We start from the raw sequence: 144,179 nt of genomic DNA, 5'->3' as shown, positions 1-144,179 counted from the left end.
GAAGTGGGGACAAATAGAATTTTTGCCCAAGTGCCTGTCAGGGGCACAGATACATGCAATGGAGGGAACCTTAATGTCACTGTCATGTTTTCTGGAAAAATCCCTTTGCCAGGATTTCTTCTCCTGGGAAGCTCAGAAGCCTCGGAGAAAATGAAAACAATAATTACCTGATTGCTTCTCCTGTGTTTTGCTGCTTTGAAATGTGGTTGGAGATTGTTTATCCAACATGTGAATTGTTTTTACTTAATGACCAATCACCATCCATCTGTGTCAGGGCTCTGGAGAGAGTCACGGGTTTTTCAGTAGTATCTTGTTAAGCCTTCTGTAAGTATCCTTTCTCTATTCTTTAGTATAGTTTTAGTATAGTATTCTTTTATATAATATAGTAACTTAAAACAATAAATTAGCCTTCTAAGAACACGGAGTCAGATTCATAATTTTCTTCCTGCCACGGGGGACCCCAAAAATACCACACCTTAACACACCATTATATAAAGGAGCGAAAGGCTACAAATACTAGGTAATCAGGTTTTCAGTTTTATGGCTCCACACATCTATCCATTCCTTGGACACAGGACTTCATTATTTAAAGAAAAATGCTGGACAAAATCATAAAGCTCTAAGTGCTTTTTCAGTTCCCTCAAAATTCTCTGACTGATATTAAAACCAAAATGATATCAAAACAAAAGAAAAAAAATGAAAGGAGACTCAGAAAAAAGTGGCTAGAAATGACTGTAGCCTTAGATGAGCCCATCAAGTGCTGAATTATGATGTTTGATAGGCTAGACTTGTGTTAGAGAGTGCTAATAAATACAAATAATCTAAGTCATGAAAACATGTGAGTGAGCATCTTTCCTGATCAGCCTCAGACCTGCTTTAATGTAATATTGAGAGGGAAATTGTGGAAAGGGAGGCACACCTGGCTGAAACACTTTTGGGCTCATCCTCTAAATATCACCATTGATACAGTTCACTGTCAGCACTTGGTGTTCTGCATTGGCAGGCAAAGAGAAGGGAATCAGGAGTCCAGAAATATCTTGATCCACCAGGAAATTGATGCTAATCCACGAGAAATTAATTTTCAGACTCAGAAGGGTGAATCCTGTGGTGTTAACATTCTCCTTGAAAACTAAAGCACACCTTTGCCTACCTCTTCACACGTTTCTGAGCGAGTGAAAATTAGGATTCATGTGGGTTAAAGTTCCTCATTACATTCATTTTTTCTCCTGAGCTCTGCTGGTCGGTTCAAGCTTCACCATACGTGTTTGTACGTATGTAAGACATTTCCAGCCAAATTTCCCTTAGCTTTCCATCCTTCAGGTTTTCTGAGATTATAGTGTGGCCTGAGCAGAGGAGAGGGAGGGAGTGTGGTTGTACCACCAACCAGAGAGATGCCTTGGCTCAATCTACAGGCATGTATTTCTCCCTTTCTCCATCTCTTCTGTCACTCCAGTGATGCAAGAAACGCACACCTCTATACCATTCATGCCCTTGACATGTCATTCTTCACCAGTTTAAAGCTACCATGAGCCATTCCTACTATGGCTCAAATATTAAACACTGCTCAGTAATGACAGTAAGTCCTGAAAAGCTGCCCCATAACAAATTGCAAGTTTGACTTAGCAAGCAGAGTCCTGGTTTATTGCTTATGACAAAGCTTGTCCTAAAGCTGGGCAAGGAATGATTTTTGTTTTGGTGTATTTCAATGCAGAATGTCTCAGAGTACTGAGTGGCTGCTACTGTGGCTTTTGAAAACGTACGGCCATGGCAAGACACTTGGACATAAGGGATTTTCTTAGGTTCTTTCTCCTCACATCCACTTTCTCATTGTTTGTAATTTCTCTGGCAGATGAGCTGAAAATAAAAATCATACTGCTGGAGAGAACATACTGTACATCTGGTTCCAAGTTCAGAAATTATTGAGATCATATTGTTTGTGGATCTACAAAGACATTCCCTTGTTCTAATAAAGAGTAATGTCAGTTCTGTGCCGTTCCTGCTGTACATAGTTATATTATTGCTGTTTATATTTCCCTTATTACTTTTGAAAATCATTGCACTTCATCTTGATCATCAAATTGGTGTGACACACAACACCATGTAGCTGCTTAATTATGCATGTGAGTGTTCATTTTATCAAAACTACAGCTTTCATGAGCAATTCTCTAATAAGGAAATGACTCCTGTGTAGTTTTTCTGTGAGACACATCGCTGCATGGCTTTGCAGACAGACACACCACAGTGTTACAACATTTACATCATAGCATGCTGCAGTCTGCCACGACGTGCAATGAGAAAATAGAAAAACACTGCTATTATGCCATGCTGACATTGTCTACTGTAAAATTTGCAACAGCCACATTTTCCTAATAAAGCACAAGACTTACCTTCTCAAAACCAGCCTCATCATGGAGACCAGAACAGAGGAAAACCCTTGGGGGAATTTCCAACCATTACAAAGCTACTGTTGTTTGTCTGCAGCTTTGTTGTCTTCAATGTCACACCTTTGCAATGGCACTGGGGTAGAGGGAAGATCCTCCTCTTTATCAAGGTCAAGAGGAATTACTTCTCCAGTGCAATGACCCAGTACTCTGAGTCCAGACTGAAGTCAACTGACCTCCATACCAAAAATCACCCCAGATGACACTCCTGGTGGTTTCAGCATGCAGCTAATTATTGAGTACTCCCTTTACTCCAGAAATTGGCTCTATGGATATGGCAAGACTGCCAGAATCTGTACTCTAGGCACTGTGAGGAGACACTGAGTCATTCTGTCCAGTTGCTCCCTACAGCTTGCAACATTATCTAATCAAAAGATAAAGAAAACCTATGTGATTGTCCTGTAACTTCTGTAGACTGAAGGATTACTTGTCAACTACCTCTGTCTCCTTTGATTTCTGAATTGGATATGTCTATTCTCTTGGACAAGAAATGTTATGCTTCTTAAACTATGCTTCAGCAAAGAAGACCTAAATGATTTGCTTCTTTGGCTCATTAGCTTGTCCTTGCACTTGAGAAAGGACAGCGCTGCTTATGAGTTGAATGCCCACTTCAGCTGATGAAGAATGGCAAAGAGATTAACATGGCTTTATCTCCATTCTCTCCACACTTCATATTAAATTTCCTTGCAGATTAAGAATTATGTAAAATGCTTAAATCACTGCAGAACATTTTTTTTTTTGTGTTGTCCTGTGGGTAGTAAGAAATAATACTGCAAAAGGCAGATGGACAGAACAAAGAGCTAGAATATGGCAAAGATGGGCAGGACAATGAGACAGTGATGAGCAAAGCAGCAGGACAAGAGCCTGTACATCAGTTTGGGAAGTAAGTTACAGGGAAGTAAAAACTCATGATGAATATGTCATTTTCCTAAAGACGAGTGCCTGAGAACCAGGTTAAGGACATTTTCTGAAACAATGATAAGATTATTTTAGTAAATAATGGCATAAGCCAGTTTTCCCATATCTTTTATCTGCTTTTCCATGCACAATGACAGCACATGAAAGAAATTCCTCATATGAGGTGAGTCCCAATATTCACCAAGTCCTAGTTCTGGACCTCCATTTCTTCTCAGAGCCAGGCGCCCTCCTATGCTGACAAGATGTATTGGGACTCTGCCTGCCAAGGACTCATATTTTACATTTGAATCCTTGTAATTTTATGTGTTACCCCAAATGCATTATTTTTAATAACAGCAATGGGGGTTTTTTTGGTTGTTTGGGGTTTTTTTTGGTTGTTTTTGGGGTTTGTTTTTTTGTTGTTGTTTTTGGGTTTTGCTTGTTTTGGGGTTTTTGGGGTTTGTTTTTTTGGTTGGTTTTTTTTGGTTTTTTTTTTTTGTTTTTTGTTTTGGTTTTTTTTTGGTTGGTTTGAGTTTTTTTGAGTAATTACACTAGCTATGCATTCATCCCCATTTGGATAGAATTTAATCACCTAAATTTTGTACATCATGACAATATATATATATGTCACTCTTTCAAAAAATACTGCTTCCCCCTCTTAACATTCAGTTAAATCTGGGTTTAGTTACTTCTGGGTTTGAGTTTTGATAGCTTTGGTGTCCATAGTTTTAGGAAATTAGCATATCAGATGGATTATCTCCCTTTTTCTTGGCCTTTGTGTAGAATCCTTTCCTATTAAATACAGAAAATGAGGATTCAGTACTATCCTTATTACTTAGACTATGACAGCTGATTAGAAACACAATTCATGTCTCCTTTTATTTCTCCAAACAAGAAAATCTTCCCAGTTGCTAGAATGGATTTACAGTGATTCATAATGGACTAATCATTCACACAACCCTACCCATTAACAATATTACACCAGGGATTAATTTGTCCTGTGACATTTAGGGCACATGTTGCACTTACCAAAGGTGCATGCAGGCACACATTAACTCCATAATCATTCTGTTATTAGCTCAAAGTCTTCCTCAAAGTGAAAATCCACCAGTACCCATAATCACTTGTATAGAAAACCATCATAAAACATATTCTCTGGGAAGTCGCTGCCTTCAGTATTTTACATAATAGCTGTCCTGGTATTTTATATCATAAAATGTCCTTAGCCATAAAATATGACCATTTTCAAACACTTCTGTGCATCAAATCAGAATGTGTGGAGCGTTTCTACAAGACTGCACCCTTAAAGCTTTGATCTTGCAAAAGCTTGACTTTGATGACACTTGAATGCGCCTATTACTCATGTTTCTAAGGTTAAGCATATTCATGTCCACCAGATCACTCCTTAGCTCCTGAGCATCTTGAATCAGGAACATTGCCTAGAGATGAGCATACCCCAAGGAATAAATTTTCATTGATGTGCTTCCATGCACAGTGTATAAAGAACCAATGATGTATGAATTTCTTTTCATTTAATGAAGGTAAATCCATCCTGTGTCCTCAGCCAGACTGGTTTATCACCAGTACATCACAGCTAAATGAGTCACAAGTCAGCTAAGGCCAGGAATGCCTCGTCAGGCCTCACCTCTGTGTCCCATGCTGGCTTCTACCCACAGGAAGCACAGCCTTTATCAGCACTTTATGAGGACTGACTTAGAGGAGGACATGATTACAAGTTCAGATCTATGTGTTTCATTTATTTCAGGCAAATTCCATCCTATTTTTAAAGGTTCATGCTGGGATGGAGCTCAAACGGGGAGGTTTGAATTAAACTACTGTGGCAGCAGCCAACCCAATGAGTACAGGTCTTGAAAGGACCAGGGCTGTAAAAAATATTAGTCACATATCATTATTAAATAGTGTTTCAGAAAAGCATACCTTGAGTTCATTCTTGCTAATTCAGCAAAACAGAAGAATAACTGCAGTTTGTTATTCTTCACATGGGCATTTACCATTTCTGAGCAACAGTAAAACAGGAGAGGATTGGGACTGCAGCACATGAGCAGCAGAGCAAGAAATACACAGGTCCAAACAATCACAGCATTTTCATTCACACAAGAAATATTTCTGTCTACACAAAAGCACCGTTGAAATCAGCAGCCAGGATCACAAAAATAAAGTTGTGCAACTGGGTTCTTTGTTTGGGAGGCAAAAAGCCACACACCATAACCTCCAGTACAGCACTGCACATACACACACATGCAGACACAGTCCTGCAGTGCCAGTTTTATGGACAATGCCAGCTCTGCACCTGCCTTGCATCTAGAGAGCAGAACCAGGGGCTTCAAAGATGAATTTTACATGCACTCAGACACACAGAGGAATAACAAAGGTATGGCTCAGAAAACACCCTCTGAGCTCTTGGGGCACTGCGAATTCAGCCCAAAGCTCAGTAGCCTGAGTCACTCCATCAGTACTGCCGTGTGGAGGCGGGGATGCCACACTCCTGGGAAGGCCTCATCCCATTCCAAAACTGCTTCAGCTTCCCTGCCGCCAGAAACATCCCTGCTGTTGCCCCCCACAGCCATGAGCATCCTCTCCTCCATCCTTCAACCCAGACAGGTCCCCGGCCGCGGCGCTGCCGGTGCCCTCCCATCAGCAGATATCCATGGCAACCGCTCCCAAGCGCCAGGAGGAGACAGCTGAGCTGGATTGAAAACCTCCCTTCTGCTCCTGCCTCCATCACGTGTGGCGAATGGGTAGCGAGCGCTTTCCCTGCTCCCCCAGGTGAGGAAATGCGTTCCTGCCTCCCTTTGTTTCCCCTCCCGGGCCGTCACTGCTCGCACTCCCACCGGGATACCCTCGCATCGCCGCAGATGCTCACTTAACCCAGACGCTGTCGGCTGGCACTCCTCTCACACTCTCCCAAAATTAGTACTCGGTGGGAGAGCCTGGCAAATTGCTGACAAATACAGAGCCTCCGGCCATGCCAAGGTTTTGTTGCACTGCCCTCAGAAACCAGGCAGCCACGTAATAAATATGTTCTTGTAGCACAATTAAATTGGGGGAATCAAATAACTGTTATCATTATAGAGTGTTTGTTTTATCTTGCCACAGATATTTAGGCAAGATAACAGACTGCGCATGGCTTTGCCTCTCCTTGCCAGTGGATCCCAGGAATTGATTAGCATGCCATGGCCCCATGGCTTGGCAGCTGAGCCTTGGGAGGGAGGATTTGCAGCAAACCTGTGGGCTGCTTTGGGAGCACACACAGACACAGCCCTTCCCACTGACTTCTGTGGATCCGAGGTATCAACAGCCCTGGGCCAAGCCAGGCTGCCAAAAATTTTGAACTCTGTTTGGGGAGTGTTCCCATTCTCATTTGTAAGCTAATATTTTTGGATATCCAGCTAAGTCTGACTTGCAGTTTGGCTTTGTGATCCTTGAATGCAACATTTTTTTTCACTCTGTTGCACTTCTTGCCAGAGCCTTGGAAAGAAGAAAGACAAAGGAATGTTATGGGCGCAGCACCAGCACAATCCTGTCCCACCTCTGTTGCAGCAGGTCAGAGGCTGATGCTAAACCTCTGCTGTGTCCAGGTTGTCTCTGAGTGTTGTATTACCCTAAAAGAAGGCTGAAAGACAGGCATCTTACCTTATTTTTAACGCAAAGAGACCACTGCCAAATGTCTCTGGATCTGCATTCACAAGAATCTGCCTTCCCTTTGGCCGAAGCTGACTAACCCCAGTACAGCTCTGCAGCCTTACAAAGGTCTTTCAGGATAAGTCACTGAATATACAGTCCATTAAAATGCCTTAGAATATACCCAGGAAATGTCTGTGATAAATATAAGTTGTAAGAAAAAAGCTGCAATTCATAACTATTTTAAATATTAAAAATTTGGGGTTTCCCCCAAGCACACAGACAATTAAGAGAATCTGCAACATGAAGAATCTCTTTATATCCTCTTTTTAAACCCCAAATTCGAATGATGGTAGAGGGTGTGTTCCTGTTAGCTAGGATGCCTGAATGGTTTGGGGCACAGACATGTTTCAGGTGACTGATTAACCTAACTGGCTAAGATGGCACCAACACGTTCTTCAGCTGCACTGTGAAAATAGCAACCTACAGCAACATCAGAAACCTCTGTTTTCCCTAGACAGATGCAGTGGATAGGCCACATATGTAGCATATTAATACATAGAGATGATATATACAGGCTCTTTGTCTCATCCTTCTAAAAAGGTTATTAACTGTCTTTCTTACATCTAAGGGGAGAGATTGGCCAGAGCTGTCATATGTTCCTGTCAGATTTTTCATACCAGCACTGCAAATTAGGGCTTTGGGGAGTTAGCAAAAAATAAAGATAGGTGGTACAGAGCCAGGTGGAGAGAAATGTTGAATGTTGTATTTGCATAGGGTTTAACACGAACAGGATCAGAGTGAATTCTTTCCTGTTGCAGAGGGCTGGCTTGAGACCCATGAAATACCCTATTAACCCCTGATGGCTCCACAGATGAGGTGGAAATAGATCTTTTGTACAAACAAAATAATCCCCTTAAAAAATAGCAGTCTGGCTTGGATGCCCACAGTGTTTCCAACTCGCTCCAAAAATACGCGAGGCAGTGTCGGAAAATACCATCCCACAAAAGCCATAAGACACAGCTATCACTAGAACCTGGAAGGGGAGATAAATATATCATAGCAATTTCCTCCAAGGCAGGAACAGCTATTATTGGCCAGAAACACATGACCTACAAAAGTTATTAATTTCTGCTGTAGAAGTCCAGTTACAAGAATCCTCTGCTTTGGTGTGATTTGTTCACCGCATGTTTACAAAAACAATACTATCCGGTCTTATTCTTTCCTGTTGGTTATTTATTTATGATATTGTACAGGCCATATCTTGTCACAGATACCTCTGGGTATTTCAGAGGCTGCCCCAATGTACGATGCCTTCATGAAAGAGAGAGGGAGAAGGACCACACCCGTTCCAGCCTGTTCTCACACTAGAGCGAGGCATGCAGTGCTGTGGTCAGAAGAAGGAAAAACTGGTTAAAAAACCTGAGCAAATAGTAAGTATCATTAACTGCCTGCATTTGAAGTTCCAAGTACAGAACTGCCACAGGAGAGTTTATTTCCAGCCTCACTCAAGCTTCACCTTTTTTGTTTAGATGGTTCAGGGCAGCTAGAGGCAAAACCTCATTATTTCATTGCTCCAAAAGGTCCCATGAACACTTCTTTCCCCACACATGCAATAGAACACTAATAGTTATAATAGCAGCAATGGAAGGCTCAAGCAAAGGGCTTCAAGACCCATCCCTGCCCAGTAAAAAAAAAAAAAGTCCAAATACATACGTGTAAACTACAAATAAGCATTTTGAGGGATCCCAGGGTTTGAATGTTTCTCAGAAATCTACTGTGCATCAGTGGAAGACTTTCTTACTAGGAGAGAGATAACAGGATTTGTTCATGCAGCTAGCAAGTTGAGTTTAACTATTTTACTCCCATTGTTTTGAAGATATTAATGTTTTCTTAAAAAAGAACTTTCTCTACCCAGAACTGGGCTACTTTTGCTTGGTTATTCAGTGAAGTCACCATAATTCTTCTTTATGGTGCCATTCTGTCACCATATATATAATTGCCACATCACAAATTCAACATCATAACTTTACAGTGAGATGAAGCAAGAGGAAACAGGCGGTGCAGTTAAAAATACTTGGTGAAGCAAGACTTTGAAAGCTTCTAAATGCCTTTGAAAATAGCCACAGAGGCTTGACAGAAAAAGATAAAACCACCTGAAGGGTAAGCAGATGTAGGCAATGACACAAGTCAAAGTGGCCCCTAGTGTGAAAACTCTCCTGCACGAGACAAATGAGAGCATTTGGGTCACAGAGCAGTCACGTCTGTGTGAAGGGTGGAACATATGGAAATTTTTGCTGTTAATTAGGGTGTGCCTATGGCAAGGCCACTGCAGTTGGACTTGCTTCAATTCAGAAACTTTCAGCTCAGCATAATGGTCTGGTTGTAATTCAGAAAAGAAAACTGAGGGTTGTGGGGTTTTTTCCCCTTTTTGGGTTTTTCTTTTTTTTTTACAAATACCAGAACAGGCTATGTAGAAATCAGGAGGAATAACAGCACAAGGAATGGAAGGATGCCCAGAGTCTGAGCTGGGAAAGTGATGCCCCAGGTGAGACATTCTCTTTTGGGATGCCAGCAAGTACAGAGGTCCCATGCCTTTCCAAACTGCTTGGGGTCAGTTTCTGCCCTCCAAAAAATGAGGATAGTGACGTTTAAGGGCCTCTGTAAAGTTCACCGGGTTGGGATGACAGGGATCTGGACTTTGTTCTTGTCACTTCCATCACTGGTTGAGTGATGCTGGGCCAGTTCCTTTGCTCTACCCTGGGTTTCTCAGCTTAATCAGGGCTAACAATACCGACCTGCTCTATAAAGAGCTTTGGAGTCCAAAAAAATCTGGATGTTATTATGATGATTGGCAATCACATCATGAGAGTGGGATTAATTTTTTCAAATTCAGATGTTTTAAATATTTTAACTCCTTCCTAACAACCCCAAGATAATTATATAGTCATTTTACAAATTAACATTCTCTTTGGTGTTTGCACACAATATTTATGAGACTTGATGTAATCATCAAACATAAATGCAGTCCAGAATATGAACTACATTTAAGCTCACCTTTTGAAGGAACCATTGAATACTCAGGAATTGAAATCTTAACCAGTGAAGAGAAACACAAAGAGATTTGTAATGGATCCAGCTTCTCCAGACTTATTTTCATTACCAATGATTTAGTAATAAAGAGAAGTCTTACTTGTGATTCTTAAATAAATTAAAGCCATCCATATATCTGACAAGGTGATAGCTGTTTCTCCAGTGAAACAGGATTTTTTTCGCTTTGCTCTTCTTTGAGCTGAACTTCAACAAAAATTCAAATTCAGGACTAAGGGTGACATAGAGTTCTTTGGATAACCAAATTAATGGACTTTGGATTGCTGTCGTTATATTGCAAGAGTTCTATTATCACTATATTGCAAAGGTTCCATACTGCTAGAGTTTCGTACTTCCCTGATGTTTCTCATAGGCAGCTCCTCTAGGCACTGACTCTTCCTTATCCTCACAGCAGCCAACTGACTCCAGCTCCCCTCAGCCAACCAAACCACTCTTTTATAACACGCTTCTGATTGGCTACAGCTGTGGCCTGTTAACATCAGGCCTGCTCCTAATCCTTAATAATTGTCTCACCTGCAACTCTTTAGGGGATAAGATTACTTTCTATACTACCTTTATTTACTTAAATTACATCCCCCTAGATTGGATAAGGTCTGCAGTATATTACAGCATTCTGTCCTCACTGGGGCTCACATAAGTATGAACCTGTGTTTCAGATGCCCATCCTCGTCACAGCACCCATGATGTATCCCATGGGCCTGACACAGTGTGACACTCTGATGCTCAGGGGAAAACCTCAAGTTTATTTAATATACTCCCTCCATGCTAATAAAGAACTTAGGAACTGATAGAGGATTTTAAATAAGCCTTTAAAATTATACTCTCTCACCTGGGCATGAATAGGTCCAAATTAGCATTTTGAATGAGATGAATTGCTGCAGATCCAAGCAGGTAATCAATCACACTTATCTAGGCTTTTCCAGGGGTAGAGAGGGTGAATGAAGCTGCAGTATTGAAAAGAAAAAGGACACAATACACCAGCCATGCCTCCCACCCACTCCAGAATAAAGAGAGGAAATTTTAGAGAGTCCTCCCTACAAGGGGATGCCCCTTTTTGTGAGTAAGCTTTGTGGAAAAAAAAAAAAGCCCATGCCTTTTATTTCTTGTGCACAACCTGAGAAATGGAGCAAGCAAGACCAGCCAGTTGCATTCCAGACTCCATTCTTATGGTCTGTTTCCCTTTGACATTTTCTGCTGCCCATTTTCTGTTTCAACAGCACGGACTCCCTAGTTTGTTTGACAGCCTCTGCTGCCCTACACATGGAGCTGGTGATTACATCAGGTTCATTGAGGTTCAAGAGCAACTCAGATGGGAAAGAGAGCCCTCATTTAGTTCCACAGTAATCTTGTAAATGCTGCACAAAGGTACCTCTAATTTCCCAAAGGGCACATTGACCCACAGACACAGGGGGACACCATGATATTCCATCATTGTTTCAGGGGTTGAGAACTTGTAAGAGGTTTTTTTCATTGTTTTTGTTGTGTTGTGGGGTTTTTTTTTCTGGAACGATTAAACAATGGAAATCTACATCATGAGATCTTCCAAATATAGCCTGTACTGATGAGAAGAGATATATTTATCTCCCTTTGTACTTTTCTGAGACCACCATAGATACAAAGAGTAGAGGTTATTAATTCTGATGTCCCAGCTGATGTCCCTTTCTATCCTGCAACTGCATACACAGAGTTTAATTTATTGAACACAGGTATCCAGAAAAAGATTCCTTCAGTGAACTGGGGGAAGAGACAGGATTGAGGAAAAACATATTTCAATTTTTCTTCAATGAAGAACTTGAAAAAAGAAAAAAAGAAAATATACAGCAGCAATGAGATGTTTTCCACTGTGTAGGTATTTGCAGTCCACTGTGTCAGAAAGTTGTGAAATTATTCATGGGCTTTTTCTCTGAGATAAGTCAGTGAAGAAAGATAATATCTCCTCTCAGCTACTTTCTCCCTAGGCTTGAGATAGCCTCTGATGGCTATCTCATATGATAGTTGACTGGCTTACTCATATGGCTAGAAAGATCAAATAGAAGACAAAAGTTGGATGCTTTATTCAGATAACAGTCAATTTTTTGGGTTATTTGAAATACACAGATAATAGCTAAAATTTCCCAAAATATACACACAACTTCTCAATAATTTCAAGAGTCATTCTTGTCATATGTAGGAAGACAACATTATTCCCTATTTATGTTCATTGCTACTCTTACAGAGGACTCTATTTATTTGTTTCCATAGAAATTTAATGATGGTCATTCACTCTTGACTGTTTTCACCTCTGTTTTTCCACTCAGTACATGAAGGACAGCAGTCTTTCCAGAGCTGCTTCTGTTGCAATCACAGTTGTTATGTTGCAAGCAACAAATTCCATATTTTCTGCTACTCTCACTTCAAGGTAGGTCACATTTGAAGCAGCAGTTAGGATTCTATTTCACTGATAGCCATGTCCAAGAAGAATATAGTTTATTTGAAAACACTATGTATACTTGTTCAGTCAAGGAGTACAAACCAGCATTTTTAGATACAGCCGAGCTACACATTGCTTAGGGGCAAAGTCTTTACCTTCTAGTATGGCTAATACCAGAATTTGGCTTTCCTTGGCCAAATTCCAGAGGGATTTTTTAAAGAAATCTAGAAATGACCACTTAATTGACTTAAGCCAGAAGGAAAATTACTTATTAAATAAACTGGATTTTGATTTAATCACATTTCAGAACTGACTTTGGTGGTCTGGAAAATCCAGGAGGCAGTGCAAACACCTGCATCCTGAGGCCAGTGTGAGCAGTAGCTATACCACACCTTAAACTGCGGTCCTTGAGCAGTTTTGCAGCTAGATCAAAACAAGGAAGCATTTATAAAACTTCAGCTGGTCTTCTACTTTGAGGCTTAAAGACAATTCTTGGGGCTTCTGTGGCAAGAATCCCCAACCCAAGTTAATTTAGAGAATGGGTGAAGAAATAAAGATGAGTTATCTGAAAATGCAGTTCAGTATCTATTGTTGTCACTGCCTGCACTTCATATGTGTGACAGACTACAAGAAGTGCCAATACATTATTCAAACAGTCCATCCTACTGAGAAATAGGCAGCTGTGGTAAAGGGATACTTGGACAAGCACTCTACATTGGACGGAATTCAAAGCAAAAGGATCTCCCCCAGTCACACAGGAATCACTCTACACAAGCTTTGTTTTTAAGTGAGAAACACCACAGCTGTAAACAGAGGGCCTGGATAGCAGGTGTGATCTACAAATGACTGCTCTGACCATCTCTTTTCCTTGCCCACAGCAGACCAAACAACATCTGAAGGCAGCCTTGCAGTAACTCATGGCAGACATCTCCACCTCACTCTGCCATTTGGAGCACATTGCCATTCCTCTCCACAGGCTGCCCATATGTCTGGTCTCTGTCCCAGGCCCACAGATACTCATCTCTGGGCTATGAAAGCAGCTGCAAACTTGGATTTACAGAGCAGGTGGCAAATCCTTGATCCATGCCAGGGCTGGAGGGATTCTGTTGTGAAGGTGGTTTAGACCTTACCTGCATTCACAGACGCAGAAATGGTTATACAGCTTGCTGGATATAATAAAACCTGCTGTGCTACATCCAGAGGTGCAAAATGCAGACTTTGGAACCATGACAGAGATCTCAACAGAGTGACCAGAATAGAAAAATGTGAAAGTGTATATAGGATGGAGATTGAAAATGGGTGCAGGCAGCTGCCCATCACATAGCACAGGAGTACACAGTGTATTGGGCAATGGTCACAGAGGCACAGGGGGTTATTCTGCTCTCACCCTGTCTTCTAGACAATCCCTGCTAGGCAGCTACATCCCAGTTACCAAGTTTCCCCAAAACAACTGGAAGAGCCAAGGATCACGTCTTAGCATATCAAGTAAAATCTACTACTTTTCTGAGAAGAAAAAATCTCATTAAAGACACCACTCCCCGTATAAAAGAACAGCAACATTGAAAGTGCCACACATTTCCCCACTTGAAAGGCAAAACTGAGAAGCCCTGCCAGGTTCCCTTGCCTAAGGAACAAAAAGTCGCCTCTGCCCCAAAACAGGAGCCAGTGCTGATAATCTCTAATAGCTCAAATCAGAAAGACATGCTTGCACGCTGGTTGGTTTGCCAGAATAATTTGTGTTGTTCAGCTAGTTCCTGAGCAACAGTAACAATATTCACTGCTTACTGAGAGACTAAGTCTGTAAGGGGAGTAATTTTCCCCATGAAATACGTAAGCAGTTGAAGGAGCAGAGATGGCACTTGTCGATTTTTACATGTCAGATATATTTTTGCTTTGCTGTAGTGACAAAACTTCAAGGGAGAGTTGAAATGTGGGGTGTGACTCAGTTTACACATCCATAGGTGTCAAAGCTCCAGCACAGTACCTTTGAAATTAGCTGCTTCCCGCCACAAAGGCCTGTGTTCCCTGTGCCAGGGGATGGAGTCAGTCCCGTAGTCACCTTATTTCCCCCCTCTTTCACTTTTATTGGCTCATAAATTCTAAGCATACATGAACACAGACAACAGGCTTCAAAAACAAGGGGGAAAGATGTGTTTTCCCACGGCTAGGTGGCTCAAAGGATTATACAGCTATAAAGACCTACTCACAAGGGGATTCACATGAGAAGACATACAGGATATAAATGATGGGAATTAGAAAAAAAATCAAGGCAGCTCACAAGGCTAAGAAAAAAACAAAACATTAAAAAATGTAAAAAATCCCCAAACCTGATGCATTTCAGGATCCTAACTAGTAACTGCTGAAGCTGTGAGAAGACAAAGATCATTGAGCTGAAATATTGGTAGTAGTTTTTTCACAAGGGAATGAAAGGTCACAATGACGTCTTCTCTCCAAGATGTAGTTTCCTAATTTTCTCTCTAGTACCAGGAATGAATTCACTGAGAAAGCTGTGCCCTTGTGGAAGGCATGAAATCTTCTGCTTAATATTTACATCTTTACTGAGTGGTAATATGGAAAACAGGTTCAGGGAGTGCAGAAGCAGGCAGCTTGGGGAATACTCTGGCTTGGTCTGAGGCTCTGCAGAGGCAGACAGCCATCTACTGCCAACAAATGAAATAGAAAGCAGCCCCACAGGCTTCCTGAGAGCTGCATTTACAGAAAACCATGCCTCACAGGAAACAGCTTTGCTTGGCACATTAAGCTACCCATGCTAGCCAGCATCAGGACAAACCTGTCTCAGGAAATGTAATATTTTCTTCTCCCACTGACATGTTCGTGCTGCATCTAGGGGAAAAAAATCAGGAGCAGATGATGGAATGGAAACCTTTTTCATACAGATATGCTGCAGGTTTTTGGATTCCATTTGTGGAAAATCCCTTCTCCCCCTCTCTCCACCCAGCTCAACATGCAGAGTCAGATTCACAATGAATCCTCACAGACTGAAACGCTCTGAGCTCTGACAAGGGAGGGCAGCGAATGGAGGCCAGCAGTGCAAATTGGAGTGCTGGGAGCACACTGCAGGTAGCTGAGTATCAGATTATCCAGGCTCCACAGACTACAGCTTCCACCTGGAACGCAGAGAAAAAAAAGCCTCCCTTTGTGTCCCAGGGTTTTGCAGGAATTAAACACAGCTCCTCTTTGTGGTAGACCCAGACTCTCACAAGGAACAGGGAGCAGCCAGTAAACCTCCAGGCTGTCCTCAGGGAATGGACTATTTTAAGCCTGCTTGCAAACATCTCCCTGCATATGTGCTGTATTTTCACGGAAGAATAATTTAATCTTCATTGCCATCATTAATTTTTGACAGAGAGCACCATATGACATCCTGTTTACAGCCCACTAAATCTCCATTATGAAGCCATGCTTACAGAAAGAAGAACAATCTGAAGAGCTGTGTTAACTTTTATGATTATATTTCAGCCCTGAAATACAGAAACATGACTGAAGTTACACACACACATACAAAAAAGAATTAAAACAAATTTTATCTTTGTTATGTTGTTTTCAGAATCCAGGGGAAAAGCTTCTTGTTTAAATAACCAGTACTAATACAACAGATACCTTAGAAAGGTCTGTGTAACATATTGGAATTCATCCTTATGCAATATTTACCCTGTTGTTTCCAGCTGTGTTGAACAGCATAGGTAAGTTCTGCTATTCAGAGAGATTCCTTGACAGCAGGAGAGATTTAACCCTGGTGAGCAGGATTTTGTTAATACTTCTTGTACTTATATTCCTTTCATTTGGAAATCTAAGAGTTTTGGTGAGATCTGTTACTTTTCCCTGGGGTGTAAAACCACTCTGAACTAAAAACCACAATTGGCAGGGAGAACTGAGGAGAGCTAAGAACTCCAGAAAGCCTCTTGTCGCCCTGATTTTTTTAAGATTTTCTAAGCCTTCTGATGTTTACATTCTTTTAACAAACTTTCTCACACACTTTCTGTAAATGACTTATTGTTTTGCATTCTTTTATGGAGGAGGAGAAATTTGATGGACTGTTGGTTTGTCCAGTGTCATTGGAGAGGTGGCACTTTCACCCTCCAATCCACTGTCACTTCTGGAAATCTATAAATGTTGGAGTCAGAAAATAAACTTCCCTTTTTTCACCTTGAGAACAGCAGTGTGTGTGCTTGTGTCGTTTCATGTCCTGTAGTGACAGGCCTCGGACACAGAGGCCTCCATCACAACCACCAGGGTTCTGAGAGGGGCTCCCAAAACCACGAAGAGTTCAGCAGCCACAACACAGCATGGCACAATTGCACCAGTTCAAGGACAGGGAAATCCCATAGTTTAGGCCTAGATTTACCCAACTAACTTAGGCACACCTAATTAATTGAACACTTCTTCAAAAGTCAGTGAAACAAGAGAGGTCCCTCCAGGGAGTAATTCTAGTCTTAGACTAAACTACTTGAAAAATAACATGAAGCCAAGATTATCCTCTGGAGCTCTCCCGCTTTTCTCCCCCACTTCAGAGAGTGCATAGAATTACTCAAATAAGTGCCTAAATGGTGTGGGGTAAAATGTGGCCAAAAACTGTCCTCTAACCCACCTCCTTTCAGATGAGACTTTGTCTTGGCAGCAGTAAAGGACATCCAAGACACAACTAAGATTTCTAGCCCTACCTAACTATTTCAGGTGTGACTATTCTCTTCCACGAGAAACTTTAATAAGTATATATTCTATTAAGCATTTTATGAAGCATATATTTAATGCAGTACTTCCCTTTCAATCCTGCTCTTAGCAGCAATCATTCTTCACATACACCCAATCTCCTTTGGATTAAAGAAAGTTGAGTCATGGCTTAATACTCTAAAATGATTTCCCATTAACATTAGCTCCCAGTCATCAGTTTCTAAGGAAAACCTCAGTGGCAGTATTGAAGCAACAGCTCATGACTACACAGGGCAAACCCCAGGTTGTGTGGATAACTCCAGTCAGCAGGAGTCCCTGGAGAGTATTTATCTGGAAATCAAGGTGATAAAAATTAGACACTACAGCCAACAGCCCTGTGGTTAATTTAAACTTCATAGAGTAACCAAAAAATTCTATAAAATTTTATTATTGTGTGTATTGTACAAATTTACAAATGTACAAAGCCTGGGGTTTGGATTCATTAGTCTTTTCAGTCTCCAAAATCTAGCAACAATTACATGCAACCTTCTTTGTTAGAGGAATGAGTAAAATTCTGGAGTTTTTTTTTGGTTGGTTGGTTTTTGTTTTGGGTTTTTTTGTTATTATTGGTTTGTTGTTTGGTTTTGACGTTATTTTTCTATTTGGGTGATAGAGACAAATTAAAACCAACAGTTTTGACTGTTTCCTATCAAGTTCTCTCACAGTCAAGGGTTTTACAAAAAGAACACGAGATGCTTTTATCACCGTCATCAAGTACTCCATAGAGCGAGACTACTGAAAGCTATCAGATATGACTATATTTTTCATTATTTTCTTTTCCCCCTATTTATTTATTTTTACTAGTGGTACAGTCTGTTGAACTTCACACTCCAGTGAGGGCATTGCAAAGCCTTCATCTGGGAAACACTGATATCCTGTTTGATACATCTTCCACGACCCTCAGATATGCTCCCTCAATTCTCTTTTTTGCCTCCCCCATCCATTTTCTTAAGGAAAGGTTGTTCTCTTCTCTCAAAGCTTAATGTTCCCAGCTGCCTCCTGCCTCTTTCCCATATTGATAAGTGCCCTCCCCAAGACTTCTCCCTGAGCCCTCAGTATCTGTGCTCCTTTTCCTTAGAGCCACATTCCTGCTTCACAGCCCTATCTCAGCCATCATCAGAGGGCTGCAAAGAGCTGGTGAAAGAGTAGAGGAAAGTTGAGGAGAGTTCCTCAAGCCCTAGAGAGCCCACTTTGCCTTTTCTGCCCACACTCCTCTGTGGAGCTCTCTCTGCTGCTCCACCCCCACCCACCCGCACCGGCCCCTTCACTTCAGGTTTCAGGGCTGCAGCAGAAGGAGCAGGGGTAGGAGGCAGACAGGGAGGGCACATCGACATGGTCTTGTTTTCTCTGAAGTTTACATCACATCTCAATTGCCTGACTCATCTCTGTCTCAGCCTGATGCCCTGCTCCTCTATCCCTCCCTGCCACAGCTGAGGTGAACCTTGCCCTCTCTGAGCTACCTGGCTTCCTTCTGTCTTTCCCTCCAGCATGCAGAGTGCAGAGAAAATAAACCTTTTAGTGCAGGCTGTGGTCAGGAAAGAATTGAGTGAAACAGTTACTTTTACTGACATTTCTTTATTCCAATGGCTGTTAGGGGCAAAACTGAATAAGGGGATAGGATTGGTGATCACATCAGCTCTGCACTGTGGTTAAAGGGCTGCAAACCCTGCTGAGAAACTGGTGATCTTCTTTTTCCTCCCATTTATATCTAATGCATTTCTATCTAATTGCTCTGACATTTACCTAGTGGAGATCAGATGTAGGATTTGGAGGAGAGAATATGTTTCAATGAATGTAACAATTAGATTATGTAAATGAGAAGAGTGCTTAAGTACTTAGGTAGCAGACTTTGCAGAAAGCTCAACATCCCAAACCTTTGCAAGCTCAGTTAATCCTACATGGTTTAATAGCCATGACAATGTGTGGCTTTTCATGTGAAGGCAAAGGGAGTAATAAAAGCTTCTGTAAAAGGATGACTAAATGAAGCTACTCTCAGTACACAAGTTTTATTGGCCCTGCAAAATCAAAGAAATATGCTACACATCCTTGATTCCTCTGTAATGCAATTATATTTTTCATTTACATGCTCAGACCAATGTATATTCTGACATTAAAGAAAAAATAAAAGTTCAACAATCAGATTGTAAGAGTGCTGTTACATCTGAAGGGTTATAAAAAAGCTGATACCAAGGAGGTTGTGTGCTCTAACTGCCTGACTTGGCATTTGGATTTTCTGAAAACAAGAACTCCTCTTCACCTCCAGGTCAGAGGCCAAGCCAAAGAGATGCAGGGATTTTATGCACTGGACCTTTGTTCAGAACCTTTTCATGACTTCAGAAGCTTTAAGTGAACTTGCTCTTTGGGAAGAGGAAAATGTTTTCAGTGTTACAGTGACTTTGTGTTTGTGGCAAAACTTCACGTGTGACTTGTTTCCTGTGGGAAAGGAACCCTGTTTGTGGGGAGCAGTGATTGTGGATGCCATCAGTGTGCTTTAGGGCTACAAAGGATTTTGTTGGTAAGTGCGTTCTCCTCCCTACATCCTTAGTATGAAAGGGCAATAAACATTATATCTTGACACGTTTACAGCTTGGAGAGGGTTGCTGGCAGAGCTCTAGCGAGGTATCCCAGCCTGATTTGTGACTTCAGGCCTTATATGGACAGGCACCTCCAGCCGGCAAAGAAAAGTGGCATGGGTTTCTCCTCACATGCCTAATGCAATCCCAGCCCCCATCCTCTCCTGCAGTATGTGTTCCCTCCTTCTCTTCTGTTTCTCCTTTTCCTTCCCTGCCTCTGGGCCATTACAGTTTTAGTTGTGTTTGAAGTGGTTTGCTGCTGTGCATACACTACAGATGGTGATAGAGCACACATTTATTTTATGACAGATACATGGAAGCAGGCCCTAAACTCCAGTATACTCTATCTACTTGAGGCAGCAGAAGGAGCAAATCCTTCTCCTTCACCTTTTCCTGCAGCCCCAGGCAGCAGCAAATCCTCCTTTACCTTTCACTCCAGCTCCAGGCAAAGTTTTATTGCTATTTATTTTCCAATTGCACACAGGATGGACTACAGTTTATTTCTGTGTTCAGAGGTTTACACTGAGACTTTCTTCAGACTCAGACTCCCCTAAGATGAGGGAAAAGAAAAGGAATAAAAAGAATTATAAACCCTCCTGAAACTACTAGCTTGGATGACATTGCAGTTGAAGAACAGCAGCTTTGGCATGTGTGGACAGACAGTGACAGCATCACACTTCCCTCTTCTCATTTTCCTGCCCTCCCCAACGTGGTGACCAGAGATTCCAGCTTTGGAGTCTGGGAGCAAGAATGGGCTGGAAAGTCCTATCAGGACTGAAGCTCACACAGGGGAGGGAGCACACTCAAAGCAGCAGAGGATCTGCCACAGCCTCGATAGCCTGAGGGTTCATGTTTTGTTTAATAGCATGTGCATTATCATTTCCCTCAAAGCATGTCAGAAATGAGGGGGCAAGGGAGGGTCAGTACGTGAGACCCTTTGAGGGTTCAGTCCTGCTCATTATTTGAATCTCTTAAGTATAAAAATAAACAAAGAGGCTGTGGAAGCTCTCCATGTTATGTTTCCACTGCTGGAATTTTTTCCAAGATGCATTTTTGACCAGAAATCATGCTTTTTGTTTCCTAAACAATTGTGCTAACCATTAAGCTATTATATAGCGGCTGTGAAAAGAGGTGCTGCTCTTTTCTGGTGATACTTTTTTGGTGATATTTGCAGAGGATGGGAGAGAAGGAAAGAGTAAACATTTTAGGAGTTATCATAGACAGAATAAGGTGGACATTGTGGTATTCATACTCTTTGAACAGAGAGAGACGTAATTCTCTCTCCCAGGATTTTTCCTGGAGAAGGCAGTGAGAAAGCTCAGTGAAAGGGAAGGAAAACAATTCTTATCTCTACTTGCGGCTCCTGTTGTTTGGCATATGTGGAATGTGTCATGGAGAGTGTTTACTGAGAGTGATTTGTTAATTGGACACTGGTGAGGGCTGTTTGGATTGATTGGCCAATTAGGTCAAAGCTGTGTTGTGACTGCTGGAGACAGTCATGGGTTTTTCTTTAGTATCTCTTTGGTATAGTATCTCTTTAATATAGTATAGTATTAGTTGAATATAGTATAGCTTAATAAAGCACTTGTTCAGCCTTCTGGAATCATTGGAGTCAGAGCACATTATTCCCTGGCTGGGGGATGCTTTTCTGTGACAGACATCAAAATTAGATGAATAAGATTTACTCTTTGGAGGTGTCTCTAAAAAGTCAGTGTTGCCCAAAAAGCTTGATGAAGGTTAAATCAAATCATCCCACCTCTACAGGCACTTACAACACAGTTGTACATCTGCCTAAACTGATCATAATTACTCTGGGCTTATGCTGCTCTTCCCAACTTTTTGATTTAATGGTAAATTTTTGGGACAGTGTGCATCTTTTGCTATCTTACTAGATTTGTGTTGTAGCATCTCTCTAGGCTCTGTTACATCACAAATAAATATAGTTTCCTAAATGAAGGGCTCTTCTCTTAGCAGCTTTGCACCATTTGAGTGCTTTGGCTCTCTAGGATGCTATGATGATTTCAGGTGGTGCTAGGAAAAATATATACTTTTTGTAAGGGGAAAGTAGGACAAATGTCAAGAGGCCAGAATTCCTCAAAAACTGATATGGTATCATGAGCTTTGGTATAAACAAGCTGCTATAAAAGAATAAGTGTTTGTCACATCTCCTTTATGATTTCCTACCTTAATTCCATTTCTCCTGCCCTCCCAAACACAACCACTTTACACATCTCCAGCCCCCTCAGCTGAGGTTTCCTTCAGGGCTGTTTAACTACATCAGGCTGTCTTCCACTGAGAGACAGCTAGAAATAAAAAACCCAACACCTTCATTTACTAGGGGTGTTACCAAGATCCAAACCCTGGACCTTTTAATGAAACATCCTCCAGCATTGCTTATGCACAATTTCTGCAGGAGCGTGCAAACTAACCCCAAGGAACAGCCAGACAAAGCTCTCTGCCTTTTCCCAAAAGATGGAAAGCAATGTTACTGTCCACTGAGCTGATGGAAATACAATTTTAGGAAAACACAAGAGCTTAGATGCTATGTTTTTCCAGCAGGGTGAGGTTGGTAAGAACATCAATCACAAGTCAAGGAAATGGTCAGAAGGGTCACCCTTTGTGAAGAATGCAAGCAGGACTACGGTGGCTACTCATGTGGGGGCCAGCTGGCCTAAAGGGAAAAAAAGATCCTGTCCTCCTGCCAAGGATGTAAAGTACTAAATGTAGTTATGGCACTGTGAGCTCAGCATTCCTTGTTTCCCTTCCCATTTAGGGTAGGAATGATATAGCTTTTACTTGTCTGGGGCAAAACATGATAAAATTATGTTATTTCAAAAGAACTGCTGCCTTTCCTCCTTCCACAACATGCAGTTCCAAAAGTCAGTGTAAAAATACCCATTTCAGCCTATCAAATCCCTCTCAAGTTTTCAGGATCACCGCAGTAGAAGAGGACAAAAAGGTCATACATTTTGGTCAGGATGATGCTTGACAATGCATCCAGCCTCAACAGCCGTGACTGCTCAGCAGGCAAAGGGCTGCAGGGAATCACTACTCCCAGAACTGTGTAACCCCATGCCTGCTACCAGGACCCCAGGCCATGCAGTGTGGAGGCATATTGGTCACTGATTTTTAAGACACTCTCTCCCTCTCCAAAGCCTTAAGCACTGCTGAAGTGAATGCTGTTCCTAATTATATCTTAAATAAACATGTGACATCAAAAAATTACTCTATAGATTCTCCCTCATCTATATTTACTCAGGCATAATAGCAGCTGCCTACACGATTTTTGTCTTGCTAATGCACAGCAATAATCATAGAACCACCCACAGCCCATCTATTTTGGTAGAGTGCAGAAATAGACATTAAACCTATAAATGTCAGAACATGCCTTCATTTCAGATGTTAGTATTATTTAAATTAGCACTTGAATGATGTTTCCACAACGTGATAGCTTTTCAAATGATGGTATATTGCACATGAAGTGCACTGGCCCTGCTTTAAGCACCTTCAACCCATTAGGCCCATCTATAATTTGGTGCTTTTAGAAAAGCAAATGCATCATAGAAGAGCTGTGATCTTTTTTGCTTGCGTCCAGTGGTCCCCAGGGAATTGCTCATGCCATAATTACCTGAGCATGGCTTGAACATGGGGCTCTGGCTGGGAGGTAGACATGACTTGTGCTTGGTGTCCAGATGCATTTGGGAACAGCTGTGTCTGGGTGGTTGGAACATCACATTATCTGAACATGTCCTCACGTTTCAGGGTGAGCACAGTGCTCACTATGAAAGCAATGCCCTTGGAGGGAAAATGTGTTAACTGGAAAATGGAAGCAGCAAATCATGTTTTCTCTGTAGATCTAGGAAAATTAGGAGCAAATCGTCCACTTTCTTTTTGACCACTAAAACTAGTAAAATTAATTAAAAGAAAATCAGGAAAAAAGAACTGATTAGTTGAGATTTAGCAGACATGGGGAAGCTTAGTGCAAGGAAGCATTGTTTTAAAAAGGAAAAAAAAAAAACAGGTTAAGTGTGAAATCAGACAGCAGTTAGACCAGATCAGCTCAATGCTGCTTTCAAGAAACACAAATTCTGCTCAAACAGAACAGTGGAAAAGAATACACCTGGGATCAGATTGCTGGGAACAATATATGCCTGTTTAAGGGTGAAGCGCTTCCATAATTCTTACACGAGAGCAAAGATGAAACACCGCAAGACATTTATTTCTGAGAAAGCTCTATATGTCATTTAGTGTCCTCTCATTATAATAAAGTCTTTGACCACAAACATCACACTTTATTACAAACAGCATGCAAATAGAGCACCATGCTTCATCAGACAGAGGGCCAAGTTCATACTCCTCTCTAAAGAGCCACAGCAGGCACCAAACTGCCACATGCACACGAGCTGCATGCACAAAACCAACAGCGACACCTCGTGGGCAATAGTCAAGCACAAAGCTAATAACTACGATTTCTTCTGGAACATCAACTTTAGGAGATTGATAATTTTTAAAAAATGAAGGCATATGTTCTTTTGTAGCACTGGGGGATAAAAAAACCCCACCCCTTACTGCAGAGGATAATGCAGACAGCCCAGCAGCTCCACACAGAAATAGTCCTGTATCCTGCAGGAGCAGGAACAGTACCAAAGGAGTCCTGACTGCCACTGGGGGCCTGCCCACAGCAGTAGTTTGAATTGGAATCAGGTATGTACTTCAAAGGACATCTCCCCCTCATCCTACTTTCTGCAGTTTGGTTTGCATGCCAGTGCTGTCCCAGCATGTAACACTAAACTGGAAGACAACATTTGGGAGCACAAATTGCACAGGACAAATGGGCACACAGTGCCAGGCTTGACCTCACCTGCAGCAAGGAGCCCAAACATGCAGCATGGAGTGATGGCCAGCCTGCCCAGAGCCTCCACGGGCTGCTCTGAGTATTTAGCAAACCAGGCTTTGGTGTCCCTATGGTGTTACTGTGGCTGGTTCTGGCCTCCAGCCAGTCTGGATCTGCACCTCACACTGTCCCCCAGGGAATCTCTAGTCCCCACGTCTGCTGCTGATATCAAGCTAGGAGGAGCTGCGGGCTTCCTCAGGGGGAAAGGAACATCTGGATAGACTACAGAGCTGGGCAAACACCGACTGAATGAAATTTAACAAGTCCTGTATTGTCTACCTAGCATGGGGCAATTCAGGTAATATGTACAAACTGGGGGATGAGAGGCCACAGAGCAGTTGCGCAGAAAGTGATGGTTTGATGGCAAGTTCAATTTGAGCCAACAGTAGCCATGACAGCAAAAGGGCCAACCATGCTCTGGGGTGCATCAGGCACAGAACACTTTCCCCCAGCAAGTTCCAGCAAGAAATTATATTTGGCACAACAAGATATATGGCACTTGTGTCATCTCTCAGCACACGCTCTCATTGAAAAGAAAACCTATAAAATAAAAAACCTTCTTACTTTCCTTTATCAGAGTGAAGACTTGAGTAAGCTGCAATTTGAGCATAGAAACAGTCTGGATAAACTCCAGAAGTTTTTTTAATGGTAAGACTACAAACAAAAATTCCCAAACCTCTTGTCAAAGGTGGCTGCTGAGCAAGAGCTCTGAAGAGAACAGTTAAGGTCCGGAAGACTTCTCAGCTCAAAGGAAACACCAACAGAACATTCTGGTAAAGGAGCACTGCCAGCTGCTTCCTTTGGTCCACAGTTAAGGTCAATATTAAAGTAAAACCAAACAGACCAAGTGCCAATCTGTGCAGATTCTACTACACAGCAAGCCAGTCAGCACACAACCTGTCAGCTGCTCAAGGCACACCATAATCTTTGCTTCACTGCCCAGCTTTTTAGTGGTACTACATAGCTCAACACACTTTCAGACAGAGTGAGCTATCATGTTAAACTTTAGGCATATAAACTCTTGCACACTGGAACAAGGATATAGCTAAACATTGGGTATGTCTTGTATTTGAATAGAGCATTAAATTTTGTTTTATCTAGTCACTAGACAGACTGAGGAAGGAAAAAGTATAGGCTAAATTCAAAAGCCAACACTGACAGTAAAAAACGAAGCACAGAAATACAGAATCAATTACAATTCTTCTAAAGGATGGTATAGCCTGGCATAAATCTTGACATGTTACAGCCTGCACACGCCTGTCAACACCCATCTATGACTACAAAAACTGACTGGACAATCACTGTTAACACTGCCTGGGGTTATTCACCTCAGCCCAGAAAAGGCTATTCACCCTAATACCTATGTGGTTTCAGGTTCAGATTAAGTGTCCAGATGCAGACCCCTGGATCACTGTAGTAATATCAAATTCTTTTGTACGTTACAAATTGTTCAGCTTTCTTGCAGCGATACTGAGCTAAGAGGGCACAATCAAACCACTTAAGATTAACTAGGTTGGTGATTTCAAGTAAGGCTGATTTTCTGTAAAATCTGATTTATTTTTTTTAATGAAAGGGAACAAATGCAACTTTCAGGGACCTTGAACAAACATTCCTCTTTTAAGGAGAGAAATAAATACTCTACTTTGTAGGAGAAGAAAAAAAAACCCCAACAAACAACTTTCTGGCCAGGTTTTCCATCCATAAAAGAAGTGAATACCAGAGTAGCCTTGCTTACCAGACTGACTTATTTCAGCTCTATTCCTGCCAAGTGGTACTCATCACCTACCAGCCCGTTTTCAAGCTAGGACATATGTGTTCCCAGACTTTGAGAAAAGCCCTCTACCAGCAGAAAGCAGTCTAAGTCACCTGTTCCTGAAAACAGCAGATAGTTTTTGCTCTCAGCTTCTGGAGAACCAACTGTTGAGGGGAAAGTGAGAACTCTGTTGTGCTTAGCTCAGAGAGAACAATAGCTTTGTTCTGAAAACTTTTTTCCCATCAGAAAAACAAGATAAAGAAATAGAAAAACAATTTTTCTGATCCTAGGAAATACACCTTCTCCCAAGTAATTATCTTTGCAGCTCTGCCTCTGGCCCACTACACCTTAAGACCTCCCTCCTCATAAGCTGCACAAAACAATTGTAAAGCTGTGTTGCCATCATATTGCAAAAGTCCCATACCTTCTTGGTGATTTCTCATGAGCAGCTCCTCACAGCACTGACTCCTTTTTCTTCACAGCACAGCCAACAAACATCAACTCTCTCCTCAACCAGCTAACCCTTTTGGAGCACTCGTCTTCTTATTGGACACAGCTGTGGCCTGTTAAGGGCAGGCCTGTTCCTAATCTTTGGTGATTAGTGCAGCTGCAACTCAGGTGTGAGACTACCTTCTGCACTATTCTCTTACATTCTATCCCTCCACAAAGCTGTCCATACCAAACACACATCCAGTTCAGTCTTCTAGATGATCTTGCTAGTTACTCATCGGAAGATGGTCTGGAGGATACCTGCTTGAGTGCAGACTTCAAGCTCCATGGCCTAGAGATGCCCAGTTACAAGGCACTCTTGGGTTCAGCACACAAACATTATCAAGTGTCCTGATGCCATGAGGAACTCACCCCACTGTGGTTCTACTTCTGTAGTTTATTCCCATGTGTTGTTTCACCCTCCTCCCCCTTCAAAGCTAGATAAACAAAGTTCATCAAATTACTATTCTCAACATGCATATATATAACTGAGCTGTTACAGAAAAAAAATACCTTTAAAAATTTCATCTTCAGTTAAGAACAATGTAAGATTATTCTCCCCAAGAAGAATATCTATCCTTGTACTCTGTGTACTTTTACAAATCCTGCAGGTTTTCATCCCCACAACTAGAAACTAAAGCCAGATCCTTTTCATATTTCATGTGAACGATACTATTGAGAATGAGATTGGTATTTGAAGTGTAGAAAAATAAAACTAGCCAGAGGCTATGGGAAATGCAGCAATGACATTTATTGGAATTTCTCCAGGCATTACATGAAAAAATTTTAAAGTGAAACAGAGGATAAAGCTCATTCAGTGCATCTTTAAAAAAAAGATGTATCTGAATAATCTTGGTTCTTTGTAACAGACGCTGCTGCAGTTCCTGGGATTAGATTTTTATGTACACATCAGCTAAAACTCACTCTGAACCAAACTGCAAAGAACTGCTTTTTCACTTGGCATTTTTCCATCTAGTACAATATGACATTCTTGAAACATCTAGACAGATTTCACATAATTTTATACACAGTGTTAAGACCTTTCACCCCAAATGTAAAAAGAGAGACTATTAAGTAAATCAGTATCTTTAATCAAATAAAACATCACGGAAGTAAAAAAACAACAACAAAAAACCCAGGAGAGCCGAAGCCCCTGAGTTCCACAGCAGTGTGCAGCAAGTAAGCATTGCTGTTTCTCACTCTTATGGTAACATAAAGCATAATACTTAGAAAGCACTGATATCCAGTCCTTGCTTTCTAAATTGGACAATCTGATGTGAAAAGACACTGCTGTATTTGGCACTTTGCTTAATTGGTTTCCTTACTAAAAAGAATAAGTGTTTCCTGAAATACAGTATAGACAGAAAGGGATAACATGAGCCACTGTAAAATGCAATTAAGGGTTCAGACATGCACTCCAAAATACTTGTCTATTTCACATTTGTCTAAGCTTTCTCAAAAATTCCACTCAAAAACATTTTCAAATCTATATGCAACTTTTTATACCCTCTATAAACGTAATTTCTCCCTTGAAATGATCAGAGTTTATCCCACCTTTTGTCCAGAACGCACAAATTCATGACTTTTGTTTTTAAAAAAAAAGACCACAAAGTAGTATTAAAACAGGAATAGCCTGGAAAGTGTTATTAAAACTGTGCCTGCACTTCAGGATCCCCTTTGAAATGTATAGCCACTGTATATATGTGAAAACTGAAAGGTACATATCTGAGACTTGCTTGGTCCTCTCTTGTGCACTCACACTTAACTTCCTGCAACCTACCTCAATTTCTTCTCAAACAAAATTTAAAACAGCTTTCTGCATCCCAATACAATTAGACAAGGCTTCTTGCAGCATTTCTTTGGTTAAATCAGAGCTCCTGACACACCTAACTCTTACAACAGGCACGTCTCTGGTGGAAAATTAACATCAGGATAAATCCCATCCCACTGTTGTGCTTCCTGTTTCTCCATCAACCATCACCCTCAAGCCCAGGGCAGGTGGAAGCAAACAGGCCAGGAAGGAAGTGGCAGTCACTGCTAGCTCTTGCCTTTGCAGACATGATTCCTTAGCTCTGGGCAATGGAGGCGGAGCTATGATGCGATGATTGCTCGTTTCCAGTTCCAACATGCACCTGGAATTGCGCTGCTGACTGCGGCAGCCCAGGCAGCGGGTGGCACTACAGCTCCTTCTGTGCAAACCATGTCATGATACTGGTTCTGCTTGTTGGTCTGTGCTCACAATGTCAGTAGAATTAAAAGAGAGGCACGCATGAGTTCACACAGGTTTTCCACAGAAGATGTGAAACATGCTGCTCTTTGGAGGGAAAATTACATTCTCTTTTCTTTTCTTCAAGTATTATTCAACATATTCAATATACATATATATAAAGACACATTATCCTCATTTCAAGTACAAGACAAGCACATCCAAAGTGAATTTGCAGACCACCATTATCTTTGTCTACTCCAATTTCTCCTTTCCTTTAGGTCAACTCTAAATATACATCTACTCATCATAATTACATGTGAGAATCCTTTATTTCTCCCTTGTGATTTATTTACATAATCATAAAAAAATTAATAGCCTGAATTTGCATTCTGACACTTGAAGGCCCATCTGTAACTGTGAGTGTCCCAGCACTATTTTTGGGTAATACCATTGCCTATTGCTAAGTAGCTATTGAAAGCAGCATACTCATTTTCTCGTTCCCTTTTTGTGTTTGAAGAAATGCTGCCTCGAAAACCCTGATTTATGGCTTACTCCATATTTTATTATTTGGGTTGTAGTTTACTTCCTTCAGGAGCAGTTCACAGTCAGACAACACTTCTGCTGGCAAATACTTCACTATCTGCTCAAGAGTCTTTTGATATGTTATCTTCTCCTGTTCCAGGGACTGAATTACAGCCTTCATTTTGTTCTCTCGTGTCAAAACACTCTCCAGGCTGGCTTCCAGACTCTGAATTTTAGCGTGAGCAACCTGCAAACAATAACGTTATCATTAATTGATACATTCTGAATAGTTTTCTCTTAATATTATTATATTATTATATAGTATCATAATATTAAAATTATGATGTTTTTACATAGCTACTTCTAAAAGACATCTGTGTGGGCAGACAATACTGTGCATACTGTGTATCAAACACAAAATCTCCTCATAGTGACCAGATCAATCTGAAGAATTTCTCAAAGCTTTACAGAGGGAAGGAGACATACAAGTTGCAGCAAGCAAGGGACAGCTGAGAGTAACAAGGAACTGGAGCCAGAGGGAAAAAAAAGAAATCAGCAGCTGAAGTAGCACTGGAAGACATGACCTGTCTGACAGTGATGGAACAAGGGGAACCCTCTGTGATAAAGTAGGTTAGAAGGATGAAGAGGTTGGAGGGAAGGAGAAATTCAACACTAAGTCTAGAAGCAGACTGTGTTCCCTATTATCCAATTAAAAATCTACAGCTTCCTCTGACTAGTCAAAGAAACCCTGGACCACAGCAGCAGCAGTTCCCTCAGTGGGAACTGGAAGAACTCGGATTGCTCCTAGGAAAGGGTATAAGCAATGGGATGAAGAAGTTATGCAAACAAAAAGGTGAAGAGGTTAAGCACTGAGAAAGATGCATTATTGTAAGGCACTCTGTAAGAGCACAAAAGCTTTGATAGAGCCTTCTAAATCAGCCACTCAATTATTCTATGCCTTTGGTGCATTTTCAGAACTGAGCTAAAAGCCACAGCTGCAGTAAATAAAGAAAGAAAAATAAGAAAGAAAAATCAGTAATAGTAAAAAGTTCAAGTGATTCCTGTTTTCAGTATCAAAGGAACACAGCACCCTTAGACCCTAAACACAAAAATAATGAGGCCCTGATCTGCCCTTTTTTCCTTCCATTTTTCTGTTTCAGAAGCTGAAAGTGTTTTCTGAGCTCTTTGCAATGCTCTTTGGAATGTTCAAATTAACAAATATAGCGAGAAATAGCCTGATGATGAAAAAAACAAGACTTTATCTTTCAAGAAAATGCAGGACAATGCATCATATTGCAACTGAAACAAGTCTTGGCCAAGCTATGAGACAAAGGGCAAATAATGAAGGAGGAAGGGCTTTTTTAAAGCACAACTTCACCAGGAAAAGCCTGGTGGGCTTTCAGATGTAATCAGATCTGCTAGGAGAGATCACCTCCCAAAAGCAGGACTATGAGTTTCAGCAGAAGGAAACAAAACAACACTGCCTACAAAGGCCTGGACCAAAGAAGTCTGCTGTACTATGGATTATTTCTTAAACCTTTCCAACAGGGAAGCAGAGAGATGAAGGGACAGAGAACTCACTTTTCAGAAAGATAAACAAATTTTGCCAACAGATTTTATGGCAGATAAGGGTAGAGAGTTTTTGAGAAAAAAGAAATCCAAATCAAGAAGTCTAAGGAATGACAAAGAAGTTCGAAGTATGCCTAGCAGAAGTGAATCACTGTAATTAAGAGAACTGCTCAACTACACAAGGTCTTGCAGTAAGAAGGCTTCTCACATACACTTAAAACAATACTTTTTCCTCTATTGGCTGAATCATAGAAATTACTTCACCATGAGTTTGTAGCCGAAGCCGTTTACCTGTAGCTTCTCCAACAAATCCATGTTCTGCCTCTTCAGATGATTGTTTGCCCTCTCCAGCTTCTCCAGAGGTTCACCTTCATCACAGGGACTCACATTTTCCTGCAGTTCATCCTGAAGAACATGGTACTCTACTTCATAGGCATGGAGCTGTTTTGAAATATCCATCTCAAACACCTGCCATGAGAGAAATGACCATTTTTAATTACAATAGGGAGGACTTATTCCATGTGAATGTTTGACCAAGAGTCAACTCTCATTGATTAATGCTTTTCCTGTTCCCTTCAAAAAAGTATTTTAAGGGGATGTCTACAGTAAGAGCATTATAACAGAGCTGTAGCCATAATAAATCATAGACTTCAAAATAAATTGGATCATGCCTTTCACAATTACCAAATACCATCTCTTACTAATGAGATGTATCATCAGAAAAGTCTTATTCAATCCAAGAATTTTATAATATGATAAAGTTTTATTGACTGCTGCTCAGGAATTTTAAGAAGTTCAAAACAAAATTTTTAAATCTGGGATTCATCCAATCTCTGCCTTCAAAACTGGATCCCTTGACTCCAAGAGCTCATTTACAGACTTCTGTAAAAACATTCTTCATGATTACAGTTTCCACGTGCTCTATCCCTGAATGATGACACACTACTTTCTTATTGGGATGCATAGGGAAAAAGCATTGTGAAGACCACAGAACTGAGCTTCTAACAGTGAGCAATACAACAATGGGACATAAGACCCAGATCTGTTTACAAATCTAGTCACAGCCTCTGAGCTTCAGAAAATTACCAAAGATTTTAGACTAGGATTGGAAGGATGTCTACAGTGACATCAATTTTCTGTTCCCTATCCTAGAGATCACAAACATTCCACCAGACACACACAGATTCCCTGCCAAAACAAGTTCTATACTACTTTCACTGTTCTATTGTATTTAAATGAGATAAAACTTCAAATTATGTTGTGTTCAAGCTTGGTAAGTACCATTTTCTTCTACATAGCTACCTGGTCAATCATTTGTGCATTACAGATCTCCATAATGTCTATTTTTCTTTCATTTCCCATTATAAGGGGATGATCCTGGGAACTGTAAGACTGAGCCAAACAACTGCTCCTGCAGCCAGGCTAGGTAGCAGCACAGGATACAGGCAGTGGATGCAGATGTGGAAGGCTGCTCAGCATGAGAGCACACCCCAGGCCAGCAGAGCTGAGCTGCCCTGCCCTGCATGTAACCACATTCAGCCCTGCAGGCATCATAACCCATTCTTACTCTATCAGACCTGGCTTTGCACAAAGCCATTTCTACCCTGCCCACACAGCAGGGCTGCTCTGCAGCCCATGCAAAGCACTGAACAGATTTAATGTCTAAGATTATTAAAAGTGTTAAACTACTATCTCTATCTTCCCACAATCAATGAGTTGTGAAAGACACCAAAGTGCCTGACACAGGTTTAGCATGGCAATGGCAGTCCATGCAATGGGGAAATGAAGATTTACATTGTCTAAAAATGAATTCTTATCTAACAGCACCTGAAAGAGTCAAACCTGAACAAGCCACAGGAATGCACAAGTGTTTACTCCACTCCTGCACATGGACATGGTTTTCTAGAGCTCTTCTGTTATCTCTGAACTCCCACCTGAATGGGGAGTGCTGCTCGCAGTTTCACAATTAAGGTAGTAGACAGGCTCGCTCTCAATTTGCAGCTTCAATGCAGAGGAAATTAAGTTACAGATATGAAGATTCCAGCCACTGACAGTATTTCTCAAGAAGCTTTACATATCTTCTTCTGAGAAGACACTTGCCTGTAGTGTAGGCATTATTCTTTTAAAGTAAACTAAATACGGGAGGGGAAAGTAAAGAGAAAAACATCCTTACCTGAGTAATAATTTTTTCCATTTGAGGTTTAGACATATCTGGAATAGTGGTTTTAAGATAATCAACAATGTTCTCAAAATTCTCACATCCCATTATAGATGTTTCTTGACTGCTAAGTAGGCTCAGTGCTACTTTAAATATGACTTCTGTTCCTTGAAGAAAAATAATGTCTAAAAGAAAAAACAATTTAAAATTATTTTAATTTTGAAAATGGGAGCTAGAGTCACTGGATTAATACATATATTTACTGGGATGTTCTTTGTAATCAAACACAGTGCAGATGTATTCAGCTCAGAAGTGCAATCTGTCTTATTTCAACATGAGGATAAAGCATGAATTTTCTTTCATCTTACAGACGTGAGAGAGCATTAAGGAAAATACTGCATGCTTATTATGTCTGTAGCAGTTATCTGCAATAAGCATTTCATCACTGTCTGCCAGAGACTTTACCCAACTGCTAACTGGTTTTAAGTGCTCCTGTGACTGAAAAGCAGTTGGGGGTGGGGGGATAGATCACAACACAACTCTTCTACAGGCAGAAGTTAGTCTTTAAAAAAAATTTTAATTCCATAAACAGTTATATTATTTTCAAAATTCATTGTAGTGCTCTTACTGGCTATAATCTAAGCCCTAAACCTTTACTTTGAGGTATAATTACATGGATAAGAGAGGAAAGTCTGGGCTCTGCAGGTCAGTAGATACAGACTGTACAGAAATGGGAATCTTGAAGAGAGTAAATAGAGATTCTGCCTCATGATCAGTGGTGGATTTGAAGTTACTGAGATGAAGGCAGCACATGGGCATTTCAAATAAACCTCCCGAGCTGTTGGCTCTGTCACACCACAGGGTGTTTGTCCACGGCTACACAACTGAAGAAATTCAGTTCCTCATCCTGATACTCAAGAGGTCATCCCTGGCCTAATCCAGGATCACAAAGACACTGATGAGGCAGCCATCTCCCTCAAATGCAGCTCCTGAAATTCTCCCTTCTCAAGTCTATAATGGACATTCAAACAGCATAATTATAAGTATATAATTTCTGAAAGGTAGACAATAGCCATTTGTTTCTGGTATATGACAATGGCCCATAAGACAGCAAAAATTCAGGAATTCAAAACATTAAGAATTAAAATAACACAGTAACTTTTTAATTTTAAAATGGGAACATGACTTGCTCAGCTTATTTACAGAGAAGCGAACACCGAACCTCCTTCCCATCTTCCCCATCCATAAAAAATTCATTTAGGAAAGGAAAAAAAAAAACACAAGCAACAAAAAAGACAGAAACATAAAATGCTCAAGTGTCCCAGAATTCAGAAATCCCACTGGGAAACATATTCACATGACAGGTACACCACTGAGAAAGAGATACACCAATCATTTGTTCACCTAGACAGCAGCCAAAAAGTGTTTGCTGTAAATGGAAAAAAAACCCTCTGCAACTGAGAAAGCACTGGGTAAAAAAAAAAAAATTAAAAACTTAAAATCAAACCCAACTAACCAAAATTCTCTTCCTGCCCCCAAGCCAACACACCACAGAAACTGAGAACCTAACACACTCCAGTATTAAAACATGAGACAAAGTAAGTTGAATTTCCTAAGAAAGGACAAAAGGTGCCTTATGAAAACAGAAAGATCAAAGGGGAAAAAAGTATCTGATTTATGAGGAAGTTCCTTACACATGCATTTAGATTCTTGGTGCATATACAAGTACAGTGAGTTTTGCATTAATAGATAAATTTAAATTAAAAAAGGGTGCATCACTAGAGATTTGACTAAGCTGGAAGTTCTTGTGGATAAGAAAAGAACACAAAAATAATTACTTGACATCCTGACACTGTAAACAGTACTAGGAATAATCAATATTTAGGCTTCTGTACTAGATGTTACCTCAAGAGGAGTTTTTAATGAAAAAACTATCTAAAGGTAATCAGAGGCATATTATGAATCAGAAATTGTTCAATATATACGTGAATACCGAAACCAGCCTTTAAGTTCAGATTTGCTTGAATTTTTTTAGAAAGCACTTTAGAATCACAATTCAGAAATACATTTTCTTTTTTCAGTTCGCGAGTTCGGCAAGATGAACTTTTCTATTGATATAAACTGAATACATTTGCATAAAATACACTTGCAACAATAAACTTTCTGCTATTTACATTTCAGAATTCTCTTAGGTAGTAAGAGAAGATATAATTATTTGCTCAAGTCTGATGTTTCAATAAATACCTTTTGGATTTTCCTCTTACAAAGGAGCTGACATCCCACTGTGAAAAGTGTTGCTACTTGCCACCCACAACAGTCACCCCAAATGTCCCCAGCATGTAGAAAACTACCCCTGCAGTGCTTCAAAACACAATGGATGTTGTTCTGTTTATTATTTCAATAGAATAAACTTTCTTACCAAACACTCTGGCTACAAATCCTAATGAAAATTGAGATGCGAACAGCGTAAGAAACCACGGTGCAGCATAAAGACTGGGACTGATTTCATTCTCTTCAAGATGATTATACAGGTCTCTGTGATAATCATGCAGAAGCCTTGAGAGCTGATACATCTGAATCTACAGTGCATGAGGGGATTGGAGGGGGGAGAAAGTAAAGAAACAAAAGTTCAGCTTTACTCAGTTTTCCAAATTATTCTTATTTCATTCAAGGGAAATTAACTGCAGTACAGATGGCACAGTAAAATGAAGCTTAATTGCCTCCCAGGGCCTCAAGTGGTATTTACTCATGTATAAACAACCTGCCACTAATGAATTAAAACCAACAGGGCAGTCAATAACAAAGAACAATTTGAACCTGATTACTAATGAAGTCTATTTCAGATTCACAGGCTTAAGGTAAGAAGGGAATATATTGCTCCAACTTTGTCAACAAACCAGAACTTTCAGTCTTGAAGCAATGAAAGTAGTTGTACCTCTTCCAAAATGTCAAAACCATGAGTTGTGACTAAACTCACCCATTTCAGCTTTCATTCTTTGAATTTTGGCCTTATTTTTACTGCATTTAAAACTCCAATGCTACAGTCATCACAACTTTAGACAGTTTCTGTACCCACAGAATACATTTTACACAGAGATTTCCAAGCACATCTCTCAGGGGTCCTGTGGAATTTAAGATACTGATGCAAAAAAGTGTTGACGTACAACCTATAAAAGGTTGCAAGGGAAAGTGGTTAAAAGGTACTCTTCATGGCTAAAAATATCACTCTGTGGTAAGTTATTTCCTTGGAATGCTTCTCTCAGAAAGCAGATGAGAAGCAGACATATATTGATTAATTGTCAGGTCCAATTTTATTGTCAATAGTGCTTTATGCTTAAGGTGAATCTGTTCCTCAATGAGAAAATGACTTTAGATTCAGCTATTTTCCTATTTTAGAATTCATGCTTGTTCCCTACCAAAGTTGAGTGCACTTGAAGCTACCTGTTCATCAGCACTGCACACAAGCAGAGGGATCACTTTCATTTAGGCAAATCAGCTAAATTTGTGCATGCATTTGAGGTCTTGCTTTAATTGTGTAAGATACCAATTAAGCCCAGTTTGGACAGTGTCAATACAAAACACATGTATGAAGTCAGAATTGCATCACAGAGCAGTGAAACAATTGGGATAGTTCATTATGGACCAAGGATTTAGATTACTACTTTTTCCAAACAGCAACTAAAAAATCTAAGTTTAATAAGTTTTCATTATCCTGAAGAATCATCCAACATTTTTCTTCTACACAACTGAAGCCAGTTCTGCCTATAAGCTTGCTTGTGTTTCAGTACTGTAAGTCCAAAAGAATTTTCAGTACTCTACTCCTATTAAAAAACAACCCAAATATAGTAATATAGTAAAATATAGTAAATTTGTCCTGAGCAGACAAAACTTTCCTTTAACAGAAGAACTGCCTAGAAGCAAACTGTGGGGAAAGACAGGTCATTTAATTTAAAAGGCAAACAGTGCTACAAGTGGTAAACTTTCTCAAATTTAAGAGTGTTCTTACTAAGAGGTTCTGCCAATGAAAGAGTCACACTCATTTGAACTAAAATGCCAAATCCCGGGCATGTGAAAGCTCTCAAATCATCAGCTGTTGGAAGCCTACAACTGCAGTATAACACACACTAACTTAGAGAGCATCTACCGGGGAGGGAAAAGCCCACAAACATGCATTTATCACACTTTGACCCTCAGTGGTTTAAAACATATTTTTGTGGGGAAATGGAACAAGAGGAGGCAAAACAATGCTTTTTATGGCTGTTCACTCTTATTTCATCAAAAACAAACTTGTTATAGCATACTTACATCCACAGCCCTCTAGGGTTTTTAGAATAAGCACATACAGTTTCTTTAACTACAATCTAGTCCATTGCTCTGGACATTTGCCAAATAAGCACCTAAAGTGACTGGTCATGAAAAGTGAGATGAAACTCTCCCTTTAGTTTTACTTAAGTGTTTCCTATACAGGGAACACGGAAAAAAATGAGGCTTTTCTATCTGCTGCTTTGTTTTCTCTTCCTCCACTGTGGATTATAGAAGGTTTAACTCAGTCAATGGTATATTCCTTTATAATATAAAGGGTTGATAGCATATTATAATTATTCAAATCAGGGGACAGTTGCATGTCAAGCTGAAAGATTTCTCAAACTTTAAACCCTAAAATTTATACAGATCTGAAAAATTTTTTGTCTCCCTCCTAAACAGTCTTGAGTATCTATAGCTAACTGTTAAATAATATTGCAGAGCATGCATCATTGCATAAGATAATTAAACGATTAAAAATTCATCTGTTTTCTCTCTCTGATGAGGGTGAGGGAGTAGAAGACAACGAGAGAAAGCTGAAATGAGGAGTCAAGGCAGAGCAGCCTGAAACACAAATGCCTGCAGAATGCATTGACTGGCCACTGTGTGTCACTATTGACTTGACTTGGCCTTACAAGAGAGAAATTTACATGCAAGTGCCCACGGACTGAAGAAAAACAAAATCTAATTAATTTTTAAACTCCATCCATATGTGACAAAGCATATCAGTTTTTTTTCTGGCATAAGGAAGAGAGAGCAGTGAGGAAGAGAAAAAGAAAGGCAAAATAGCAGAAAGAATTTCTGAAGAGATGACAGGGCTGTGTGACAGGAAAACTCTGAAAGTTTTAAACTTCTGTTTGCAAATTTAGAGACAGTAAAATATACATGTACCTCAAAACCTCCAAAACAGTATAAGAAGCTTCATAAGGCCCTGGAGAACTTAAGCAACCCCTATAATGGCTCAAAAGTAATTTAAAACTCTGGTTTGCTCCAGACGGGCTGACTTACCTGTAGGGACATCATGTCTGGTCTGTACTGTTTACGGAAGCCAAGGTCATACATGAGGAATTTCAGCATTTCAAAGGCCTGCTCTTCACTCATATGCAGAAGCAGCACTCCAGCTACAAAACTTATACCTTGACAATAACCAACTTCTTTGTCCAGCAAAGAATAGGCTTTCAAGAGGTTAAACAGTGATAGCTGTCCTGCTCCCAGGTGTGTGGAAAAGTAAGGATGCGTAGGGAATGTCCGTCCTGATGTAAAAAGAGAGGAGTAGTTGATACTCAATTCTGCTGAAGAAAAGCCCCAATCCATCTGACAAACAGCATTTCTCCTCCCTCAGACAGCTTCTCTTTGCTTTCATATGCAGTTTGCCTTTAATCACATCAATCTGTATCTTAGCACTGATTTTGGACTGACCTTTTGAACCCACTTAACATTCTCATCTGCACAGAACTTGCAGAAGCAGCTGCCTGATTTCTCTTTTCAGACAGATGGAGAAGGGCATAAATATGAATGGCATAGCCATAGCAGACATCATCTGCTTACAGGACTCTAAGTGGCATACACAGAATGTATCCTGATGGCATAGAAAATGGAGCTCATAGAGCAGCATCTATCTCCAGCAGCAGCTTCTATTATGACTGGTGTGTTTTTCACTCAAAGACCCACAAACCAGTGGGAAAGAACAGACAGACTTACCTAGATCTACAAGGATGGCATGTTGTTGAGCAGTCAGCTGTTTCAGAAGTTCTTTGTAAGAGATGTCAGGAGGCTGCTGCTTGTTTGGCAGCCTGTGCCTGACTCGGTGTTGCACGGCCAAAAATTGCCAAATTTCTCCCCGACGACTTTTTGGTACACCTGCAGGTCAGCCAAAAAACAAGAGGCCTAAGCAGGGGGATGCTTTTAGTGCTACAACAAAAGAATTTGCTTTGTTATAATTTTGGCTGAACCACTCTGGAGGATCCCTTACAAAATGAACTCCACTCTCAGTGTGTTCACTCAGGAGCCACTGCTTAGTCCCACAAACTAAACATGAACTACAAACTTAAGGGCAATTACACTGAGCAGTATCCTGGGAAACTGAGGTACAGACATCCCTTGCTTTGCCACTTCTGAGCTGCTAGTCTCCAGAAGGAAAAGATGCACAACTACACTCAGAATGTAGAATGACCTGTTTAGAAAAGTTGAACTAAATTCAGAAGTGTAAAATTCGGGGAAGTCCAACTCCTCTTTCCCTTTGCAAAGGATTGCCCATGTCAGTCCATAGATGTGGGGAGATACATTGCCCTTCAGTATCTGACTTTGTAAACCAACCTTTGAAAGTCAAAATGTCAACTCTGCTAATACCTTCCAGGTAAACAATTATTTAACAAGAAGACAAGTTAATAACCATATCCTTGTTCCCATCTCTGAACTGCAATCCAACAGCAGAAAACAGGGTATCAAGGTAAATAATTTGTTGGCAGACTTCTGCTTTATATCTACAATAATTTACTTCGGTAGCAATTTAAACTTCCCTTCTGTACCACAGCCAGATTACACTGAATTATTTTTCAGCATCTGTAACACAGACATGAGATTCTATGGAAGAGAGCAGAGCAGTGCAATCAGGCCCTACAGCTGCATTATACTAACAAGGCCCTTTGAATATCCTCTTAGCCTATGGCTAGTCCACAGGAATATCTACTTCAAGACAAAATTCCCAGCCTTTCAACTCCAGGAAATGAAATGCAAAGTGACCATATTCCAGACTCTCCAAAATTTGGCTCTGATTCCTCTAGGTTTTGGGCACAGTCCACAGTAGACATTATGGTCTTGCTGTCTCAGTAAGCAAGTAAAATCAGAACATCTGAAACTCAGAATTGGATCCACTGAGCAGAAACCAAAAGGTCACAGCATTGGCTGCAGAGGCTCCAAGTTCAATCTTGAATGTAATTACACATGGAAACAAGATGCTGCTTTCAGGAGTATGAGTACACAAGTTTCTGCATTGCTGACATTGCAACCTGCAGACACAGCAGAACCTATTTTCTGTTCTGCAGGAGAAGGCAGCACCTTTATGAAAAGAAGGCAATTTTTTGCTACTGGCAAAAGTGTATTGCTGATTTCTGTTGGTATCAGAAGGGAACAAAAAACACGATCTTGAGACTTCAGAGCTAAAAGCCCTCATACATAAATACCTTCTTTTAAAGTGGAATGAATATCTTCCATGTCACATCGGATTTTGGCTCTGCAGTTTAGTAACTTCTTATCCCAAATATTTATGGCATCTTTTTGACATGTGCCAACTTCATCATAGTCCAGTTTTACTTTTCTTGATTGGAGCTCATCTCTGCTTGCTAGAACACAGAACAAGAAGGAAAAGCGCATAGAAAACCAGAATATCAGAAAATTACAAGATAACAACAAACACACACACCCCATTCAAGTTAGATATATCTATCCAACAATCTGACTGGTGATAAATACATCTAGAATTCTTTAGTTTATAGCTTAGTTGGGGCCAGTTGTCATAAGATGTTGCACATAACAATTTAACTTCTCTTACTGGGTCATGAATATTAGCAATTCATGAAACACATAAAAATATTTTTTAAAGCTTGGGGGAGGAAAAAATCCACTAAACAAAACCCCACAGCACCTACTCTGCAAAAACACCTTTGATCATTTTATTCTTGTTTTTATTGAACATTACAACTGTTTTGAGTATGGAAAGTCCCAAACATGTGAATGTTTGTATTAGAGACTTAGGCAAGCAAGCTAGGCAAGTCTTCTAAACTGAAGTCAGTCAGAACTGACTGATTCCAGTTCTTACATGGCCCTTAAGAGAGCAAAAAGAGCTCTTGGCACTGGCATCATCAGGTAGACTAGTGCAAACAGAATGAACTAGCATGAACGATATCCAGAAAGACACATTTGTGCTGAAGCACAGAACTCTTGCTGTTATTAACTTACAAGCTTTGCTGCATAGAACAACCTGTTACAAAGTATTTATTACACTACTTCTGAAATAAAGCTGCATTGTCACCCTGGCATTTCATGGAGAAGCAGTTTTCATTTCCATTACTAAGAAATTAACTCTGGGTATTTTATTATTTATGATGCACATGCAGAAAAACACTCCAGTTCCTCTAACTACTGGTACAAAAAACTGAAACCAAGACTTGAATATGTCTTAATACAGAGAGATTTGTTTAACTGTCACTGGAGTGAACTGTACATTTTACAACATCATCTCTGAGATGCAGTTGAGTTTATCTCAAATTTGCCTTGATCTGTGCACACTACTTCTTGCAGAAGCCCCCTTTCTCTTACAAATGTATCCCCTTTCCCACCATCACCTCTAGGTGAGAGCAAACTCTCGCTCACATTTTATACATCCTGCAAAACACAACCATCTGTTCCTTCGCCTACTCATCTCACTTCAGCTAGAGTCAATGTTGGATCAATCCACAGGATCATTGCCTAGTCCACTCCAAAAATGACAAATTATTTCCAAAAGCCCAGTGTTACACCTCTGAGATCTTACCCACTCAAGACTACAAGGGTCCCTTCAGAAGCAAGTATTATGCAGGGTGCAGTGCACTGCCATGAAAATGGGAGTGTGATCTTAGCACAGGAATTTGCAGTTCATCTGGGGCGATTCCAAATGCTGCCCTACTGCTGTATGATTTCACCCAAGAATTCTCACTCTTTTAAGCAGCATGCAACAGATCCAAGCCAGCAGTAAGATATCTCAGTGTGACAACAAACTCTCACATTAACTGTGCAGTTAGCCCTAGTGAAAGCCAGCAAGTTTGCCTGTCAATCATACGTGCCCTCCCTATGACCCCATCCTTCATTGTTTTCAACCATCCTTGTTAACATTTTCCCTAATCATTGCTAGGCGGCCTGCAACTTTTTGCAGCTCTTGTATTTCTAGGTGACCTACTGGAAAAAGGAGCTTCTAGCTTCTCAGAAAAAAAGAAAGAAAAAGAAAGCAAGTTTGTGCTATTGACAGAACTTACCTTCTGTAAAATAAAGAACTAATAGCATTCAAGTCTCCTCGACAGCAAAAGGAATGGGAAAAGAGGTTCTATTAATATTTGGTACATAAAAGTCAACAAATGATTAACAGAAATCCACTAGAAACACAGCAATTCCAGTCATGAACCAGTCTAATATATACAGCTAATAAATTCCCAGCTAGGAACCTGACTTCAAGCAAAGAAATTTCTGCATTTCTGTTACTGCATTTCCCTTTCCTGAGATGTACATTTAATTGTAGGCTAGGATGCAAAGAACTAGCTGAACCTATGCTTGTTTGGAATGTATCAGCTCTGCCCACGTCCTGTCCATAAAATGGCCCATGTTATAACAGCCCACAGGAAGGAAACCTAGAGATAGGTGTTAGAGCAGTTTATTTTTCACCCTTTGAAAATAAGATTATGAATTCTAGCTAGCAAGAGCAGCAGTTTAAGCAGGAGTACTCATGAACCTGAATACAAGAATGGAGACATGCTCCTCAGAGCACGAATGAAGAATGTGGGCTGGCAAGTGTGTGCCAGTTCGGCATCTCCACTGCCAACACTCCTGTTTTCACCATGAATGATCAGGCAGGAAGAACTTGATTTCTACATGTTACAGAAAGGAAGCAACTTGTAATTGAGTCTTAAGGAACTGGAGTGATTTAACAGTTTTCAGTACCCTCAGCCACAGGTAAATACAGCAAAGAGTTTATCCCTCAGCAGTTTGAAGTATCAGAGGGAATAACATTAAATTAGTCACCACAGCAGATCTCCAGCTTCCTCACCCACCAAAAATAGACTATTTGCTAAAATGGTTTATGAAATGAAGATTTTGGCTGAAGTTCTCTCTAGATGTTCTCTATGAATCTAGGAGTTTCCACAGAACTGTGTGTCAACAGGGAGACAAACTGCAGAGAGAAATAGCACCAAGAAATACACTACATGTGTAAGAAGTACATTCAAGGATGTACGCTTGTAGGGACATGGAAAGACTTCTGTCCTGATGGTTTTATTTTCTCTCCCTGCCTTCCCAATAAGCTAGCCTAAAGAAGGAAAAAGAGTTAACTGATCTTAACAAGATCATTATGTTTGAAGTAGTATGGTAGTGTGAACAATCAGACTACCAGATAGGTTATACAGCATAAAGGAGAAGATGAAGGCAGCAGTTGTAGAGAGGACACTTGGAATTTTCAACTTGCACCAAGAGCTTGTTAGTCTATTATACTGAAGACTTATGTATGCTAGGATAGACATTGCATCCCATCTTTTAGTTGTGTGAGTCTTGACCAGCCTTAATAAAATGTCCTAGCCAGAAGCTGAGGCAGTTGACAATCAGAGTGGTCAACTTTATATCCCTCACTAACAGCACTCAATTTTCAGTGTACAGTGCTCATGTTCCAAAAAACCAGACATACCTCAAGAGAAAGTTGCTCAAAAATCATATTTGGATTCAAGCATTAATAAATTACCACAGTGATGTGGTTAATGAAGAGCAAAAAGCCTGGAGAGAAAGGCCATGAGCTGCAAAGGACTGAAACGAGATAGAAAGGGTAAGGTTTACCATACCTAAGTGTTCACACAGCACCTGTTCTCCTCACTTCACATCAGAACTCCTAGACTCAGACAGACACAACACAGACTGTAGTATCCTTTGTCTAACATGCATCCAAAAAGGAAAATGTATCACTTTGTTCTCTCACTAAGATCACTCATTTAAAGTCAGGCAGACAGAGAACCTGGTAGACCGTGAGACAGGACTAGGAAAACACGGGTTTTTCTAGTACTGTTAACTAAAAAGTTACAGAATCACATCTCTGTTTGAGGTGCCCAACACCAGAACAATTTTCATCTTCACGCAGCAGAATCTGCAATAGCTTTTAGGGGTATTTTCTAAATAGCTAACCTTCCAGCTTCTGGTTTTCTTTTTCCATTCGAAGTAACAGAATTTGTTGATGGATGGCTTTTCTCCACAGACTTTGTAGTTCTTCTGAGTTTTTCCTCTCTCCAGTTTTATCTGGACCATCCTCATTTTGCAATACTAGAACAAGAGGGTCTTCCTCCAGGGGTGGAGCAAGAGGAGATAAGGGTAACAATTCACTTCCATCATGACCATCTGCAAAGAATCAGAAAGCTATTACAGCAAACTCAGATTGTTTGACATATCATGAAAATCTATGTCATAACAGAACAATAAGAGCTGTCTTTCACATTCAGCATGACTTGCTGATTCCAAAATGAGAGAAAATGCAGTAATTATTATAAAAAACAGTAGAGAATTATTTTTAAGTGGTTTTTTTGCATTAATAGTTATATTTAAATTAAGTAGAGTTAGATAAAGGGTCACCCAGTATTTCAAACCTTTCCCCTGCCAGCTCCTTCCAGTTACCACAAGACATTTATCCATAGAGCCTCCTTTACAGTTGAGCTTGTTTACTGCTATGATTTACCACAGGTTCTATATTAAAGCTACTTTTTCCACCTGCTAACTGCACTACAGAGAGTGCTGGAGCACTTCGTGGTCACTAAATATAGAGCTTACCATTTGCCTATGGTTTTGATTTCTGCCAAATGGGAATTTATGAATAGCATGATTTCAGCTGTTTCAGGAGTTTCTACCTTAAATGGCTTAAAGCTGTAAGAATTATTAACACAATCAACAGGTGCTATATGCACTACAAGGACAAGATACAAAACTTAACAAACACTCCTATTATGTACACACAGGTCAGGGTAAAATTTCCTAACTGTTAAAAATATTATTGTCAGTGAGACCTGTCTTAATTTCCTTTGCTACAGCAGCCATAGCAGATTGCAATTAATTTGATTTTGATGCCAAAATCCTCTCTTCAAAGCAACAAAAACCTAAATAGTCTAAAGCCAAATGAGCACAACTGATCTCTAGCGATGTTCTAGCATGAATATTGTACCACACTGACTCCCTTCTCCCTTTCTTATTATCACATGCTGCAGTTCACTACAGTATTAAGTAACAACTGCTTGTTTATTTTCTTTAAAAGCACACACAGACCTGGATGCTGCATCTTGGAAGGAGATTTATTCATAGGTGAAGCTACCTGCAGGAATATTCTCCGCCGCCAGGAGATGCGGCGAGGTGTGAGCGTGGCCCCCGCAGCATTTAGAGATTCACTGCTGCAGAAGGTTGATGTTCTTTTCTTTCCCTCCCCATCACTGAAGGAAAGAAAAAGCAGATGGGGTATTTAAAGTCAGTATTCCTTGTAGGAGAAAAAAAACCCCTTTATTAACTCTGTCTAATGTATAACCAAACCTGCAGGAGTATTTGTGGGGAAGCTTAAGACGGCAAAGCGTGCTGTGTGTGAGCTTCACCTTGAATGCTGAAGTGCCCAATTGTTTTTCTTGTGCACAGTGCCATGAAGTTTGCACTATATACCACCAGGAAGCATTCACAGCATTCATACAGGGCTCAGCCGGAAGTTCAGAATAAAAGCTTAACTTTTTGAGAAGCTAAGAGAGAAACATGGTAATACTTTGCCTCTAACTTTGACAGCAATGGATTTTGTTTTGCTACACATCAGTCTTCTGGGAGAGATCTGATGTAACACCCCTAAAAGCAGAGATGGTGCTCCAGTGGAGCACAACACTCCATTTAGTGCCATTTTAAATGTCATGCTGAGCTCACAGGTGAATATTTCATTGGAGACAATGTTCTGCCTTCCCATATAGTCTCTTTCCTAAGCTTCAAGAAGTGGATGCTTCACTTGGATAAATGGGGACACATGTCCTGTGCTCATGTTTTATCAGCTGTAGGAACAGAGACCCTGCAAACAGAGGGCAGATCTTCTCCCCAGATGCTGTGTAGAAATATAATTGCACATTAATTTTAATAATTAAGAATTTAATCTTATGCTGCTGGAAGAAACAAAGAGAGGATACAGGAAAGCTTTACAGGGAGGACACACCAAATACACCTTTCTACTGACTATTGCCAGAAGAAAAGACATTTAGTTTTTATAAGTACTTCATCCAATTTCAGAAATATTTCAGAATTTTGCATTTGTGGTAGCAAATTAGGTGCACAAATATTGTATAGCAATGGGCACAATGATTATCTACCACTAATCCTTCCATGTAAAGTCAAGAGCACAAGGCACAATTACAAGCTTTTAGGAAGAGAGCAGAGGGAGTTGTTTCTACAGCTTCACCTTCATCACAGGGAAAACTGCTATATCAAAACAGTAGCTAAACCTTAATTTAAACCTTCATCCTGTAACAAATGTCAATGCTATAGTGCAAGGATCCTAAAAAGCTAGATGAAAGGAAAGCTCAGCATGTTCACTATGTTTTTAGTGGGAAGGCAGTTGCAGGTGATGGCAGTTTGCAACTGGAGTCCACCCCCCCACATCTGGCTTGCACGGGAGAGATCTGCAAGGGAGGACTATGAAGTTTCAGCTACACCAATCTACCAGCTACACTATCTTAATCAGCACTTCCTAACTAAAACTCTGTGCTCAATGAATGTGCTGAATTCACCAAGCTAGGACTGGCCTTTTTGTTACCAAAGCTGTCACTATGCTAATGACCTACAACAGCTCCCTGATATTTGTGAACCTGAGTGACCAACCAGACTCACTATCATACCAAAGTATCAGACCTTCCTTCTGTATCCTGGCAGAGAAATAGCCATGACTTCAAACTCAGCTACCAGCAAAAGGCACCGACCCCTGCTCTCCTCTAAGAACAGCTCTGCCAGCTGGGAGCCCTGAATAACACATAGTCTGAACTCTCCTCCACTCCTGATTCAGCTTCCATAGTGCCCCAGCTCCCTATAGCATCACACTATTGGTGGGTGGTTTCAGTAGATCCCCATGGTGCACTAACCTAAACGGCAACTGTGACAATCTTCTTTGTCTCACACCGTGTCTCTGATAATGGGTTACCACTGCTGTAGCCAAACTGTAGCCAAACACAGACTATTAGACTGTAACACTCATTCTGAACCTGTAGGTGCTGTTTTGCGAAGGTATTTCAGTCCAGCTCTTGGAAATGGGGTACTGAGTTTGGATCTATATAATTCTAACTTATGTTTCTATAAATAACTGTAACAGAGCTACTTCCTACTATTTCAAGTCCTACATATCACCACACGTTATAACACAAAAACTGAGTCATTCCAGGGCTTACTAAACAGACACTGTGTAACAAGGGAATGAAAAGTTCTTTTTTATTGCTGTGTACAAAAATCTATGTTCAGCTACTGTGCTTCTGACAGTCCTAGGAATAGTGTTCAATTTACAGTAGCAAAATTCACAGAAAAGTCAGAATAAGAAGGTGGCTATTTTAGGGTATGAAACTAACCTGTTTACAACATTTGAGTCATGGAGTTTACATTGAGATGAACTAATCACATTTGCTACCTCATGAAGCATGCAAATCATACTGCTCTGAAGACCTGTATTTCTCTTGTTAAATCCTCCCTTCACAAAAATCCCCTGTCACTTTAAACAACTAATACTAATCACCTTCTCTTTGAAAGAGCTGTCCAGTAAGCGATTAGAGGAAAACTTTTGCAATGCTCAGAAACACCTTGTCATATTAACCCAGGAAAACACCAAGATTTAGAAATGGAGCAAAGAGAGTTTCCTCATTTCAAGACAGACAACTCCTAGCTTAGTATCAGATCTGAAGGTGTGAAAAAATACCCTACAGAGCAAAAGCAGGAAGAAGTCAGAGTAAAATGGTAGTGTCTCCTACTCTAATGAAAGGATTCAGGAGGTTGGTGCAAAAACGCAGTTTCTCTAAACAGGGTGGGGGTAAAGGGAAAAAAAATTAGCTACCAGCTGCCACACAATAAAGAGGTTTATTAATGTGAGTGGAGAGACTAAGCCAATGAATCTCCAAAACAAGAAAAACAACTTCTTAAATAGAGCTCAGTCATTGCCACGGAAAAGCAGAGCAGAGTTTTCACTACCACCTACACAGACATCTTAGGTGGACATCTGCCCATCTACAAGGGAAACATGATGCAAGGTCACCTAATGGAAGAATCACTGAAAAAAGATAACAATGTAATATTCTGTATTTAAGACATATGCATTACAAGTCAGTTTGGAGAATGATGGTTCTCTGCAGGGTTACTTACCCTACATTTCTGACCCAATACAGAAACCAAAACACATTTATCAGCTTGTATACAATAAAAAGTGAGCAGCTGTAAATGCAATATAATGCCTCAAATATTTCAGTCTTTATTTTCACCCTGAAGCTCTCTGAAACAAATACTCAAGAGTACAGAGTACTGATCTTGTAAGGTTCTATCTCAGGTAACTGCAACACAGTTTCACCCATTCACTATTCCATCAGGTAATGCATAGCATGAAGATGAGACAGCTACTTCAGGAGAAGAAAATGAAAAGGAAAGAAAGAAAAAAGAAATCTCAAAAAATTGGTCAGATTACAAATATTGTCATTGCTTGGTTTTAATTATCTAAATCTCTTCCCAGAACTGTTCTTTAAAATGCTCCCTAAGACTGATATTTAAAAAACCACAATGTTACCCCCCCAATTTCTTGTGAATTCTTTACATAATACTTACCTGAATTATTTTGCACTTGAGTCCGTGAAAGCCAAATGACTTGTGAATAAATACTGTTGTTGCTCATGCCAAGACTTGTATTTTTCCCATTTTTGCTTTCATTTCAATGTCTCTTATTGATTGCTCTAAGTAGCAACTGAATAAATGCAACCTACTTTACAATTTGGAGGCTGAGATGGTACAAAATCCCCCAGATCAAGTACAGAATTCAACTTCCCAGCACCTAAGCTGGCAGAAACCTATACGTAAGACTACTACATGAAGCATTCCTCCCATCTGGGAAGAAGAAAAACCAGTTTCTATCAGTTTACACCCCTCTATTGGTTCTCAGTCCTGTCATATATTTTTATTCTGAATAATTACTTTCTGCTATTTTATTTAAAGAATTTTCTCAAGTATTTTACTTCTTTCACGAGACACAAAGCTGTTTTAAAAAAAGGAATTTGTTCAAATTCAGCTTATTCTTGCACAGCAACACAATGAACAGAGAAATTGTGGGCTAGTCAAACCTACACTGAAGATTGTTCCATTTTTTAAAATGCTGCTTTTGTGTTTACATAATAAAGTCTTGTTTACCTTTATGTTGACCAGATATTTTTTTAATCCTTATCTGCAATTCTGTTCAATGCTGCACAACACACTTGTCAAAAGTCAAGATTATGTGGAGACCATTTCCATCCCAGCCCTCCCTCCAGAGAAATATATTGACAATGCTATAAAAACATTCTGAAGGCTGAAACATTCTGAAAATATTCATTTTGGCATCAACATAAATATTATATTGATGCTAAAATTCACTATACTGTTCATTTCTTAAAGAAAGGAACTGTATGGGGCGACTGTAACTAAATGATCCCTATGGTCCCTTCTAACCCAAATCATTCTGTGATTGAATAAAAAAACCCTAAAAAAATTAAAACAAACAAAGAAAAAAATCCCAAGCCATTCTATAACATACTCTTTGCATAAGCCCATCTGACTGCTACAGTTCAAAAATCTTTCTAAAATGAATTCCAACTGAAACTGTCTCTGCTCTTGCACATTGAAGTTTGCCAGAACACCAAGAAATGCTGCCTGCTGCATCATGTGTAATCTCAAAGCTATATGATAAAGAAGAGAGACTCTACAGAATTTTTGTCCTGTGCAATAGGAATTCCACACATCATGAATGCACAGTGACCAGGATTATTCTGGAAAATGCACTGAAGTTTTAATTAAGGTTCCTAACAGTCAAACAGCTTATAGTCTGCAGATTGCAAAGCACTGACACACTGTGCTAAATTCCAACCCATCATAGACTCACTCACATGAGAATGCCAAAAACACCTCACACTGATCTTATTGGGATAGATGGTGGTCCTCTCTGAGAAGAAGAGCCAAAGAAAAAATCCCCAACGAATCAAAGAAGAAATCCACAAAAAAAGACACACTGTAAAAAATAAGAACTTCCTCTCATTCCTAAACCTGATGGCATAACATACATTTGCAAGTTTTGGCCACTGTCAGTTGGACATTATTTTTCATTCTCTGTTAGCCAGCTGAAGTGATGGATTACCTCAGTGACCCTTATCACATCAGTATTATTCACTCAGCACTTCTTTCTGACTTTATCTGCTGCATTCCTTTCACAAACCCAACTAGATGCTACCAGTGTACTCTTGCTATTGCCATTTCCTCACCATGACAGCTCAGGCCCACTTGCTCCCAGAAAGACCTGTAGCTACTGAGATCCCACTTTCACAAGAGTCCCCATACAAATTAAAGATCAAATGGTATCAGAAATGTGTATACTTTAAAACCTTAGTAGAAACACAGTGGTCTTCTGGGAATTACCCCTTGAAGATCTCCCCACCCCAAGAGTTCAAAACTCCACTATAATGAAACACAGCACATTGAACTGCCTGCATAACCAATGCCAAAAGCAGTATCTCGGAAATTTCAGTTTGGCATTAAAATATAGTTTTCATACAATACTCAATCCTTCATTCCCCAAACCCAGAAGGCTGGGTTTAATGTTGTCCATTGCCTCCACAAACTGAGTTGGGCATTGGATCAGCTTGGACCAACTCTAATATCTAAAGGGAACACAGAAACAAAGCTGGACCGGAACTACCCAAATTAGAGGTAGTCTGTAAGAGATGGGTTTGAGGAGTTTTTTGTCTCTTTTCATACCTTTGCTTCTTCCCAAATCCTCTTCAGCTGGAAGTTATTTGTTAATTCTCTCTAAACATCTCACAGTTAGTATCACCCAGATAACTTGGTGTTTCCCCTTCCTCATGCACAGGCATCCCACATTAGTACTGTACACTCTTCACACTGCTCTTTTCTTATTTTCACATGCCAGTGATCATGGCAACACATGCTGGTTTGCATTCAGCAGAGAAAGCATTAAATTGGCATAACACTCCTAAAATCCATTGCATTTCATGTGACAAACCAATGCAGCAGATTTGCAACACTGCAACTGAAACAGGTGACAGCTACTTGATGTCAGCACAGAAGCCTCAAGTTTTAATAGGCTTTTTGATCCAAAAGCCTGTTTGCCCATTTGCATCAAGGGAGTCTGTTAGAAATGCAGGAGCACAAGGCAGAGTGGGAGAGATGCCATGTGCTGCATTCCACTGGGAATCCAACTGTTAAGCTAGTGGCACTGGAGAACTAGGCAGGAGACAACGCTCTCACCTCTTGGAGAGGTCACTTTCTGAGTGCTGGAGCAACCTTCCTGAGCCCTGGTAAAAGGTTTTCAGGAAAGAAGGGGCAGAGAGAGAGGAGGGGAGACCAGGTGACGCAGATTCACTCTCACTGAGAGCGCGCCGAAGCCCGACCACAGGACTGTGCAGGCAACAAGAGAACACAGCAAATGGGTCAGCATGGATTCAGATACAGCAACAAAACCACCAGATTAGAGACACTGGCCAAATACCTCATCTGGGCTTACATTAACTTGGTTTCCCAGAAGATAAAATGTACCACCATGTGCATTCCTGGGCAGGCTCCCTGGGGATATTGATTTTGCTGATAGAACTGATTTCTATTAAAAAACTTTTCGGTGACATTGCAGAACAGGGAGACCACCTTATTTCTTTAGCTTTATGTATTCCCAAAGCATATTAAAAAAAAATCTTAAACATTCAGAAAAATATCCTTAGAAACCTTCTTCCAATAATATAAATCGCATAGTTTCGTCCCCTTCAGTTTTCTTTTACTTTTGTAAACAACACATTAGGAAGTAGAGATTATGTAAATGTAGTCCTTCTGGATAAATTTTTGTAAAGTAATTAAATTAAGAAAGGTAGTCCTGCTACACAGTTAAACATTACTTAGTAGCAGTGACAAGTATTGGAGGGGACATAAAAATTAATTCAGTTTCTTTTGCTGAACATTTATGACTAATCCACAAAAGGAAAGAATGAAAAATCCCAGCCTAGAACCACACTGCTACAAACTGTTTTGACTAAAAATCTGCTGATGCCACTTAATCAGAGACTCCTTACAAGTTATTACAAAGTAACACAGTCAGCAAGTCCTTCACTTTGAACTGTCAGGGTTTCCTGTTTGCATACGACACGGTCAGTGGGAAAAAAAGTTTATCTCAGTAAAAAACACATTATTTACCTCTCTAGAAACACAGTGTAACAAAGGCTACTTTCTTACCCTTCACTCCCTTCCATTCTCTTAAAACAGAATAAAATTTGTTGCCCTTCTCTACTAGCTGGTGCAGCACTCACACTGATATTTTAATGTAGACATCAAATAGGTGACAAATTACTATTTAAAGCCATTTTTAGAAAGAGCCCACAAACAACAGAATTACAGCCAAGCACTGAAACAGAAAACAGGCTAGAGAATGTGATCCTCCAACAGCAAAAAGTTCAGCTCATCTGGACCTGAGTTTTGTAAAGGGGTTGGAGTTTGTATAGTCACTTACTGCAGGCAGCCAGCCTGGAGGAGAAAAAGAAGGGACAACCAAAGAGGCCCACAATGAACTGTGGGGACACCTTCTGCTGAATGAAGGAACTCCTGAAGGAACAGTGTTCCATATATTAATAGCTGGAGAGTCTCCAAAAAAGGAAGCAGAAAGAAGCTACAGAGGGAAGCTACAGAGGGAAGCTCTGGAGAAAGGCAAATAGGGAAATCACATGCCTGAGAGCTCAGTGGATGTGCTTAATCCTTGTGTCCTTTTGCAAGACTCCTCACCAGTTTTAATGCTGGACATACTCTCTGTGAGACTTGACTAACACAGCTACAGACATTTGAAGCTGTTAGTGCCTTTTTCATCCTGGCATCAAAGTTTCAGGCTGCCATCTCTGCCACTTAAAGCATTGAGAGCCTGTTTTCCAAAAGGTCTGACTAACAAGACTGCCAAAAAGGCTCAAATAAATAAATAAACAGATTGGTGCGGGCATCTGGCCGAATAATCAATTTGATGGATTGATGCCTCCCCCGAACCACTAATTCAGGGACTATGAAGTTACAGCAAAGTACCAAACTACTCAGAGGCAGAGAAGACAGGCTGAAAATAAATAAATAAATGAACAAACCAACCCTGGAGAAGTGCAGAAACCCACCTGAACTAAGCTCCTCTTGTACTTTGCCAAAAGCAGGGCTGCTGCAGCCTGCCCAGGGCGGGCAGGGGGCCACGGGCGGGTGGCACAGTGTGCCCTGGCTCACTCACTCACCTGGTGTGCCCTGGCTCACTGGCTCACTCACCTGGCGTGCCCTGGCTCACTGGCTCACTCACCTGGCCGCCTCCAGGCCGTTCTGGCGCAGCAGCGGGGAGCGGGCGCTCTGGGACCTGCCGTTCTGGAAGGTGATCCTGCGTCGGGCGCTGCTGGGCGGGTGGCTGAAGGTGTGCGCGCGTCTCCTGAACTGGGGCAAGTCCGAGCCTTCCTCCGGAAACGTCTGCCAGGCTGAGGACACGGGGGACGCTGGAGGAGTCGCTGGCGGGGAATCGCCCGGAGAAGTGTCCTGAAAGGAAGTGCTGGCGGAGTAAGGCCTGAGGTTCTGTGCCCTGTGAGAGCTCTCACTTAACCCACAGGCAGCCAACAGCAGGGCACCAAAGCCTCTCCCCCTTCTGGGTCATGGCCTAGTGTATGCTAATTATCACCCAAAGCAGACATCCTCTGAGAGTTCACTCCAAACCAGCAGCGTCTTTCTTCCAAAAAGTGAAAGCGGAGAGAGGAGTACAACCGTATATGCAGCACAAACAACATACTAACTACTCCAGGCATCCTCTCACAGGCACAGGCATTCCAGCTACCAGACTTCTGTCTCTTTCAGGAAAACACAGGAATGGAAAAGGCTAGGGAAACGGCTTTTAGCTAGTTTCCTCGACATATCGCGAGCATACTTCCTGTACCGTCACAGCGACATCCTGGAAGAGAGACTGTTATTACACAGCCAGTATGAGTAACTGTAGCAGGAAAACCAAAACAGAATCTTCACCTCCTGGGAACACCAGCAACCAACCCTCATGTGAGGTAAAACTTTAAAAACAGGAAATAAAAAGAAAGTGAACAGTGTTCCGCCCTCTTGCTACCATACAGCATCCCCAACAGCTGGGCTTAGGTCAAAAATTCTTACTTCCCTAAAGCAAATATTACTTACAGAAAGGATTCTTCACCTTCAGAGCACTTCCTTTTGCTGAGACATGACCTTACTTAATTACTTCACTAAAACAAGGCAGAAACCAGAAATTCCTTGCTTTTTGTAAAAGCAAGGGAAGTGTAGGAAAAAAGGACTGGCAATCAGATTAAAGCTGAAGCTCCGAGTCAACATAAACCCCAGCTTTCTTACACCCTCTGCCTCCCAGTGGAAACATCTTTGAGTAAGTTGATGTGCTTTGTTCTACTTCCTTCAAATGAAAGCAGAGTGCTGTATTTACGCTGCACTGAGAGCTGGGTACGAGTCTGAGCTCAGCTCCTTACGTACTCTGTCAGGGGCCAGGCTGCTGCAGCGCTCAAAGCTGTCCACGCTTCCCAGGCGGCCTCGCATCCTGTTGGCTCCCTGCAAGAAAAAAGGCAAGAAAGTTAATCTGGTCTTCTTCCTCTTTTTCTGAAGGCTAGGCAAAGGTGGCAACACCTGAACAGGTGAATACAGGACAGCTCAGGCATGTGACATGTCTGACATAAGACCAAAGATCATGGGTCAAGCACTGGACTTGACAAGGAAGTGACATCTTTAGCTGGCCAAACTGCATCTTCTCCCACATTGCTCCCAGGAGTTTTAACCTTGCACTCCATTGTTTGAGGCAAATGAGTATTTCCTGAGACTTCTGAGGCAAAAAAGCTAAGTTGGCTTAAACAGCTAAGTTCAAAAACCTCCAGATTTCAGTACTGTGAAGCACTGCTCCTGATGGATGCCTCTGACACACTACAGTCCCATGAGATACAGTTTATCAATATCTAAACATTTCAGACAAATTAAGCCCACCCAGGCAAAAGGAGTAAAAGTACTAAAACTAGGGAGAAATGCTAGAAATGCTCTCTTGGCAGAAAATCTAGCCAAATAGCACCAGACATGACAAGACTTTTCATTTATAATGCAGATAAACTTGATGCAAATTTGCTAGAAATTTATGCTCAAGGATCTTTGCTGAACAGTCCTTTAGTTTCACAAGAAAAGGCAATAGATCCACAACACTTTTGACTAGCTTTCACTCCTAATGTTAACTCCCTGGTTATGTTTACTGTAGGACACTTCTGACTGCTGAAGCAAGCTGCTTTCAGTACTTAATCAGGAGAAAAATAGCCTAGGTTTTAGGAAAATTATAGACAGAGCTCCTCTTGGTATGCTTGCAGCTCCAGGGGAAGTTTTGTCAACATCACCAGAATTTATTTAGCCTACTTTTTCCTAAGTAAGAGTTATTTTCAAGACTTAGAGTGCCCTTTAAGTACATTATCCCGCTTAGGTGCATTACCAATAAATACTCTGCCTGAAGCATCTCTTCACTGAATCTCCCAAAAAAACAAGAGCAAAGTGTAAGTTGGAAGTTTCTCACTACCTTTGAAAATGCACACTTTTGGCACTTTAAGGAGGACTTTTTGGTTAAGAAAGAACAACAACAGATGAGGTTAGTGCAGCATGGAGTGGATGAAATCTGTTCAAGAGGTCAAAGAAAGGTTATATTTGTTTCTCTGAGGTACCTCATTAAGAAGCCTGTTTTTGGTTCAAACCTCACAAAAACAAGATCAGTCCAGCAAAACAAACAAGTGAAGAAGTGACATTCCTCTGGGACTAGGTGAAACCAGGGCACAGAAACCAGCAAGTTTCCTAAGGAAAGTAGTGAGTGGCTTAAAATATCACTTGATGCTATTTACCTAGCTAAGAAGCCATCCACTTAAATTGTTTGTAGTTACTGGTTACTACATACCTCTTTCTTTCTAATTTTTATAAGACTGAGGCTAAGACTCTCCCCAACTTATACTGATTTCTAACTTTTATTTAAAAATTTTATCTATAAAAAGATGCTGAATGCCACTTTAAAAAAATTAATTTAAATTCTTTCTTGGTCTCTCTGTTACTAAATCTACTTTTAAATAAAGATGGCAACTTATGTATAATTAGGTATATTGAATCAACACCATCTGCACCTGGCTTAAGGAGGGGAAAACCCACTACACCAATAGGTATTTAGTGCTTTAATATCTTTAAGAATTAACCATGATCTGTGAGGCTTGCTGTAATAGCCTGATGAAGAATAAGAACTACTGAAACAGTCATTGTGTATCACATGTATGCACATAACACACAGCACACCTGCACACAGACACTTGTATGTACCTGCTTTAAACAAATAATTAGTGGTTGAGCTGCAATCCAAGTAATTTTTCTTGGTCTTGTATTGTGTAACCTTTAGGTGGATCTGCAAGGATGAACACCTATGTGTATCATGACTCACTACAACATACTGCTGTTCCTGACCTATTGTACTCTCAAGGTAAAGATGAGAGGACCTTTCTCACAATCACAAATCCACTTCATAAACAGCAAACTTGAAATGGCCCTAGTTCAGATTCTCTTGAATTCAATCATGGACTGTGGTAGAGCCTTATACTATAATATGCAGCATGTCTCAGTGGCCCTGGTGAGGAGAAACATACCGTACCAAACACCCCCTAACACCTATTTATATGAAATTTCCCTTCAGAGATTTTTCAATTTAAGCAGTGTATTTCATCCAAATGACTTTTCCTTGACATGACTGGAGTGCCAGCATGGCTGTAAAAGTTTTATTTCAGTGATGACTTCTTTCACAGTCACCACAGGGTTAGTGACCCACCGCTAGAGTTAGATCACTTGCCAGTCACATGTCCCTTAGATGTGGAAAAGAAACCAGACACATCAAAGGCACAACTGTAGCTGCCACCATTTGATGATATTCCAAACTGCTGAAATTACCCGAATTTTCTGACTGCCATCACTCTTTTGCTCTCTTTCACATACAGTTACCTTTCTCTCTCTCCATATTCAGACCAAGTTTCTAGTTTGTAAAATCTGCTACAGAAGAGAGGTCAAATTTGACCAGGGGAGTGTAATGCTGGTTTTAGTCCTAGATCAAATTGACACCTACCTGTAAGTTCTAAGGATACACTCTAGCTAAGAGTATTCTGTTTCCTTTACAGGGAACATCCCACATGGCATCCTACCTTTGTAGGTTATTTTATGACATGTCCATGTAAACTGCAGGACAAGGGCAATTTAGTGCTTTTGAAGTTATTAGTAGAAGGAACTTAAAGTCACTGGTCCAAATTATCCTGTACTCAGCTCATCACATTTCCTCTGTAATGACACACAGGCACACAGCCTTGTTCAGGTACTTCTCTATATGCCTCTTCTCTGACTCACCCTTCTGAGCACAGGACACTAAGCAAAATTTGCCATTCAGACTTCTTTACCAAAAGATTACTTAAAGTAAGGGAGTCTCAGTGATTAGCTGTAACTTCACATCATATCTGGCTAGGAACATTAAAATGAATATCAACTCACTTTTTAAGACTTTGGGGTTTTTTTCCCCCTGCAAGAAGAACTTTGTTACTAGTTTCTAAAGATTCTTAGTGCCTAACATGAGCAATTTTAGCTATGAGCTGGAAGGTATTGCTTCTCTGAATAGAGAGATTTCCCATATATGCAGGCACATTTATTTACACTTTGCAAAACCAATAACATGTCTCATTATGGGACCATGCAACCATCCCGACTGAATTTTATTCTGAAGCAACATATGCAACAATACTCAGTTAGCTCACTTGCCACCTACAATGAATGTTCATTATTCAGAAATTTGTCCTTTTTTCCCCTCAATATGTGTGGCCTTACAGTAAACTTTCTTAAAGTTAAATCACAATCAACCCAGCTGTAAGTCTCAGATTTCACAATAGAGATATTGCTTCATTAAACATTTATCATATTGAGGACAAAACAAAGAAAAATCTGATAGGTCGCTGCTGTCAAGGATATCTGGGACAGCTGATGATAATGAGTTGTTAAACTTACCCTTGAGAAGATATTTTCCAGAGAGCTAGTCAAGGATTTCTTTGCCTTGTTTTTCAGAATGTCAAGTTTAAACCGGCCACCACTGGTGTTGCTTTCTGGAATCGCACTGTTAGAAATGACCTGTTGAAATGAGCAAGGACACCATTCAGCTTTGGCAACTCTTCTTTTTAACTGTGAAGACTATTTCCAAAGACTAGAGCTGAACCAGGTTACATAAGAAACAAAATACCCTTGGCCTTATTAAAAAAACCACCACAAACATACTACCCTCCTTCCAAAAAGAAAAACCCCAAACGAAAAACCAAAACAGTCTCCCAAAAAAACAAACAAACCCACAGTTAAAGGCACATTCCATCTGAAAGACTATATTTTAAAAGCATATCAATTTAACAACATTTTTGCCCGTTCCCTTTGCAAGATAAGTTCATAGTTTAAACTAAAACCAATGCTGTCTTCATTCCTATTCTTCCTAGACATTATTGCTTGGGCATGCAGATCAAAGGGGAAAGAAAAAGAAGAGTTATCCTCACACTATAAGGAAATACAGACATAAAATTAATCGGTTATCTTTCTTCCTGTAGTGTCTCCTCAACCTGTAAAACTCAGGCAAGTCACTATAAATTAAATCAGATTTTTTTCCTGTATAGCCCTTTCTTAATTATAATACCCAGCTTCATGTACTCCTGAAGAAATTGAGCAGTGGTCTTACAAGTAATTAAAACAGCGTATTAATAGTCTGGGAAGGAGAAGAGGAATAATAAAAATATTAAAGTAATAATAAATAATATTAAATAACAAAACCAAGCTTTACCGACGGTGCTTCACCAATGTGGATGTGCGTTTTCTGCTTAGTCTCACAGAGCTGACGGAGATGTAAGATCACAAGTTCATTTTCTTCCTGGTCATTTTCAGGCTTCATTTTCTGTCAGTAACAGCAAAGAAAGGAGACTGTCTTTCAAGTCATGATTTGCTTATTTTTCCTTCCTACGTAGGTATTCCTTGAAATTAATATACTGATACACCAAACACCAGAATGCACTGTTATTATGTCAAATTGCAATTTTGTCTGTATGCCTTCACATTCCTGGGCAAGATAGAACAAAAACTGAAAAATATTGCAGGCTGTATAGAGAAGGGAGCCTTACACCCATATATTTTGTTTTCTAAGCCTGTTACTATACAGCCCACTAAGTGGCATAAGGAAAACAAGCCACTCTATTCTTCAGGAATCCAGAGAGGAGCACAAGCACATTTAGCCTTTGGAAGCCTAAATCATTGCATACTTCATCCATTATAGTACGTCAGCTTACATCAGAATGTTGTGCCAAAATAAGTCAAAAAAGACAAATTCTGAAAATGCCAGACATGTTCCTGATACCTGCATGTCCCTCCTGCTCTCAAGCCTACTCCCACATCACTTTCAAGCAAGGAATCTTGTTTACAGGTGAAAAACTAAGCTCAGAACAAAAAACAGTCTACATAAGAACACAGAGTATCTCAGCAAATTTGGGAAACAGAACTTTTCCAACAGATGTGTATCACACATGAGTTTAAATTGGAGCATGCTATTTCAGTATGATTTTTGGTGGAAAAATAATAAATTCTAGATCAACTACACAACAAACCAAATAAATCAAAAGCAAAAATATCTAGTCCATTTAACCACAGTGTTTTTCAAATCAGGAAGAACAGCTTTTAAGGTACTACCTGAACACGTTCAAAAATGTCTGCTTGCTCATTGTCAGTCAGCAATGACAGATGTCTCTGAATTACAAGTTTGGCTCTTGGTGGATAGAGTCCTAGGAAAAGAACGGACCATTAAAGATTCTCAAATGAACTCTCAAAACACTTTTTGAGCAAAATGACAGTAGAAGATATAAACCTGCCTTTGAGTTTATACAAGTTAGATGTACGACAATTGTATATCCAACTTATATATTATATAAAATAATTGAGGTTTTGCTAAACCACATGGCTTCATCTCCTTTCTTTAGCAGCAAAAATATAACCAGCAACAGCTAGGTGGCTGGCTCCTGTGTAAAAGGTTGTGCTTCCCACTCCACCAATGGCTTCTGTCCTAATGCCAAGAGATCACTGACAGCTGGAAGCCTGACAACTGTATGGGAGAAGAGGAGGAAAGGAACAGATCAAGGTTATAACGGGAGAGATAATCAATACATAGGATACTTGGAAGTTTTCAGATGATTTTAACTGAAAAATTAAGAATAAGGAAAAAATTAGGAATAAAGGAAAGAATTTCTGGTATTCAACAAAGTGCACATTTTGTCACACAGGTACTTCTAGGAAGCAACAAAAAATGTGAGTGAAAACAAACCCCTTGAACCAGATGAAGATTTTTTTCCATCCAAGGTAGGTATCATTCACAGAAAATTGCAATCAGAACAAATAAAATATTTTTTCAAAATAATGCAGTTTTAGGTTTTATTTTGCTAAACTTCTAAACTCAAAACAGATGGATAAAAAAAAGAGACATTAAAATAAGTTTTTCAGTCACTAAGTAGAAAGTTTATGAAACTACTACTATTACAGTACTCTAGTTGTTGCCCCAAGAGAAGATTTTATTTTGATACTGGGTACTTTTCAAATTACTTACACCGCTTTATACAGCAGCCTCTGTAGTTTATCATTTACAGAAAACCTTCCCAGCTTAGCCTTACCACTTCTGAATACCTGTTGTTACACCCAGAAACTATAAGTCACAGACTAGGAAAATTTCACCCCACTAAGATTTTACACTTGACTTTTCATCCACCAGAGGGAAGCAAGTGGCAGCAGTGACTTTCAATGAATGGGAGAACTGTAAATATCGAGCACCACCATAACCACATCAGAAAATACACGACTATTTGCTTTTTATAACATACTTACTTTTGTTTTTGCACACAATGCTTTGCAAGGACACCTAGCAGAATGATTATAAAAACAGGATCCTAACTTTTTATTTTAAAAATTCTATCTTGTAAGACTTTTTGCATGTGTTCTAGCATACTGCACTTCCAGAGACATTACAAAAGTTTGTCTACTCCTATCTGAATGTAGGGTGTTGTCTTAATTTTCTTGATTAGGTATTAATCTCCTAACTTAATAATTTATTATCCTATAATATAGCTCGATCTTGAAGTGTGTGAGGGAATAAATATAAAGAAGGAAAAAATAACCCCACACAGGAAAGAAGGAACACACAGGAAAGAAAGATCCTTTTTGATCATGATTGTCTTTTCATGAGTCATTTTGAAAGCATGCAACTTGAGGGAAAAAAAAAACCAAAAACCCAAACAAATGGAAGGTCAACTGGTGGGTTTTGCTGCTCTGCTTAAGAAAGGTATGATGATGAAAGGGTATGTATTTATAGCCGAAGCAACTCTATATTCTGCTGCAGTATCATTACTGCTAACTCTCCACCTAAATACAGAGAATGCAAAGTGACAGTAAGAATTGCATACTGGGATATTTCTACCTCTGCTCTTACATTGTCTAAGTTATTCCTCCAGAAAAATCAGCAAACCACAATTAGAAGATAAACTCAGCTGCTACCTTCAATTCTTTCACAGAGTTTGTGCAATGAATGCATAGGGCAGGCCTCACACAGTTTGATCTGTGTCTTGGCATTTTGCAGGGCTGCAGCAGTGCTGAAGGCTTGCTTCAGGGTCAGCATTACCTCATCAACCTATATGGGAAGGAGGGAAAAGAGTATATAAACAAAAATACACGCCATATACACAAAATTAGATTTATAAACCACATCTCAGACAAGTGCTATACAATTAAAGGAAAAGTCAAAACCATACAAATTGCTGTTTTTTAAAGAGATCAAGGTTGACTTCCCAGCTTTCTGCCTTTTTTGTAGATGATCACCATCTTTTTAAGGTCTGCCAGACAGTGTAATTTTGATGTCTAACTGCAACTACTCAAGCTTGCTGGGAAAGCATCCACTATTTTTTGAAACTATAAGTGAGAATTTTTGGCTTGAATATATGCTGGGTAAATAAAAAGCATTGATTTCTTTAGCTTCAAGCCTCTCCTGTAAATTGCACATGTTCCCTCTTAACCTCTGTCATCCTACCACTAAACCATTTTAGCAGCAACCCCCACAGACCCATCCCTGCTGCCAGACAGGAGCTTGCCACAGCAGTTCCCTTTTCTGCTGGATCCCAGAGTGCCTACCAGCTTCATCACAATCACTACACAGCCTTAGGCACTGCTGGCCTGCCCTGCAGGCTGCCCTGATCCTTCCTCTGCTGCTCCCACCAACACAGCAGCGCTGCTATGTTCCCACACACCAGCACTAGAAAAGCTCAGCTTGTATCTAACAAGGGTTGAGCTCACAGCATTTCTCCACATTCATTCAAAATGCTCCCAGACCTGGCACACAAAGCACTTGGAGCTCCCCACTCTGTATTTCAGGGGAATACAGTGCTTATTAAAAGCTGTTTGCTCAGTCTCAGCATTAGCAAGGAAAGAGGGAGACAGCAGCTTGAGAGCAATTTTAGGAATAAAATCAATATTCTACTTCAGAATCAGGTCCTCATTCTGCTTGTTACTTTGTTTTATGTGCAGGAAGAATAAAGCTGAAATGTTGGAGACCAAAACCACGCAGTTTAACATTAAAAACATACAGACTTTTTTGAGGGTCTGTCACTCGGGGGAGAAAAACATAAAAAAGTAGAAAGGAACCTGAACATAGAAATTTGAACTAGTTTGTGTCCCAATATGTGTAGTTGCTTTAAACCTCATGGTTTTAAGCATTACCAATAATTTCTGTGTGCTTTCTCTTCTTATCAATAAAGCAGAACATTGAGCAGTGCATGTCCATCTTGCAACATGGACTGGTACATTTTTTAAGTTGGCTACAATCCCTCTCCAATGCAAGATCTACAGAACAGTGCTAAGCATATGGATTTCTGACTATCCTAAAATCATAAGAACTATAGCACAAACTGTAAGTAGGCTTAGAGCAAATATACATAAGCCTCCAAGCACAGCCTGCCTGGCAGTGGAGAACCTGGAAAAGTCTGCCCTGCCACAGTCCAACTGCCACCAGGGTCCCTCTGAGTGATTGCATCCAAAAGTAGCTCAGGAATGGTTATTTCATATTGCAGTGTGTGCACACACAAACAAATCAGTACTAGAATAAGCAAAGAGGTTCATAAAACCATGGGGGTTTTATACACCACTTAAGCCTTTGAATTATACATGGTCAGATTTATCAATAGGTCAGATATAACATTTTCTGTTATTACAATGATAAAGCTGATCTCATAGCAAGCTCCCATTCTGACAAAAAGGCTGTCATGGTACATCTAGAGCTGTTAGCTGTTTGAAGTTTTATTGATGCAAATCTATTCACTCTCAAACTAGGAGATTGAATGGATTAACAAATTACATTTTCAGCTAGCTAAAAAAGTGATTTTTAAGTTTATCTGAGAAAGAGTTAGCAGCTGTTACCAGCACTGTCAAACAAGCATGATTCAGAACAGGAAACAACTTCTTTTAAAGTGTCACAGTTTTAAAATAAAAATGGAGTAGTCAAAATTATTTCCTGTATGGATCTCTATTAAACTACCGGTTATCAGTAAAATCAGTGATATCTGGAACTTCAGTTAATTGATACATACTTTATACAATGTTCAATGTACTTTTTTATAGTTACATACATCCATGAATACTATGGTTTTCTTCTTCTGTCATCAGATGCTGTTATTTTCTTCTCCCGAGGAACAAAATGGACTACAGGAAAAAAGCTAGAGCCAGATCTAGGCTCAAGACACATGCAGGATCAGCCAGTAGTTTAAACCCTACCCCAAAGGGTATGTTTGGGTTTTATCATCAGCTTTGTTCCTGATTCAATACATGTCTTTACATGTTTAATGGGGAACCAAGTCTCTCAACAGTTAGAATTGGAAGAGTTACAATCAAATACAGAGCCCAAATATGCTCACAGTCACCCATATGGATTCATCTATTTGTTACTGATATCTGCACCAGCAGAGTAGCAGGATATGGCTGTGTATGAACAGAATGTTCACATTTCCTACTGCAAATTTGCATATGCACAGCTGACATCCTGCACCTGAGCAGATGTGAGCACTGGGGCTCAGCTGACACAGCAGAATGACAGAGACTCCTATTGTTCAGGAAACGCCTTGGAAATGCTCTGATGAAATGGTCAGGATCATCAATAAATACTCACCAGAGACTCACTTGCACACTGGAACACATAGCAAATATACTGGCTTAACCCACCTTCCACAGATTCTCGGCAAATAAAACCAAAGTGATCAACGTGTTTTATACCCTAAAAGAATTTTAAAACAGCATTAGTGGACTATTTTATAAACAAGTATAGTTTCCAAAAAATTGAATAACTATAAATGCATACCCCTAATGTTCTATTTTACAAGTAATTATTTTAAAACTGCTTTTTGTATTTAAGTTATGTAAAGATCTTTATATAATAAAAACCAAACTTATACAGCAATAAATCTGGAGCAGAATTTATACCATCAGCAAAACTGAATTTTCAGGGAAGCAAACTAAAGATGGCTGGGTTGGATTTGCAATTGCCTCCACAGTGAAAATTTGACTTCATAAGCCATGCTAAAACACAGGATTGGAGAAGTATCAGGGTAGCAGCAGACTCTTACTTACCTGTGTTAGGACTACACAAAGAAAAAACCCCAAAACCCAAAAAAACCAAACAAAAACAAAACAAAAAACCAAAACAAGCAAAAACCAAAACAAGCAAAAACCAAAACAAAACCAAAAAACCCCTCAAAAACCTAAAAAAACCCAACCAAACAAAAAAACACCCCAAAAACGAGAAAACAAGGGAATGAGTGGCAACCTACAGAATTCCAACCAAATTCTGAAATAAATTCTTTGAGACTGAGTCACATACTAGAAGTTTCAAGACTTACTACACATTACTACTGACACTTTTTTCCAAGATCTTAGTATAACAGCTTGACAGGGAACACTGCCTTGCTAAAAACAGCACTGAGAAGATCAAAGACAGCTGCTTCCTAAGAAGCACTATATTCCCAGTCTCAATTCATGGAACATGACTCACTATTGTTAAAGCTTTTGCCAATGTTTTTATCATCTGAGTATGGAAATAGTAGATTTTCTCCAAATGAAAGCCTAATTCCTCAAGTTCAAATACAACAAAAATCAGAACACGTTTGCTTGGATCCATCTCCAAAGAAAACACCTATATCATAAAAGAGAGGAGACGGCAAAGCAACTGCCTGTCACTACAGAAAACACTCTAGACAAAATTGGAAATCCAGTACGTGACAAACTGAACATATTGTCACTACACACTGTTGTTTTTAAAAACAAAATTCCAAAGTCACTTTTGTGCCACTTAAAAGTTAAGAGGTGCAGAGGGTTGCTAAGATGACACAAATGGCATTAGCCGAACCATAGTCCAACTAATCTTGACTTCATTTTCTTGTGACAGGTGAAGTCTTCAAAAGCATAAAACAAAAAAGGTCAGACATATACACATGTTGATCTACAGAACGGCAAAGTGTTGAGCTCTGTTTTGCAAGAAAACATAATTATTAAAGGTGGTTTGGTGAGATGCCAGTTCCCTCCTTACTGCCAGTGCCTGAACAAGTCTACTGCTGTCTTGACTTCTCAGTCTCCACAGGAGAACATTTGAGGGGGCAGACAGATGTGACACTTGCCCTACTGAAGCACAAATAGGACAGTATGTTCCTAAATCAACAGTACTTCCATCACATTTCTTTAAGACGGTGGCTTTAAGAGGTCATGACAACAGAGCCAAGTTTTCTGTTGCTCTGGGTTCCCTCAAGGGGAAGGCTCCAACAAAAAAACTTCTAAAGCTATTTGATATCTGAGTTTAGACTGCACATACAGAGATTTATCATCAATTATGTCTGCTGCTTGACAATTATAAGGAGTGTGGATAATTACATGAATGCAACAGCTCAACCATGCTTAAGCTATAGGATAAAAAATACCTTTATTAGACCAGACTAAGAGAATCCAGAATGCAAACTGGCAATGACATCTCCTTTTCACTGTTTGTGAAGTTTGGAAGGACAAATTTCCTAAGCCACAGTCCCACAATACATAGTAAATCACTGCCCTATAAATCTGTAACAGAGAAGCCCCGGGGCTAGCACCAAGTTCTTGAAGGAAGTACTGATTAGGCTTATGCAACCAATGCTTAGTCTTGAACAAATTAATATTTTATTTCCATTGAATACAGAGCCCCCTCGACTTCTCTAAAGTAACTGTTTCACATTAAAAAACAAACAAACAAAAAAAAAAACAACAAAAAAACCTAAAAAACCCAAACAAAATCCTCAAAGTATTGTGACTGTCTCTTTGAGTTATTCATGAATGTAAAGTAACAGAAGATTTGCTCCAAATGAAAGTGAAGAGGTGGAATGAAGAACACCTCCATAGTCCAACACACAGAATTACCTAACACAATTTACTGTACAAAGTTATTTTCCTGAAGGAAAGCTGAGCCTTGAAGGTTTTCCATGGTCTTATTGGTCACCATACTTTAAAGTCAGCAGAACAAAGGTTGTCTCCGCTTAGGACTGTTTTGTTTGACTATTTTAAGTTTGTATATACAACCTAGGAGCCCAGTACCTAAAGTTGAAGTGTCACTTCAGTACACCCAAAAAGCAGGAGAAGATCCAAGTCATCTACAAATTCTGCTTTCCACACCTCTGCTTTAGGATCATTTTGATCTCTATTTATTATAAAGCTATTACCACATTGCTTGATTATATTGTCCCATTCTGTATTTGCATCAGCTTTTTTCCTCTACCAAAAAACAACACAAATCGTAGTTAAAATGTAGAGTCAATTTAAGGACCTGGACCTTTAGTTGGTAGCTCAAGACTCCACTTGAGTTACAAGTATTGCCTAATTCTTAATTTGTCTAAGCATTGGTAGCCCAGTCATGCAAGAGCAGACTGGTTATTAGCATGAAAATGAATGCACTTGGCGGTGAAATACAGGTTTAGAGAATGACAAAAGCATACTTTAACTAGAAAAATAAAGTTTAAGTGTTGTGATGGTGTGATGATGTGGCATAACAAATGAAGAGATGATAAAGTAAGACCTCAAACCAAAAAGTGTCATCAGTGCTGAACAAGAGCAAGATGGAAAGGTGAACATCTTAGCCTTGACATTTAACTTTACAAGAAATAATTACTTATTACATAGCTAGGTACACCTATCGCCATATTCTCCTGCAGAAATTATGCAGGTGAACTGCTGTTATTCTGAAGGGTTGGTTTGATGCTCTCCTCCTTTCATTCTGAAGGCCTTCAGGAACTTGTATGCTCAGAAACAAACAGTACACTCAGAGCATCCTAAATGGAGATTAAACTGCTTCCAAAAACATACTTAATACTCCCCCAAAGCAGAAATAGTCTATACTTTGTTTGCTAATGAGTGATTGAAGTTGCTGCTATTACACAGCTCAGACTGGTTATTTTGCACTCATATTTTCTGGACTTTTCTGGAAAAAGACTTCTACATTTCTTTTTTTCTCCTGCCTATAGACCAGCAAGGCAACACAGCTGAAGAATGAATAAACTCTTTTTCTCCTGATGATCTACACATTGCTTCTTATTAATGCTTACCTGAGAACATGAGGAGATATCTTTAAAATTCTTTTCAAACACAACAGATTTGGTATCTGGGCTGATGAGGTTAACTTCAAACCTTCCCACCTAAGGGAGAGAAAAATAAATCTAATTTATGACTGTCTCAGGGGTATAGCATTTACAGCAACAAAAAAGTCAGAATCTTGCCCTTTCTTGCTCACATAGAGTACCTTTTGGCACAACAGCTTACTCAGCAGAAACAAGGGTGCCAGGATGCTGTAATTCTGCCCATGTTGAGTAAGAATATTTCAGAAAGCACAATACATTCAGCTGAATAACAAAAACTACTTGGAAAAACACAGCTTTTCTTCCCCTCCTCCACCTTTTTCCTTCAAGTTATTTCAGTCCAAAGATCACATGTTTGACAGACAATACTAAAACCTTTAGGAAACAATGTGGCTAAATTAAAAGCTGGGGGAAAAAATGGGAATTCTTGGTTTTTAAATTATACCATAGATTAGCTGAGAAACTAAGGTGATACTTTTTGGTTTGTAGTAATTCCAAATGAGAAGGAGTAGCTTCTGCAGCAAACTACCTTTTAGCTTTCCCAAACTGCTTCTCAAGCCCAAGGAATTTATTCTACAGACCTCAGATTTTTTCAGCTAAATCGAGTTCATTACTAGTGATAAGCTGTGGGTTTCTGAAGGGCAATGCATTCTCACTTTAGATAGCATTTCCCCAAGAGAATAAAAACAAGAATGATCCTTAAAACAAATGGAAAGACAAAATCCAGCCCACTGTTATTTTAAGGTCCAAAGATTTTTCCTTTTATGGGTCATCTCCTTTATGTGTCCTTCTGTTTTCTCAAAACAAGTTTCAAAGATGTGAAATGCACTTCAGGCAAGAGAAGAAATAAGCACTGGAGTCTGAAGGAAGAAGCCTTCAGTGCAGAGATGATTGAACACTCATCTGGTAAAGAGGAGACATTAATACAAATTATCAAAAAGCAAAAAGAGACAGGCTCAAACACAAGGCTGTGGAAGTCTCATGTGAAGTTTTTTCTTTTTAAGTGCACTAAAAAAAGAGGCTTTGTTTGTATGGTAGCCTTCATTGATTCTCTTTTTGAAAGAATATTCATGTTTTTCAGCTAGGTTCTAAATATCACCAACACAGACCATCCAGAACTACACATAAAATATTTATTTCACTAAAAACTCTGCTCCTTTAAGTGATTGCTCCATAAATAATTACTTTTTCTTAAAATTTGCCTGAGCTCATGAGTCGAGGTGAAAGTTCAGCTACTTGTGTTCCAACCATTTATGAACAGATAGAAAAATATTTATAACAAATCATGAAGCCATATTGGATCCATATTACTTATCTTGCAAAACTTGTCTCAAACTGCACAGGGGAAGAAGATATGGTACAAGAGCAACAGGAAATTGCTCGCCCTAGAACCCACCTGGAACAACATTGTCCTGTTCTTCTCAGAGTCAGAGGGCTGGACGTGACTGGGAGCACTGGCATGTCTCCTGCGGGACTGTGTTTTCAGGTTAGTGTCGTGAACCCTCCTCTGCATCACTGCAGTGACACTGCTGCAGCGGGAGCGGAACTCCTGCTGCTCATCGAAGCCAGAGTCCTCCAAAATCCTCTCTGGAAAGAAGCCACGAGTGCTGGCCAGGTTGGTCAGGTTGGTCTGGCTGCCAATTGTAAACATTGCAGCACGCCCTGCTGTTGGAGGGCTGTTGGGGCTGTCCAGCTCCTCAAAAGGGCTGTCCAGAGGAGAAGCTGGCACATTTTCCTCACACAGGGGCAGGTCCAAACTCGACTCGTTATTGCGCTGCTCGTTTAACAGTTTCAGGCGCTGGCGCTCATGAAGGCTGAATTTCTCTATGCAGTCATCAATCAGTGTGGAGGGAGCTTTCTTGTGAGCCACTGTCACCTTCCCACAGTACAAGACCTCAAATTTTTGAGAGTCATAGAAGGCATCTTCACTGTCCTTACTTGGTTTGGCATCTTCTTTCAATGCTGCTTTAGAGACTTGTCTTATGCTGCTGATGACATCAGGAACCTAAGGGGACAGTGTGAAAGGCCTTTTAGTAACCACAAATGAGACAGCAGAGACAGTGATGCATCAAGCATTTGTTAAGGTAAGTATTTACACAAGCTATTTCTCCAGCAGAGTGCCACAAGATTCTTGGCAAAGAATAGAAAATCAGTAAAATCTAAATTCTCTATGGACAATTTATGTAGTGGAAGCAGAGCAAATAATTTCTAATTTTTTTCCTGGAATGTGTCCCAGTACATAAGGTTTTAAATTACCAGAAGGTCGATTGGCAAATGTTCACATCCTTTTTTTTGTTTGTTTGTTTTTACTGAGACTACCTTCTCTTTGCCATTGTCCTCTGCCCACATTGGCATGTTTTACTGCTGTGTTCTGTAAAGGGTCATCACTGCTCCTTTGCTTTTATTTTGCAGAGACACTTATTCTATTCTTAAGACTTTCGGGAACAGTTTTGTGGACAAGAGACCAGCAATCTCCATCACTTTCAGCTGACAGTTTTGGAATAGAGGTAGCAAGAATATGGACATTTTACTGAAGCACCAAGTATAACTACCTTAGAACTCACTTATTATCAACTATAAAAACCTTGCCTCATCCATCCTATGACAGAATTCACCTTAAGGTCACACTTCCCTGCTGCCTCAGTCATTGTGCCATTAAGCAGCACACACACAATGCCTCTTCTCTGCACAGACCCCTGCTATACCCTGTGGGACCAAACTGCACATCTCCAGAAGAAACTCACAATTTCAGCCCTGTGTCACACAGTCTTTTAAAGACACCTGGTTCTTCCTCCAATTTATCCCAATCACCCTGAGAGGAGTCTGCTTCCACTATCAACATATTTAACATGCGAGCACATTTTTCATTTTGGCTTCACAAAAGAAAACGAGGACTTCTCCAACTCTACTAACTGCAGATCAGAGTGGTAATAGTTGCTCTTTTGACAGCACCTACTCTTCTGAACCGTACCCTCTTTCCCACATGTCCCATTTTCTCTAGAAGTATAATGAATGGCATCACAATACATGCATTGGGGAAGTTACTAGTGACAATGAGATAAAGAGAGAATATCAATCCAATTTTCTTTGCAAGAGAAATGAGTTCTCAACATTCAACTAATCCAATATAATCAATCACCAGTTGTTGTATTCATACAACTTCCCACTACAATATTTTATATTTTTCAAATAATTTTTCTATTAAAAGAAGGTAACCTTAAAGTCACACCTTAAATAATCCATGCTCTCTACAGTATCTCTTTCTCTCAGTCACACGATACCAGCTGAAGCTTGCTACTGAGGCAGCAATCTCATCTACCAACACTTCTGCAAGTCAGAGTGGAAAATTACCTCATCTTAATCCCCATCTCCCATTACACACTCCTCATCCCTTGGGCATTCAACTCAAATCTGCTTCCAGTTCATTTATTGCAAAATGAAGTTCAATTATCCTAAGGTCTGCTGACCTTTTGGCTTGTATCCCTTTAGACGTCACCATCATCTCAGTTTTCAGTGGGGCTAAAAGCCAAGTCTAGATCTGGCACAGATACCAGAGTGGAACTGTTCTTGCCTCATTTTCACTGCCAGGCTGCTTTACCATCACCCAAGGTGCACTTCCTTCCAGCCATGGCAGATCAGCTGGACATGCAAAAATCTTCACCTTGCACTTGCCTGTTTGTACTCCAAGACGCAGCTCTTTTTCCACTGACTGGTCTCTTATTCTCTCTATGTCCTGTGCTTAAAGAAGCTCTAGAGTTTAAATCCCTTAGTTCTCTCTTTTAACAAAATTCACAAACTAGCTTACTTTTAATGAAAATTTCCCTTTTTAGAATCCAGAAGTTTTTACAGGGCAGTTCACATACATTTCTATTCAAAGTACAGTGACAAATGATAATTCTATTAAAAATGCATATAATTTTACACATAACCAACTAGAGTAACCACTGTCAGCTGTTTAATCAACAATTTAATTTTTTATAAAAGTGTACCATCACTTCCACTCCAATAACTGGGTTTTTCCTCCTGCTCATCATCTCTAAGACAAAAAAAATTGGATATACCTAAGTCTTTCTAAAAATACTCAATAGCTTCCTAACAATCCTTCCCCCTCTCTCCCCCACCAGCAAATGTCCAAATAGACTGGGAATAAGACACTACCAATTCTATCCCAACAGTAATACCCATCCATTGCCTCTTCTGTCAGAGATCTCCCTCACAAATGCACAGAGTTTTAAGTAATTGCAATTTTACTTAGAAAAACCCACGACCCTGCCATTTATCACTTTTATTTCCCTCTTTTCCAGATTGCGTATGCTCTTCAGACACTAGTATTTCAGCCACAACTATTATTTCAGTATCTCTGCTCCTTAAAAAGCTTTTGCAATACATAAATTCCTACAGTATTTTCACTCGTGCATAGAGGGATCCTAGCATTAGATCAGGGGTTTCAGCTCATACAGCCCAAACAATCCTTATTCCCTGATTTGTTCAGGTAAACTTTGTTACAGGCTACGTTATTTTTTGGGGTGTTCCCTCATTAGCATGCACTTTCTTCTTTTCAACCTATAGACAGATTAAAATAAAATATCAAAGTGAACATTTTGAGACCAGTTTAATCTCTGTATATATGAATACTTTTTTCATATACAGATGAAAAGAAAAACAATGTAATGCAATATAGGGATATCACAATTGATCACCAATATCTGTCAGACAGCCCAGAACCAGTTCCAGATGCTTGTTAGCTGTTTCATGGGTACTCTCACTAGCATGGTGTAAAAAACAGCTTCAAGTATAACATTCAAGACAGATACTAACATTGCCAGGCTATTAGTCGTGCACATGAATTTTATTGGTCTTCAGTGTACAGAAGTAACTCTGTGCTGCTGCTGATGTACTCAGCGACTGACAATGCCAGCCTGTGCTGTTAGATCTGACCCTCTTCACTCTCAGAATGACTCTTTCTTACCAAGAACCAAAAGCTACTTCTGAGATGTGCCTAATCAAAGTAGTGTTTTCATGTAAAGATTTGACTTTGAGTAAAAATCCCTAAGTGGAATCAAGTGGAGTCTAAAGACATTTCACATCTGTGTTTTCCTGAAATGCACGATGCAGAAAAAGTTAAATAATTATCAATCATACATCCCAGTATGGCCTTTTACACATTTCTTTGACATATACCATTGGGTTTTGACATTTTGCTTCTCTGTGTATCAAGAAACCCCAGTCAAAAGTTTCACCATTGAAGTTGTGTAACTTTTGGATTTGGATATTAGCTTATTATCTCTTAATGTCAAAATTGCAGGACAAAGTTAAACAAGATAATAAGCAGAATGGAGCTTGTAAAATACTGAATTACCTGAATGAAAATCCTTAACTACTTTTAGAAATCAGTTTAGGAATATTAAAATGACAGACTCCTGAAACAGTCAAAATTTACTAATGTGTTTCCAAGTTCTAGTATTTCCCTGCAGAAGTCTCATTAAATTAAGCAGCCAGAGGGGAGAAATGGGATTCTTACTCCTGAAACCCAAAGGGCCATTGACAATCTTCCTGGACATCTACTACCAGCTGCTACAGTAGGGCAAAATTAAAAGGTCAAATGAGTTATTGTATAGGTTTTCAGTGTTCACCTGAATATAAAGAAATTAAATCCTTAAAATATTTAAGCAATTGATCTATTTAACATGCTCAGATTTTTTTTTCAAGCCTTGAAGACAGTTACATCAAGAAGAAAGACTGGATGAGACAGGGCTACACAGTGTATTTTCAGGGTGAGAGAAGCACACTTCCAGCCCAAACAAACCCTGTGGTGGGACAATTCAAGAAGACTTAATTGTCCCAGACTTTGCCTCTCCCAAATCCCATAATCTAGGGGCCTATCATCTTTTTCCAAATATTGTTGGACAGAGAAGGAAACGACTATGTTCCAAATGGAGTTGCACGGGGCTTCTCAGTCCAGAAAGACAGGAGCTGATGGTGTAGTGCTGGAACACCAGCTCTCAAATGCAGAAACATAATGTAGGGCATTATTATAGGTTTTATTCATGAAGTTTCCCTATACTGCTGAGTAGCAGCATGAATCAGAACAAGGAAATCACCTACTCAAATGTGCTGGAACAGCAAACAAAGCTTTCTCTAATGCAGCAGTGACTTCATGCTTGAACAGCAACAGGCACACTGAACCTTCTCAGGTATTAATAACCTGAAACCAAACAAAATGGATCGGTGAGCTTTCTTCCCCTCCAGGATGTCAAGAGCATCCATGCCTGTCAGGAAGAAACAGCAAATGTGTACTTTAAGACCCTTGAAAAAGTGCTCACAGTAACTCCTCAATCTCTGAACAGAGCCAAGAGAACTCAAGAGCAGAGATCCTTCCTCAGGCCTGTTCCAAACAATGTCCCCAAATGCAAAAGGCCAATAAGACAAGGATGGACAGTGGGTACCATAAGTACAAAACTAAACCTGTGATACTAGTTTGGCTCTTCAGCGTGAGCAACACTACAAAACTTGGTTGAGAAAAAAGAAACCAAAAAACCAAACCCCAATACCAAAACCAACCAAACAAGACTGCGATGTAAGAGGCAAGTAACAAGTGCTCTATAATATCACTGAAGAGACAATATTTTCCTCCAGGGAAATATATTTGATCTACTAAGAGTAATTACAGAAAAAGAAAAAAAAACCCACACTTGGGAACCCAAATGAAACTTTTTATTCAGATCTGAGTAGCCTAAGATTGTATGAACCAGTCTTCACCCAAACAGAGCAGATTTGATACATGGCGACTCAAAAAGGAAAAGTTAGCTGCACTCAAATGAGAACAGATGGCACTGGCCAAGATCTGCATCACCTACAATTACATCCTGATCTGAAATAGGAACATAATAAATAAAACATGACACTGACACAAAATTTATTTACCACAGGCAGTAGAGTTTTGACAGTCGAAACTAATGGCAGCACCAGTTTTAGCCAGATAATCCCCAATCTCCTCTATTTGTACCACACACGTATGATCTTGCTTAGAGACCTTTTGAGCTACTGCAGCACATCATCCATTTGGCCAGGTACTGTAGAATAAGGTGGCAGCACTCAGCTAAGTCCTGCCCTGCAATTCAAGGTCTAGATGTAGCTAAGTCCCTTGTGATAGACCTGCAACAGTGTTAATTCATAAAGGAGAGCAAACACCTTCCTCATGCATGAGTAGCACACCGCACAAAGGGCATGTGATTAGTACTGCCAAGAAATACTCTACTATACATCAAGACACTTCACTGTGTTCTACACAGAATAGTATCTTCATGTTAGAAAGGAACGTCACTTTAACTGATATAAGGAATGCAAGGTCCTTCCTCTGACCAAAGCGTAGATTAAAACCAAAGGGAGGACTGCAGAAAAATAATTACCACCAAATTAATCTCATATCATGTAACAGGTTTTGCTAAAATTGATTCCAACTGCCACAACCCTTAAAACCTCAAAAACAGAACTTCAGTTATGCGCATTTATCACCAATATCTTTAAGTTGCAAAATAGAGACTGTTGAGCCTACTAAATCATGCCTGATGCAGCATAACAATAGCACATTTTGTCAGAAGTCTAGAAAGGGCAGAGCATCTCCATTGTAACACTACATGCTTTCTTAAACAGCAGTGACAGAAGCGGAAGCATTAAAACCAAACAAAAAACCAACCCTTTGAATTTACAAGAGCCTCCAGAGAACAACGGTGGATGTCCCCTTTGGCTGGAGGGATAACTTTCAAATGCATCCCTCCATAATTACTGAGCAGTGCTTTCAATTTTAATCCAAACTTAGAACTTGAATGCTATGGATATTGCAAAGAAGAACAAAATTCACTATCTGGATTCCATTATTTCCACAAATGAACAGAATTTCACTGTGCAGAGAAGCTGCAGCTTGTCCTAATTTGTGTCTAACTTCCACATGGAAAACTTCAGTCTGGAATTTATTAACAAAGCAAAGCCCTCTTCATACTGTAAGGCTTATAAACATAAGAGCAACTGTGAAGTACTAATCTAACAAACATGCCTAACAAATGTGGCTACTTAATGACAGCACTTCTAGCAAGGCAATTACTTTCAAGACAAGGAAAAAGCTCAACCCCTCTCACTCCATCACCACGCAAAGTGCAGCGGCAGATCCCTTCTACTGTACAAAGAGACGCGAGTTGAATGAACTTCCCACACACACGACAGGAGCAGTCAGTACCTTCTGGTGGGAGATCCAGCTCAGAAGCAGAGGCATGTCCACGCAGAGCTGTCACCAAACCTCAGTGTCATGAACACCAAGACTCAGGGATAAGATTCCCAGGATAAGAAGGGATCCCCCTCTCACAAAGGGCTGGCAGTGCTGTCACAGCACTTCCTCAGGCTCTTTTCATGATATCACAGCAGAGCCAGAAATCCGTGCAGTAGCCGTTATTCTTCACAAGTCAAGTATTTCCTGACTTGGGGCTGGAAGCATCCGCACTGCTGGATTTGAATAATGCACCCCACTCATCATCAAGCTCTGAACACTTAAAAGCAAACAAAAGAGAAACAGGATACTGCTCAGAAATAAACACCCCACACTTTGCTAATTACTGGGAGTTTGACATCTATCAATAAGAAAGCAATGTGAGAAAAAATTAGGAGCAATTGGAATGAGTCTTCTTTTAGTTAAGTGTTAACTTGCATATCCATGAGATAGGAGAACCCAGTCACAGCAGTGAAACATGAACAGAGACAAAACAAGCTGCATATCATATCCTGCTATGTACCAGGCATTTGTCAAGGAGGCAAAGTTCTTATCTTAAAAAAACCCACAACCAAATGCCAGCCAAAGTGCGGCTATCTGTAACTATTCTTAACTAGAAAGAAGGGTGGGAGAGGGAAGAAGTTGTTTTCCTTTAACTGCTATAAATGTTTTTACTGCCATCCAGTTAGTCCAGTGCTGATCATTCAGACCTATTGTACTTCTAAAACTGCTGCATTCTGCTGCTTTCCACTCTGGTGACAGAGCTCCACTTAACCAGTTTTCACCATTAAAAATGCATCTTTCCAATAAAAAGATAAAAGACCAGCTTGGTGTCATTCAACATATGCAGTCACACAAGCAATTTGCTGACTTTGTTTATGCTAGAGGTATTTAGAAACTAGAACAGAAGAATCTGCCTCCCTCAGCTGACTTACTGCTGAAGGAATACTGATATCTTTGTTTTTACAGAAATAAGGAGGATTTTCAGCCAAAAGAAATGCTATTCCAAAGAGAAAGGACTAACAGCCAAATTACTAAGCATTTCTGTAACTCATCTGCACTTACTGTACAGTCTAAAAATAACAGTTTAGAAAACTCCAAGTCAGGTTCTCAGCAGGCAGTAATAGGCATCTGCCATCAACTCCAATTCATGTCTGGGCCAACACAACACAAGCCCAGTAGCAGAAAGCTGGAACACAGGGGCTGGCAAAGAAAGTTTCAGTGAAAGCAGTTTTTGGAGCTTCAAGCTAGCTGCCATTACTGGCTGCTAGTGCTTTCACATTTCTTCTCTACAGGTTCATGGATTCAGCCTAAGCTTAAAGCATCAGAAAACACATTAAAGGATTGCATGGAATAAAGTTTTGCTTTCAGGAGACAGTCTTCCCCCTATTTGCTTGGCCTATATTTTTCCCAGATGACTGGTCAAGACCCAGCTAGGTTTGCTTCTAAAGAGCTGCTATAGAGCAGTGCATGTTTTTTACTCTGACATTCAGCCTCATGCCACATACTCCTGCCAAGGGCAAAGCTGAAGACTACTGCTACTACTACACCACCCTAAAGAGAGATCTTTTTTTAGACAGGTAAGCTAAAATGAAATCAAATTCAGTTTTCAAAATAATTCTTATTCAAGACCAACTCAGGAATTACTTACACTGGTGAGTTTTGATACAGTCAACAAGCAGAAAAAAGTACCAGAGTTGCACAGCATACATTTAGCAAACCATCACAGTAGCTAATTTGCAGCTGGAAACTTGTGGATTATCTAACACATTCTGTGTGCTACACACACAAGGTGCTTCTATGCCAAATATACAAATTTAAGTAAGCAGCATAATGATAGAAGGTGGATCAAGTTATGTAACAGGAAAGAATGTCTAAGAGTTAAAAGATGGTTTAAGATGCCTGAGCAGACAATAGGTGCCTTTCTTCATGCAAGCACTCAACAGTGGTGCTTGGTTGAGAAAAAAAAAAAAGAAACCAAAAAACCAAACCCCAGTAACCAAAACCAACCAAACAAGACTGCAATGTAAGAGGCAAGTAACAAGTGCTCTATAATGTCACTGAAGAGGCAATATTCTGCCTATCCAAGAACTTCAGGGATGGCAGTGACAGCACAGCATAAGAGGAGCAGTGCACACGCAAGGAAGGCTCTGCACTCAGTATTTTCCTCCTATGTTTAGGCCAGTCAGGCTTGATGGTTTTCCACCTTTCAGATACAGCTCAAATTCACTCAGCTTGAGTACTCTGCAACCCACAGAGGTGTCAGTACAGAGGTCTCATGACAATCCTTATGCTCTTGAATATGTAGATTAGTAAAACAATTCATTCACCAGTTTTATACTTTGAGCATATGCAAGTTTGTTTCCATGTTTAGGACACAGTTCCCAGGCAAAGACTTAGCAAAGTACAGCTTGCTTGGAACAGCAGCTCCTCTTAAACTTCTTAACCCAAGTTCTTACAAACTACAAAAGAAAAAATTCAGATATTAGCTAGGACTTTTCTCCTGAAAACTGTGTTTAGCTTAACTTGGCAGTTCTAGTAGGAGGTTTATTAAAGATGTTGTTTTTAAAACTCCATCATGTTTAACACATACCCTATTTTTACAAGGGCTTGCCTGAGAAGATAAGGCTGTCACGTGGACAGTCCCAAACAATTAATGCATTCTCTGCATTCATTTCCTTTTGAGGGGGTGGGAGGGAAAGTTGGAGAGCTCATTGAAGTATTTTGCCCATTTATGGTCACTATCTACTTCTCCAATACAGATCAGAAGATCATGTACTTCATTTTAGCAGATTTAAAGTGGCAATACTGAAATAAATGCTCCATGCACCACGTTTAAGAAGGTGGCAATTCTTTAATTCTGTAGTTTCAGATAGAAGTTCTCAATATTTTTAAATATTAACTAACGTGTTGATTCACTATGAAATGAACACACTTTGGTCAGGTTTTCCCTATCCAAGAGGCCAAGATCAAGATTTCCCTAGCCAAGAGATCAAGATTTCCTACATGGCAGATCATGAAGACCCCTAAAGTGAGCATCATCCCAGATTTGGTTAAAACCTACCATGATACCTGTGGATGACACCACTTTTATAAATCATTCACTACAATAACCACCTTCTTCCACTATCACCGAAGAAGAAGATGGTAAGTGGTTTAATTCAGTACTGGCTCTGGGAGATGGGAAAAGTTAGATTTTATTCAGTCTAGCAGATGTGGATATACTTCATCCAAAAAGTCAGGCACTGCAATAACTTCTAGCTCCCTTAATGAGGTTAGAAATTCCTCAATGTCTTGAAACCAAGGAGTTCCTTCTTTCCCTATTTGATGTTTTTTCACAAACTCTCAACTGCAGTGGGAAGTTTCAGACCACAAACTTTCCTTAAAAAAGGTTCTGCTTACAGAAACTTGGACACCAAGAGCAGTCTCAAGCAGCAGGTGATACTGTGGCAGAGACAAAAGGTGTTACTTCTGGGTTCAAGGCTCCTTTTGTCACAAGAACATTCATTAAAAAACTGTGAAAGACAAATGCACATGGTTCATCAGACAATGTGGACAGAGTATAAAGAAAGCAGCTTGCAACCTAGTAGCATTTCAACAGCTTTGCCATCACTGCCAAGTAATGTTCAATAGTTTTCTAGTACTTTGGAAACACACATCTGTACACGTTCCAGCTTGTCCGCTAATCTCACAGCTCACAAGAGCAGCTGCCTTGTCTTGTGACAGTATCAAATGCCTGAGCAACCAGCAGCACGATTAACTCTTCCCAGATAACAACCAGCAAAGAACCCAAGCATAAACACAGCAAGGAAGGATTTCAAAGCCATACTCACCCAGATGCTGAATTACCAACTGCTTTGAAATGAGGTGCTGGGAGCTTCCATCTAACTAGACTTCCTTCAGCACCAAAGTCTTGAACCACCACTTTGCCTGGGAGTCAGGGGAATAACGAACACCACACCTGAAGGCAAAGTTAGCACAGGACAAAACACTGAATACTGCTCTCCCTGGGAGTCACATTAGTCTAATCTTGTCAATCTCTAACTGCTTAAAATATTAAGATTTCATCAGCTTGTTAGTCGCTGTAAAGAGAATTAAATCATTAGGTAGTTATAGTGTTCAAATGTAAATCCATACAGACACAGCTGGATGGGGAAGTATTTCAAATTTAATAGCTGAAAGTAATTAAATGCATGGTCCTTTTACGTTTTGGCATAGAGAAATTCTAAAAGAGCTACAGATTTACTGTTACTACTAATAAAAAAAAAACAAACAAAAAAACCAAAAACCAAACCAAACCAAAAAACAACTCACAAGACCTAGGGGGAACAGAAAAGAAAATGCTTTCCCAGAAAGTTTTGATATCAAGCAGTCAATAAAGTAAACAGACAGTAAGGACCGTTCAGAGAAACAGCTTTATAAGGCAAGACTCTTGCACCAATAGTGACACACATGAAGCAAGCTAAGGGTGTGATAGAGACCCATCACATATATTTCCACAAAGTCTGTGAGAGCATTTTGTTTTGGATATGAGTATGGGTTCATACTCATGAAGGGAAAACAGAGCATAGAGGCACTTAATCACTGTGTAAGTAAGAAAGTACAACAGGTATATAGAGTCAAGATGATTAGGAAGGAGTTGTTTCTGAGCTCATCAGGGAGGTTCTACTCATTTTTTAGGCAACATTTTCATATACATCAGTGCAACTTTTGCACTGCTTTACTAATTACTACTGGTAGATGCTACTTATTTCAATACTGCCAAACTTTATCTTCCGAATTTATTGTGCAGGTATTTCTGCACCAGCAGCTGCACAGCACTGCCTGACAGCATAAACAGTAGGATTTTTGGAATTGGCTTGAGACCACCTAGGTAAGAAGAGCAGCTAGGCTGCATTAAGTAACTGCAGCTAACCTTTTGATAACAATATTCACAAGAAGATTAGCATTGGCATTATGAAGTTCTAGCAACATAGTAACAAATTAATCCAGAAGTTCTAGAATTTCAGTTCATTATTAACGCAGAGCAAAGCCCACACTGCTTCACCTTCCATAGCAGCACCTTCATTTTAGTAGTTCTACTGGGTTCATGTGGCAAGGTTTTGGTAGCAAAGGGGACTGCAGAGGTGACTTCCATGAGAAGCTCCCAGAGTTTCCCCGATGTCCAACAAAGTCAATGCCAGCCATCTCCAGGACAGATCCACCACCCACCATTGCAGTGATGGTGGTAGTCCCTCCAGGATAATGTGTTTGAGGAGAGGAAATATACTGTGCAAAGGCAGCTAGGACAGCACAATGAGAACACATGAAGGGAACAGCTTGCAGACACCAAGGTCAGTGAAGGAGGGACAGGAGCTGATCCAGGTGCCAGAGCTGAGGTTCCCCTGCAGCCCATGGTGCAACCATGGTGAGGCAGATGTGCCCAGGCAGCCCATGGAGATCCATGCTGGAGCAGAGATCCACCTGCAGCCCTTGGAGGATGCTACACTGGAGCAGTGGAAGATCAAAGGAGACTGTGACTCCATGGGAAGCCCAAGCTGCAGCAGGCTCCTGGCAGGGACCTGTGGACCCATAGAGAAGCCAACAGTGAAGACAGTTTGCTGGCAGGAGTCCCACGCTAGAACAGCCTGTTCCTGAAGGACTACACCCTGTGGGAGGGGCCCACGCTGGAGCAGCCAGTTCCTGAAGAAGTGCACCCGTGGGAAAGATCCAGACTGGAGAAGCTGGTAGAGAGCTTTCTCCTCTGGGAGGGGCCCCACTCTGGAGCAGGGAAGAGCGTGAGGACTCCTGCTCCTGAGGAGGAGGGAGTGGCAGAGAATGAGTGATGAATCCCCATTCCCTGTCCCCCTGAGCTGCTGAGGGGGAAGAAGTAGAGAGATTAGGAGTAAAGTTAAGTTCAAGAAGGGAGGGGTTGGGGGAAGGCGTTTTCAAGATTTGGTTTTCTTTCCCATTACCCTACTCTAATTTGATTGGTAATAAGTTAACACAAGCTGAGTCTGCTTTGCCCATGACAGTAATTGGTGAATGATCTCTCCCTGCCCTTACCTCAATCCACAAACCTTTTGTGATATTTTCCCACTCCTGTCCAGCTGAGGATGAGTGAGAGCGAGGCTTTGGAGGGTGTTTGGTGTCCAGCCAGGGCAGCCCCCACACCAGTACTATAGCACATCTTAGCTGGATACCTGCGTAAGGCATGTTCCCTGCATGGAAAGGAGAAGGGCAGCACAGTCTTGATGTCTAGGGCTTGGTAAAAATATACTTAGCTGTAACATGGCAAATCCCATCATGTGGCTCCTGCCTGGACTGGAAATAGAAACTCTTATTTCTGGTCTGATGGGCAAGGGATGAGAAGGGAAGAATGATTTTGTCACTGACACAGCAGTGTTCTCATGTTATTTAAATAAGTTATGTGGAAGGATAATGTAAATCCCATTCACTTCAGCTTACTACAAGAGTTTCTTTATAATTTTACCTGAGGTATTACTTGTCATGCTCAGCTGCCATCAAAGCAAGATATGCCTTCAAATAACTTAAAAGTTTCAGAAATAAGTATGTGAGTTGTTCTTTCAAGGAAGCCAACAGTCCTCTCTTGACTGAGGAAATTAAAACTCAGTTTACCCACAACTTTGTGCTTCTACAGCTTATTTTTTACTTCCAATAGCTCAGATTATGAAAGATTTCTCTCTGCAACTGGAATTTGGCTTGCTGATGAGAGTCAGCAGTGAGCACACAAGCTATTAACAGAAATCAGAAAAAAAGGTGCCCTAAACAGTGAACTTCATTCCTCCTGCTCATCAACTCCCTCTCCCCTGGGGGAGCTTAGTTGATCTGGGAATTATCTGTGTTAGGAATCTATTCCGAATGTCCTGTTCTCACTGAAGTCAAGCCTGAGACTTGCTTTGCAGAGCCAGCAAGGAAACATTGTAACATAAAAATTAAGCATATTTCTTAACTACCCATTCTGTGATTCCCAGCATCCAAACCTGGAAGACAAGGTGTGTCTCTCTCTCTGGTGGGATTCACAAGTATGCCTTCCAGGTTCACCTGTGACACCCACAAGGGCTTCCAAAACAATTCCACACATTTCCGTATAGTAGATACTGATAAACTTCGAGGAGAAACAACAAAAATCTCAACTTCAAGGGTAATCTCAAATGTGATGGAAATATACAACACTAGTTAGATTTATTTATTCTCTAGGGAATTTTTAAACCATCTGGCACAGTCCCAAGTGCTGTAGTTTTTGTTTGTTCAGGAGCTCTCAGGGAGATGAAGCTAGCAAGCATAGGACACAAATTGAATCATTTCTGTGTTTTTGCTCTTGTAAAAACTTAACATCTTGCAAAAATTAGGTAACTTTAAAACAGAGTTATAACACACTGAAGCAGGTTTAACAGATTCATACCTTATCAAGAGAATTTTATCAGAACTTATTGGAGTTCATAAATTAATATGGACTTCAGCTAGAAGCAAAATCCAAAAAATACATAATCCATTTGAGAAGCCACTATGGAACTCATAAACCAAAATGTAGTTCAAAGGGATTTACACGAACAGAAATAAAACTGAATATATGAACATCTCCATCCATATTTTTTCATAAAAAGATGTCAAGTCCACCAGCATGTACATTTTTTTGGTTGGATTTTTATTTTTTTAAGTGGGGAAGAGCTTTGTGAGGGGTTATGAACCATTGGAGCAAACAATGACAAAATCCTAAGTGAAAGTAATAGGAAAATATAGGAACAGGCATGTTTGCTCCCAAATCCAGTACTGGCTATGTACACAGTTTCAAAGTGACAATTCAGAGCAGCTTTCTGCAGTGTCACAACCTGTCCAGCTGAGGTTGCTCCCCCTGTGCTCAAACCTACATCCCAAAAAGAGGTTTTAACAGCCTATTTTCCCCCATGGGAACACTGGGAATAACTATCTCAGACTTGGATGTTCAATTTAATATCACACCTAAAGTACTGCAACTCCTCTACCCAATCAGAGGAGGTATGAAAGGAGACATGCCATTTTTATGCTTATCACAATCCTTGTTCAATCTGTTGGACTCCTTCAAAGATGCATCACATATAAACACCAATCTCGGAATTAAACAATTTGGAATTGCTACCAGCACATAACACTTAAAAAACTGTGTTCCTTTCAGTTAGTAGCAGATTGATGATCGTTGTTAGCCCAATTTGTTTAGATGATGCCAGCTCTGAGGCTGACCACAGCAGACAGGGGTTCTAGAAGGACACAATTAAGTAGAGCTGCTGCAAGGAATTTGTAAGCCCCAACAGCATATGGTAAAAAACAGCTACTGAACAGCACATTTAAAACTTGTGCCCTCTTTTCTTAATCAGAACACAAGAGGAAAGCAATCCATGAAATAAGAGCTAATCAAAGAAAAAACAAAAAAGACTGTTACACACAAACTCAGTTAATTACAGGGACACTGAACAAAGCCTGGATTGACAGGTCTGAAATTTTTATGTACAACCAAGGAATAACAGTCCTTTGAGTTAAAAAAAAAATAAAACTATCCAAAGTGTCAGAAATTGTCACTTCTGGAGATCAGTCACTGGTTTAAGTGGATAAATTGGTACGTAGGAGGATGATTTTAAGGCAGCACTTCAAAGAAACAGATTAGGTAACAACAGATGCATGTCATGTAGTAACATCCTGGTATTACACCTTGTTCCAACAAGAGGCATAAAGGTGAAATATAGGGTTTAAGACACCAAGAGTTTAATTCCCATGGCAAACATACAAATAGTGTAAGAGTAGGACACTGGTGAAGAATAACTGGAAATCCTAGTATTTTATTAGGGGTTTTTTCTCTATCTGTGAACAGAAGCAGGAAATTAAGATCAAAATGAGGTCATGTAGCTATAATAAATGCTGATGGCAAGAAGTATTTTACCAGAAATAAACAAGGCAGAGTCATCTTTACAAGCAGCTTTTGTCAATAATCCTGTATTGTTTATGAGACACTGACTGCTTGTTGTGAATTCCCAAGCAGATAAGAACTGTTCATAATACATAGACTTCACAAATAGCCCCACCTCAATAAAACGTGGGGATGCACACCTGCTACTCAGAAATTGGGATTCCCATCAAACTTTAAATTACATCTTATTTCATAGTCTATAAATTTATAGTAAAATAGCTGTGATTTATTCTTCTAAGAAAAAAATTGCATCATTTTGCCCAGTTTATGAAATATCCTACAATTTCATTCTGCAAAAAATCCAAACAGACATTTGGAAAAATTTTTATGTAATTAGAAGGATTTTAAAAAGAGTAAGCTGCTAAAAACACATTTGATGTCAACTCAACACTGAAACTCCCAAGCATGTATCAAAACTACAGTGCACAGCCTAAATGTTTTTTAACCTATAATTACATGCAGCATAATTGGAAAGCCTCAAATTTACAAGAACTACTCAAGTGGTGACAGGATGACAGAAGAAACTCCCACTGGAAAGGGAAACCTCATTCCCCAACAGCTGGTGCTTAGAAGGATTTGTTCATGCATCTGGAAAGGAAGAGATTCATCTCAGAGCTGAGATGCTGAAGAGGCTCCCTGCTATCACCTCCGCAGGATTCTCTCAAGATATCACACCAAAAAATTGTGGTGAACCTGGCAGTACTACATTACTAGCTGGCCTTGATGATCTTACAGGCATTTTTCAACTTTAACAAATCTATGATTTATCCTGATAGCTGCACAGAAATAGGATTGCAGACATCACTGTATGCTTGGTTGGATGCTTACACCCACAGAAGGTAAGAGCGTACTTTCAAACACCGATTTACAAAAAACGTCCCATTTTGCCACCCCAGCTTTACCCCAGCACTTTCACAGGCTTTATAGCAGACTTTCCTTGAATACAAAGAACTGAGGCTGCAACTGTACCCAGCAGGTGTTGCTCATAAACTGACTAAACTGAAGCTTCAGAGCTTTTAAATTCACAGACAATTAAAAAATATTTAACAGACTGAGTAGGGGAGGGGGAGCTGCTTTTTACAACACAAGAAGCCCTTCCATCACATTAAGAACAAAGGTGCATTCATATAACTTCACTGCTTATCTGACCACCACCCCGTGCTATCTAACAAAGCACACACTGCACTTTGCTGATAAAGCACCCTGTGCTAAGGTAGCTGTACCTACGGGATGTGAACACGTGTCCTGAGCCCCACTACAAGCAGCACAGAAACAGATGATTTCAGGCTTTATGTACTCAGCTTGGATTGAATCAGCAGCTGCACAGAGAAGCCTCTGCACACCTGCAAGACTGAAAGAACACTGGCTGCCTTTGCTTTATTTTTATTCTAACTTGAGATCTTGTCATCTTAACCTTTACCTTCTAATATCATCAGCTACATTAGGCCAAGCATCTTAGCCAAGAGCTTCCCATTTAGCCAGCCAGAAAACAGACTGCAAGACTTCTTATTTTCTTTCAATGAGGTCCTGAGGTCACCAAGGAAGGGGCCAAGCAACACCCATTTGCAACATCCAAAGGTGCAGTAAATTAACTTTGCAACAATGCACAGAGTGCTTGGCTCTTGGAACAGAAGTGTGGCCGAGAGGCTGCAATGCTCACCTCCATTCACACTGTTTTGCCACATTCTTAGGCTCTGCGAGGACCCTCTGCAAGTACTTTTAATTTTAAAAGCAGAAGCTAAGAAATTATTCTTTATTTTACTCCGGAGGGAAAAAAATTCTTTGTTTACCACAGTATTCATTATATGTAGAAATGCAATTTCATTTCTTTGGTAGACCTCTCAAGTTTACCACTAAAAGGATAAGGTTACAATATTTAATTTTCTACACTACAATTGCTTGGGGAGAAAAAAAGAACTTGCTTTTCTGAGACATTCAAGAATTAGATGAGAAATTGAGACCCCTGGCAGTAAACTCTCCCCTGACCAGCACTGTTTCTCCATTATTGTAAAAGTGCAGCCTTTAATCGCTTTCCTTCCACAGCCATGCCCAGAAGAGTCCAGACAGACTGATCAATCATTTCTAGTCAGAAGGGTTCTGTGAAAAGACAGAAGGTTTTCCTCTCAAACCAACCTGCAAGATCAGTTTTAAATGCCTATGAAGGTTCATGATCTGAGGTATGTGGTAAGTTTTCTACAAAGTAATTACAAAGACTATGCAGTAGAAAAAGAAAAAAAAAAGAAAATTTTTGTATGAAAATTAGTACCACTTTTTAAAAAGCTTTTTCTGTATCAGAATGTTTAAACAACAGCAGCTTATCTACAAAAAAAATCAAAAAACAAAACAGAAAAAAACAAAAACAAAAAAATTGAAGTTTTATTACATCTTGTAGCCAATAATGAACAAGTTAAATGTGCACAGAACAGCGAGGAGGAGGGGAGAGTCTCTCTTCCCAAAACTTGAACCAAATAATGAAGTCCATCTTTCCCAAGAAGATGACAGCAGACAAAACCTTCCCTCAAAGTCACCTGTGTCATTTGTACATCCAGCTGCACAGTGACACTTCCCAAAGCAGCCAGGTTCTGGCAAACAATACAACAGCTCACACAAGGTGAACCAGCAGAGCCCACCTACTATCTCTGTTACAGCAGCAATGCACATTGAAGGTGAACTCGGACAGATAAGATGACAAGATACACAGGTGCTTTACAGCAAATTCTGACCGGGAACACTTCAATGCACTGCCAAGCACTATCACAAACTTGGTGAGAACTGCATTAAAAAAAATTAAAAGCTCTGATTTTCTGAAGTCATACTCAATTTATATCCAAATTTATTTTTAGGTATCAAGTTTGGGTTTTTTCCCTACTTCAAAAAATGAGATTTCAGATACTTCATTCCCTAGTAAAGCTGATTTACATTACATAGCACATAAGTAGCATGAAGAGCATAATCTGATTTGTGGTGGCTCATGAATGACAGACAGGACATTTATACATGCTACTTAAAACTTCATGTCTTAGGAATTAAGTTATTTGTCTACCTATGGCTCTTCAGTTCAGCTCAGTAGGGCTGGAAAGAAATTCAGTTGTTCTCAAAAGCTTGTTTTCAGGATTCAGAAACCAGGCAACACAGTAGGCTACATCTGCACATCTTAACTTTTGCTGAAAGCATAGCCAGCTTAACCATTCCTACAAGCTAACAAGTGCTTGTAGCAGCAACCAGGACTTCAGAGATTTATTTTTTTCATAAACCCTTTGGTTTATATTAAATTCCAGCACAGGAAGCAGGGCTGATTTCTGCTTATAAAACATTATAAATTATCATTTCACAGAATGAAACTGTCAAAATAAAGGTACAGTCTAACAGACCATAACAATGTGCTTTTTCTTTCCTTTCTACATGAAACTAGTTTTTGGAAACGGGACTCAGACTGGAATCCCACATTGCATGTCTTAGTTCTGTTCTTAATGAGCCCGGTTTATCACAGAGGTGAGTGTAGTCATTTTCTGGGGAATAGTCAGGGATATAAGAATGCTGTTCATGCACAGGCAGTTGTATTTCATCCCCAGCATCATGAGGCATGGCAGGATAATGCTGAGAAATTGCATCCTCACGCACAGACAGAGCAAACACACGTTTAATGGCTTTCTTTGCTGCACCCAATGTGCAGCACCTCAACTTCATTCCTTGCTTCAGATATTTGAAAAATATCTTTCAGGGAAAAGCAGAGCTTCCCAGTACCTAGACAGCAAAAGGAAAGAGTGTTTGGAATGAAACACCTACTATTTAGAAAATCAGAGTGAAAGACCTTATTGGGGTCTCCACAGCTAACCTGGCGGTGCCCAGTCTGCCTTTGTAAGGGCTCACAGTGTGCTAGCAGGCTTCTCACAATGAAAGAGCTGCATGTCCAGCCATGAGACTGGAAGAAATAATCACAGGTCCCTTGTGAAACACCAAGGACCATCTACAGGAACCTTGTACACCTTGTTTCCTGGCAGAAAAAAAGGCTTCTGAAATTACATCATCAGTTCCTTCTGGTCTTCTCCATTCTCATAAGCACCTAAGGCTCATGTCTTCCACCGAGTTGGACTGCTCTGTCTACCTTTAGAGTAACCTCTGCTGGGGAAGGCCAAGCGGGGTGCAGAGAGGAGACAGTGACCAAGTGGCTGTGGAAAGCACAGATGCCACCCAGAGCAGAACTGACAAGCTTGTACCAAGGGCATCTGTTCTGCTTGGCTGGCCAACGCACACGCGGGAGTGTGCACAGTAAACATTGTAACACACTATTTCTTGTCCAGCAACTACCCATGGACATAGAATTAGCAGGAAAACTGAAAGACTGTGTAAAACAAATAACTTCATAAACTGCTTTATAGAAAGTAGTTTAAAGAAATTCTTATTGTGCATTTTATTTGTGTGTTTTTCCATTCCCTCTTACTTCTGGCTCCACCTCACTGGACAAGCTCACGTTCATTTTCCAGGAAATGCTGAAGGCCTAGCTGAATCTTCTGAGGCACCCAGCATATTATAATACATCTTTCTTATCTCTTTTAAACAGAAGGAAATGGATCAAAACAAGAAAGTCTGTAACTCATGAAGTGGCAGGAGTGTTTGTTCTGCAGCAATCTGGATTTTCTCAATTTGTGAATGAGAAGCTGTTTTACATGAACACTAGCACAGTGTTTTTTCAGGCATGAAGATTTCTACACAAACTGAACCCCTCCTTCCTACTCCCTTCTTAGCCATACACACATTGCAGCATTTCATCAGTTACAGCCACAGCTCTCCAGAGCACTAAGCTAAATGTTGCACTTTAAGACTACTTTATTCATTATCTCCAATGCTACACCAATTCTGTGCGTTTAAGCTCAACCTGTTTCTTATTTGCACTTTGCAGCATGTCACTGAGCACCACCCACTATTTAAGAACACTGAACACATTGAACAGCATTTCCCTAGCTTAGATACCGCCTCTGTGCCCAAAGTGCTGACTTAACAGCTGAACTTTACAAGAGTAACCAGATGGAGCTGTATCCCAGCAGGACAGCAGAGAGCCTCACACATTCAATCAGCTAGTCTCACAGGGCACATCCAGAGCTTCTAGATGTTAAGACTTCAGGTTTCCCAAATGCATAACAGCACCTCCTTCCACAAAGTATTTTTCAAGGGCTTTATACTAGCAAGCTGGAATATCTGTTATGTGCCTTCAAGGACTGAAATGATGAAGTGTTTGAGCTCAAGTAGTGTTACACAACCCTCATGCACAGAAACAAATCTTCAACCTTGGAAGAGACAGCAAGGATTTTGCCATCCTGTAAGATAATGCCACAGCTACCTAAGCTATAATCAAATTCAATATTAAAAAATTATTAAAGTAAACTTTTTGGTATACTTGTTTTCAATAGAAAAATAAACTCTAAACAGTACATGAAATGCTAGTGTAGAAGTACTGTGTTTGACTAGCCAGGAATCTTCAAATCCTAGGTAGCTATATAATATTTAACTATTTAGTCTGAGTCTTATATTGACTGCCTTTTCTAAACTGAGCTAAAGCAATTCATGCATACAGTATTTCTGTTACTGTCTATCAAAACACAACTTTCTTATGCTTTAGGCAACAGTATTTATTGTGAGTGAACAGACCAGATTAATATTTTAGTGGGTGGTTAATAAAAGATGGAAAGGAGTTTTACTACTCCATGTGAATGAGCTACAATAGCCATCTCATTTGGGAGATGGGATTTAAACCTGTAGCTGAATCCCATCCTGCCCTGTCCCACCCCCAAACAGCTTTGTGTTTCCCACCCTCTGAAACGAGTTGGACTGAAGAATCTGAATTCTCACAGCAGAAACAGAGTTAGACAGCAGAGTGCCCTGCAGCTCGCTGACATCTGGCCAGGCAACCCAGACTCCACAGACTGAATCTGGTAGACCATGGCCAACTATAATGTGCCAGGTGTAAGTGCCTAAGAAAAAAAGCATGAAACAGCTTGAGAGAGAGAGTGAGAATCCACCTACAAGCAGCTCCAATTTTTATCATCTCTTCATATACAAACCCCAAGGTTTTGTATATGAAGACATGGGATACTATCTTAGTATCCCAAACTGGCAAGGGTTACTTCTGAAGACAAATAAACACAGCCTTCCACTTTCCAGTTGTCCTGGTTCCATTCAGGACAGGGTCAAGTTCTGCAGTAGCTGGGAGGGGCCATGGCCAGGACACAGTGGTACACACTCTGTACCACTTTGTGCCACTGCTGGAGCGAGATGAAAAGAGTCTCCTCCAGGGAGAAGGAGTTCCATCTCGTTGAGAAAATACAGTGGACAGAGCCATCCATTATAATCTATTATTGGGCGGGGTTTTTTCCTATATGTAATTTTCTGTAATTAGTAATGTTGCTGTTATGGTTCATTTTCTTATCTCATTGCTGTTTCCAATAAACTGTTCTTATCTCAAACCCATAATCTTTGCCTTCTGGTGCTTCCGATTCTCCTCTCCAGCCACCTGCATGAGAGAGGAGGGAGGTGGAGGAAGCTGCAGTGTGGGAGCACTAAATTAGAGAATACCATTCCTGAACCATGATACCAGTTTATTCAAATATCTAACAATAAAGAAAAAATAATCCAGTCTGGCTTCCACCAAAGTAATTGGAAATACTTGTTTGTAATGAGAACCAAATTTACTGAACCTGGGTATTTCAAATTGTACCGAGCAGATGAAAACCTTTCATTTACCTACCATTCTCTTCCTAGGTATTTGCTATTACCTTTCACTCATGGCCTTGTAAAAGTAAAAAATTAATGCTTACTCTTAAGAAATGTATTTTTCCTAAAGCAAATCCTTCATAAATTCCTCAGGGATACCATCTTCAGTGATATAATTTAAAAAACTGATTGAGGCAACAACTACCTAATTATGACAATTTACGTACTACAATTTTGCCTTTATCCAGAATTTAACTTTCTTTTCCAGGGAAGAGAATAATTGTATTAAAGGGGGAAAAAAAGGGTAAGAAAACCCATCAAATCTTCTTCCTATCTTCCTAAAGAATCCTTTTCAAAGGGTTCTTTAACCCTCAAGCTTAGCTAAATGAGCAACTGCCATTTGAGCTCATTGACCAGGGGTACTACTTGTTATCATCCAAAGCATCAGCAGCCAGGAAGGCAGGATATTCAGGATATTTCCTATGACATTCAGCATTATCTGAGAGATGCATTTCAAAGGCTTCCACTTTTAGTCTTGGGTAAGTAAGTACTCTCTAATAGAAAGAAGGCCATACATCCAGACTCCAATCAGAATAAAAACTTTCTACCCCACCACCTCCACCACACCCTCACGTGGCCATTAAGAGTTTGTTCCCTTCTTAATCTGTAAGCCTGAAAAGAGGCATTGATTTCACAGGGAGAAGACTCCCTGCTCCCAGCTCTGGATCCTGTCTGGGCAGAGTTTATGGTTAGCAGGATAAATCTAAGGAAGCTTATGCTGATTTGTGTCTAGGAAGCCAGGGATCCTCAGGGAGTCCCATCACAAAAGCTCCAGTGAGTTGCTATAGGATCAGCTCATGTGCATTTACTGAACAATTTATCACACACACTTGGACAGCTCTGGCAGCTGCAGAAAGCCCTTCCAGCCCTTCCCTTATAGCAAGGATTCCCTAGCTTCCAAAAAATCCTTGCTCAAGTTTTAGACATTAATCAATGTTTTCTTGATGACCTTTGCTCACAGAAAGCAACTACACATTTTAAAATCAGTCTGAGATACAGACTCCCTTCTGTATGGAAAGTGGTCCTGCTATGTCCAAATGATTAACTTTGGGCAACAATATCGATTAAGAAGAAAGAAATTTAAGGAGTCTGCCCAAGGTTCTTTATGACAGACCCTAATCCATAGACCGGCTTTGCCAAGACTCTCTCTTGCACTGACAGCTTTCTGCAGAAGTGCATGACCTTTCAGAAAACAGCAGAGTCTGCTGTAGAAGTAAGTAGCAAGTTGAAGAAAAAACAAATCTGTCTAGAAAGTTGTACAAAGAAATCCTCCTTTATCATTCTACCATCCTATGATTCTGTAGAAAGACAACTTTACAATTTGGTTCATAGCAGTGATAAAGTTATGCATATAAAGAAAACATTTTTGCACCCCAAAGCCAACTTCTCTGCCTGAGGAAGACATATAAAGAAACTTAACTTTTGGGGTTATTGTGAGTTTTTATTATTTTAGACCAAAAAAAGTGTACCAGATCTGAAAAGAGAAGCTAAAATACTGAGACACAGAGTCCTGTGAAAGATCTATTCTTGCCAATTGCACGTAACCTCCCTTCCAACTGATTCTGTTTGAACTACTAGAGCAAGAAAAGTTGATTTTTCACCTAAATTTGCAGGAAAAAAATAAGGAAAAAAAATTAACAAATCTGTATCAAGGTTCAAATCATAAAAAGGCCTTTCAGTTACCATACAGGAGAGATCATCTTTGGCAATATGACTTCTGACAACTGGAAAACTGTTTGTGGGAGAAATGATGCAAACAAGGTCAGAGAGTGTTATCAACAAATGTTGACAACAAGCTGTAGGAAACAACCTGTTTGCTGCAGTTGCATGGCATTGTGAGAGCAACCTGAGTACCTTCCAATGCCATCATCTGGGAAACAATGTATTGCTAAAAACCAAGCTGTATCAGTTAATTTCTGGTTCATAAGGACCATTATCAAGTATTTCATCAAGTGTAACACCACCTGTACTGACATAGATTCTCCCTGCTGCGTTTTTTATCTCCTGCCCCCCAGCTATGATCTAAAGGATATTATCCAGGAAATTACAATAGCTATAGAGAGTTGCAAAAGAGAAACAGTTGGATAAGAGTGAAGAACTTTAGTTTTAAATATGAAGAATGCTGTTGGAGTTACACCTTTTACAGATGCAGATCTTTCACATGACAGCTTTTCTTTAATTGTGGCAGGAGTCAAAAAGACATTCATAGGAAGCCTGAAAAAAATAGTAAGGGATTTTGTTCATGGTGACAGAGGGTAGAAGAGCAGCAAGCAGCTTTTTCACAGTGGTTTGAGGACAGCAGCGCAAGCAGTAGTGAGATCTGTTCTTTAGTGAGAGCCCAACCCAATGCTAAGTGGGCAGAAGTTGCTCTTTACAGCTCCTACTTAAAAGGACCGATAAAATAAACTAGGAATATAGCTCGTCAACCATACATCCTACAACGGAAAATCCCTTTATTTTGGTCACAACTGCCAACTATCACACCATGAAATATTTCAAAAGATGTCATGATTTTTTTCCCAGACTTAAGCTCTAATGGAAGAACAACATTGCTGCTTCTGATACACAGGCAGACATTTCATGACAGCACATAACTCCCTAACTTGACTTTTGTCCTGAAAATGGTGTGGAGTCAAGGGAATTATTTCACAGCATTATAAAATACTATTGCTACATCAGTCATTCAGTCTGGCAATCTCCCCAAAACCATCAACATAAACAGAAGAGACCTCATGCACCAAGCAGACATGCAGATAAAGGTACTGAACACAGTGGTTCCCACTACAACATGCAAACTAGATGAATGCACCCAGAACAAAAATTGTTTTCTGATGGCCAGAGACAGGACAAGTTTATTTTGGTGAGTGTAATATTTATTCTCGGGCATAAGGCTCAGGATAGCAAATTACCCAGATCCTAGTATCTGGAACCATAAAGGCAGAAAAATATGTCACCAGCCAGTGGATATTTTTAAAATCCTTTGAAACCACTAACTGAAAGGAAGCACGCAGACACTCTAGAGGAATGAATTACTAACTTGAAATAAATGTTTAAACACCCAAGAGATCACATTAGAAAAGTTATGCATGTATTGGGTGAAAAGTTCTACTATGGATCAACTCCTAATAAAGAAATCCCTCTCTAACCTCCACTCCAGTCCCTTTGAACCCAACTGTACTACCACAGAGACTCAAAGTTTTAATGGAAGGGAGACTTAGAAATGCTAAGTGTCTCAATGACCAGTCAGAAGTCAAAGCATACACCTAACACTGCACAGTTATCAGGCAAATGCCACCTTTGCAGCTAACGAGGGACCACATCACCCCCCAGCAGAGCTGCACAAGATGCTCACCCTCTCTCCGTACAGCAACTCCCACACTGGCTGTGCTGACACCTGGCTGAGGTGGGAGGGAAGTGCTGCATGCCTGCTGTGTTACCACTCCAAGTAAAACACAGCTAAGGCACAGCTCCCCTGGAGCTGTCAGCACTTGAGCTCTTTTCCCCACACCTTTGCTGCCAAGCAGACAGGTCTCAACAAGAGCTGGAACACACCTTGTGCTCTGACCTGCATCTCTTCAGTCCCAAGTCTGAAGGCTTTGCGCACCAGTGCCACAATCCAATGAAGGAGAGCTTGGATTTAGTGAAAATGTACTTGAAGGCACACTGAAACAATGTTGTCATCTTATCGCAAAGTCCCATACCTTCTCGGCGATTTCTCATGAGCAGCTCCTCACAGCACTGAACCCTTCTTCACAGCACAGCCAACAAACTCCAACTCTCTCCTCACCCAGCTAACCCACTCTTTTGTAGCACTCGTCTTCTTATTGGGCACAGCTGTGGCCTGTTAAGGGCAGGGCTGTTCCTAATCTTTGGTGATTAGTGCAGCTGCAACTCCTCAGGTGTGAGACTACCTTCTGCACTATCTTTACTTTCTTACATTCTATCCCTCCACAAAGCAATTTATGAGATAGGAAATTCTCATCCTCCTTCACTTAATAAAGCATCAAGGTAATAGTGTACCTAAGCATCAAAGAGTTTCAAATTATATTTCCAAATGTAAAGAAATAAATTCTTTAACTGGGAGTAGGGGAGATACCATCTTTTGCCTTCCTCAGAAATATCTTTGTTTCTCAAATGATCTTCATCCTCTAAAGTCAGAATTAAACCTGAAGTTTAATTAAAACCATTTGTCTTAGGAAGTGACGTTGCTCTTTCTAAGCAGTTTGTGGTAAAAACAACATGAAGAGAGGTACAGGATGGAACAGAATATTCTGGACTTTTAGTTACTCTTGCTGGGAAGAAACCAAAGGGAACTAATCTCTATCTTATTTTCTCATGAAATGTGCATGCTGTAAAGCATAGGCTAGCACCACTGAATGCTATAAAAGCTTGATCTGACTACACAATACAAATGTATCACCCATCAAATGGACACTGACAGTGGTTCAGTAAGGAAATTCAAATTCATACTGTCACAATCTGCCAATCATACATTCCCTACAAGTTACCCTCTTTGGGACGGTGAGCAGAAAAAAACACATCCTTTAAGAATTATATTTTTGCACATGGGTAACTCAATACCACAAAGAGAGAAAATGATGGTGCACTTCAGTCTGAATCCACTGCTAGCATTCTCCTACAAGAATCCCCTTCCAGGCCCAGAGTGTTGCCAACATTCTGGAATCTTGTTACACAACTGCAAGAACTGCTTCAGCTCCCACTGTGCAATTTTCCCTGGTAGCAATTGTTAAAGAGTGTTTTTCCCACTGTGTTATGGAACAATGGGAATGATTAATGTACCCAAGAGCAATACTTGAGTCGACGATTATTGATATCAAGTGTTGGTGTTTGGCATGAGATGAACTAAGTTCTGTTACATTAGAGACAACTCTCCTCTGCCAAAACTCTAACCTCATTTTTCTAGAGGGAAAAAAACCTCCACATAAGTAAGAACATTTTTAGGAAGGTTACCCACTTAAAAAGATATAGCTAGACCCATTACTTATTTAGTATTGGCAGTAGAATACATAAAACTAAACCCTGACACACTTCATCTGACATTAAAAAAAATCAAAAGCATTAAGATTTTAGCTTTACCCATAACTTGTCTCTTCTAGTACAGGGCAGTAACAACATTCAGTACTGTGTTTCAGTCCAATTTCTTTTTCAATCAAGGTTGTTTGTTTGTTTATTCAGCCCTTATGAGCTGGGTGAAAGTACAGTTTTGCTTAGGTACACTTTGGTCACCATCAGCTCCTCCCCAGGAATTATTGTTCATGACCACAAAATTTGCTTATCTTAATATTTCAGTATATTCTCCTATTTGTACTGAACATCCTTTTAATCAAAAGGTACAGATACCGCTGGGTTCTTTGAAGCACTTCAAAGGTTCCCTTTTTGAAAGCAGCTACAGAAGCACACAGGCAGCCACAGCTCACCCCTGTGAGTAGCGGCTTACGGAACCTCTTTCATCCAGCATGAGAAATGTTTTGTGAGGCCAGGCCTTGCACATTCAGCTCTGGACATGGATAGAAAGGTGGGAAACAGTGGAGGAAGCAGGAAAGAAGTGATACTTTTTGACATAAGTGTTACATTGCTATGTGTCTATTGCATTGATGATTAATATGAGTGCTCGAGTAGTGAAATACTGAACACATGCAGCTTCTAAAAAGTGGATACAGAGAGACGTGCACAAGTGTAGAATGTCTTCCAACTAATTATTTTTGATTAATGAAACAACTTAATTGGGGGCCAAAATCCTTCAATTTTTACCATTTTGTAAAATGTAAGCATTACAGTAGCCAAGTTAGATCTAAATCATTTGTTTGTACATAACTGCACACAATTTCACTGGGTTTTAATGCTCAAGTTTAAAAATTTAGAACATGTGGAAGATTGGCACCCATTCCATAAGCACATTGTTTAAGTAACTCCAAAAACTACAAAGGAATGGACATAAAACTTTTTTTAAAAAAGTAATCTCCCGCCTTAATGGAGATATGATCCTCACTAATCAATGGAAAAACACATTAATCATTGGATTAATACAGGGTTACAAGGAGGTAATAAAACTTGGGGGATTTTAAAAAAGTTTTATAACAGATCTCCAAGATCACAGAAATGACATAGAAGAATGCAAAGACACACTGAAGCAGATTATTTTTTCACTCCAGACTATTTCAACTTTTCCTGCAAAAACAATTCTTCAGTCCCTCTCATATCCTCTAGCATTGTTCTAATGTGTGTAGTAGAAGCATCTTATCATGATTTTCACTGCTGGACCTCTTAAACACTAAGCTTATGAATGGAATACTTCTATTTACATTCCTTTAAACAAAAACTGCTGAAAGAGTGAAAAGAGTTCATCATACAGCTGGGTCAATGAAACAATGAGCTTAGGTTAAAATACACACTCCTTAGGAAGCTGGTGGCTGCAGTTGTGGTGTACCAGATTATGGGTAGCAGAGGCATGTGTCCAGGAAGTTCATGTTTGTGCAAATGTTATGTGCATTCTTAACCACCAAAGCAGAATGAACTACCTTTGCTGTTGAGTGCAATCAAGTGGAAGAATAAACAGCAAGGACCAGACATGTAATTTCTAACTGTAACAAAGCAAAGGAGACAAGAAGTGCCATATATGTTGTAAGAAATAATGCAAGTTTTATCTGATTCTTCCCCCCCTTCCCATTACTAATCCATTTTCTTAATCTGTGTCTGTAGCTCATAACTAAGTTTACATCATTGCTTGCATGCCAGATTCTTTGGCTACATCTTGGTTTCAATAGCTGACCATGTTATTCCTGCAGAACATTTGAGCCTTAGTTACCTATCGCTTTAATAAGCCAGAGAAATCATAGTATCAAGACAGCACAGCAGAAAATTCCTTACAAGCATTTTAAGTACCACTTAGGTTCTACAAGTACTACAGAACAATTTAGTTCTAAAGACCTAAAGATCTTAAATTAGTATTTTGCATTTGCTGTAATTTCACAGTCAGTGATGCACACATTCCTTCTTGCAAGCTATGAGAAACATGCACCAGAAAACCCAGGATATAAGTGCCCAGCAGAACCAGAGCACATGGCTGTGTTTGCTGCTGTTGGACAATGACCTTTTTAAAGTCAGATACTAGTATTAATGGGGAAAAAAAAAAAGCTTTACTCCATACTCACACAGCAACCATAACAGAGCAAGAGAACATCAGCACTGCCAGCAACTAAATCCCATAATCATGACATTATGATTAGCATAGGTTGGGTCTCTATAGTTTGACACTTCTTTTTAGTCTGGCATGGAAGTGATTTCATTAGTGATCTTAAACTGCAATGCGAAATTTCACAAATCCTGACAGAAAAGATTACTATGGGCTTTTTTTCATCATGACACTTTTAATCTGCAGGCAATTTGACAACTTTATTGTGGAAACATTAAGGAAATACTTCTGGTTCTGCAATTTGGAGTCTAGGTTTTTCTCATTAATTAAATACAAGGGCAGCGAAATCCAACTGTCATATAAGGATTCCATCATTCATTAAGAAAAGCATTGGAAAACTCCTTTTTGGATGCAAATTATAATCCAAGGAATTTACAGCACTTTTTTCATATTCCTGCAAAATATTGGAAATAACTTACAATCTTATAAATGTAAAGATAAATTTTCTTTAGGAATAACTAGTTCATTTACTTAAAGATGCATTCTGCTAAAGATAAACAATCATTCACAAACATTCTATTTTGCACCAATAAAAAGAACAATCTTTAATGACCTAGTTCATGCATAGATGGAAAGGAAATGAGCTGTAAAAATGGATGCCAAAACTGCCACATCAATCAGAATGAAGATGGTCCAACCCAGTTGTTCTCTGCAGGAGCTCCTTCCTCCTAGAGAAACTGCCTCTTCATCAGTTAAGACCACTTCATTTACAAAAGTAAGAAGACACAGTTCTGTTAGATGTGACCAGCTTCCCAACAACTAACTCTTCCTACATATCCAGGAGCTTTTCTGGGATCAGTTCGGTCATTTGCTTCTCAAACTATCCCAATCTGAGTGGCTACAGCTGCCTGTAAGCTCCCTTGGAGAAATGCAGCAGTCAGTTAAAAAAGGACTCCTCACACCTGCTTTCCTTTAAAAAAATCAGATGCTCAGCAGTTTATCAAGTCATTCAGCAGCTTTCTCTTGTTCACTATGGATAAGTTGCAGGCCAAATATTTTCACTGGTGCTCTTAAGGCCCTCAAAACAAAACCCCTTGAAAATGCTGTTTGATGCCTTTCAGCCTGCCACTTGTTTCAATTTCAGTTCAAAGTCTCATCCCTGCTCAGCCACACTGTGCATACAAACTCACTCCCAAGTACCCTCTTGGCCTTCACATCTGGCCCTTTGGTTTGCTCAGACATTAAGGATTAAGCCTAGTGGCACTTGCTTGCAGGGCAATACAGAAAAACAGCAAAACTGTATCAGATCTGACCCTTTCTCCCCTTATACCTCCAACATTTACATACAAATTCTGTTTTCCACTCTCAGTACCCCCTACTACTCTTCATGTAAGGAAAAGGTCCTTCATCCAGAGAGTGGTTGGGCACTGGAACAGGCTCCCCAGGGACGTGGTCATAGCACCAAGCCTGACAGAGTTCAAGAAGCGTTGGAAAAATGCTCTCAGGCACACGGTGTGATTGTGTTCAGGGCTGGAAATGGAACTGATGATCCTTGTAGGTCCCTTCCTGTTGCAGTAAGGTAGAAAAATTATAAAGAAAGGCTTCTTAAAATCAAGCCTGCTCTCCTGAAATCAGTGGCTGGCCTTGACAAACTAGCACTTTCTAAGTTCCCATGTGAAAGCAATCCCGGTGTGAGCAGCTTGTTAACGTAACAATCTATTCCTGGGTGAAAAACAACTAGCCACCTGTAAAAACTGTTTTTACACCATTAGGTAGAAAAATTAAAACTATCTCTCACAAACAACTTTTCCTGCATGTACACACTAGGGTTTCAGTGACCAAGCAATACAGGGTAACAACTTGTTACTAACCAATAAATTGGCAAGAAAGCCACTAACCCATTGGAGTCACACACAAGGTCTGTAAAATTGTATAAAAATGAGTTATGTGAAAAAAGAATGGGCTTTTTCCACCATGAAGAAAATTGAGTCCATGTGATTTATTCCCATAGCTTTCAACTCAGGATATTCAGTGATTCCATGATTCAACTAACTCCCAGGACATAATACAATCACTTCAGCTCCATGCCATTGTGTCACTCCTTCGACTGCCAACTCCAACCTCATGTTTTTAGCTCCCTGAACCACGCAAAGTGCCTGCCTATCCTTGGAGGTCCTGTGACCACAAGAAACCCAGATAAAACTCCAAGCGGATGCTGGTCAGTGGGGACAGAGCCAGTGCCCTCTGGAGGGAGCTAGCTGGGCAAGTTCAAACACAAGACTGACATCTGTTTGGTGCTGGAGCAAAGAGCCACTTCCCAGAGCAGATACCTTTATCAGGATACACATCAGTTGAAATAGGAAGCTCTTCAAGGACAAGATGCTGTCTTTATTTATACTTGCACAACTCCCTCTGCAATGCAGCGCTGACTCGTAACTGTTCAGCTGTGCAAGAGAGATTGCAACTGCTAATGCTATCAGCTCCATGCTAATTAGATTAAATCTGCCACTCAAAACTGTACTTAAAACACTTTAAACATCCAGCACAGCACAAGCTGTTCACTGACATCATTATCCTCCAAGGATGTTACAACCAGTGATGCCTTCATATGCTTCTTGGTACCAATAAGTTTAACATTTACTGTTTCAGCAGACTCTTCCCCAAGAATTAATCTCATCATAACACACTGAATCTAATGGGAGTGGGCTCATAACGCATCTAACACCTGCTCCTATCCTAACACCAAAGTAGTGTTTTGGTAAACAGATGCACCTTGTATGACTGATGGAGATGTCATTTCAAAATGGTAGTTTTGTGAAATATGTGCAGTCACAGGATTTTCCCTGTTATCTCTCACTACCTCTCAATATGAAATCCCAGCTATAATGTAAAGGGAGCAGGTGAAGGCTTTTTTGGATAGAAGAAGGTAACAGCCTGATGTTTAAGTTGTGCCCTAAAGGCTCTGTCTGTGTAATACAGGGAATTTTTTCCCCAGCTTCAGCTTTCTTCTTCCACAACCGAAAGAACATCATAATTAGACTCCACCTGAGCCCCCCAAAAGTTTGGGGAATAGGACCCATTGCCCAAAGCAAGTTTCCTTTCTTTTATCTTCCTCATTTTCATAGATCTCTGAAGTTCTAATTTCACAGCACTGACGTCTCAGCTCTACTAGATACAGAAACACTATATACACTAGAGAACTCTGTATTTAAGCAACTTGTAAATCTATAAATAGGTTATGATTTTTGCACTCTTCTTTTGTTTATTCCTCATCTCCATTCAAGCTTTTATCCAGTACAAAGTCCACCTCAAAATAATGGATGTCCCAGCAATGGGGACTATTCTAATCAGTTTCCTATGGAAGGCTAAGCCATTTTAGAATTTGTCTCCAAAGGGACTATTCCAGATGACATATTAAGTACAACCCACATGGTAACCTGTTCTGAAGAGCCAATTCTGTCATCATCATCCTAAATATTTTACTCTCAAGGCAACACCATGAAACTCTCATAGCAGCATAAGTAGAAAAAGAAAAGCAAGTAGAGGAAAACAAGGAATACTGAAACTGACTAGAGTACAGATTTTGCATGGGAAAACAGAAGCTCCAATGCAGCAGATAAAAATCATTTCCATGTATTTTAGGACAGGTGCTTTTTTGTAGCTTCAAAAAAATAGCAGAGACAGTTTACTTTCTGGTACTCCAGTGACAACCTCCCTTTCATAATCCAATCCTTTTTTAGCTCCATTGGTTGTTCTGGTAACTCAGCGTAATAAAAAAAAAAAAACAAGCACTATTATTCTGTTGTTTTACAGGGGGAGCTGTATTTTTTTTTGCTGACAAACAAAGTGCAACAGTAAATTTTTGCCTTCAATTGCACTACTTTCTCCTACAGCTGCAAATTTTGTCTGGAGTTTCATCAGGATAAGTGAGGGCAGAGCCTACAAGATGAATGCAGCTAACCTTGCTGGGAGGCAGAACAGGTCCATGGGACACCTGCTCTGAACTAACATTTCAGTCAGGAACATGTAAACATTCCTGGTTAATGACAAAACATGCAAGGGCTTTGACTGTGCATGAGGAACATAGCAGCTGATTAAGGTGTTGATTTTGTCAGTCACTGACTCCCAAGGAAAAAACCTAGCCAAAGTTTCCATTATCTAAAGTAAATGTTAATCAGCCTTTTCAAATAGTCAGCAACGTGAGTTGAAGCCCTTAGTTAATTTAAATTACATTGTTTTTTGGGATTTTTTTTGTACCTTCCTGTCAAGACATGTCTGATATGAGCTTTTCAACTCACAGTGAAATAAAGCACAGCTGTAGCTACAACAACAACAACAACAAAAAAGATAAGACTGCAGACTTGTTGTAAGATGATGTCCCATTCAGAACAATATGTGCGGCTTTAAGATGCTTAACCATTTAGCAGTTAAAAAAATTAGGTTTTTTTAAATAAATATGGGACACATTATTTAACTGCAACATCTGCAACATTACCTGGGTGTTCCCAGCTTAGCTGAGCATATACTAACCCACTGGGCTTTGTCTTTCATAGGCTTTCCCCACCCTCAATGGATCAAGACTGCAACCATGACTTCAAGCAACAGCCTCTGAAATTGCAACAATGAGTTCTCACCGCTGGATCCAAGGGTGGTCAAGGTCCCTACTGCTACCCTTTCCTTCCTTTCCCTTATACCTGTTCTTAAGTTACACTGGTTTTACGTTGTTGTACTTCTAACCAAAACAAATACATTTTAAAATTTGCCAAGAACCTTATTCTACCTTACTTTTTTAAAGTTTGCAAGTAAAAGTTTGTTACTGAACCGCCTGTGAATTTTGTCGTTACTCCCATGCATCACCCAGAGTAAAATCAAATAACCTTCCCCTAAGTCAGCAGACTGGGGCATAACACACATCCTACAAAAATACAAGAACATGTGAAATAATACTCTAAAATACAGCAAATTATAACCACCCTAAAAGCTTATGGTTAAAGCTAGAGAATGACAGCATCTCTTGTAAACAGAGGTCTGGATTTCTCTTAGTCTGTAGCTTTCTAGTGGAAAGCCATAGCAACTCAACCAATTAAAAAAAGGCATTGTAACAGAAATAATAAAACCTACCGTTTTTTTCTTTTCTCAAAGAAATGCTTTCTTGGCTGTTTTTTTTTTAATGGTAACTAGCAAAATGCATGCTTTTGTAGATTGTTACCCAGTTATCCTACTGAACATTAAGGAATATTTAGCTAATCAAACTGAGAGCTACTCTTTAGCACTTTCTAATTTAGGAGGACAAAAACTTCTCAGAATATGGAGTCTAAGAACACAGTTGCAGGCATAGAAGGTGGAGAAGCTTTTAAGTAGCCTTAATTTATAATTCATTCCACATTTAATAATCTCCAAATCCAGATTCTTCTGCAAATATCCACATCTGCTATATTTTTTTTTCCAACTCCATCACTTCAAAGCTTACTGTCAAAATTAATCCTTCCTGTCACTTACGACATGTTTTATCTAATATACTAATATTTTTCAGAAAAGAAGAGCACAATATTATTGCTTAAAAACAGCATAATTTTACTCCTATATTTCTAAGCTACTGGAACTTAAAACTGCAACACAATTAAATATAGAAGCAGATGAAGTATAAATAACTTCATCTGAATGACTGTAGCAGAAACATCTTCCCTGTTTATCTGTATTTTACAGGATTTGGGGTTTAAAAATTTAAGCTGTCTCCCAGTGTATTTGGCTGATGTGACATTTTCAGCCAGTTTGGTAACCTTTCTGACAGCTCTTGAACAAGTGAAATTAACGTTAAGCAGCTGAGACAAACAGTTCAAGAAATATATCCAAGAGCTAGCAAAAGCTTTTGCTGAGATGCAAATGTTTTATTGGTGCAATTAACATCACTGTTATAGCAGATTTGTGAAAACCTTTGGAGGAAGCTTCAAATAACTGACATCCTTCCCCTTCAATTAAAATGTGACAGCTTGAACTATACACAAACTGAAACACCCTGGCTAGCAGCCTGCTGACTGCTAGAAATATTATAAACTGAACCAGGACAGCTTTACAGACTGCCTTTGCCCTGGTAGAGAGCGTGAAGGGAAGGAAGTCCAATGATGCCACATGTGTAATCTCCGCCTCTAGGGCATGTGGTGCCTTTCTAAAGGCATGTTTGTGCTAACATCCTTACCAATACTTCACAGTCCTCCAAAGGAGAAGCAGCATATGGCTTGCAACAGGAGAAGGTTTGAATGCAGGTAGGAGCAGGAAGCAAGGTAACACATGCTTGCTGTGGTTTGCTCTTCTCCTGCCAGGGCAGGACAAGGAAAATACCCCCAAGGCGAAGGTTTCCAAGTTACCCACTACTCTCATTTGCTTCTGCAAACTAGCTCTTGCTGTGTTAGTTTTCATCTAAATGGGTAAGGAAAAGGTGGCCCTGGAAGTAAACAGATTGTGTGAATGAAAAAAAGTGCAGAAGCAATAAAAACTTTCTGGCATTTAAGGGAGACTGCATGGGAAAGAATGCAAGTCCTACCATTCTGGGCCAATGCTAAAGCCTCTCTAATGTTTACCAAAGAGCCTGTCTCTTCCAAGAAACCTCCTGAGTGCAAGTTATGATCCCCTATTCCACTTCTGAGAGAAGCTTATTTGGACTACAAGAGAGCTTGTAGTAGCTAATCATAAAGCATAATTGCTGAGAGCTTAAGCAAACTCCAGAAATAAGCACAACCACAGTTTCTGACTGATGAGAGATGCAGCCAAAAAAAGGTTCAGCAGAATCATGCAGTCTTGCACCATGTTTTCCCCAATTACATGGGAGCTTTTTGTTTTGGTTACAAACCATGTGAAATACCTGAGCTTTAACACTTGCAAAACACTTGCAAAGTATTTGGAAATGTTATTACTTCGCTTTCAAGTTGTGCCTAAAGAAGACCCTTCAGCATCACTGGAACTCCTACTGCTCATCATTTCCTTATTGTTTTATGTGCTTTTATGATATTTTTTGGTGCTAAATTTGTATTGGGAATCACAAAATGCAAACTGATATTCCAAAATGAATAATGACACCGTTTCTCAGCCTGTACACATGCTAGATATATATAAAAAAAAATTACAGTCAGTGCTTCCTTAGATTTTAGGTTCTTCTCTACCTCTACTTATATGTGCAACAGTGGAAAAGTGAAGGAACAGATTTACCTTTTCTATTTAATAATGAAGATGAAAATTCAAAGGAAAAAATGTCAGTCACTGTAAACAACACATTTCTTACAAAAAGTTATATTCCTGACTGACTACTCCATGGACCAATGTCTGCCAATAAAAAAACTCCAAGACTTAGATCTAATTTGGGATCTCTTAAAAATAGGGGTATTAACAAATGGAGAATGATTTTTACCTTATCAACACAGGATGTTTATTCCTGATTAACTTTATACATCGATGTTAATCTTTAATACATTAAAAATAGCTCTTGCATAACACAATACTTGTCATGGTGCCTGAAGGTTAGGTTCCTCAGAACTATTCTGGTGTTTCCAATAAAGGCTTAAAGGACTGTATGTAGATTAGGAACCTTAAACTAGAAGGTTCTACATGGTTGACCTCGAGCCACTGAAAAGTGAGACTACATGTAACTTTAAAAATATTGTTTTAATAAATAGTATCATCTCAGCAATGGCCTGGATAGCAGGAACTCTCATGTTCTGATTCACTGCTCAGAGGACAGGAGCAGTGCTCTGGGGACTAGCCTCAGCTCCAGCTAATTCACAGATCTAGGATGTAGCCTGGATCTTTCCACATTGGATCAGCAAGCAGTCAGCAGCCAGACATCTGCTTTCAAAAAAGCAGAAAGCAGTAAAAAAAAATTCTTGTAAGAAAGCAGATCCGGTTTCTGAGGAAAAGGATTTTTTTAGTATGCCTGGTTTCCAGAGGCAGATTCTGACCCCCTTCTGTAACACATGCCATCAACTCTGATATGACAGAGTTGAGGCATTCCATGATACCCTCTGAACAACAAGGCAGGCTTGCTCTTCTTGAGGTGTCTTCTGGGGTGCAGCACGGCTCTGCTCCTGCTCTAGGGGCTCCCTGTCTCATGAAAAACAGCATGTAGGAGGAGGCAGCATGAACCTGGACCTTATGTCATGAACAGAGTAAAGGAGAATCAGAGTAAAGCAGAATCGTAAGCTGAAAACCATTCCTGGTCTCTCTCATACTACAAGTACCAACAAAGGACCTAGTTTATTTTCAGACATCAAGAAACAATCCCAATAGATTTCACCTTGTAAAGACAAATCTGTCACCTACCTTTGATCTGAAAATTAGAACAGTGCAATTTGTGCAGCTTAATTGTGCAAAACAGAGCAATTTTGCTGAACTCGTGTTAGAGCTATATAAAGCTTGCACTGAACAACCAAAATAGACTGGTATTCTGATGGGTACGTGAGGCAATCTCTCATGGAAATTTCCTTCCTGTTGCAATCCTAATTGAAACAATATGCTAGTAAATAACTACTGAACACTTAACTGCTCCTAACACAGTGTTTGTTCCAAAGCTTTCTGAACCTCATTGGCTCATTAACAGTCTTGAGAAAAAAAAATTGTGAAACAGTCTTAATGAATGGAATTTTTCCTCCCTTTAAATACCACAATTGGGGTGTGTGTATATACATGTGTATTAATGTAACAATAATACTCATGACAATTTTTGTTCCCAGTCACTGTCTTACTTAAAAGGTGAGGACACAGTGCTTACAGTGCTCCACATCACCAGCTCCAACCTTCCGAAAAGTTATGAAAACAGAAGGACTATCCTCCATCAAGTCTGTATTCTGTTGTGGTGCTTGGGTTTTTTTTTTTTAATTTAGCACTCACTCTTTGCAGCATTATGTCAAAAAGAAGTCAGACTCCATGACCCTCCCTCTGCAAGAGAGTTGTACTTCAGCTTCTGTCTGATTTTTTATGTTCGCATCTAGTTAGGCTGATTCTTAAAATTCTTTTGAAATGTAATTTAGCTGGACCTGTAAAGGTACATAATAAACTCCATTTGATAAAAACAGCTAACGACAAAGACAAGTAAAATTTGATGTTTTGGTGAAGCATAATTGTTAAATAAAGCACATGGTCCACCCATGTATGTGCAGACCCTTTAAAGTGTTATGTATTTTAAGAGACCTCTGTCCCTGTTAGGCCCATTTTTCCCTGCCCACAGCTGGCAAAGAATTTTGATCCTCACATGTCAGCTCATACTTAGAAATAAGATGTATTTATTTTAAACCTATTAAAGAAGTTCATAATAGTGAATGGATGCAGGGCACCAAATATGCTTCTGTCTCAAACGCAGTCTGTCCAAACTGATTGTTTCAAATTCAGAAATACCTAAAAGTGATTTAAAACTGCTGCAGTTTCTCTATTCTATAAAAAAAATAAGAGACTGAGCAGCCGTTACCAACAGACAGACCTGGAAACTTCAAAGAGAAACGGAAGTGTATGTGGACAGATAAACCTGTCTTTACAGGTAACCTAGGTGTTAATCAATGAAAACCCAAGGAAATCCGAAGAAATGCCCAAATTTTTTTTCTAAATACTCAATATATGTCTCAAAGGTATCACTGAATTTCACATTTACATTTAAGATAAATGGTGAATTTTTAAGAGGTGACAGACTTTTCCTCTCAGAAAGTCACACCTGCCCTTAATACATGCTAACATTCTAAAAAGTAGTTGCTGTATATTCAGAGTGGTTACTAAAATTTAGGCTATAAAAGCCAGTCCTTTAAATTCAGTAAATGAGTAATCACTTCCCTTCTGAAACTCTATTTGATAACCAGATGCATTTATCAGGAAATACCTTTTCAAAAATGAGATCAGTCACTTTCAACTATGCACAGCCCAGTCTAACCATCGTGTCTCGAATTCAAATGCAGCTGAAAGCATTTTTCACAGATGGTAATAAAAAGGGTAATGCACTCTTTACTACAGAGGCGTGACTGAATTAATTTAAGCTGTGAAATCACTTCTAATGTTCTACTGCTACTGGAAGGCCTTTCTCTTGAAAATGAAATTACTGTGACTGAGCTGCACAGGGAATTAATAAAACTCTAATATTTCTTAACATCTCTGAATTCACAGAAATAGCTAGATTTCCATCTACCTTTTCCATAGCATCAGGGGAACATCTATCACACACCCAGCTCTACATGCTTATGGTTAAGATGTGCAAAAATCTCTCCTAGTTTACTCTGACCTGAAAGCCATCTTTCCTTAGGGCTCTCTTCTAGCAGAAGCAGGCTTAGCACTGGACTGCTCACATATGGGTTTCACCAGCTCTCCAGACTGCACACAATACATAGTCCCTGTGTCCTGACTTTACTGTCTGCTCTTAAGGTACAGGAGAGGACCAACAGGGCTGCTGAGGCTCACCTCTCCATAACCCTAAAACAGCTGGGCCAGGAAGATCTCTGTCTCCTGGTGTTTGTTCAGAAGTAAGAATATGAGACCATGGGCAAAGGATGAGATAACTGCATCAGCATCTTCCATTGTTCTTGAAGATGACCTCAAAAAGAAATCTCTATTTTTAGAGCCACCCCTACCCCCAAAGGCTAGGGTTCCTCTCTAGTTCCTCTTGTTGGTCTTTCAGTCCATCTGGAGGGAAACTACAGTGCTCCAGTGCTCAAAATACAACAGAAAACACAACACAGTTCAGCAACTGACAAGGAAGAAATACACTTTTACTTGGGGTTTGGATTCTGTTAAAAAATAAATTCACCACAAGCAGCTCTTTCAAGGCACCTGGAAATGCCTTGTACAAATTCTTCAGTTTGGACTCGCTCTTAATGTCTGTGTCACATTTCTAATAAAAGTGCTTTTTCCAAAACACTCCAAAGTTATCAGAAGGTCACATAAAACTGTAATCAGTTACAAGAAATATATGGAAGAAAAGCTCCAATAGCAGGTTCTTTAGTTCCTAAGTTTGTGGGAAAACAAGTAACAGCTTATTCTTAGAATGTCTTGCAATTATTTGAAGCTGCTGCTGGAACAGGATAGGTGACATCTTACTTTTCTATTAAAGCACATTGCAAACCAGCTAGTGAATAACTGAAAGAATTTTTAACATGCCTTGTTAAAAAACAAAATTTACAAAAAGCTTTCATCTGGAAACAAGACCTAACCATAGTGCTCTTCAGATTAACCTATCCAGTCAAACATTGGGCTTGCAGCCAATTTCAGGAATATTCATAGACAAGCCAAGTCCCTGAAGTCAGCCAGAGCTGTCCAAGAACACCTAAAAGGCCTGTGCCTTTAGAAATCAGCTTGGAAAGAATCACCACTTGTAAGTATTTAAGCATGTAAAATCAGCAGAATAATGTAGTTCTGTGTGATAATTGGCATTTTTGTGCCAGCCCAGCTGTAACACAGGGCAATTGTGTTCAACCAGCAACTGCAGCTCACAAGGCGGCGGCATGACTGCAAGGCCACAAAGGTTGTTTACCAGCTGGGAAACAACCTGAAGTAAGGCCCTTTATTAGAAATTATAGATAGGATCCCATGTTCTCAGCAGGGGATCTAGAAGGAAGGGCTTTAAGGAAAGGAACTTATCTGTACAATAGAGAGAGAGCTGGACATTTAAAGATGATCAGACCCACAGACAGGAGGTCAATGTTTGCAGAAACAGGACTGGTGTTCTCCAAAGCAGCCGTCAGCACCACAGTTGCAGATTCCTTTATGTGAAACTGCAGAATGAGCTGCAAAAAATTCACTTCTGCTTGAGGACATCCAAACTACTTCACAAGCTTCAAGTGTTCCCATGGATCATTTTTTGCAGGCATGGATGTTTTTGCTTTATACCACTGCATGTGGGAATTCTTGGGATACACAGTGAAAGATGCAACACATAAACATTAAATACTTAGACTCTGAAACAGCAAAGTAAAAGCCACTTACGCTTGAGAAAATGTAATTATACTAGAAGCTGATGGAAACTTTATTGAGACACAATCATCCTTCACTGAAAAGCTGGAGAAATACACAAGCATTAAATCTCCCCAAAGACATGAAATAGGCATTTTTGTTAATCTGGACTATTAAAAATTGCCAGTGACTCAATCTATTCTTGAAAATAAATGATCTTGTTTATAGCCCTAATAAGCATTCTGCACATAAAGTCAACCCACTTCCATCAGTACCTTTTTTTATTTTAATTTACTAATTTCTAAAAAAAATACATCTAGTCTAATCATAAAAAAATATTTCCAACCTATTTCTGAGGCACAAAGAAATAATGCTTTTATAAATGGAATTTCCATGCTTGAGCTATTCAAAATCATTTTCATGCAACAGCATCTTTTAATGAGTAATTTTGAGGTAGTTAACATCCCTCTTCTCTTAGCCAACACCATCTGCTAGTTTATACTCTGGAGGCTGAAGCAAGAGGTATGCACTGATGTATTCTGTCATTAAGGCTGGGGCTACAGGCTGAGACCATCCAGGTTGTCAGGAAGAAGCTACTGGGTAACAGAGCCATCAGAGCACTCTGAGCTACCTGGTCAGAAGACACGGAGCATGGTTCTCTGTGGGACTTGAATCTGTGAGTGGCTAGATGTAATATACTTGAAAAAATTACTGCTCTTTGGGGGTTTTGCCTTTATGTTATTCAAACTATGCAGACAAGTGGGCACATGGATAACGGGGTATGAGGCCCAGGAAGGTATTCAGATAGTTACTCATATTGTAAACTTAGAGCTGCAGTGCTACATCTCTGTAAGCAAACCTGCAACTATGTTCAGTGTTAGAAATAACAAGATTCGAGAAACAGGAGGAGTGTATTTGTCAGAGTCATTGGTTAATTATTCAGGAGCCTGATTATCATACAGGACACTAAAAGCTTTCCTTTCCTATGACTGGCCACTAATCATTCCTCCAGCAGGCTCCCATGGAAGCATTACTATTCCCCCATGGAGCAGGGCAATTGCCCTACTTTTGCCCTTAGCTTTAACCTATGTTGCTGCTCTCTCCAAAATGGCACTCTGAAATTTTGTAATGCATTGTTTCAAGTCCCACCAATTTGCCAGCTTCTTTAAGACCAGTGAGAGAACTAAAGGATTGTTTAAAACTATACCTACTCACCCTTTGCCACAGTGCACTGGGGCAGGGGCTTGCAATTATTTTTGATGCTCAGTTTTGCTTGTAAAAAAGCAGCTGGGAGGCAAAGGAAATATTAAGGAAGGTAGAAGCCCTCTTTATTTTACAATTAATTAAGTAATCTGTCAAAACAATCTTCCAATGGACACGATGACCAGAGATAACAAACTGAATATAATTTTTTGAGAGGATTAATTTTACATAGTTGCATACTCTGTGGGTCATATTAAACACATTCAAACCTCACTAGATAGACATGACCATCAGCATGGGACCTACAGTAGCAGCCTGGTACTGCATTAAGAAGCAGAGAAGTAATAGCCAGGAGACTTTCAAGGACAGATATTAACTTCATAATTTGATATATGAACCCTATCTGTATTAACAGTTAAAGAGAATGTGTTCTCTGCTACTATTATCAGTGGATTGACAGAGAAGAATAAATTAGAAATTGATAATTATATCAATGTAATAAATATGTTTGCACATTTGAAAACCTGAGGCACTAGAAAATGCTGTTGAACCAATTAAATGTTCCAGAGATTAAAGCATGCTTATCTGGAGTGTACTTTTCTCAGCAGTTTTTACCGGGTTCAAGTTTACTTTGCTCTTAAGCAGGCAATCCACCAGCTGGAGCAGCAGCCATGCAATAGCAAACATCCTTCCGCAGCAATTTGTCTCTCTACCAGCTATAAGTGACTCAGCTGTTCATATTAGGCTCTAGGAGTTATTTTGCTAATATTACAGACTTTTACCATACAGCACACCATCCCTTCCCTCTACAGTAGAGGCTGAGGTTTTTTTATCTGTTTGAGGTTTTTTTTTGTTACTCACACCTTCCTTCTGAAACAGAATACATTTCTGTTGGTCACTGAGGAGACCAGCTTTCACCTCCCATCAGCCACTGGCAGTACAACTTAAAAATAAATTTGTGCCAGGTCATGTGTTTTAAAAAAAGGGTGTGAAGGTGAAACTAAACTTCAAATGCAAAGGAACTTTGAGCACGTAAAAACATTAGAACAGCTCTATTGAAACTGAAATGAACACCATGCATTATTACTTTCACATAAAATTTTCTGTTCAAGTTTCTATTCAATAAACAGCTGCTACCAGAACTTACACGTTAAAAAACCTGTTAATACCAATTAAAAAAAAAGGGCTAGTCTTGGTGATACTTCTAAAATGTGGAATTTGAAACAAGAAATATGAACAGGAATAAAGTTAAAACTTTTATACTCCTGATAGCTGTATCAGAAAAGCTCAGCTTCTGGCAGCAAGCAATCAAAAGAATGAATGACTGCTTTTTTTACTTTCAAGTTTTAACTTAAGGCAAGCAGCTTGTGGGAAGCAGTAGGGTTAAAGGGATTATTATCTGTTTTCCCCTATGGTCAGAATCATGACTCCTCATGATTGTTAGTACTGCATGCAGTACCAACAACTCCTTCAAAACCCAAAGATTATAATCCTGGATTGGAACAATTTCAAGGAGATGAGAGAACCAGAGGAGCAAGAGATATGACACAAGAAAATAATAAGCAGTAACCTTCTATATACATAGAGTAAGAAGACTGGAAAAGCCCAAAAAATCGAAAACTAATGCATCTGTTGGCAACAGTAAGGGATCTCACAGGGATCTGTGTTCTTCACTGTTCTATGGGCAGATCTGATTTCTGTACCAGATTCCCCATTACCTTTATGTGGGGTTCCCAATCCTTCCTACCTGTGAGTGGTCAGGAGTGGTTCTCCTGACCACTCACAGGTGTGAACTAGATAAAACACCCCTTCAAGAAGTGTGCTTCTCTGGAAGAACACTCTGGGCGCATACCACAAAGTCATGCAAATTTCTATTGGCTTGTATATTTGGTGTTTTCTTAGGTCTCTGCAATGTTCCAAATGACAATAGCAACCCACGCAGAAACTGAATTAGAAACCTATCACATCCTTACTCTACTGTTTATTCAATTGAGCTGAAAGATATTTTGACATTTTAATAGGAACAGTACAGCCAGAAACAAAAAACATCCAGAGTATTACTTTTATGACATAGTAAGAAACTGAGACTGCTATATTTGTTAGTAGGATGACACTTAGAGCAGTAACAGAGTAGTGAAGCAGTATGATCTTCTAGCAGCTGGTGATCCTACAGGAAAACCCTGCAATCCAGACAATGATTTGTGTGCCTTGGATCCTATTTCAGAGCAGGGCTCTCTAGAAAGTCTTAAGTTGTTCACTGAATAGTCCCCTGAAACCAACCCAAAGCAATTAAACAGGGATGAAAGCATGAAGCAGACCCTGCATAGTTTCATGCAGGGCTCTTGTGGGTGCATAACCACAGCCCTTCCAGGAGCAGCGATCCATCACAATTCACGTCCACTGCTCCTTGTGCCATGGCTGGGGAGCCCACGTGGCAGCAGTATGCACAAGTGAATTAACTGACCTGTGTAAAAGGACACTGCTAACCCTACTCTTTATTTCTAACAGACTGCTCAGGACAGGGCTGGGTGCTGTGCTTCCACAAGGACAGCAACAACCTGTGAGACTCCACAGAATATTCTGAGCTTTCCACAGGGCTGTGGTAAGAATTCTAAAATCTGCAAAGTGAGTGTCAAAGCTAGTACATACAACTCTGCCAAAGTTTTTCAAGTGATGGTAAACTACTAAACTGAATATGTATAAAGTCTGAGAGTAGAATTGCAAAACATAACAGCAGGACTAAACAGCTAAAAGAATCTCCACTATTAGAGGCAGGGTTGGCAAAAAGTGAAACAGCACTGCAACATTTCATTTTGATACTTCAAGTTTAGCATAATAGCAAAGCTTATGATAATCCAGATAATAATGTGAATCTTGCAAATTTGTTACTCGATAGGTAATGAACAGCAGCATATACATATAAATCCCTGCCTTGCTGAGGTTGACACTTCTAGAAGTAACATCCTAAAGCATCCAGTCTGTTGTGCTGGAGAAATACAAGAATTAATTATCTTCTCAAAATCTAACCTTTTTATGGTGGTCATGTGAGAACTCAGAGCAGAAACATATCAAATATGTTATCAAATCTCAAAAATTTAAACTCAGATAAGAAATAAAATGGCAGCAAAGCTAAGCTCCTGGTCAGCTTACTACTGATGGAATTGTTAAAAATGGGGTTTAACTTCTAATTTTAACTAAACATGAAGTTCCCTTTCAAACTTCCATACAACGACAACCAGCAAGGCTACAATTTTAAGTAAAACAGATGAAATGCAGAACAGTGAGCAATCATACAGAAACAAACCACTTGGTTACATAAAGAAAAACAAAACTCAAGCAAACCTAGCAGTCTGAGCTGGCGTCTATGTCACTCCACACACCCAACTGTAATGCTGTATATTTTAAGGACAACATACATATTGAAAAAAGGAAAACAAAATTCCCTAAAAAACTCTACAGCATTTATACAGATTGATTGATAGCTCTCCATATGCTTTTTAATTTTTTTTTAATATCACCTTCTTCTGCGGTGATTTCTGCAGACAGAAGGTCGCTATGGAGGAAACTTATTCATTTTGTAAACTTCACACTATCCCACTAAACTGCAGATATTATTTTTAGTTCTCCCTAACACTAAGCAGAGAGGGAATCCAAGGCACAGTGCCAGGATGTAAACCCACTCCTTCTGAGCTGGCTTTAATCATGTTGCCTTGCTCCTACTTGGCTCCCATGTTTAGGTCAGCAAATTTTCTCAAGGCTAAATCTGAATATATGCACACATATGCCATGGATAATCTGGGTGTGCTTCTTCATGAATAATTTAAATAGAAGTATGGTGTGCTACTCCTACTGAAAGGCTCACTTGATTTTCTTTTGGCAAGGTTCACCCAAAAAACTCTGCTGAAGAAAAGCCAACATCTTGTGTCTATTTATAATGTAGTTGGTTTACAAAAAAAGTGTATCCTCTTTACAAGTTATTTTTTGTACTGCTAAAGTTTGCAGTCATGATGCACAGAAAATTGAGGCCCTCAGTGAATACGACCACAAAGTCAGGCCAGAAGTGTTGTCTACAAAAGGGATACTTGTTTTAAATTGTTCTCCATAAAAAAAAAAGAAAAAAAAACTTGTAAAAAAGCCTAAACCAAATTTTACAGAAAGAGCAGTATTTTCCACAGAAAGCTCTCTTATCAGTCGTTATGGGATTTGCACATCAAAGCAGCATTTCGGGATCTTAAATTATGTTCTTGGTTTTTCATTTTTGTAGAGTATACTTACAGTAGTTTGTTTAGCAATTTTTGACCTAACTGCTTAATTGCCACAGAAGTACTATGACCCTGAGGGCAGTCTGGTATTTATTTTTATTGCCAAGTACAGCAGCAGGTCATACACACAATCTCTTCCCGTTCTAATTTGCACAAAAGCAGCAATGAGTTTTTTCACCTTAGACTACCAAAGCTGTAATTTTGCACGCTGTGACAGAGCTGGGGCAGGCAGGAATTGCAGACCTTTGCATTTGTATGGCACCTGAAGGTCAAACATCAGCTTTCAGCACGGGCTTTAGCTGGAGTTGGTGTGATTCTTCATTTCTGCCCTTCAGCCAAGCAGCAAACAAGCAACTGGTTCCTCCCTGGCAAATACAGCACTGTTAAATATACATTAGCCTACTCTGTTTTTATTTAGAAATCTTACCGTAACTTGAGATGAAGTTGTTAGGAATAATCAAGCCAAAGCCAGAAACAAACCATGAACAGGCACATAAAAATATGCTTCAACAAGTTAGCACTGCACGTCCTAGTCTTTCACAGCTCTGTTACTGAGTATCTACTCTATTTTAGAAATACTCAAGAACCCACAGACCACTGACTATTCCCAAAGTTCCTGGGACATTGCTGCTTTTTGCCCTTTTTCTGAATTAACGTAACAGGAAACCCACATCTGTGTCACATAATACATGAAATATATTTAACATCAGCATTCTAAAAAAATAAATATTTATTTATCTTGCTAGGAAAAACAAAATCATGAACGGTCTGGAAGGCACTCACTGCTATGCCCTGGAGGATAATATTCTGACTTCCCTCAACATGTTTTTCAAGGCATCAAGGATCTCTAAACAGTGCTGTGCAGATCTACATGTTCCTGCCAAGAAGAGTAATGAAACAAAACATAACCCCAGTCACTTTAACAGAGCAAGCTCTTTGTTAAGGTTTATCAACATACAAAAATGAACTTCATGACTGAGATATACCTTTAAAGTCAGTTGTAATGGGAGAGGGAGAACCACAGAGCTAGGGATGGTAGAGCTGGAAAAAAGCCACACTTCTACAGTATTGGTTTTATCTTACCCAACAGCTTCTACAAGTCTTTTACACTGGCTTTGAACAACACTCTCTTTCATGTCTGCATTTTAATTTATTTAATCCTTCACAAAAGTGCCACGTGTCAAATACTGTAGAATCCTACCTATCTTCAGCAGTTCCAGAGATACAGAAGAAAATCCTCACCATATTAGCCTTCCAAATTTCTAGAAAATATTATTTTTAAAAGCCTATCTAATTCTGAATACATAAAATGATTTTAAAAAGGAAAGTTATGGATTCCATGAGAAAGCAACCAGATCTGAACAGAGATGAAGAAAACTTACTACTACAAGTAGCTTATAAAGTCAGAAAATGTGGTTGAATAGATACAATTCCTCCAAAGCATCAAGCAGAGTTTCTGAATAGCATTAGGAGTCCAATAAAAATTTAACAATGAAACAAAAAGTGTTTCTTTTTTGCAGTGGTTCAACTGAAGTATTTTGCCACTCTTAAAATGATCCAAACTGAAAGGAGTTGTAACACAACTACATAATTGTAAGATCATGACATCTTTCTGAGGCTCTAAACAGAAAATTTAAGACATGTCATACATGTATTTATTATATGCCTTCAACTTTATCTATTCATGCTGTGACAGCCTTTGAGGTACATGTTGAAAGGTTTTGTTCAGTTGACTCAACTAAAACCACACAAAAGGACATAAAAACCATGTTTAGGCACTGCAGCTGAAGCCAAGATACAAAGCTTGATCTTGGAAAGGTAAAATGATACCTAATAGTCTTGCTGGTGCCAAGCTTTTCCTTTTTCTTCATCCAGAAAGAGTCTGCTAAGGGAGCAGTGGAAATCCTGGCAGCACCATCCTCTCCAGAAGAGGACCAAGTAATTAACTTATCACTCTAAGTCCTAATTCCCTGCAGCAGGGAGAGGGGGCAGGGGGCTAAGCAGCCCATTTCTCCTAAGAGGGATGGCTTTAAGCAGGCTTTGCCTCAAACAGCGAGGCACAGTTGCTGCTCACTTCAAGCAGGGTGGCTGCTACAGAGAGGCAGAGGCAAGGAAGGGAGAGAGGCTTGAGACGACCATAGGCTTTGCACTGATAGATCATCACTGCATTCAGAATAAAAATTAACTGGATTTTTCAAGATACATAATAAACTTTTATAAAATATAAAACTTAAGACACTAATTAATTGGCTGCCATAAGCCCCTTCAGTCAAGTGTGTTGTGGTTTTGTTGCTTGTGTGGGGTTTTATGCTCTTTTCTCTGAACTCTTCAATACACTATCAGAAATAAACCCATCCAGCACAAACACGTTTACCTTTGACCGATGCCAAGGGGAAATCTGAAATAACAGAGTAATTTCAGACCTACAGGACCATCAAGAATATTTATTTGCCCATCTCACTGATCTACCAGATGTCACCTGATTAATACACTTGAAAAGGAGTAAAAAACCCCAACATGTTCATGGATGAAAACATATCCAAAAATTATGCGTGTTCTCTGGCACCCAAAACAAATCCCAAAATAGGAAGTCACATAGTTCATGCATCCCTGGTGTAACCACTTCCATATTTTTATCCTGCCCTGTGACATTCAGTATTGTCTTTTTATACTTTGACCTCTCCAGGGACAATACAGTTGTTTGTCAAATGATCATATGCTATCTTGCATTGGTGATGCTCTATTTTGGAACCCATGTAACTGCATATGCTCTTGATGTATGTATTTGTGCCAGAATGAAAGGTGGCAGATACTGTATTACAGATGATACAGAACAGGAAAGCACACAGTCTATTTCTGAATTAAATCACTTCACTTTGCTGCCTTAAATTTGGTTTTCAACAGCCCTGGAAACACCACATTATTTAATAACCTCTGCAAGTAGATTTTCACCCTTGAAGGTCCTGTAGGTCCTTTTATCTCCTTGTGGTCTCTAAAGGTGCCTCAAAACAGCGCATAACACAAATGTGGAAGATGTCACAGTTCACATACGTGACAAAAGCCACATTGGAAATAAACTCCTCCTTGTCCCTGCTCTTGAAATGGTATCTGAAACCACAAAGGAAACAAAACCAGGTGGCAGAGGACAGCTGGTACCACAAGAGGACCATGCCAATGCTGCTGAAAATCTGCATGACCTACGGAGCAGACAGCAATCTCTGAACTGGTCCCAATTCACTGTGGTATTTATTCACCACTTTACCTCAGAGAAACTCAAGATGTTCAGGGAGCTCCAAATGGGGAAGATCGATGGAAGAGATCCAAGCCACGGTGAGCTGTGCACATCAAATGCTGTACCAAACCTTAGCAAAGAGCAAAGACTGATAGGCATCAGGAACACCACTATTTCATAATGGCTGTTTAGAAATTAAATCTTCTCTAGAATTCACTTTTATAAATAACCATCTTCAAGCATCTTGGTTGGAGATTTCCATCACCCCTAAAAATCAGACTCTCCTTGTTGCCGAGACACATATATGCTAGCTAAATCTTTTTAAAGTCAAATCTTGATTTAATTGTTTTCAAAAGAAACTGCCTCTACATTGACAGACAGGAAAAAAAAAAAAAACCAACAACAAAAAAAAAACCAACCCAGAAACAAAGAATCAGAAGAGAAGCCTTGATTTGGTATTCTCAGATACACACAACCTCCTTTCTTTAAGACAGCCTTACTATCAGGTCGCTGTTTATCTACAGCCACTCTCAGTGAAATACATAATTTCATGTATTTTATTTGGCCTTTTTGAAAATACAGTCCTCCAAGACATTGCTTCTCCACAAATAATGGGTGGTTTTCATGAACTGCAAATGGAAAAGTAAATTAATTCTTTCTACAAACACGACAGACAAGGGTACTTAAAACCATTATCTTTCCTCTCCTAAACACTGGCCAGGGATAAAAAGGCTACATATTGCCATTTAGAAACATTCAACAATTTTAATGTTTTATTATTTATTCTGTTTGTGACATGGGAAAAAAAATATTATGGACAGGATGTTCAAAACCAAAATTTAAAGATAGCTTTACAAACCTAAAGTGAAAAGTACTCTCATTTTCAGAAAAAAAAAAGTGCCCAATCTATTACGGAAATCAACTATGAAACCTTAAGCTCTCAACTTTCAGTTTCAAAAAAGGGAGTGCAAGACTTTTCATCTGAGGCTGTATAGCCCATATAAGCTAAAGATAATAAGGCTGCTCACCAAACAATTCTGCATTCATTGCAACCCCTTAACATCCATGCTTTGCTCTGAGTCATTGCTTTTCAGTTTCTCAAACCATGAATGACATTCTGACCCACACAAACTTAGAAAACATTCATTTTTTTGGTCCCTCCAAGACTTGTTTTCTTGGTAAAACTGGGACAACCTATCTTTCTCATGGAAAATCTTTCCTCTGCAACCAAATTGTGCTATCAACCAAATGTAAGCTCTCCCATTAGCTACAGAATCCTTCAAAACCTAGAGCGTATCTATTTTGTCAGGTCTGTTATACCTATTCAAAACACATCTTATCAGACAACTCAACCAGTGCAATACTTTAATATGAATTGCAACAATGCTGTATATATGTACTTCCTACACCTTGACTTTACTACCATTAAGCTCATGCTCCTACATCACATAATAATCAAAGGACAACAGAAATATGCATGTACACTTGACCAACTTAGTTCTTCAAACATTTCTTACTTACATTCTTCAGTAAGAAACTTTATGTAACATCATATTCATACAGCATAAAAGCCTCCTTTGACTAGACTTTGTACTGATGCCTTGCTTTTCCAGAACAATTGTCTTACGTCCTTGCTTTACTAAAACACATTATTCAACAGAAAAGTAACACATTCTTGGAATAGACAAGTGTTTCTGACAAGTGGGCTGTCTCTGGCTCTTGTCTCTAAGTTTCTATCTCTCCAGTTTTTATCACAGCTTTACATTGTCACCAAAAGGCTTCATTACTTCTGCTTCACCTTGAGAAAGCCTAGACCCTTAACACAGCTCTAGATTATACCCACAAGAGGTAAATTCACCTGAGATCTGGCCACCGGAACATCTTTTTCCACAGCCATTGACAGAAGTTGAAATCTTATAACCATACATTTTCATCATGCTTATAAGTTTGAGAAGAGACAACCAGAATGCATGAAATGAGTTCTTAACTGGAGGAAACAACTATTTTCACTAATAAGAATCAAGTAAAGTATAATTTGATTTAGGATGCCAGTTCAGGTTAAAAAAAAATCCTCTCAAAACAGGCTTATTCATGTTTCAAGCAGGAAACACACAATCTAGATCAGCATGATAATAAAAAAAATAAAAACTGCAGAAAGAGATCATACCATAAACCTCTCCCCCAGAGAACAGGGAACTCAAGGCAATTGTCAAACTGCATTGATTGTTCCACACAATTAAAATCTGGTTTACAGAATACAATCAGTATTTAACGATAAAAATGTGTTAAAGTTGAGCTTGAAAATACCAAGTCAACAGCCTTTTCTCGGTGGCTGCAAGAAGGGTATGCCTGCCATATTTATAAACTCAAACTTTTGGGTTAAAAAAAAAATCTGTTCCCAGGATTGTAAAGAAAATCTGTCAAATATAAAATGAGACAATGCTGTCATTTGATGTCTACATACAGTCTGTGCATACTAGATAATTCTCAAATGACAGCAACACAAAATAAGAAATCTCTGGCTGCTACTCAGAAACTACCAGGCAACACTGAATAAACAAGTACCCTTATCCACTCCAGCTGGCTACTGCTTTGGACAGTTACAAGAAGCAGCAAACACTGTAGTAAGTTCTGAGGGAGAAAAAAAAGGGCAAACATTTCTGTTCCCATCTCCACCAGTCAGATGCCTTCCGATGTCTCCCCTTGTAATTAAACAGCAAAAGAAAGAGACACACACCCACACTGCCCCTCCAATAAGTGTATCTTAGCATCCACTGTCATGCCAACAAGCTCTGGGTTTGACATTCTGCCAAAGTACTACTCCAGAACAGGAGTCACCCCACTGGCTCCTACTTCTCAGCTCAGCCTAAAATTTGCAGGCTTTCAAATAAAATATGAAGGTGTTTCATACTACTAGCTCACTCTCTCATTTTTCTCCAGTCACAGTAAATAATATTAAAAGATGTTATCTTCCTACCTGATGTCATCAGAGCACATATTACATCGGCTTTTCACCGGCCATCTGGTAAAGAAATTTGCAGAGAATGGCAAGAGGCAGTGCTTTTTTCTATGAATACCAGCCCTTTTTGTGATCATGGGGAATGCATGTGCAGCCTAAACATTGTGCAGTACAGCTGGCGGACAAAGCTACAGGCTTGAAGCCAAAACTTTCACTCTCACCTACGTTGTTTTTTGAATTACCATGGTAGCACTAGTTCCTCGGAAGTCAATCATTAACCTCTCACTTTTATAATTAACATCTACCATTCAAAATTATGGCTAGCTGTCTTCTAACTCAGAGACCCCAAGACATCTCCTGTACCTTTCCTTCATTCCAGAGCTACTTGGCATGCTGCGGAACTTAACACTGCCAAAGTGGACAATACCATGGCTTTGCTCTGGTGAATCTGAAGTCAGCATAACTTCCACAGAATCATAGAATGGTTTGGGTTGGAAAGTGTCTTAAAGACCAGCTAATTCCACCCCCACTGCCAGGGAACACCTTCCACTAGACCAGGTCGCTCAAAGCCTGATCCAACCTCGAACAATTCCAGGGATGGAGTATCCACAATTTCTCTGGAAATTACCTTCTCTAGAACTTCTGGAAAGGCTATCTGACCCTTTCCCTTCTTAGCCACTCACTGATACCATGTGCCTCCAACCCACCTGCCTTGATGTAAACAGTCATTAGGGCTGCATAGTAAAGCAAATGAGTTTGGAAATACTCCAGAGAAGGTAAGGGAAGAGTAAGCTTAACACAGTCAATTCCCAGATCCTGTTTGCTGTATGGCTGCACAAACAGTTGTGCTGCCACGAGGAAAAAGCTGAGAGGAAGAAACAAGGGGTTGAGGCTTGAAGAGTACAGGCTCACTTTTCTCAGTAGCAGTGCCAGCTTAGGTTGGCTGAAAGTCACTACAGCTGAAGATGGAAAATGAGGTTGTCTTCAAATAACAGCTGTGAAAAATACTTTCTAAGTTAATACACAACATGAGCCTCATATAACCACAATGAAACAGAAGTGCGTATAGATCTTGAAAGTATGCAAGGACAGCATCAGTTCTATAATAAACAATTAAGAGCTTAGAAAGAAGACTTTTAGAGCTAGTAACGTGCTGCTTGACTTTATGCACTCAGGATTAAGGTTTAGCACAGACCAACAGCTAGATACCTGCACAGGCTTAGCCAACCAAGCCTGGGTAAATTGATACCAAACTCAGGGTGAGGGGCGGGGAGGTGAGGGGGTAAGAATCCACATTTTCCTTTTGGTATGTTAATAAAACCTGCCTGTTAATCAGACACTTGTGAATCACATCACTAGCTCTACATTTACTACCCTCACTGTAGTTCAAAATCATGTGCTGAGTAACACTCCTGCGAGGGATATATTCTTTATTAATGATAACAAAGTTAAAATCTTAACAGGTATAACTAAAAATTGAACAAGATACATTCACACTAACAACTTCTTTCAATAGGAAGACTTTACCTACAGTATCAGTTTTATTTAATTCAATGCGCATAAGGGCACTTTCCCCATGAGGAAAGAAGGAAAGACATATAGATAGAGCTGCAGTCAGGAACAGCCTTCCGAACGTAAGTATGTACTTTACACATTCACTGGAGTACTAGGGATTCACTATCTTAAAGCAAGACTGTTTTACAAACTCATGGTACCAGTACAGACCTACTCCAGAAATAAATGATTCAGCATCTTCTGCCAACAGCATGAACGTTAGTTTGCCTCAGTCCATACTGCCAAACTCCTAAAAGGACATTTGGGCTCCTCCCCAGCCAGAAAATGATCCCCTCCACGCTCTTGCTGCGTGCTCTCCTGGCAGAGCAGAACCCACAGCAGTTGCCAACAAGTTAAGCACAGTTACCTCCACTTGGGATACTGCCTGTCCTAAGCCTGTCCTTAAGCCACAGCTATGAATGCAATCTAAATGCCTCCATGCTCTCTTGAAGTGTGTTGGCCCAAATAAAAGTTAATATACCAAGAACTTTTCGGTAGTTTTCTTAATACATCCTACCCTCCCCATTTAAGAAAACCCAAACAAACAAAGAAACCCTAGGAGCTGTTCATGCAGCAAGTCAGCTAACTTCCAACTGCAAGAGTTCTTCGTCCAGTTTGTGAAAGCTGAGCAGAAAGTATTCTGACTTACTCAACCAAAGGACTGTTATCAAAAAGTCTTTTTCTTGCTGTCATCTTGCTAAATTGATTATCCAACCTACTTGTCCACCCACTATTGCTCACATACACTAAATCAGAGAGAAAGAAATCTGCTGCACATTTGATGTGTTAGCCAAAGCCGGCTAGATAGTCAGGAAAATACAGTCTTACTGTTAGGTCTTTTTTTCCAGCTGGCACTTTATCAAAAATGTCCCCACCCAAACCTAGCCTTGTTTGTAGCACTACTGCATATGCCTGAGCACGGCCAGGTGTCCTTAGCGTGACCCGTGAGCACGACAGGACACGCTGGTCCCCAATGATCGCTTCTGGACCACGGGGGTCTGAGGAAAAACCTCCACTACTCCATTCCCGCCCAACACTGACAGCACCGCTGGGACGCTTCAACACAAATCCTGATCGTAGAGCAAACCGTGCCCTTGCCACTGAGCTGCTGCAGGATGCGAGGCCTCCCCACGGAGGGTGTAGCGCGAAGAAAGGGGCTCCATGTCGCTGGGCACTGCGCTCCGCAGAGGTTGGCACCTCGGCCTGGCAGGGGCTGGCAAGGCACCCCATGGACAGGGAGGGCTCTGTGTCCCCACCACCCTCCCTTTCCAGGGAACCCAAGGGCGCTGCAGCCGCCTGCGCTGGAGGGGCGCACCGGGACAAGCCCGGCGGGCACGGCCGGCCCCGGGCGGGCGTGCGGAGGCTGCGGTCCCGCAGCGGCCCGCAGGCAGCACCCTGCCCCGCCCGGGCACACCGGCCCCTCCACGGCTGCGGAGCGCAGCGCCTAGGCTCCCGTCCCGCCCGGCGAGAAAAAGAGAGGAGCCAAGCGGGGAGATCCCGGGCAGCGCCCCCGCCCCCTGTCCCCACTCGCCTGGTTGGGGTCGGTGGCCCGGAAGACGTGGCAGGCCATGGGGGAGTCAGGGTTGTCGGGCTGCGCCTTGATCAGGTAGGCGAAGTAGGTGAGGTCGTGGCTGTTGTGGATGAAGCGGGCGATGTGCTGCGCCTTGTGCTCGAAGATGAAGACGGCGGGCGCGGGGCTGGCGGGGCGGCCGGGGCCGGCGGCGGGGCCGGGGCCGGCGGGCACGCAGCGCAGCGTGGGCGAGCCCAGCAGCAGCAGCACCTCGCGGGCCGGCACCCCGCTGCCCGGGGCGCCGCAGGGCTCCTGCCGCTGGCCGCGGCGGCGGATCTCGGCCACCAGCCATGGCAGCATGGGCAGCGTGGTCCGCCTATCCAGGCACGACGAGCCCACGTACCACAACCTGAAGCGCTTCTCCCCCGGCGGCGCCGGCTGCGGCTCGGGCTCGGGCTCCAGGGGGGTGGGAGAGCGGCTCGCTCTCCCCTCGCTTCTCCATGGCGGGTGTCGGGCGCAGGACGCGGGGCTCCGCGGCCGCTTCCCTCGGCGCCAGGTGCAGCCGGCGGGGCCTGCGCTCGGCCGGGGCCGCCGCTAAACGCGCATCCCGCCGGGCACGTCCCCGCCGCCGCGCCGCCTCCTGCCTGCCCGCGCGGGGTCAGCCCGCGGGGCGGGGAAGGACGGCCGAGACACCCCACTCCTCCTCCTCCTCAACGCCCCGGGGCGGAGCGGCGGGGCTACGCCCCGAGCGGGCTCCGAGACCGGGCCACCCCCGGCTCAGGGGCGGGACAGCCCCGCCAAGCCGGGCCCCGAAGGAAAACAGCGTGCGCTCCGCTCCCAGTTCTGCGGTATGCTGCCGGCCTCTCTGCGGCCGCGGGTGCTGGGCTTTGCCCGCGGCTCGCAGCGTGGCTGGCCGTGAAGGGAGAGGCAGGAGGAGGAGATCCGCAAGGGGAGGAAGGTCGCTGAACGGCGGAGAGAAGGAGGTGGGGAGGCGGCCGGGCCCGCCCCCCCGCCCCGTTCGCAGAAGCTCCCGAGCGCTGTCTGAGCTGGTTTTGATTCAGACGAGTCGGGGGGTCGCTGGGGAGAAGGGTCTCGGCAAGGAGCGGAGTCCCGGGGCACCTCCTCCTGCCTGCAGCGCCTTCGCTCCCGCGGCCGCCTCTGCCCCGGCTGGTTCTCCCCTGCGAGGAGAAGCAGCTGCACCGCGGCCGTGCCTACGGCAGCCTCCCTCCGCGCACTGCTGAGTCAAGAGTTTCATTACGGCTGATTTTAACTCTCCTTTTTTCCCCTAAGCTTGTGTTTCCTCCTTGAGCTTTTAATCGGGGGGGTTTTCCTCATCGCTATCGTGATAACATCTCCTGTCAACGACAAATCCGCCACATACTGTAGATGTTAGTAACTAGCCTCCTCCAGCTGAGAAAGTAGCGGGACAAGGCTTTGCCAGCCATACATCATCCGTATCTTTTCGGTAATTGCCAGCTGTAGCGACTGTCCCCCTGTTTAAATCTGTAGCAGCAGCGGTGGTAACTCCCAGTACACGTTGTTATGGCCACCGTTTTAACCCTGCCTACGAATAAAAAAATCTGTAGCTTGAGCTGAAGAGCTGTTCTGTGTAATTTGAGACTGCATGATTATTTGCGCAGAGAAGGGTCATGTAGCGCTCAGGTCACAGCCCACAGTAGTCTGAACTGACAAAAACTGTCACATTTGCAGTATGTTCATACTGTTACAAACCACTCTGCTCATTTCTTGAGCAAACGATTTTGCTCTTCTGCTTTTTATTTTTATTTTCCAGTTTAACCATCCAGTTTATGCATTCTGCTTTATCGGTTGTAAATTTTAATTTAATATTGCTGTTTGGTAAGACCTCAAATATCTATTCTCTCATAGCATCCTACAAGCCTTAAGGGACATCCTACAATGTCCCTTAGGACAGGGGAGCTAATGCAAAAAGTCTTCTGCAGGCTGAATACGTTCATATGAATATGAACCAGTTTTAATATGTACTACTGTGGTACAAGTCAAAGCCAGACTGGACTTGCTTTCCCAAACTGACTGTTTTCATACTTGATCATCTGAACTACATTGCTGTACGGTAGATTTTACAACCAGGGTAATTAGAAGTATAATGGCCAAATTTTGTGGATCACAAAACTAAAAAATTTCTTCTCCCTCACTCTGCAGTTAGTATTAATCCTTTGGCTGGGAATGGTATTTAAGATTTTGAGCAACAGCATTGCAGAATGACAATTTGTGAGCCTCTCACCAGTGCACCTGGAAGAAAAGCTATTTGGTTTCTGGCAGCAGCGCTGGCACGGGTTTAATGCTGCAGTGAGCTGCTCCTTTTCTGCCAGTTCAGTTCTGTGAGCCACCTCTAATTGAAGTGACAGCGCTTGTAGAGAGAGCGCAGTTGGCACAAAGGGAGCGGGAATGACGGCTCAGGGTGAAGGGAGCAGCAAGGCTGCTCGCCCCTTCTGGCCACGCTTGGTTAGACCATTCAGCTAGAGCGTGAAGCTGCAGCTCAGTCACTTGAGCACAAAGACCGATTTAACCTACCTGGGAAGTGAACTGAACACTGGGCTTGCCCTAGAACAGCGGCAGAACCCCCTCATACATTCTTCTGCAATTGTTTCAGATGGGATAATCATTAAATGACTCCAATGAAGCAGCCTAAGGGGGAGGCTGCAACATAGTGAATAGCTGCAGCTGCTTACCAGCACCATCTCTGGGATTACTACTAGATCCCTTCTGGTTTATGTTTGTATATGAACTACCAAAACCAGTTTGTGGACAGCCACCTAGGCTTTTAGGTGCTATGGCGATACAAATATTTAATAATAATCAGGAAACTTTAAGACAATCGTGTAAACACATTAAAATAGAAAAAAAAAATTCTTCTAAGCTATTACAGATGCCTTGATGTTCTTGCATCGTACAAATGGAACAAGAAATCTTCCCTTGAAGATGTTACAGAGATGTTTTCAGCTGATAAGGATGCAGTTCAATTACTGCAAATTATCAGGTAGAAATGAAATTCCAAAATACGAAAAATGAATGTGAAACTCGTCAATTGTCACCATTGAGCCTATTTTGTAAAGCTATTTGATTTTTCCTTCTGTTGGGTGATTTGCATAATATGGTATGATATCTGGTTATTGTGACTTAATTTATTTTTATTACTGAATTCTTTATACAAATCCCTTAGGAGATGAAATTACTTTATATAAATGCTACCACTAATATTTTAAATACCTTCAAAATCAAATTCTCAGATGTTCATCCAAAGTTTTCATGCTTTCTTTTTGCTTCAGCTTTTTATGTCTCTATGAATCAATTCTTCGTAGTAATCCCTTTTAGCTGTCCATTACTTTTATCCATTTACTTCATCATTTCTTATCCTTTAATCTGCCTAACACTTTTTATCCCCTCACCTCATTAACAGTATTTCAGTAGGAAGTCATTTATTTTGTTATGTAACTTTTCTTCTTAAAGTTGGTCCCCTTTTCTCATTTATTTTCAGTTGCAAGATTTCATGTACCTTTAAGTTAAAAATTCCAATTTTTCTCATATTGAGAACAGTGCTCCTTAGTCTATGACATCAGACATGCCTCTCATGTAATTTCTAATGTTTAAACTATAATGGTAACAAAAGTATCTTTAATTATTTGCACAATGTAGTTAGGAATTAGCATAAAATATATAATCTTTATAGCGCAGTTAATGGGAATCAAAAACTTTGGGACAGAGAAGAAAGCAACTTTTCACAGTCCTTATACACAGAGCTTTGAAAATACATGTCTGTTCTTGATGAAAGAACAGTTTCACCCCAGATTATCCCTGACAGAAGTGTAAATGCAGCATCCATGCCAAAGATATGACAGACAAAGTCACTGGTGAGGAGCCACAGTTTTTTCAACAATTCCTTTTTTATTATTATCATTAACATTAGCCTTGGCCAAGCTTCTTGAAACAAATTGTAAAATCCAAAGGGAGCACTATTGGAAGATCTGAAGTACATAAAGTACTATGGGCAATAATTGCCATAGCATGTGCTGCAAGTGAAACCAACCAACCACACATCCAATCAGACTTTCTTGAATTGTTGATAACTTGCAATTGTTTTTTGTTCCAAACATAGACATAAGATGCAAAACCTCTTAAAGTAAGGGATATTATTGAAGTGACCAAACACAGATAAACGTAACTAAATGTAAGTGCCTCTGAACATTTTGGATTTGATATGCTTGTCAGCGGAGTACTACATGTAAAGGTTATTTTTCCAAATAGAACAGATAACGTATTTTCTTTCTGTTTATTAGAGGAAGTATGTTTAGTTCTCTAAGACCATACCTTGCTAATACATGCTTTTTCTGCACATGGCACCACAGCAGCCATTTCATATGTCATATCTGGGACTTCAGTTCATACTCAGTGTAAAAGGATTTAGACCTGCAAAATGGTAAGCAACCACAGCTCTCAGTAACTTCTTAAGCAGCAAAGAGACCTCAGCATCTCACATGATCAGACTGTTAATTGCTAGTAATTATCCATCCCCTTAAGCTTTCTAGCCACAATTTTAATTGCAGAAAAAATATTAAGTTATTAGAGGAGCTGTAGGCTTGACTTTACAATCCCATAATTTATGCATAACATCAGTCATCTTGGACTATTATTTCAGTAATATGCCCTGAAGCTAGAATTGCTTCTGATTCAATTGCTTTTCTAAGAATGATCTCACTTAACTGTCTGGGAATTCAAGGTCCATTTCTATATTTACTTTATTGTTTTAGTTTCAACTAGTCATATTTTATTTTACTTTCAGATCACCTTTTTTTTTTCAGATCTGAGATATAGGCATTTTTACTTTAAAAACCATTTAATTAATTTAAACTACCTGGTCTTATTTGAAGACCGTAATGAAATAACTTCTGGAAATACAGTTGAAGTACTAGAAAGTTCAGTAGACTGGACATATTACCAGGGCTTTAAGCTTTAGCTGCTAGAGAAACTCTGGTGCCTCTTCTTTTAAAATACATAAAAGAACCTCACTAGAAATAATGAAAATTTTATATTTTGCAGGATGTATAAAGATTACAATAGTTTGAAATGAAATGCCAAAGGTTTGGATAAGACATATTGGTCTTGCAGAGATATGTCAATAGCAGAGGACAATTGCTGCAATTTGTAAACAATAAAAAATGATGAAAAATTAATCTGGTACGAGGTGGGTTGGTTTTAGTGTTTTCTTCTTAAATGTCACTAATCTTTTTTGATCAAAACGACAGATTGAATTTGTTCTGCCAACAAGACCCACTCCAAAACAGATTTAGGGGAACTGGAATGAAGAAAGTTCATAAGAGAATAATCCCTAGCTAGAAATTTTATAAACATCTCTAGAACTTAAAGCAACCTGGCACATTTTATGTCTGTGTTCAGTGTATTGTTATTCAATTTAATGTAGCGCTGATTAGGAGAAACCATTCATTAAATTATTATACTTCTCTTCAAAGAGAAATTTGACCGGGGAAAGATTTTTACTTAAGTCATTTTTTCATATCACAATAATCCCATTAAACTTTCCAGCACAGCAGACTTTGAATCCAGTGAAGAACCACAACACATTTTATTTAAAACTAATTTTAATCTGGAGTCCTATGTGATCACAGCATCTTTCCATGCAGAAGTATTTGAAATTTGTTGGGGTTTTTGGTTTTGGGTTTTTTTAATAGGTCCCCTGCCCCCCAAACTGCATCACATCAGCTTACTAGAATCCCTGTTGTTGAGGTAATACTGAGTTTGGTAGCTGTCAGCAGCTCAGATCAGCTGCAAAGCTGGTTACTGCAGGAGATAGAGCAACTTCTGCAACAAGAACTTCCATATTCCTTATTATTTCTTTTGTAGAAAAGGAGCCATTTACTCCTCTACTATTCCCCAGCCACTGCAGTAACAGTAACATACAAAAAAGGAGGAAGAAGAGCTGAAGTACTGTGACCACTGGAGTCTACTTCTCTCCCTAACAGTGCCTGCTACATCTACCTCATTTGTGATTGGGAAGGGATCCTGGTCTGCTCCAGTCCTCTAGCAATGGAAGCTAAACCAGAATTTCTTGTCATTGCCACAGCTAAAAAGAACACATTGATATTATGTCACAAATACATTATTACAAAGGATGAACCACAGGCTAGAAAGGTTAGCAAATCTGGAGTGCAGAGATAGCATGGAAGAGAGAATGCTTTGGAAGGCAAGAGTACTCCAAAGAGCATAAATTATGTCTCTTCAAGAGGCAAATGCAAATACCATTATTATTTGAAGTGTACCACTACTGAAGTGTTATTGCAGCTTCTCCACTTTGTACTATATGTGTGGTAAAAGAAGGTACAGCTTAGCATGAACAGCAGGGCACCGGTAGGCCCAACACAATACCAAGAATGGTGCCAGTGTAGTTGCTAACATTAAAAAAAAGAACAGATGGGAACTCCTTAATCCTCTTTCTCATCGTCCTTGACTCTCTCCTAGGTAAATCGACATCTGTTGTCTTGACTCAGTTGGCTGCTGAGTTTCTCTCATCTCCCCACATTCCCAACAGTGAGAAGCAGTGTGGCACAGCACACCAGTGATTCATGCCAGACATGCATTACATTCCTCATTTTAGATGTAAACTTCAGTACCATTCTCAAGCTTCATGTCTGGTTGCAGCATCCAGGACTTCCCTGCTCAGAGCATCACTGGGAAGGAAGCCTGTCTTGCTTTAATTTGGGCAAGCTCTCAGATGAATATTTTTTTTACAAATACCTATAAACTGACTAAGACTCAGCAGCGATGACATTCATGGGGAACAGAAAAATTCTCTTCAGCTTCAGTAATACCAAGAATATCTGAAAATGACTTTTCAGATTCAGAGGTAATTCACAAGGGAATTCAGCACCCAGCCCACTTTCAATGGTATTCCGAAATGTGGCACAAAGACACTGATAACTAGACTGCATAACAGAATATAGAAGAATTTTAGAGTGGTCAAGCAGCATGAAAACCTTGGACAGACAAATGCAAATGCTTTTTCTATTATCAAGATACAGATCTAGAAAAATCTCTTTGACAGATGTATAAACAGGGAAAGAGTAAAATGAGAACAGGCCCCAAATGCAATATGATACTATTAGAAGACTAAGTCATAATGCAGAAATGTTAATATTATTAAGTTACAGATTTAAACTGCTGTAAATATGCAGTGTATGGTATGTATTCTGTTATCATTAAAATGCTGAACGTTGTTTATGTAACTGGAAATCTTTGTGCTCATCTCGATAATAATCAAAAAAAGAAGTTAGTTTGTTTCCCTATAATGTAAGAAGTGGAATGGAAGTTACGGTGACATGAATCTATAGTTCCAGATCAAACTACAGAGGGGAAGAAGCCAGAGGTCCTTATCCCATAAGGATAAGGGTGCTTATCAAAGCACCCTTTAGCCAGACACACTGTCAAAGGACTGTTGTGAGGCAAGACTGGATGTGGCACTGCCACCTGGTGACTGATGCTGGGACAAAGTCCTCTGGAATTATCTAGCACAGAGACTCATTGTATGACATAATAAATTTTCCTTTTCCAAAGCTCATTGTGTGAAATGCAAAACTAACATTGAAACTTCTAATTTATATACACATAACAATATTTGTAATGTAAACACTGACAGAGTATTTGGAAACTATAGTACTTACACAAAGGGTTCTCCAAGTAGGGCAGCTTTGTAATTAGCCATAGCAGGTAAATGCAGTTTAGGGAAGAGAAAACCCAGAAATACTAAAATTAGTCTTCCTTCATGGAGAAGATCAGCCATCTCAGCTTCCTTATTTTCTCAACGACACAAAGTCATACATAATTAAGAGACATAAACCAGTAACTCAACTAAATGCCAGGTCATTTCTCGACCTTCTCTCAGAAAAGCCTTGGAAACAAGAACCAGGAAGTCTTCCCAAGCACCCATGACTGGGTATGAGGAATGCTGAGTACCATGCTTCTGACTTGTGTGCTGCTATTGGCTAGGGAATAATTCCTTTTCTCCACAGGAGCTACTAGGGGGCTGGTTTGGATTTGTGCTGGAAACATTGTTATAACAGTAGAGATGGATGTTTTGTTGCTGAGCAGCTCTTACAGAGAGCCACGACCTTTTCTGCTTCTCACGCCACCCCACCAGTGAGGGGGCTGGGGGTGCATGAGTAGTTCGGAGGGGACAGTTGGGACAGCTGATCCCAACTGACCCAAGGGACATACACTACCATATGACATCATGCTCAGTCTATAAATTGGGGGAAAAAAGGGGGGAACAGTTGGAGTGATGGTGTTTGTCCTCCCAAGTAACCACTACACAGGATGAGACCCTGCATCCCTGGGGATGGCAGAACACCTGCCTGTCCCTGGCAAGTGGGGAATGAATTCCTTGGTCTGCTCTGCTTGCCTGTGCAGCTTCTGCTTTACCTATTGAACTGTCTTTATCTCAATCCATGAGTTTTCTCACTTTTTTCTCACTTCTGATTCCCCTTGTCACCCCCCAGCAGGGGGACTGAGCCAGCAGCTGTGGGGTGCTTGGCTGTCAGGTGGGGTTAAACCACAGCACCTTGTACACTAAAGAGCCAAGAGCAGATCTGTATGAGTGAGTGTGGACACCCTGCAATAAAAGCAAAAGTACAGGAAGTATTTGGCCAAAATTTCACAGTGACAAGCAAATCCAGTAATAAGCTGGCTGAGCCTCAGGAAGGAACCACTGCTACAGCATACCAGGCAAGCTGAGGTCAAGGCACTCAGGTCAGGTACTGACCTGCACCAATCCAGCTTCCAAATGAAGCAAATGCCTGGCAAGTTATCAGCCCAGCCAACAGGTATGTAACTGTACTAAAAATCTGTCTGGGAAAGGAGCTCTACCACGATCAACCACAGAAACTTGGAGAGGACAGAGGCTGCTCAGTTTTAAGTGTTTCCCTCCCACAGTCCCCAGCCATTAGTAGAGGTTCTTCAGAGATATGGCATTTTTTTTTCTCTGCAGGTAGATCAACTGACTCACAACATGTTTTTGTGTTATTCTAGTACCCACAAGGTCTTAACAGAACTACTCTGTGTGCCTCTGCAAAGGAGTGGAAATTACCCTCTCAGTACAACTACAGCCAAGAGGGTAATAAAATATTCCAACAGGGCAAACAGGGAAAAGAAACATTCTTCCCCCAATTTATCACCTCTCTCCCTTTGTTTTCAATTCATCCAAGGCAATGTGTCTTCAAGTGTTCAAGCAGAGTGCAAAGGCTTAACAGGGGGAAGGTAAAAAATAAAGGGGGTGGGCTCACAATGAACAGGAAGGTCACATACCTTCAAAATGTGGTTAAAGAAAGGCAGTACAATTTTATGGAAGCAGAAACAGACATGCTTTTACTTGGCCTAAGTGTGCAGAAGCTAAATATAAAAAACACTAATGCACAGACATAGTCCAGCCATTTGTGCACTCCTTCTGTGGAGCTTTCTACAAAATAGCTTTCTGCAAGTGTGCTGGTGTGTTTGAACTGTATGGGAAAAAAAAAGTCATATAACAAAGACAACAGTCATGGCTAGGACATTCCTTCATTATTCCCTCCCCTGAATTTGTTGACTGTGCAAGACAGCACCCCCCCCCTTCCTTCCTCCTGCTCTGTTCTAGGCAAATGTTGAAAAAAATAAAATGTTTACTTGTCTCCTAAATACAGCTAAGGAAAAAATCACTTGAATGTAATTTCCTGCAAAATTTCATTTATCTCACATGTCCTCTGCCTTTTCCTGGTTCAATACAACATTTTTTTTTTGTCTAGCTTTCAGTAATTGATACAAAGAGTCCTTGCAGCCTGCAGTTACCCATTAACTCCTTGGTACCCCATCACAGAGAAAGACTGCATATGTCTGATCTTCATCCTAATTTAATAAGGAAAGAAATTCAGTCACTGTCGAGTCCTGAACTTTACTCATTGCAGTATCTGCTAGACAAACTTCCATGCAGTAGGCTTAAAACAAAACACAGAGGAAGCTTTGTCGTTATTACCTACATGTTTAATCACGGTCTGTGGACTTACAAAAATATTCATGTTATACAATTTCTATTAATCAACAATTAGAATTAGGAACACATAAGGACTCCTGATTTTCTTTTAAAAGACCTGGTTTCTGCACATATAGACAAACAAATCACCAGCTTGTTTGGACATATTAGTATTGCTACCCTTAAAACTTAAGCTTTTTGTTTGTTTTCCTTTTAATAAAATACTTAATTCTTCCATTACTTAGTAGAGGTACTCCTGCTGATAGTGATCAGGACATATTTCAAATCTTTGAGTACACAGCCAACTTTAAATTGTAACTCCTCTGAAAATTCTCAAGACAGTAAATTAGTATAGTATACATGTCCAAGCATCTTCCAGCAAGAATTACAACATGCTGGAATTCAGGGACATTTAAAAAAATATTCATCAATACTTCTAGAATATCTGACTTGACAAAATAAAAGTCTTTACAAAGGCTGACAACTTTCTCCTCTTGCTGATGGAGCAAGCAAAAATGCTAACTGGGTGTTTCCTCATTACCTTCCAACATCTATGGAATTGTTAGGACATGATTAATTAAATCTTCTTTTTCATGCAGCTCCAATGAAGGCACAAGTATTTCCAGCTATATGAAGAATTTATGTGCATTAGAACACAGAGGAAGTTATTTGTAAGGCTCCAGCTTTACTAAAAGAAAAAGACAACCCTATTTTTTTCTGGAACTCTTGCACTGATGTAAAACAATTAATTCACTAGGCCAAAGCATGACAATGTTTTCCAGTTATAGTAGCCTTACACTCCAACTTCAGCAAAGTAAAAAACAACAAAAGAAATCAGCTGCTCACATCATTTTTCCATACACATTTGTTCGCTCTATCCTTCAGCCCTGAGCCCTTGCAGAGAGACAATGGAAGAGGCAAAAGGGAAGAGTGCTCCCAAGAGCATTTTGTGACACTGTACCAGGAGGGTCCCAGAAAAGATCAATCTGCTCTCCCCAGCCACAAAGCAGACACCTCAGACTTCAACCAGCATAAAGAAAGTATTATCCAGATCCATGGTCATGGCCAAAAGCTTTTGTCAAAGCCAACACTGTTTCACTTATTTGGGCTTCTAATAAACTCCAAGTACTGTTTTTACACATCATGCATAATGCCTAAAATAGGGGCATTCCTGAAAGGATTGTAGCATATGCAGCACACACAATGTGCTGCAGTTTATTTTCATAGCACAAAAAGGCAGACATAACCTATATCAATGACTTTCATCCAGCTCTTAAAAATGTTAATTTAAAAAACAGATTTGACTTCAAAAGGTAGAGTAGATGTTCATATTTTAAGTGGGCCTGAAATAATTTGAGGATCTGTCCCAGCAAAGCTAGGCAATCCCTGCCAGCCTGAAGTTGAAGCAGAAACTTCAATCTGCTTATCACTGTGAATTATCTCTCTTCAGATTTACTCGTTCTAGTATACCACCAGCACATCTGGAAATGCAACAGTATTGCTTTCATCACATCCCACAATATTTGCAGTGTGTTTTGTTTTATGGAATATTCAAGGAAAAAGAATTAAGAGGCGAGCATGCAAGTGCATTGGATTAATCACTCCCCTTTAGAAATGCCACCATCCTTCAACATCAAAGTCAAAATTTTGTTGGTTAGGACACCTTTTAGGGCAACATGCAGAACACAGTCCAGTGGCTGCTTGTAACAATGCAACACCCAAAGAAATCTTTTCGTGTGGTCCTTTCTCTGATGTGCTTGGCTACCTCTCCAGACAGAATTTTCAAGTTTTCTCTTGACTTTTCTAGTTCAGAGGTCAAAGTGAGGTAACTAAATCAATATTTTAATTTAATTAGAAAGAAGACTTTAGACCAAAACATCAAGCAGAATGCCACAGATTAACAATGGATGAAATGAAAAACAAAAACCCATTAAAATAGTTTTGAATTAATTTTCCTTTCTACCTTTATGTAAAATTAGCCTCTGGGCTTCATTTCAGAGAATTTTGGGTCTCTGAAAAAGCCTAATGCATTAATTCAGTCTTTATAAGCCTAGGTGGTGGGAAATAAATATTTGAAATCAACAAGCTGTTAGGACAAGTACAGTCTCCAGTTATTAAAAGACTGGAAGCCAGATCTGCAAATAGCTGCAATCAACAAGCCAACAATGCTGTTCTTCAAGAGCAGCTGTATGCTCGTAACTTCATATTCTCCTTTTATGTAATAATACTGTTGAGTCCAAGCCCATCCTAATTTTACAGATAAAAATATTAACATGGGATTTACACCTCTCTCAGTATCTTCTCAGTCAACATTTTCAGGTGTCTTTATGCACTACAGAATTTAGTGTGTAGTTTCTTACATAGGTTTACGAAGTCTACAGAGATGCTTCTCCATACACATCCTGATCTTTTGCCTACCAGGATGAGCAAAGCTGGACATGTTTCCACAAACACTGCAGAGTTGACTTCAAGTAATCAAAAGCGAAGAAATCTTCACAGCAATGCAAGGGTGATGCTGACCAAATCCTGTCAAGAAGACAAGGATACATACCTTGCTGAACAATGGCACTTTATTCCCTATGCAGAATGGAAAGTTTACTTGATCTTCCTCCAACATGTCACTGGAAATAAAAGTTCTCTTCAAACTGTTTCAAGAACAGATGCCATTTCCTTGAACTGTCTGAAGAAGTTCTAAAAAGCAAGAATTGGGACAAATTTCAGTTGCTTGAAGAAAAGCTCAAACTGCAGTTCAAAATAGTGTGTTAGACAAAAAATACTGTCCATATATCTCATTTTCAATGTACAGCTTGAACTGAAAATATCTGCTTTTCTTTCTGTGAGCTGGTTGGCATTTGAGCCCATTAACTATGAAACCTATGAAGGTCATGCCTTATTAGCATGGCATTAATAGGAAAAGGTGCTACAAAATAAAAAAATAAAAAGTAGCTGTTATGCCATAAAAATAAAATAAAAACCCCCTTTCTCACACGAATGTTTCTACTTCCATCTGAAATAAACCAGACTCCTCAAATGTAGCATTCATTTCCTGAAGTAGCTGAAGAACAAACTATCAAATAGGTTTCAACTAGAATAAATACAACATTTCATAACAACCAAGAATTCAGAATATCCTTCTCAAATTTCTGCTAATCAAATTCCAAGGATCTATTTAAGTTGGTATGATATTCTAGGTGATGTATTGACGCTTTAAACAGGAATGACAATACAACGGCCATGTTTATGCAAAACTAAAGTTACATAAATTCATGGATGGAGACACAGCAACTAAGAATCAGTGGTGATAAAGCAGACTGATCTCCATTCCTAATCATTAGCAATTGTTAGGCTTAAGCCAAGTTTTAGATTTTGAGGCTGGGGAACAGTTCTGTAGATAAAAAATATTCTATGAACTTTTCATATGGCAGAATGATAGCTGGCAAGCTCTAAAAGATTTTATGTCTGGTTGTTAGTTTATTTGTAGGAGAAATTATCAATTACTGCTCAATTACTATTTTCAGCTAAGTGAGGTAGAACTAAATACTATGAAGTAAGTATTCTGTGTTTTAAACAGTTATTTAATGTTCCTGTTTGCATGACTGTACAAGTAAACAAGCAGCACTAACATATGCACCAGGGTATACAGCTGACCCTCTCAACAATGGCACTGCTGTTTTTAGGAGACTCAACATTCAAATAAAACTCAGGACAGACCTTGAACTGTGGGATCGTCATTTCAAAAGATTTGTCTGTTATTTGTCCTGAAGGATCTGCCACTTTTAGTGTCACTGTGACATAGGGGTACTTCAGAGACCTGCAGGTGTCAGAGCTCATCGCAACTCCCAGCTTCCATTTCATATCTACAAACTACAAAGATGAAAATCGTTGGAAATGGTGTCACAGACAGAGATCTACCCCCACATTGCTATTCACTTGGAGGGATAATTCACAGACAATACAGGACATCTAGAGATCTTCTCCAAATGGAAAACAAACATAAACATTCAGGTATTATTGTGACTACAAATCATCTGCCCTTCCCTTTAATGGTGAATAAGTAAGTATTTTAAGAAGTTATTTCACTTTATCTGTTTTCCTTATTCAAGTACAATCAACAGGCAAGTACACTCTTCTTAAAATTCTAGTAAGAGGAGCTTAAGCCACAGAGTTCACCCAGCTTGTATATAAGGCAAGCAGGTTTTTGTTATGTTTTCTTTTTTTTTTCAGAAGTTTCTAAATCAGAAGTCTCTAAGTCTAAACCAATAATTTAGAATAGCAATAACAGAGAAAAATTATGGCATTTCATAACTACTGACATTTTAGATAAATCAAAGTACATAACAGATACATTTCAGACAAGTAAGCTATAATTTTTAGCCTTTTGTGAAGAAGAGCTTTTAGAAGTTTATATCAAGCCTCAGAAAAAGATTCTCCTTTCCTAATTCTATACTCTTTTAAACTGCTGTCAGAAAAAAAAATCTTAAAATGTAAACAAATTGCTACTTTTTCAAGCAAAAAGGGTATGCTGGAAATTGAGAGAAAGTACCTTTAAAAATAATATTTAAATTTAAGGGAGACAAATAATGAGCAGCCAAGTGCTGGTGTTAACAACTTTAAAGAACAATTTACACTTAAAACAGATTTACATAATGAGCTAATACAATAGTCTGCCAGACTGATTGCCATTCATCTTCCCTAAGAGTACTACAAAACATGAATTTTTAAAAAGGTAGAAAATGTGACTTTATCATCAAAACAATAATATTAGAAAACTGTTCAGCATGCAGACAAACTTTATTGTATATGCTGCTTTATCTGAGTAGGTATTTGGCAAGATGTGCACACAGGTAAGAAAGCTTTCAGCAGCCCATCTACCTCTGCCTGCCAGACAACACAACACAACACACACAGAGACACTGACATTTCTGAAATGTTCATCATTAGCTCTGCTGCACTTTGTCCTTTAGTTACCTGCCCCACTGTGGCTGTAGTTCTTGCATCCTCTGACACAGCAATGGCTTTGCCCTGCTCGTTCCACACGTGCCGAATAACCTGAACCGCGTGTTTTGGCAGAGTGCTGACGCCACTGCCCAAGGACGTGATGAGTTCTTCTGTAGAGAGGTTGTTTCTGGCCGCTGTGCTATAATAGAAACATCCAGAGACCCCTGCATCAATGTCATTCTCCACCAATTTAATACAATTTCTCATTTTACCCCAACGAGACAGCTTTTATTTCTACTTTACATGTACTTTAAAACAATTCAGCAGCCTGTGATTACTTTTTCCCAGAATGTTACTGATCTTCTGTATCCATGTGCAAAAAACAACATGACCCTAATATGCCTTAATATGCAGAGGCCTAGCTTTGCTGGGCTTGCACAACATCCAACATCAAACCAAAAATAATCACAGCCTCCAAGGGCTGCAGCAACTGGAAGAAGGCACAAGTCAGTGAGGGGTGTGTGTGTAGAGCAGTCAAACAGTATCATTACTTTAGAAACAATGCAATTTAATTAAACACTTAGCACGTGGAATTGAAGTACCACCAAAAGTAAGCACTTCTAGGTCACGGTACAAAGGGTACTAACAGGAGTCAAATGCTGCCATGAACCCTTCAACTAAAAAGGCAGCAAGTCTAAAAGAAATCTGCCTCTTGATTTCTTCTACAGAAACAAGTAAACAAAAACTCCTACTCTATGTTTGCTCATGAAGGTTCACTCCTCTTAAAGAGGCTTTAATACAAGAGAAAGTGAGTTGGTCGTCCAAGTAGCATGGTTGAATATAAAACTTCAGATGTTCTGTTTTATAGATGGAAAAGCAGTATTTTAAATTTCTACTGGTATATTTTCCTGAACTGTATCAACGTTATATAAAACATTTAGATACTAGATAATACTTTAGACATTAAAAGAACAAGCAAGATCTTGAAAATTTTATCTTTCTAAAAATAAAAAAATTTAGCAACTAAAAATACGACCTAAAAACTCAACTCACGACAGAATGCAATATTATAAGCTCTGTATCCTTCAAAAAAGCACCAATGCTGTTTTCTGATCTCCAAGAAACAAGAAGTTTTAAAAATACACTTTTTCTAGGCAAAGCCCAGCTGACTTAGCCTTAAAAGCGAGCTTGACTACCTCTATCTTGCCACTAGGTCTAGAGCTTGCAGACAGCATCTCAGAACCATTTCTTCTTTTTATTTTTTAGTTACAAAAAGTGATACTATGTATTAAGTAACTACGGTTTTTAAAAACACAAGCTAAACGCAGGTGTTCTTTTCTGTGCACTGAGACTTATAAACTTTTGCCCTTTTCCCAAATCAGTTCATTTTATACTGACATTTGATATAACTTTTCAACACCACCATTAAGTTGTGATGGAAGGAAAAGACATGGTGCAAAGTAAATTATTTCGTGCTTACCTAAACAGAAATGAAAGAGTGTTAGCTACTTTTGCCAGGTCACCAATGTTAATGTCAACCCCCGATGTCTGAATTCTCTGAAAACAGAATGTTCAAATAATTACAAATAATAAATTATGCATTAGCAAAAGCATCTTTGTATACACAAACACACAAGAAACCCCACATCAAGTTGGGAATCCACTAGGGCTGGTGTGCCAACTTACCTGGCACAATTCAGCTGTATTTATACCTGGGATCTTATGGTTCAGATGCTGAATTATTTGTTCACACTGTGAAAAAAAATGTTTGAAGACATTGTTGATACAAAAATGGACAAAAAGAGTGAAAAGTGCAGAGCAAAGATTGAAGTAATTGAAATGACTGATTTTAAAATTCCATCAAAGCCAAGGAAAGAAAATGAACCAAATCAAGACTTTAGTTTCTATCTCACTATCGCTAATTAACACACCAGTTTCATATTAATTGTTCAAGCATACACTACAGTAGACAAGCCAAATGTTTTTTTAGACCGCTACCTTGATATATCACTTAAATGATAGACAAAAATAGATTCTTAGAAGTCTTCTGTGATAAAAACATAAATTTAAATCAAACCCATTGCCCTTAGCAGGACTGATCTGTTTAATGAGTCAAGTCAAGGTTCCCTTTGCATCACAAAAAGCCTAAAAGAGCTTAAATAAAAAGGCTTCCTGGAGCGCTAGAAGCCCTTCCCCATCCCATTTATCGCCCTACTTACCAGCTCTGCAAAAAAGTCTTGAGGTATTAAACGAATCTTATCTGCTGCACCACCACCATCTGAAAAACAGTAGAGATCAGAAGCAAATACCTAAATAAAATGTTACAGTAATAAATCCAATCTTTCCCTGAAGAACGCCTAGGCCATCACGCATGCATTACCTTCACTGAACTCAATCAATTTTAAGCTACACGTGCCCAAAGAAAGCCCCGGCTGCCCTCACCCCCGCCCCACTCCTCACCCCGGCTCCCGCCGCCCTCACCCAGCGCCGCCAGCGCCCTCGCGAGCGCGCCCGCCGAGCCGCCAGCCATGGCGCCGCGCGCCCGCCGAGCCCCGGCTTCCGCCACACGGCGCTCGCCGCGCTGATTGGCTCCCAGCGCCCCCAGAGCGAGGCAGCGGCAGCGGCGCCGCGCTGATTGGCTGCGGCGCGGGGAGCACGCGCTCCTCCCGCCGCGCTGCTGCCGCTCCCGCCCTCACGGAGCGGGATGCGGGAGCGACCACGGGAGGGTGGGGAAGGGTAGAACCGACACGGAGCGAGGCACGCTCGGCTGGCGCAACACGTTGTGCGCTGAGAGTGGTTTGCTGATAGGGTGTTCTTCGTGCTCGTTGTCAAAGGCGCAGGTACGCAAATTATAGAACCATAGAATGCTAAGGGGTTGGAAGCGGCCCTAGAGATCATCCAGCCCCAATCCCCTGCCGTGGGCAGGTCACCGCCCACTAGATCAGGTTATCACATCCAACCTGATCTCGAGCATTT

The 144,179-nt window shown here is 40.1% G+C and overlaps 2 protein-coding genes across 2 annotated transcripts; both read right to left on the bottom strand.

Moving 5' to 3' along the window:
* Positions 1-27,675: 27,675 nt before the first annotated feature.
* On the bottom strand, positions 27,676-127,340 carry TBC1D4 (TBC1 domain family member 4). Its single transcript, XM_030961891.1, is given in 20 exon segments — positions 27,676-29,919; positions 31,533-31,709; positions 33,415-33,584; positions 35,819-35,978; positions 38,710-38,954; positions 39,403-39,561; positions 40,884-41,042; positions 44,614-44,823; positions 45,739-45,899; positions 54,023-54,249; positions 55,213-55,287; positions 58,777-58,896; positions 59,588-59,698; positions 60,484-60,575; positions 62,332-62,464; positions 64,988-65,092; positions 68,433-68,522; positions 69,859-70,467; positions 126,239-126,682; positions 126,684-127,340. Coding segments are annotated over 20 exon segments (3,711 nt in total). The 5' UTR covers positions 126,720-127,340; the 3' UTR covers positions 27,676-29,691.
* An 8,914-nt stretch (positions 127,341-136,254) lies between these two features.
* Positions 136,255-143,738, bottom strand: COMMD6 (COMM domain containing 6). The gene is made up of 7 exons (XM_030952605.1): positions 143,685-143,738; positions 143,423-143,481; positions 142,890-142,955; positions 142,684-142,760; positions 141,234-141,402; positions 139,977-140,129; positions 136,255-138,956 (listed from the first exon to the last, which is right to left on the bottom strand). Exons 1-7 carry the CDS (start codon positions 143,731-143,733, stop codon positions 138,906-138,908), a joined length of 624 nt encoding a protein of 207 aa, XP_030808465.1. The 5' UTR covers positions 143,734-143,738; the 3' UTR covers positions 136,255-138,905.
* Positions 143,739-144,179: the final 441 nt, after the last annotated feature.

Source organism: Camarhynchus parvulus, chromosome 1 (assembly GCF_901933205.1).
Source record: "Camarhynchus parvulus chromosome 1, STF_HiC, whole genome shotgun sequence".
NCBI classification, from domain to species: domain Eukaryota; kingdom Metazoa; phylum Chordata; class Aves; order Passeriformes; family Thraupidae; genus Camarhynchus; species Camarhynchus parvulus.
This window is presented reverse-complemented; position numbering and strand designations above follow the sequence as displayed.

Excerpts from the sequence above, each read along its gene's own strand:
- COMMD6 (XM_030952605.1), bottom strand. The coding sequence starts at position 143,733 with ATGGCTGGCGGCTCGGCGGGCGCGCTCGCGAGGGCGCTGGCGGCGCTG. Across the intron at positions 141,403-142,683 it reads ACTCTTTCATTTCTGTTTAG|CACAGCGGCCAGAAACAACC; the intron begins GTAAGCACGAAA and ends TTTCTATTATAG. Across the intron at positions 138,957-139,976 it reads TGACGATCCCACAGTTCAAG|AACTTCTTCAGACAGTTCAA; the intron begins GTCTGTCCTGAG and ends CTTGCTTTTTAG.